The sequence below is a fragment of the Echeneis naucrates genome, chromosome 22 (assembly GCF_900963305.1).
Source record: "Echeneis naucrates chromosome 22, fEcheNa1.1, whole genome shotgun sequence".
NCBI lineage: Eukaryota > Metazoa > Chordata > Actinopteri > Carangiformes > Echeneidae > Echeneis > Echeneis naucrates.
This window is the reverse complement of record NC_042532.1, coordinates 15216032-15349540: the sequence shown is the minus strand read 5'-3', so window position 1 is coordinate 15349540 and position 133509 is coordinate 15216032. Positions and strand designations below refer to the sequence as shown.

At 41.6% G+C, this 133509-nt stretch overlaps 5 protein-coding genes across 15 annotated transcripts; 4 read left to right on the top strand and 1 right to left on the bottom strand.

Moving 5' to 3' along the window:
* Nucleotides 1-16546: 16546 nt before the first annotated feature.
* LOC115036407 (single-stranded DNA-binding protein 3) lies at nucleotides 16547-49447 on the top strand. 8 transcript variants are annotated; one of them, XM_029494592.1, is made up of 18 exons: nucleotides 16547-16847; nucleotides 23465-23537; nucleotides 24732-24793; nucleotides 26904-26988; nucleotides 39012-39101; nucleotides 42369-42452; nucleotides 43658-43717; nucleotides 43849-43915; nucleotides 44938-45002; nucleotides 45223-45284; nucleotides 45433-45478; nucleotides 45975-46010; nucleotides 46104-46155; nucleotides 46340-46410; nucleotides 46780-46858; nucleotides 46989-47017; nucleotides 47157-47258; nucleotides 48789-49447. In XM_029494592.1, exons 1-18 carry the CDS (start codon nucleotides 16792-16794, stop codon nucleotides 48816-48818), a joined length of 1149 nt encoding a protein of 382 aa, XP_029350452.1. In that variant the 5' UTR covers nucleotides 16547-16791; the 3' UTR covers nucleotides 48819-49447. The 8 variants fall into 8 exon arrangements, with proteins under 8 accessions (XP_029350452.1, XP_029350451.1, XP_029350455.1 ...); XM_029494591.1 differs by having other exon boundaries at nucleotides 46104-46158; XM_029494595.1 differs by lacking the exon at nucleotides 42369-42452 and having other exon boundaries at nucleotides 46104-46158.
* A 10087-nt stretch (nucleotides 49448-59534) lies between these two features.
* LOC115036391 (RNA polymerase II elongation factor ELL-like) lies at nucleotides 59535-67582 on the top strand. Its single transcript, XM_029494569.1, has 12 exons — nucleotides 59535-59807; nucleotides 61824-61868; nucleotides 61960-62081; nucleotides 62573-62733; nucleotides 63767-64065; nucleotides 64265-64389; nucleotides 64885-65356; nucleotides 65453-65537; nucleotides 65622-65688; nucleotides 65942-66113; nucleotides 66272-66316; nucleotides 66420-67582. Exons 1-12 carry the CDS (start codon nucleotides 59673-59675, stop codon nucleotides 66546-66548), a joined length of 1857 nt encoding a protein of 618 aa, XP_029350429.1. The 5' UTR covers nucleotides 59535-59672; the 3' UTR covers nucleotides 66549-67582.
* A 230-nt stretch (nucleotides 67583-67812) lies between these two features.
* Nucleotides 67813-77315, top strand: d2hgdh (D-2-hydroxyglutarate dehydrogenase). 4 transcript variants are annotated; one of them, XR_003840391.1, is made up of 12 exons: nucleotides 67813-67957; nucleotides 68575-68953; nucleotides 69030-69087; nucleotides 69297-69436; nucleotides 69548-69741; nucleotides 69827-69995; nucleotides 70081-70224; nucleotides 70555-70697; nucleotides 71398-71563; nucleotides 71641-71929; nucleotides 72844-72925; nucleotides 75691-77315. XR_003840391.1 is itself a non-coding variant. In XM_029494575.1 (11 exons), exons 2-10 carry the CDS (start codon nucleotides 68611-68613, stop codon nucleotides 71901-71903), a joined length of 1620 nt encoding a protein of 539 aa, XP_029350435.1. In that variant the 5' UTR covers nucleotides 67813-67957; nucleotides 68575-68610; the 3' UTR covers nucleotides 71904-71929; nucleotides 75691-77314. The 4 variants fall into 4 exon arrangements, 3 of the variants coding, with proteins under 3 accessions (XP_029350435.1, XP_029350436.1, XP_029350434.1); XM_029494575.1 differs by lacking the exon at nucleotides 72844-72925 and having other exon boundaries at nucleotides 75691-77314; XM_029494576.1 differs by lacking the exon at nucleotides 75691-77315 and having other exon boundaries at nucleotides 70579-70697; nucleotides 72844-75217.
* Nucleotides 72675-79936, bottom strand: acvr1l (activin A receptor, type 1 like). The gene is made up of 10 exons (XM_029494578.1): nucleotides 79800-79936; nucleotides 79029-79112; nucleotides 78226-78480; nucleotides 77858-78075; nucleotides 77226-77325; nucleotides 76409-76555; nucleotides 75633-75908; nucleotides 75229-75426; nucleotides 74994-75124; nucleotides 72675-74177 (listed from the first exon to the last, which is right to left on the bottom strand). Exons 2-10 carry the CDS (start codon nucleotides 79099-79101, stop codon nucleotides 74046-74048), a joined length of 1530 nt encoding a protein of 509 aa, XP_029350438.1. The 5' UTR covers nucleotides 79102-79112; nucleotides 79800-79936; the 3' UTR covers nucleotides 72675-74045.
* Nucleotides 79937-82962: 3026 nt separating this feature from the next.
* otomp (otolith matrix protein) lies at nucleotides 82963-87568 on the top strand. The gene is made up of 9 exons (XM_029494337.1): nucleotides 82963-83053; nucleotides 83190-83326; nucleotides 83738-83840; nucleotides 83974-84159; nucleotides 84845-85019; nucleotides 85438-85505; nucleotides 86712-86896; nucleotides 87217-87388; nucleotides 87558-87568. The coding sequence occupies exons 1-9, from the start codon at nucleotides 82963-82965 to the stop codon at nucleotides 87566-87568; spliced, it is 1128 nt and encodes a 375-aa protein (XP_029350197.1).
* Nucleotides 87569-133509: the final 45941 nt, after the last annotated feature.

The following is a 133509-nucleotide window of genomic DNA, read 5'->3' as shown; positions in this document are numbered from 1 at the left end:
AAGGTTAGGAACTTAAATGTCTCTCACACACACACACACACACACCTAACTGTAGCAGACCTACAGCAGAAAGTGGACTTGAACAATGGTGGAGTGACTGTTGACCCCTCTTCAATAAATCTAGTCAACGTTGGGTTGTGCCTCTGCGATCTGTCAGCCTTCTATAGAGGATTAAATTAGAGTTTTCGTCCTGGCCTTGGTGTAGAGCAGACCTACCGGACTTGGCCACTCAGCATAGTTATTATAAATTTCATGATCGATACGTCTCTGACAGCCATAATGCCTTTTAAACTTTGTTGTGTGGAATGCATTCGTCTTAATACTGCGTGAGGAAAAACCTATAACACTATGCATGTTTACGATGAGTGACTGAATTTGTGCGTCTGTGTGTGTGTGTGTGTGTGTGTGTGTGTGTGTGCACGTAACATGGGTCAAGCCCCTTGGAAACAGCAGCAGAGGTCCTCTGCTTTTAAGTGGATTAAAACTCCAGCACAATCCCCAGGGCCAGCAGGCATTGGACAGACTGGGTGTAGTTTAGATGAGGACTTAAGACTGATTATCTCTCAGGCTGCCTTTGTTTTTGCTGCTACTGTTGCGTATATGGGTAATACTGTACCGTACCATGTATGGAAACGGAAATATGGTGGCTGGACACATTAGCAGTGAGGCAGGTATTAGCTATGCAGTCATCAAATCAGTGCGGTTGATTTTTTTTTTTTTTCCATCTGCATTGAATCTTCGGCTGAGTATCTGCCCAGCTCCAATTTGAACATCAGCTGTTACCAACTTTGCCGTACTGCTGCAGTGGAAAGATTCCTCAGCTCTGAATGTATACCTGCAGAATGTTTATGTTTAGTCTGCCGTCATTGCAGCCTGTCTTATCTACTCTATAATATGCGAGCTCCTGTTATGGTTTCCCTGGGACCTAGTGTGACACTCCCATACTTCTTGCAGTGTGTCAGCACCAATTAACCAGGTCAATATTTCTGTGCTCCATTTGTTGCAACTCTGATTCCGATCCAGTCTAGTTCAGATTTTGCAAAGATCTTTCTGTATCAAACAGTGACCTTCATGTCTAGTATAAATAAAATATTTTGCTAATTATTTTTCTCCTGTAAAGCCAAACGATACCTACACAGAATTAATTAGTGAATATCCCAAATAAACAAGTAAAAAAAAAAAAAACAAACCCTGATTTATTTTCCTTTAGAGCTTTACGTGTCACTTTTCTTAACATGATAATCACATCTTGTTTAGCGTTGGTGTTAAGGTATATATTGTCACCAATTCAAGGGCTGTTTTTCCTTTTTATGACCCTACATGATCTTCATAACCTCTATAATCTTCTTAGGATTTATGAGGCTTGGAACCAATGAAACAAATTAAATGATCCAGCTTTTTTCCACTTCCACACATGTCAGGACAGACAAATAGCTGTTGTTTCATTAAGTGAGCATCACTGAGCTTTCAAAATTAATGACAATAACAATATATAAATGAAGTTACCTACTCCATTGTCATGAAGCTTTGGGTGTGGATATGGCTTCTGAAATCAAATTATCTCCTCTGTCTCTGCGTCCCTCCCTCCACCCCTCCCCGTTACTGTCCTCTGTATATAACCCAATGATGCAGAGATGCTTTAAAATGAATGTTTAAGAAAGTAATGACAGTCAAACAGCAGTGCTCCCAGCCAGCCAAGATAACAATATCTTTGGCATACAGTGAGCGATATGCTCTACTTGCCTGCCAAGACTGTACACTTTGTTTTTCTGCTGAATTTGTTTTAGACACTGAAGCATTAATTTATATTTGTTTCTTTTTAGCCCAAACGAGCATAAACCCTCACTCTGTACCTTTTCCTGTAGTGAATTCATTGAACAATGTAACGCATGTAGGATGTGGCTTCAGCCCTGTAGGTGCATTAATCGGCTTAAAATGTTGTTGTGCATATTACAACACAAGATACATAAAATATTGACAGCTAAAAGCCAGTTCTCGTAATTATGCCTGAGTTAATTTTCCACTCATCTAATCGACACCAATTTATTTTTGCCATTTCTACGAAGATGGTTTGGTATATTATTTTTTAAGGAAATACAATAAAATATACTGCAATGACAGAAATAAATGTCATTCCAGTTGTTTTGTCAAAATGTATCATACGTTGCTCTTGATACAGAACCAGGTTCCACTAATTCAGTGCTGTCATGTGCAAAAAATTACTCGGGGATAGTTTGTTCTCCTGAAAGTCACAAACCATTGGACCTCAGCCTTAGTTGATTTGCCACTACCTGCGCTTATTGGTGGCAACTATACTTTGTCAAAAACACAACAGGGGAGCAACTGGTGTGTCTGTTTACAGTCAGTGCAAAACTCAGCAACAAAGATGTAGCGTCTCCTGCTAGTGCTTCACAATAAAAGCACTCTATTTTTGAGCAGCGGTGTGCTTTTATTGTGAAGCAGCAGCTGTAGGTTGCGCCTTAGTAACTCACCACACCTCTGATAGAGCACAACAGGACAATGAGGCTGATGTCACTTAAATGAAATTACAAACCATAACACTGCATTAAATGCTGCTTTATCTCCTGCAAATCTAAAGAATCATTTGAGTTAAGGGAAATAATGGTGGACAATAACAGTTAAAAAATACTACAAAAGATACCAGAGAAAGTAAATATTATTAATCACTGTATTGCGATTGCTGAAAAAATAAAATTATTCTGCGAGGAAAGAGTTTTTAATGTAACCATACTACCACTGGGCCGCTTCTGAACAGAACATGATGCCTATTTGCATTCGTTGCTCCATATTCAACCAAATATTTTTAGCTTTGCAGGAAGTTAAATTGGCTCTGTTCATGCTTCAAATTGGCATAAGATGTTCGGTGGTTGTGTTTAGGTTGCCCGATCTTGGTAAGAGCAGCAGAAATCTCTCTGGATTAAAGAACAGAGTTACAATAACTGCACTGCAAGAACAATAGCAGCGATCTTCAAAGTCATTTCCCACCCACATACAGTCTGATAGGGCTTCATTTATCACGTTGTTATACCACAGAAGGCCCTAGTGGAGAGACCCTAAACCTGACCCTGACCCTCACCCCAACCATGACTATTCATTACTCTTTTAACTAACTGTCACACAAAAACCATTGGAGTAGAAAAAAGCCACATTACACACATTGGAAGGTACATTAATCCGTAGTTATAAAAAAAAAAAAAATATATATATATATCCCAAACATTGCTGACGCTACATTTGGTGTATCAATGGTTGACTACAGAGCTGCACAAGTACAAATCTACTCAACTGCAATTTTGGAGGCTCCTTGTTGAATTTTTTGTGGCCCCCTTTAAACTACTTGTTTTTGCAAATGTTTCAGTGTTCACCATAACTCCACCATGACACCATTAAAGCACTGACTTCTTCAGATGACTAATGGGCTGTGCTTTTACTCTTAAATCTGTCCTTTTTTTATTCACTTTTTGATTTATTTTTTTTTTACCAAAACTGAGTCTGTCGTCCTTTCTCACCAGGATCTGGTTTCTGAGGACACTTGCGGTTGCTTTGGAATGATGTCAGGTTTACACGGTGATGACGTCACCCCACCCCCGATCCTCAGGGTGGCCGTGGCTTTAGAAAAGCCATTTTAAGTGGCTGGGACAGGATCAGTTTTAGCGTTTGAGAGAATCAGATTTTTTTTTTTTTATTTTGGCAATGAAAGTGCACAAATTTTGCCCCGAAAGAGATTCTACTCCATTTCGGCCTCTTGTCAGTGGAAAAGCCTCAGGGGTGAACTGGGATCAGACTCCTCAGAGCCCCACTGTGCATGTGTCTGTGGTGGATGCATGTATGCCTACATGTACATGTGCGGTTATACATGTGCATGAGTGTGTGTGTGTGAGCATGACATAGTGTGTGTGGGTGTGGATGAAAGTGTGTGTGTCTACTCCCGCCAGCCTCTAATGGGGATCATGTGTGGAGTCAGCAGCACAGACACACAAAAACATGCTAACCCCCACCCCCCATGCACAGTCCGTATTAACACACATGTGCACGCAGACACACACACACACACACACACACACACAGAGCGTGCCTCAGTCAGCGAGTTAAGAACAACTCCTAAGGGAGGTAAAGCACCAGTCTGTGTGTGTGTGTAAGTGCATGTGCCATGTGGGTTTGTGTGTGTGCGCGGCGTGGTTGAACACATAGTCTGTTTCAGAAGGATTGGGGGTTGGTGGGGGGTGGGGTGGGGGTGTAAAGCGAAGGGGGAGGGGCGGGAACACGAGGAGGGGGGTCAAAAGAGAGAAAGGAGAAAGATATGGGCAGTGAGCACGGGCAAAAGGATAGAATATGTTTGTGTACGTGGGTGTGTGTGTGTGTCTGTGTATGTGTAGATGCATAGGGAAGACTATAGAGGCAGAGAAAGCAGAAGATCGACAGGGAGGATAGAGTGAATGGCTGAGAATAAGAGAAAGAGAGAGAGGTTGAGGGGCCCTGTGCAGGGGGGAGAGGAGGCCCTGTAGTTTTGGCCGAGGGGCGAGACAGTCAACAACACATGTATCCAAACCTTCAGACAAAACTCCTCATCCAGGAAAATAGCAGAGCGGGAACAGCACGGCTCATAGACCTGCTCTGCGCTCGGCTCTATTATCTGATCATTGCTGATCATTTCTAGAGCTGTGAGCGTTTCCTGTTGACCCCAAAGGAAAATCAGTGTTGTGAATGATCAGAGGCCTGTTCAATGATTTGTGCACTTTCTGAAGTGAGAAAACAAGAGTGGACCAAATAAAATCAATGTTCAAATCAGTAGGAATAGACAAGAATGATCAAGCAAGTGTGAACAGCGAAGTGCAAACAAAGTTGTGGGCAATCAACAAGTTTCCAACACTTCACTTTTCTCTGGCCAAGCAATTCCCTGCTTGATATATTCTTTAAATAATAATGTGTCAATATTCTAGTCATTTTATCATTAAGATTTTAAGCAAAGCGATTAAAATTGATTCAGCACAACCAGAGATACCTTCGGCTTTTCTCTGCCCTTCCTTGTAGATATCCGGTCCTCTATGACCTACAACAGAATTCAGCAACCATTTTCAGATTTGTGCATGAAATGCTAGTATCAACTAATTTGGCCCCCAGCTGTTTACCCAAAGTGGAGCTCAAGACAAGTCTATTTTTAAAACTTTGATTTATATGCCCCACCCAAAAAAAAAAGATAAGCAAAAGAGGAAGGCCATCATAACATTGCAGTACAGCTCGATATATCTTTTGAATTCTACCTTTCTTTCTACCTCACTTTTGAATTAAATAAGTCCAATATTCCTTCCTAAAATAGCTTTGGTCTTAATAAAGCTTTTAAATGGAAATGGCTCTTTAGTCAACAATTGCTCTACTTCTCTCTCCAGCTAGCTGCTAACTTTGCTTAAAAAAAGTTTTTCTTTCAGATAAATACAAGGGGCTGGAAGACACTACAGTGTTTCGAACTCAGTTAACTGCGGCTGTCTGTTTGCCCCAGCTAGCAACACGTTTCACAATACATTGTCACTGAAGGCAGCCTCTTAAATATCAATGCGCCTTTAAGTTTGCAGACGTGCCGACTGAATTATTTTGGGTGTGCTGTTTAAATTCTGCATTGACGGCATCATTGTGCATGTTTGAGCGTTTCTAAAACCCTCCAGGTTGTATCATGAGCACAACAGATCTGCTTTTCTGATGGCAATGTGCACCAAAGTATAGATGAAAAAAAAAAAAACAAAAAACAACAACACACCTTTAGAAATATTGCTAAAATTTGCTTCTTTTTCTCCTACGTGATTCCAACAAAGACTGGAAGATAACGATTACACTTTGTAAAAAGCTAATAAAATATTTAGGAATATGAACTGCTTCAGTTTTTGATAAAGCAATTTTCATTTTGCCACAGCTCTGCTTCATGCCTTTGACTGGCTTCTTCTCCATAGCAACAGCAACCGAGGCTCTTGGGTAAAGTAGTACTTCGCACTATCTACCATACCAACCTGGTGGAGTTAACATGCTTTTACAGAGACAAAGAAATTTAGGGCTGATTGTCATAACATAAAGGTACTGGATATTATTTAGGAGAGTCCTGCTTTTTTTTTTTTTTTACATTGAGGATATAATAAAAAGAAAAGTTTTTCTCAGTTAGCTGCACAATTATTCAAAAGTATTATACATGTCTCAAAATGACCAAGTGGAATAACCAAATTGCTGGAGCTGCAATTTGTGTCACAGACACTCTGGCTGACAAATCATATTCTTATATATATATAAAGAGATGTGTTTGTTTGATGCATGACCCGACAAAAATGATAATTTAAATTTTTATAGGAATAAATGCAAAAAACCATTGCAGCTGAAATTGCAATCACAATCTGCCAGTATAACAGCAAAATGTGTGTTATGCAGGTATAGAAGTTATAGCAGGAAAAATATAACCATAACCAGGAGTTCTGTCAAAAATGTGACTTTATTTTTTTGTGGATATCAGTTGAATTAATATTCTTAAGCAACGTAAACGTAAGGCAGTCACAGCAGAGTTGAAATCCGATCAACACACTTTCACAGTGGAAGCTTTTATGACGTTTAAGAGCTGTTACAGGCCTATGAATGGAAAAGTCGTCATGGTCACATGAGAGCGGGGCACAGATAACATCGTCATAAATCTCGGAAGGTGACAGAAAAACAGCATCTGAAATGACTCTGCTAGTTGAAAGAAAGTAACATCTGCAGACTGCCTGTGCAGCCAATTATACCACCGCACACTCATGTTTGTGTCTCTGATTAAAAAAAAAAAAAGGGGGGGGGGGAGAAAAAAAAGGATCCTGTAACTGTTCAAACGTTTTCAAGAGGACAAGCAATCTGGATCCAATTTGACGTCCAAGTCAGCATATGTTTCTGTCGCGAGCTTTCTGGTCAAATGTAAATAAAAGCCTGTGGGCACTTCATGTAGTGAATTCTTCAGACAAAAGTAAAAGAAAAAAAAAAAAAGCAAAGAAAATTGCTGCATTGCTGAATCCATACCAAATGTATGACTTATGCTTTTGTTGTGTATTGAATGAAGTGGCAGCCTCATGTTAAGGTGGAAAACTTAAACTCTCTTTTATTTTAGATGAATACAGTTTGATACTGCGTTATTGGTTAACTAAGCTCAGTTAGATAGCAGCAATGTTTGTCAGCAGTAAGAACATTTTTTTTAACACATACCTGAGAAATTCCTGTCATCTATTGACCTGGAGAAAACGCTGTCAGCGTTCCCATCCTTTCATCTTTGCTTGTGGATCAGTTGGACATTGAAATGAAGCTGAAAGCACAGAAAGGAATAATTTTCAAATTTGGACGGTCACAACGTGATTTGAGGAGAGACTATGGCAAAACCAGACCAGCTGACATGAACAGGGAATAACCGAGGCGGGGAAAAGAAAAGGCGTAAATGAATGGGCAGAAAGTTTTTTGTTTGTTTTTTTTTTTGTTGTGAACTTTCACTAGAGGCTTTGTTTATGTATTCATTATAATCGTGACATAATTATATGAAGAAATGCATCAATCTTCAAAAAGTAGCCAGTTTTTGTCTCCTCTGAAAATATTTATTTTATATATCTGTCCAAGGTTTTTGTTTGTTTCTACCATAGTTTCATTGCGTTCAGGAAGTCAGCTAATGGGTCTAGATATCAGTGCTTACAACACTTCATTGATTTTAAGAGCAAAGCTAGAGAATGAGTAGGTCCTTAACATTAATACTGACAAAAAGAACATGCAGCATGACGATCTATCTAACTTCTACCGCTTTTCCATTTTCAGGTCACGGGGGTTGCTGGAGCCAATCCCAGCCAACGTACCGGGCAAGGTCAGACCTACGGTCAATTTAGGGTCACCAGTTAAGCTAGACCTGCATGTGTTTGGACGGTAGGAGGAAACCCACGCAGGCACGGGGAGAGCATGCAAACTGCACAGAAAGGCCCCAGGCCTGGGAACCGAACCCGCAACCTTCTTATTGTTGGGCGACATCGCTAATCACGACGCTGCTGTACTGCCTCAGCTGCCTCTTACTTCATCCAAGAAAAAATTTAGACGCAAATTAGGCCTGAAAATCATTACCTTGCAATTTCACCTTTCGTAGACATAATTGTGCAACTTTGCTTTAAGCATAGATATCACTCAGTTCTGTGTATTTTACTGTTGTTGTCTAGCCAACGTTAGCATTAATAGCCGTCCACTTGTCCGTGTGGAAGAGTTCTGCAGCTTTAGCACTAAAAGAGTTCTTTTTCTTTTTCCATTCAAAGCAATGCCAATTTTAAGCCTTTTCTCAATCAAGCCACTTCTGTTTCTGAAGTTAGCATGCCAACGATCTAACCCCAGTTTATTTTGTCCCTTTTTGATAGCGGCTCACTGTATCGTCCAACCTTAAGGCCCATTAAATGAAGAGATAGGATACCACTATCTTTGCGTAGCATTAAGACACGCGCCTAAAAACTGCCTAGCACATTGACAACCATTTGTTGTCCTGTCATGAGAAGCTCAAGAAATAGCTATGGTAAATAACTTCCCCAAAAATCGGAAATGACTTTCATTTCTGCTTGCATAGGTGAAAGAAACAGGATGTGTCAGTTTGTGAGTGTAAGAAGGGCTGTTTTTTTTTTTTTTTTTTTTTTTTTTTTTTTTCAACAATAGAAAGAGCCATGCTAACTGCTTCCCTTTAAGCTATGCTACTGGCTCCATCTATATATGTAAAACATGTACGTATAATGGTGGCAATCAGCTCAAGTAGCTTAAACTAGGAACGTACTTTCCAAAATGGTGCCTAAAATAGTGTGTGTACCAAAAGTGTTTATGATCAGCAGCATGCTTTAAAGGACATAGACAGATTTTTACCACTGAAAAGAGAAGCATCTCCAAGGTTTTCCAAGGTCAGAGGATTTTCATATTTCAAAAAGGCTGCTAAATAAGTCTAAGGATGTGTAAAGCTGTAAACCTACAGGGCAGTACAGTATTTCAGATGCTTATAGTACAGTATGCATGCATGTGTGAATCCTCCCCTGTGTGTTTATATGTGTCACACCCTAAAGGCATGTCGCCGTCAATCCTGGGATCTTGTGTGTCTGACTGCAAGTCGACAGTCCTGCCCTGTCGGAAATAGGCCAGGTTAGGTTAGAAAATGTTTCATAAGCTTAGAGTGACCTCTTTCCTCTCTCCCTCTCCCCCAACTGCCCCCCCCCCCCCCCCACACACACACATTTTCTCTTGGTGCTGCTGTCTCTCTTTCACCCAAACATTAAAACAGTGCAGTGAGCAAGTAGCACCATATACTTTCATGACAACACACATACTGACACCTAAAAAGTCTATACTTTTCACACTGTTGTTGCTTCGCTGCACCACATTCTAACTTCTTCCACAACTCCCTCTTTCTTCATTTTTAATCTCTCAGAAAAGTCTCCATTCTCATTAATATTTCCTGCATTCTGTTTTCTGATAGCTTTGTGCTCCAAGAGTAATATCCTCCCTGCTAAACTGGGAGGGAGGTGACTGAAATACTTGAACGTATATAACACTTGAGTGTGTATTTGGACAACTAAATGTACACGTCTGTGTGCACTAGTGTATGTGCGTGTGTGTGAGTCTGTCCATGCAGTTGCTAGTCTGCCTATGCATTTGCGTGTGCGTGTGTGTGTGTGAGAGCATGTAATTGCATTCATGTGTCTCTGTGTTTGTCTCCGTCTACCATTTGACTGCCATCTGAATCTGTGGCACGTACAGCAGATAGACAGACAGGAGGGAGAAAAAAAGGGAAAGCCTATGTGTGTGGTGGTAGTGAGTGGGTGGGGGAGGTAAGGAGGGGAGAGAAGGAATGAAGAAGTGAAGAACAAGTGAGGAGAAGGCGGGAGGATGGGGGGGTATGAGGACAGAGAGTAGAGAAGGAGAGACATGCAGAGAGACGGGAAGCACGAGAGAGTTAGACAAATAGAGATACAGAGAGAGCGAGAGACACAGAGAAAGAGAGAGAGAGAGAGAGAGAGAGAGAGAGAGAGAGAGAGACTGGCTGGGGGGGGGGGGCATCAGCATACAGAGGCAGTCTGTGGTCTTCCAAGCAGCAGCAGCAGCAGTAAAAATAGGGGAGAGGAAAAACAACGATGGCTTGAAAGATTAAATTCCTGTTGGAATAGGAAGTGCAGAGAGAGGGAAGGGCAGAGGCTGGAGGAGGCGATGGGTGCACCGGGTGCTGCCTGGGTAACGGCACTGGATGTGGGCTTTAGTACTTGGTGTTTCAAGGAAAAATCCACATTTAAATTGATCCCAATTGGAAGACCAATTGGTGAGAGAATGGTAGCCTGGGCGTCAATTTGGAAACTGGAAAAATAGATGTATTGTTGTGAAGACATGATGAAAGTACAGACAGGAATTACGGCAAAAAAACAAAACAAAACAAAAACAGCCCGTGACGTTTCTTCACCTATAGCTTCTGGTATTTAGTAAGTAGCTTTCATGTATATTTAAATATTGTAATACCACCAATTCAGTGGAGTAGCATGGAATTTCAACTGTGCTGTACTAGACTTGCTACTCCAAGCATTTAAAAGCTTCATTCAAGCTTCAGCCAGTTTCACTGCATCACCTACAGACCTCAGTGTCATCCGTTTCCACACGGGCTACTTGTCTGACAAAAAGTAGTTCTGACTAACTGCTAGCACTCAAGTTCAATGTTGCTTTTGCTGTTTTTTAACTGGAATTTGACACTGAAAATGGAATTGCCTTTACCCCGGTTCCCTTAGCAGAGGAGCTAAGGCGTGTCAACGCGCTGTGGATTCACACATTATCCATCGAAATTTTAAATCCATACAAGTTTGTATTAATTCCCCTTAGTTGGCCGATTTCCCGACTGTACAGATGTGTGCTGCAGCTTTAGGTGGTACCCTTCTTCTGTTACAGCTTTAAAGTCATCGGGGGACTCCTGCTCTCCCTCCGTTGTTTTATCCCATCCATGAAGCGCCATCATCCAGCTCTGGGATAGGAGCTTCACTACACACTAAACTTTTGCAGCCAAACCAAATTGCATCATTCGGGGTAGATTTGCATTTCCTTTCTGTTCATGTCTTTGCATTGCCAAATTTATCTGCAATTGGGTCACCTACAAATTTGCTCGTGTTCAGCCTGAACACATTTAGAGGGATGGAGAGCAGACCTTTAAGTATAATTGAAACTGTTTCCATTGCTTGATAGATTTTTTTTTTTTCACTTTGTTAATACGTGTATGATGACTTCTTTCCATCCATCCATCCATCCATCCACCCATCCATCCATGACTGTGGGGTGAAACTGGAGAAACAGGCACGCAGGCACAGAGAACATGAAAACTCCTCATACAAGGACCACGGGCCTGGGATTTGAATCTGGAAGCCACCTCTGTGGTTTCGTACAGAAACCCTCTTGCGTGTGCCTGTATGTTATTGTACATTTTAGATACATGAAGGCGTGTTAGAGTATTAAGTCAGAAAAAAACGCCCATAAACTCCAAATTCCCGACCTGCTCTTCCTGTTCATCTCCAGCCTCAGATTTACCCGATGACCCCATTCATTGTGTCCTGACCCGGATCACACTGAAACAGGTCGGTAGTTTGATTATTATGCTGAATATCTAATGGAACATGAGGAATTTAAGTTTGAATGTACTTTCAGCTATTTTGATGGATTATGACTCCTCCAAATGTCAGCGCTGTTCTTACATTGTCTCATTTTCCATAACAATTATTCAGACTTAAACCAATATGACACAGAGCAAATTTATTTATTTTTTCTGCATTAACCATAACTCACAAGGGGAAACTAGTTTAAAAAAAATATTTAGGGAAGGGGGGCGGGGGGAAGGAAGTAAGTGATTGCTAAGTGCTGGAACAGGCCCCGTGTCTCTGTAAGAAGCCAATGAGCTCTGATACAGATATTCCAACAAACCGACTGATTGGCACTGCAAAGGCTGCCATTCAATTAGAAACGAACATGTGAATGGCAAGCTTCTGAGAGGGATGTGGAGTGATGAAAAATACAGGTTTGGCATGATTGAGCTCAAACCTGTTTGGGGATTGTACATGTGTATCTGTATACGTGTGTGTGTGTGTGTGCGTGCACTTTAACTGATAGGATAGGGGCTTCGTTAGGGTAATTACAGCTTTGCTATGTAAATAAGCTTGTCATAGAGGAGAGAGACACACCCACCTCTTTTTCAGACCCAATTAACCTAACTCCCCTGGAATTTACATACCTAACAATCTTCAGTGCACACATACACAAAATCCATTCCAACAGTGTTGCCTGCACACTTTTGTACAACTGCAAGTATACTTATCAATACATTCTAGCACAGGCCAAAGTTCTTCCGAGCACACAGACACAGTCTCAGACACCAGGCAGTGCTGTGCTTGTGTGCAAACTTGACAAACATCTGTGTGTGTTCGATCCTGGTTGAGGTGCTATAGACTACAGCTAGCCAGGTGATATCTGTATGCATAAGGCATCACCCCAGGCTAACTGGCTGCTGGAGCTGTGGTGAGCAGCATCTATCATCTCAGGCCGCTGATGAATGTCTGTCCTGAGTGGCTCTGTGGCGTAGTAGAGGAGAGCACAGAGAGCACAAAATGACTCACAGTGGAAGAAGAAAGAGAAGAAGGGAGGAGGAAGCAGAGGGAAAGACAAGAGAGAAGATTGCCGGGGCAGAGGGGAAAGGCTGGGAGATAACAGACTAAGAGTTATGGAGAATTTAAATGGAAGATGGAGGGAAAGGCTGAGAGAATAAGTGAGACATTTAGTGTGGCTGTGTAAGAATGAAGGGATGGAGATGTTGGAGGAGGCAGAAGGGAGAAGAAGAAACGGAGATAGGCGCAGAGGTAGAAGAAGAAGAAACAGAAGGAGGCCATGGGAGGCTGGAGAGGCAAGAAGAGAAAGACTGAGATGTAAAAGGAGAGGAAGTGGGGGGGCGGGGGGGGGGGGAGAAAGAGGCAGAGGGAGATAGAGATGAAGGATGTGGGTGCACGAGCAAGAACAGAGGGAGATAGTGGCAAGAAGGCAGGAAAGTGGGTCAGAGGAGAGGACGATGATGTGGAAGAGAAGGAAGAAGAGAGTGATGAGGCAAGATGGAGAGAATGATACCGGGGGGAGAAACAAGAGAGGGATGGAAAAGGATGGGGAGGACAGAGGGATGATAATGGAAGTTTGTACGGCAGCATTGCCAGGTGCTAAAAACCAAATAATGAACCGGACGAGACTCCAGAGTTGTTATGTTTCTGGGCAAATTAATAAATTCGACTCCAACAACAGAGCTGAGCTCATGGCTAAATGACAGTGATGAAAACTTGACGATGAATGCACCATATGAAACTATTTGACACTTATGTCATAGTGAATAATAGTTTCGAAACAGCAGTTTGACTTTACAAGAGCTTGTAATAGATGGCAGAGGTTTTTTTAGGAGGCCTGATTGGATTTATCATGGTCAGCTTTCTGTACTTTAATAAAATAATCATAGATATACGCACACCATATGATTTAACTCTAATGGGAAAAATTATGACATCCTGATTTAGACATGTCAAAAATTGTGGTATTATGCATGTAGATTAAAAAAATTAAAGATTGTGCATGCTACAAATATCAAATGGAAATAATCATTCAAATATGACATTTATATAGGTCCAAAAAAAAAAAAAAACACAACTGGTGGGCGGTGCAGTTGAGAGAATGATTGATGGGACTGAAGGATGTGGACAAAACACTAACATATTTTATATGCTCATCTGCATTTTGGTAAAATAGAGGAAACACACAATGACATAGCTTGTGTTTATACTGTGCAAAGGAAAAAGAGCCAATGTTCCTGGGGATCATTGGGTTCTTGGATCAATACTGGTGCTATGATGAGACAGTGATAGAGTTTGTGGTCTATAGAGCTTAAAAGATACCAACACCATCACTTTCTCTCTTTCTCATTCTCTCTCACACTATGGATGCCAGATTTAAATTTCAAAATGCATCGTGTTCTCACTGTTTCCGTCAGACCTTTTTTTTTTTGTTTGTTTCTTTCTTGTTGTTGTTGTTTTGTTGTTTTTTTTTTTTGAAAGTGGTAGAAATATGAAGATGTCAACCTCACATTTTAGTGTGGATGTAGGAGTACAAAACTTTTGGAAGATGATACAACAAAGCATGCACTTCACAGTAACACAAACAATCAGACAAATTTGCGATTATTCCTGGACAGGTACTTTGGATGAGCTGTGCTCAAATAGCTATTGCACACTTTTTAGGTTGTTAGGCAGAAAAATGTTGTGAGTTTGGCTGTATTAAAAGACAGCAACGCTGTGCTTGCTGAATCTAGGAGACCATTTTGTAAAGAGAGAGCAGAAGAAATGCTTCCAATTTCATTTTATTATTCGGGTATTTTAGAGTGGACGGAGAAAACAGCTCATTCAAATGGCTCTGTTTCAGTGTGGATATAGCCTGAAATACATGCAAGTATAAAGAGATTAATTATTATGAAAATAAATTGACAAGGCACAACCAGATCAATGCCTGGCAGTCGGTCTCTATCTATGTGTGATTCCACTCAACTAAAACAAAGACATTGAGGAAAGTCAACAGCGTTTTTCTTGTTCTTTTATTGCTCTTTTTTTTTTTGTTTGTTTATTTAATTGGATTTATACAGATTGTTAAGACACTGTCAACGATCAGTAACTTGTGAAGTCATATTCATGAATATCTACTAAATCTTTCAGTACATGTGTGCTGATGAATATAAATAAATATACATAACATATACTAGTTTACCAGGGAAAACTTGCCATTTACTCTCTTTTCTCTGCTTTATTTTTCCTCTATTCTTAGTAATCATGAGGTGTTTGTATTCTGCTGTCAAAAAAAAAAAGCCTTTCCATATATGTACAGAAATGTATTTTCTCTATCTTCCCCTCTCTCGCTCTCTCTCACATACACACAGATTCATGGCTTGTCTCCACACATACTTACACCGGTGTGCACACAAACACACATGCACACAGACAGTCAGCTGTGCCCTTCCCACAGCAAGTAGCACGAAACGAGAACACACTGCCTGTCCCTGCCTTACACACATATACACACATATATGCACGCACAAACTCTGCAACTGCCCTCTACACACTCTTAAAGGGACATGACACAGACTTCTGTAGCCCAACCAAGTACTGGCACCATACCTAGATTTTAAATAAGTATATGTGCACCAGCTGTGTAATCCTTTATTACTATTGATTTAAAGGTTGCATGTATATCAGCGCCATGTAAGCAAAGTAAATGAAGAATAAACCGGATACCATATTTCGAAATAAGTCATTCGGATACTTTTTTGTGTTTGTGTTTCACATTGTTAACGTAACAAAACAGGAACCAGCACTGTGGTTGTGAATGTGCTGGTGTAATCTATATATTTTATAAAAAAAAAAAAAAAAAAACTTTCAGTGAATGGCAACAGTTTGTGTGTGTTTGTCTCTGCACCCATGTACACAGTTTTTGGTCATTTTCTTTGTTTACTGTTTGGATGGAATAAGTATGGCTAAACTACATTGGATGCTGAGAGGAGCATGCAAACCATCGACGCACTACAATTTTATTAACCAACAATTGTTCTGTAGTTATTTTGAACTATACCTGAATTGAATGGGTACAGTTATATCTGGCCACTGTTAAAACTCTTTATGCTTTCAACTCTCCAGGAAAAAGCGGGAACCTCTGAAGCATTGGAAATGAATCCAAATCAAAAAGGATGAAAAAAGCTGAACAAAATGGAAAATACTGTTCAGTCTTGTCTGTATGTGGTTTTCTAGAGGGCCTGAAACTTCCTCTACTTCCTACTGATTCAAGAACAGAACAAAACAGAACTATTCATCAAAACCAAATTAAAACTTTTCCTCAATTAGCTGTGGACCTCCTCCATTTCTGTCGGGCCCCGTGGTAGTCCCTTGACCCCAGGTTGCCCCCCCACCCCCACCTATTCACCGTTATGTAATGAGGTAAGTGAATAACTTTCTAATCAGTGGTCTGTGTGTGCTGTCAGTAGGTCAGGGTGTAAAAAATGAGGATCTATCGGTTGGGGCTCCTGGTGGCCCTAAGGCCACAGTAGATATGGGTACTTAGGGGGCCACATAAACCAACAAAGGCTACCATTTTAACAAGTGAAACGTCCTTCTGAGGTTACCACCAAAAATGTCACCACACGGACACGACGACACCCATCATGATTGGATAAAGTTGTCCCGACACGAACGTATGAACACAAATGTAAGATCAGATCTGAACTTCGGATGAGAACTTGAACTTGAGTGAAGTCTGACACACACACACACACACACACAACAAAAAAAAAAAAAAAAAAAAGAAAAAGAAAAAAACCGAGACGCTGCGCCTTTAAGAAGCCCCCACCGTCTCACAACAGGGGGGGCGTGAGCTGAATCCAGGAACAGCGATTGAAAAAAAAAAAAGAGAAAAAAAAAAAAAAAAAAAAAAAAAAGCTCCACCAGCGGACTGTTTCAAGTCCCCCCCCGGCTGAAACCTTGCCTGATTTGTGGGCAATGTTGGGGATGTAAAAAAAAAAAAAAAAAAAAAAAAAAAAAGGAAACCGGAGCAAAGAGAGCGCAAGGGAGAGATAGGGAGACAACACTAACCGGGTAGCTATGGAGATAGTAGGTTTTCCTGGTAGCTTTCTTTGACAGGTGTCGAGTGGGATAAAATAAAGTAGCAGAACAGCCTCCCAAGATGTACGGCAAGGGCAAAGGAGCTGTGGTCCCCTCCGATAGTCAAGCCAGAGAAAAGTAAGTACATGTGTTTGCACTGTCACATCGGAGATTTCAGCGCAAGAAGAATGTGCTAGGTGGCTAAAGTTGCTAACTGATGTGGAAGCAGCTCGGTCACTTTGAGCAGAGGTGCGCATGTTTAAAAAAAAAAAAAAAAACAAAAAACAAGAAAACAGCGTGCAAGCAACTAAAGTAGTGATGCCGTGGATAGTTTATTCGGTGTGTTCGCCACTTTCCGAGTATAGCTGCCCCCCCTTCTTCTCCTCCTCCTCCTCCATACCTCCACCTCCATTGCCGTCGTTTTTTGTTTTTATTTTTGCATCCTCCCCAACTTACACAGACATGACTGCTAAGTTAGCTCGGGCATGCTAGCCCCCCTTCAGTTCAGACCAGTTTCACTCTTGTTTTTCTTGTTTCCTTCGCATGCAAAGCAGACAGCGGCAGTTTTAACGACTAAAGTTGCACCGGCTCTTTTTTTTTTTATTCAATTTATTTACGAGCATGTTCTTTCTTTTTTTATTTTTTAAATTTACCTCTTATTTTTATTTTGCATTTTGCTGCACGTGTTTTCTGACAATAACGCGTGAAATGTGCGCTGGGCAGAGGAGCACTGATGGAGATCCCACTTTAGTTGTTCATCGCCCCCCTCCTCTCCTCTCCTTTCCTCCTCCTTCCCCTTCGGCCCAGTGTTGGAAGGGAACAATGCGTTTTGGAGTGACGCCGTTCATTGTGGCTAGCTGGCTTATGTGGTGTCGCCCCCGCCGGAGCGGCAGGTAAAAATAGAAAACAGCTGTTTGGGGGGGCTTTGCTACAAAATGGCACAGGAACGCGCTCTTGAACGGCTCCACGTTCCACAGCGACGCCGCGTCTCCGGGCGCGCTGGCTGCATTGTATCCGTGTGTGTGTGCGCTCGGTGAGCGGAGAGAGGCTCTGCTCCGACACCCCCCCCCTTCTCCTCCACCTTCTTCTCCTCCTCCACCACCTCCTCCTCCTCTGTGTAAAGGGGGAGCTGCGCCTCATAACTTTTGTGGCCCGTGCAGATTTTCCTTCTTCAGTCACCCCCCCCCCCACACACCACCAACACCACCACCACCACCACCATCTCCACCTCCTGAGTTGTGCGAACCGGTGCTGGGAGATAAACTGATCTACCCACCACCACCACCGTGCGTTTTACCCCCCTCCCCCTCTCCTTTCCTCCCCACAAATGTTGGCTTTTCACCGGCTGTTTTTGTGCAGAAAAACTTAGATGGCGTTAGCTTCGAGAGCTGTAGCCCTCCGATCCCTTTGTCTGCATGCCTCCGTCTCCATGCCTGTTGTTCGCTCTGGAGATAGAGCAGCACGTTTTCAGCAGCACTGAAATCCTCCACAGAGCTTTCACGCTGATCTGAAATGTTTCTTTCACCAAAGTCTTTGTGTTGGTGCTGGATTAGAAATCTGTTTCTGCAACCGAACTCCGTTTGCAGATAGTAGCTGTTAACAAAGCCACCCAAGACCTGTGCATGCCTTCAATAAACTTTGTTAGATTTGATCGCTCTGGAGGCATGAATTGTGCCATGATAGTTCCTGTTACACTGATCAATCTGGAGGTTAATGAGAGGGAAGAGCCTCCACACAGCCGTGGCTTCATTTCTCACAGTGGGTGGGTTGAGTGAACACCAGTAAATGTTCACTCTCTGACGCCCAGGACCAGTCAGCAGGTTTTGGGACCTGAAGTGGGACAGACTTGCAAAGCTCTTAATGCTTTTGCATGAAGATCGGGGAGTGGGGGGGGGGCTCGTTACCTTGTGCTCGCCCTATACCATGGCTCTTTAGTGAACCCATAGTCTTTATGCTTTATTCTTCCTCTAATGCCTGTCTTCATCTGCTTCCTGACTCTCACTTCACATCCTTTTTGCTGCTCCTCAAAGTCCTCATCCCTTACTTCAGTCTTGAATTATTGAGACAGACTGAAGCAGCTGCTCTCAGCTTTGCGTCAGAGTTGAGAGAGACAGAGGAGAAAGAAAGGGACAGAAGAGAGGGAGATATGGTGGGCAGGCTCATCTATGTTTAAAGAGGGGGTTTTGTCGGGAGCCTCAGGCAGAATGTCAGGTGTGCCACTGGTGAACATCAGGAAGATTTCTCACTCTGTGGGACTAAGTGTATGCATGCACCGATGTCCCTCCTCAGAACATAAGAGGGAACGGTGGGGATGGAGGTCAGGAGGTCACCCCACATGGTGTGATGGAGGAAGAACATTTAGTGTCAGCGTGATAAGGGAAAGGAGAGTGCCAAAGTCAGAAGTGAGTGAAGTATATTTCCAGTTTTGGGTTGCAAAACATTTGTGTCACCAGGCCATACAACCATAAAAATTCTGGAGTAAGGATTGCCCGATCTATCTTTCAGATTTTTTTAACCTTTCCTTTTACATATAATTTCACATTCTGGCTGTCAAACTCAATCCCCACCTTCTCTTTTTTTACTCTCCATCACAACTTGACTGCTCCTCTGATCCCTGAACCACCTACTGTTTTTTCTTCTATAAAAATGGGGCATGCCCCCTCTTATACTCCAGTCAAAACTGTTTCTTCTTCTCCTCTCTCAGTACTCCACTGGCCTATAGCTTCTTCCTCTCCTTACTCTGCTGAAACTTCTCTTCCTTTTCTTTGAGCTAGCTTTTGAACTTTAATAATGCAGTAGGCCAGGTGCACGCACACGCAGCCCCTTTTGCAACCCACACAAAAACACACATACACACACCACACATAAAAATTTCATTCAAGGCCTCATGGGTGGGGGGGTCTGCAGTGCGATCCACATATCCCCAGACAAAGGACAAAGTTTTAAACTATTCCTCCCTGATCAAACCCCTACAGAGGATTGTACATGTAAGCAAGCTGCGAAACCTTCAGTCTACAAAGTGATGCAAGCAATATCAGTCGAAGCTGTTGCTGTATCCTAAAGCTTCCTGTCGGCCTTTCAGAACTATTGAGATGCATGGAATTATACTGTCGGCGTGATTAGTAATCAGCAAAGTGCATTGAGAAAATGCTTCAGGGTTTGTGTGTGTGCCGTGCAGGTGTATGTGTGGTCCATCCAGTACTAAACTGACCTGCAAATGGCAGTGACTTACACTCTACACCAGCGGTCAGCGAGAGCTTGGTGACCTACAAATTGCTGGGAGCCTCAGAAAGTGGTCAGATTCCCTTGTCTAAACTGTGTGTGTGTTAGTAGATCTGCAGTCTTTAGCCTCATAAGAACAACGACCATTTGTGAAACAACCAATCTGTCCAACTGTCTGTGTTGAATTAAACAAGTTCATGGAGCCAGAACGTATTCCTGATGGTGGATATGTTTCTCTTGTGCAGTATGATAGATTTATTTACAGTTGAATATTATTAACCAGTGTGAATCCCCCCAGGAAGCTGAGAACTCAAGGCCACTTCTGCTCTGTTTGTTTGTTCATCTGCATGTCTGGATGTCTGCTTGCTCATGTATGTTTTCTTATCTTGGTGACTATCTGCAAGAAGGGCACACCCTCGGCTATTTATTACTTTTCGAGCAGGATAGCCAGCTTTCTACCCAATGCGTGTGTACCAAATGCATACTCAGCCCACAATTGACCTAATCATAGCACAAGACTTTAGTCAAATGTTTATCTGTGGTCGTCGTCGTACACAGAGACTTGTCTCTGTAAAGCTTGTTTGGTACAAGTTACAGATACAATTAGAAAGAAATATTTTATGTAAGTACCAAGAAAAAGCTTAGGCTTGTTTTCTCTTGATGCTTGCTTGTATTCTAACCTTTGCTTTGCTATAATGGAAAGGAGAGGGGACCACTTCTTTGAACGAAGTTGAACAAAGTAGTATCTACTCTATACCCAGCCCAGGTCAGTGGGACACACGGTCAGATGCTGTGCATCGACCCATTCAACCCCGGTGTTGGTCTAATGAAGGATATGTTGCGTATAGGCAGCCGAAGACCTCTGGTGAGCAGTTTGTCATCTGTTTCTCTATCCGTGTCGTGTGGGATGTTTGTGAACAGCCTTGAAAGTTTGCAAATGTGTTTGTTTGTTCAACTTCATGCCTAACCTCACGCCTAAAATTCAGTGAGAACGTTGTTGCCTTCTGACTTTGATTCAAAAACATATTAAATTATTGCACATCTTATTTCCATGGGAAGGACAAGATGTGACCATCAAACAATCACCTACATGCTACAGTTGCTGTCGATTTGCCTTTTCATATCTTTTATAGCCTAAATTTACAAACCAACAATGCATGCAGAAATTGGCAATATTTCAGAATTGCCATCAGTAACAGCAGGTCAGACACAGATTGTGTCACCATCACGACGCATTTCTTCATCTTTATCTTGACTTCAAACATTTAGCTGAAAAGGCAGCTAAAGAAAACACTTGACTGACCGAAAGTGTGCAGTGCTATACAATCCCTCACGTGGACAGTTATATTCTGCTTACTTATTTACTGTTTTGTAGGGACACGTAGAGACTATTCTATCTAATGCCTTTACATCATAGCAGTTAGCAGTTGGCAACACTTGTTCCTAAATGGGCATTTATAAAACACATATGCAGTGCAATAAACATCTGTATGTAATTAGTGGAAACACCTAGAATAATTGGATCATTCTATGATATGTCACCTAATGACTCTAAGATTATCCTTTTTTTGATTAGAGCTGCGACTACCAGTTATTTCAGTTTCAAAAATGAACATGAAAATAGTTGCCACGGTACTTCAGAGCATGAGATATAGTTATCACATGTCTTGGTTTGTCCCATCAATACTCAAACTCCAAAATATTGATTTCTCCAGATTGTAAGACCCCCCTCCCCACACGCACACACACACACACACACATTACCGCCCCAACAAAAGAAGACTCTCCCGCATTCATGAAATGTTGGCCAATTTTGGTCAAAATGGTTTCAGGTCAATCATCTACCTGTTGGTATTTTCTCTTGTAAGGATTTCCTTATTTACACTCACAAGTGGCATGTTCTCTCAAAATCTGTATTGCCAAATCCTTGCATCCATGCGCCAAACTTTCACTTTGTTGCTGAGCACCATAGGCGCAGACGATGCAGGCATGTATACATGCACACTGTTTATTAATGAAAAAATTGAGTGCATGTATTAAATGCATCCTATTTAATTTCTTTAAAAGGTGTTGATAGTGAGGGATCACCAGCTTCATATCCAAAGTTTTTATGAAGGAGCAATATATCATCTTTAGGATGAATGCACTTTATGTTTTAATAGACATTTCCTTTCTTCTGCCATTCAATGGCAGTCTAAATAAGTCGGCACTGAAAAGGAAAAAAGCCCATCAGTGGTTTAAAAACAAACTACACAACAGCCTGATTATCTCAAAATCATGTTTCATTGATCGGTGCATTGACTAATGATGGGGACTATGACACTGAGCTACTGTCCTTCTCATTAGGACCTTATTGGCCTGTCAGAGGACTGTCTGCTCTCGGCACACAGGACACTGTCATATCCACGCTGCTGGTCGATTGATGGTCCATTAACAGCCTATTAAACACTGCTAAGTGAAGGAGTTAGGAGTACAATGTTGGGCCAATGGGGGTTTCCCACTCCACAGCATGATTCTTGTGTCTGTTAATAGACCCTGGTGGATTGCCATTTTCAAGTGTGGCTGGCCTGTTATAATACAGGGAAAAAAAAATGTCGTCTGGCGAGAGTTTTTAAAATGTTGGAATTAGTGTGAATCTTTGTTGCCTACAGCTATTTCTGTCTGTATCTTCTCCATTCAATCAAAATAGACAGTATTTTTTTAGGTTTCTGGATTTGTAGGGGCGCTGTTGGGAAAAACTGTTGAGGCTGCTGAGGTGCTGGTGAGATTATACGGCACTGTTTGATTGCAGCAACTCAGGAATGCTTGGATATACTGAGAAGCTTTGAGTAGGCATTGAAAACGATAAGATTTGATTCATAGCTATATTATTTATCAATTCATCTTATCAGACAGATTCGATGGGGGGGGGGGGCAGGCAGGCATACTTTGTTTTCTCTGTCCTTGCAACTGTTTTATTGTTTCCAAGTCTGAAAATGGCATACATGTGACTCAGTTAAGTTTAACTACTGTTTTCAATTCATACTGTTACCCATAGGTTGGCCCGGCCTGTAATTGCTGTGCATACAGAGGTTTTTGCAGTTTAGTGGGTAAAGATGTAACCCAGGTTGTTTTCCACTGGCTATTGGTAGAAGTTAGCAAGGAGACATAGAGAGAAGTGTGCTTTTTCTGTTCGTTTTGTAGTCATGCTTGCCATCCTTGCCTTTCTGTTTTCCAACATGCCTTCACACATTATAGTTGCACAACAGTATATGTGAACACCATTTAAAAATCAGTTGTTGATCCGTTAATTGCAATTCTTTAGCGATTTCCAGATGTAGAATGAATGCAAACACAAATGCAGTAAAATATCTTTGCATCCTGAAACGTTTGTTCAGTATTAGCTCAACTGGGCTACAGTTTAAGTTGAAAATCTGCTTTTGGGTGTCCACATGTGGCGTGTCTGTATGAGGTTGGACAGCCAGGTAATAGAGAGAGCCAGATGTCACTGTGGTTTTGTGGTCACTAACATTTTTTCTCCCTCTTTATTTCAGGTTAGCATTATACGTATATGAGTACTTGCTACATGTGGGAGCACAGAAGTCAGCACAGACCTTCCTGTCTGAGGTAAGATGGCATTTGTAGCTCCACTGTATTAGTATCTTGCTTACACCAAGTCCACATAAAAGATGTGCCTCTTGAACCATGCGTATTAATTCTTCTTCAAAGACACTGGCCTCCCTTTAAAAAAAAAAACCCCATAAACCATTAGTACAAACAGCTTATGTGATAATAACAATATGTCGGAGTATGCCCCAAAATAGCAGCATGAATAAAGGTCAGTTGACATTATATATGGTGCAATTAAAATTTTAAACCGTCGAAGACTATATACGCGATTCCTATCTCTGATTGGCTTACCCTGATTGTCTTACCTCAACCCAAAACAGTCATTGCTCTTCATACCCAAACAGAGCACCAGTCAATAAGGGCCAAGGCAGAGTCTGATAAGAGGTATTGTTGGGGTGGGGCTACACCCAGCTTCACAACATTAAAGTCTGCCTAGGGAGGGGGTTGAAGGGTTCGGTGGGTCATCCAGACTTTGGGCTTTAACATGGGAGACTTCCTGTATCAAACCAATAGTCAAGAAAGGGGGAGTTATTTCTTTTTTAGCGAGCATAGTTATTTATTTATTTTTTTTAATGTTTTTATCTTTTCCATATCTCCAGCCCCTGATAGAGGGGAATGGCTCCTATGGGCTGTATCAAAGGGTACCCATACGGTCATTTAGGTGGATGGACTTGTTGGAATATAAAAGCTCCATTTAACATAACCACACATGCTACCCTAGCATGGACTCTCTGACATACCATGTCAGTTCAAACATGCTAAACATGATTAGAGTGCAAGGTGTTGCATCAATATTTCAAAAGGAAATTCTCTTAAGTTACAGCAGGTTATTCACGGCCATGGTGAGTCCAGGCTGTGAGAACTACTGATGTTGTATCATTTGTATACGTCTCCAAGTCTCACAACTTTACCCTGCAAATAAGCTAACTATGAATGAGAAAGGGATTTTTTTTTTTTTAGATTTCACGAATGTACTTCAGATTTAAAAGGAGGAGCTGGACAGAACAAAAAGAAAGTGGGGAGATGGAGATCGACAGAGGCAGAAAGATGTCTATCTTCATGTCTGAGGCCATTGACAGTTTGAGACTGACTGATTATATGTTCTTAACCCCTGGACCTGCAGACATAATCCTCTCTCTAGTGGCTGCAACTGACTTCTCTTCGCTTCTCTCTTTTCCTTTCCTCTCACAGATTCGATGGGAGAAGAATATTACATTAGGAGAGCCTCCTGGATTCCTCCATTCATGGTGGTGGTAAGTTGAGCTATTCTTCTGTTTTCTCTTATTGTCTGTGATGTCCCAATGCATTTTATTTGACTGGACTAGTATACAGATTTTACAGTATACTTCTCATACTATGTACCCCCCCCCCCCCCCCCACACACACACACACACACACACACATACACATACACACATACATATTGATGGGGTTCTAGCGTCCATCCAAGCCCTGCATAATTCATTACTGTCATATGCACAAACAAAAGCTTCATCAGAGCTTTTGTGGTGTTGTGGAGAATGACATAACTCGTGTTTATGAATAAACATTTAAATATTGAGGTCTCTGTAAGAGTGATAAATGTTGATTTACCTGATGGTGCTCATCTCCATTCGTAATCAGAATCAACTTTCATTGGTGGGGGGTCTTGGGCTTGACCAGACTCATCGAGGGCATGACCCCTCCCTCCCTGTCTTCTACCCTCTCCCCTCCTCCAGCACACCATCCTTCACCCCCCCTTCCTGAAACAATGGATCCAGATGGTTGGGGAATGGTACCCCCTCCCTCCTCACCCCCTCGTCACCCTTTTGTGTTCCTCCCACCTCCCACTTTTCTCCTTTGTTCACACAGGAGACAGATTCTTAGCAGATTAACCCGTTGCATTCCAGCTCCCTTTGTGTCACACCTCCCTCTGCTGCCTTTATCCCCCTCCCCCATGTCATTTCTGCCCTTGGCTAAGATTTGACCTTTAGGGTCAGCATCACCTGAAGCACTAATCAGCAGTTTCACTAGTTTTTTTGGTTTTGTTTTTTACTGTTGGGCATAAATAAGGAAAAGTCCACATCCACAGTAAACATTTTACTGTGATACAGTGCAATGAAAGCTAATAAGTAATCAGACAGCTTACATATTTTTAAACCCAAGGTAACTCATCCTAAGTGTATTAATGGCATATATCAGGTCCTAGTGATATAAATGTATTTTTAATGACTGAGAAATGACTCATGGTTCCAATGAAATGATGCAAAATCCTTTACCTCTGGCAGATTTCTATTACAGTTGAACTGAAGAAAGTGTAGTTCATGCAGCTATAGGATAGTGGTATTGAGACTTGACTCAGACTTTTCTCAAAGTGGGAGCAAGAGTCTGAGCCAGGTCAGAAGAAAATCTGAGCAAAAAGAAAAAGCTTCTGACAGGTTTTTATATCAGATACAACTTAATTAGTATCAGCATGTTTCTAGATTTTTAGCTGTCATTCTCTAGTTTTTAATTCCCAACAAATCTCATGAAAATACCAAAATGTGTGCATTAGTTAATCTCTTGATGGATGACAAACTTTCTTACCCTCTCTATGGCCTTCCAAGTCCACCACTCTGCTCTCTGACCTTTTTATGGAAGAAGGTCAAGTGAAAGTATAGATTAAGTTTCAAGGTCAAAACTCCTCTTGATGTGCCCAAATCACTCAAGATCACTCCTGAATATGGCTGCATTTTGTGAGGCACTGAAGTGGATGATAACTTCCAGATGTTTTGGATTAAACGTGCCTATCTGTATTGCAGATTGCCAAACATGTCAAGTGGCTGTCAGATTAGTCCTCTTGTTAGCTGAGTTGCTGTTTTGCTCTGTTTATAGCACTTCCACCAAATCAATGCACAATGACTGATTGAATTAAGACCTCTTAGACAGGTAGCACACAGGCAGCTAGCATTGTTGATCAGCATAGATATGTTTGTGTGTAATGGAGATTTTCCACTTAGGATGTCCAAAGAAATTGAAACAGAAGCTTTCATGGATCAAATGATTAGTAAATTCCTTCACAATGAGGCCATTTACCAGTCAAAACTTGTACAGGAGGGTATCCGGGAGATTGAGTTGAGCCAGTAAGAGTTTAAAGTTAGGAAGTCAATGAAAGCTTCATGGAAGTACAGTAACGCAAATTTGTGTGTGTGTGAGAGCGGTTGATTGAGGGGGCGACACTGGCATTGTGTCCCTCTTACAATGATGCTCAAGTGTGTAAGAGCCAGTTTAAGAGTGCTATGGAGATAGTGAGAGAGTGTGAATGGGCTATGAATAGCTTTTACACATTTGCTTATATTGCTCTGTTTGGTAACCTTTTGACCCCCCCCCCCCCTTCTATTTCAGTGTATTCTGGGATTTGTATTGTGCGGCTCCAGACCGAAGGGAGACATGCGAGCACTCCAGTGAGGCCAAGGCCTTCCATGACTATGTAAGTAGAAGATTGGCTCTGCATACTGCTGCTTCTTTCTCTTTAAAAACAGCCACTGTCTTTACAGAGTCGGGGTTTTAGTTCTTTGTATGTCTGCCTCAGGCACACATCAGAAGACTATACATATTTTCTAGTGAGGTCAAGTGTGTATGGGGAACCTTGGAAGTGACATCTACAAGAGCAGGTAGTGGATGTTGTGCACCTCACAAAAATTTGGCCAAGTAATTTAATCATTAGCTGCTTCACAGATCAAACTTTGGAAAGTTTGAATGCTACAGGACGAGACATTTCATCTTACCAGAAGCAAATTAAGTGCGCTATCAAATGCATGCAAATCACAATTTCAATTCAGGCTGCATCCTGATGCTTGTGATTAGCAGGGGGCAGAGTTAAATTTCACTATAAAGTAATGCCCAGATTATCTTCTGGATAACACAGAAGATAGTGAACTTCGCATGTCTTTGAGTTCCTTCTTCTGTCCGAGCAATGCTTTAAAACCTAAACATAATCAGTTTACTATAAAGTAGAACAAAGGAAAAAAGAGAGCAAATCCTCCTAATTTAGAGATGCAACTATTTGGCACTTTGGTTTGAAAAATAGCCTGTAATAACATCTATTGGCTAATCACTTCTGTCTTCAAAGGGAGATATGTTGAGATGAGATGTGCGCAGAGAGTTTAAAACAAATCAAACATTTCAAACTACCTGAAAGAGAACAAGAACAAGGTGATGCTGCATGACCACACACAGCCTCATCCAGTGCATCATCAGATAGGGCAGGCTCTCAAAGGAACATTACAAGTTGTTTTTTTTTTTTTTTGTTTTTTTTATTGTGAAATGAAACCATGAAGTGGGAGGAGCCACTAGTGTATGTCTCTGTTCTGTATTCCCATCTGAAGTTATTCTGTTAATGGTATCTTTAATGTTACTTAATTAATATCAAATCATATGGCTCCCCTGGCTAATTCAACAACAGTGCAGGTTTATGTTATTGCCCTCAGTTTTAATTATTGCAAGAGGAAATGATGGCTTTATTCTTCCCTTTCCTGTACAAAACAGATTTAGGCTATAAAGGTGAATTGATTTAAGCTCTTGTTGTTTTCCATTTTCTCAGCATTGTAATCTTCAGCTTCCATTCACTGTTTGCAGTTTGAGCAGCAGAACTGTAAGATCAGTGATAATTTCTTACTAACTGAAAATGCACCTTGGGAGTTGTAGCTCACACCCTCCAGAAGTTTGAATGCACACTCAGACTCAGACTCTTGTACCTTAACTTGCTATCAAAGCATCAAATACTTTACAAGTTTAACGCAATTTTTCTTTGGAGCCAGGGATTCCTTTCATTATTGATTAATCTGCCAAATATATTTTCTACAAATTGAAACTATAAAAAGTAAAAACCAAAGGTGGCTAATGTCTAAAGTGTCTTTTGGTTTTCGCGTTGATGGATCAAATGATTACAAACCAAAGAGATTTCATTCAGCGAAATGACTGAAACGCTTAAATCAGTTAATCAAACAACTGTTTATATCAGAAGTGTTGTTACTTAAATTGTCAGTAGAGAAAGAAAATTTTACGTTCAGAATCAGAGACGCCCAAAATCTGTCTTCTTACTTTGCACTTGCATTGCTATTCATGTGAATTTTCTTATTGAGAGCTGTGTGCCTTTCTTTTTTCTTTCCATTGTGTGTTTTTATATGTGTGTGTCCTTGAGGGATTATTTGATATCTCTGGGATCTTGAACGGGAAAATCTGCTTCTTTCTTTATGTGTTCATTACTGCTCATTGAGGTCAGAGGTCAGCATTCAGGGTCAGTTCTGTAACAGAACACAAAGTTTATCAGGATTCAATATCTTGAACACTATGCTTCATGATGTCTGTTTCTCACCATAATAATGGCTCCACCCTCCTGTGTCACAGATGATAATATAAACAATAAAAAATAAAAGAAGATGAGGGTTTCTTCTCCGCGGTAAATATATCCACTTGTCTGAAAATGTCATGTGTTGTGATTGACACTATGTGTCTGTCTTCAGCCTCTGCTCTCTGGCCAAGACTGTGTGTGTGTGTGTGTACATGTACTGTATAGTGTGGGGAGATAATGGAATAGAGTTCTAATCCGGTAATCCCAGCACTGGGCTGAGGCTAAACCAGGGATTTGTGTGTGTGTGTGTGTGTGTGTGTGTGTGTGTGTGTGTGTATTTTTGGACAGGGGGCATCTTTGGCACCCGGCCCAAAGAAGGAGGGTGGAGGGGCTCACACCCTCAGTGGCAGCCAGCATGGCAGTTAACCCTATGTGTCTGTCAGCGTAGATGGGTATGCTATATGGCTGCTTGCAGTCTGCTCCTAACAGTGATAAAGCAAAGGAGACGGAAAGGGTTTAATTTTGGCTCCAGCTCCCTGAGGCTAGTCTCTGAGCACAGGTCCTTTTCTACTGGTTTCAAAAGAACGAGTCGGTTAGAGGCATCAGAAGAAAAAAATATTTCACCCTGCCTCAAAAGATTTTTTTTTTAGTCTTTTGAGGATTGCTAGATTGCAAGCCAGCATTTAAGAGGCATTATCACAGTTGTCTCTGCTGGGTGCCGAGGCACAGCAAAAGGTTCATGGTTACTCTTGGGGCAAAGCGTTTTTCTTCAAGTCCTGACACGGGTTAAGAAATAAATGCAGGGGTTGTTACACTGTTAGAGTGACTTCATAGTTGATGTCAAGTTTAGGGTTTATCATAATCTAGCTGCTTAAAACATCTGATGCACCAAAGATGCAGGTTAACAGACATGAGATTCTGAGTTTCTTCTTGTACAGATTTAAATGAATGTTTTGATTTATTTTATTTTTTTTCATATATCAAGCTTTTAGTAGAGGCTTAAATGGCATAATTTAAATTGTATACAAAATTGGCCTAGTTTTTAGGCTTTTACCATCATTATGCATCTATAAAGTAATTGACAGGACCTGATAATTTCCTTGTTTTTTCTTGTTTTTAAATGGAAGTGAAGTTAGAAAGTTAGAAGCTATACTTGAAATTTAAAAGACGCAGTTACATCCAAGAGTTAATTTTGTCATCTGGCATGCCCTCTGGCTAATATTAACTGGCTTGCATGCTATCTCCTACATTAATAGACAATAATACAACACACCATAAATTACTCAAACGCCATGTCATGCAGTAATTAATTTGCTAGTTTGAATAGAACTGCTAATTTTTCTTAATCAGTCTTAAATCCAGATAACATCATGAAGGTTTTGGCTCCATCATGTTTTCATTACACAATTACTCCAAGTTTCAATTTAGAAGCTTAAATACAGTGATTTCCGACCCAGAGATCGAGACTGTGCTATGGCTTACCAGCCAAATGTGAAGATCATTAACAGAACAGGGAAATGGGGGAGGGGGGGGGGGACTCCTGTAGAGTTGAGTGGGCCTCCCTCAGGAAATTGTGTCATAAGGAATGAGTTGCCAACCAGACCCAAAATCAGTGTTGTTAGCTGGCAGTTAGTCAAGTCTCCAAAAGGACAATGCGATGAGGGAACATCGCCCATCGTTGAACTACTCAAAAGCTCAAGTTTCAATCCAAATGTAGCACCACACTTTTAAAAGAATCTGAAACATAAAGTTCTAAGTGATGCAGAAACCCATCCACTGCTGTTAAGTGGATATTAGGATTTCTGCATCTAGAGATAAACTTAAGACTGTGGTCATTCTCCAGCTGGGTCACAGTAAACCTTAATCGAAGAAAACACAACACCATGATGTAATTAACAGGTTTTCTATGAAAACTCAAACCATTGGAACCCTATGGTGACAATTTTCTGAGTATTGTTTGTGTATTTCATTTATTCATTTACAGACGGCTGCTCATTGCTGCACACAGTTGAAGTTTCCAGCACACGAACTGTCATGATGATTTTTAACATTTACACCAACACAACACTAACTTCTACCCCTTAGCCAAACTCTTTTCTGTATTATTTTTTTATTTTAGCTTTTCTTCTCTTGTTTGCACAAATTAAAAATGTAAAAATGAAAAAATAGATGGAAATTTTCTAGACTAGTGCAACTTCTGCTGACGGCTCATGAAAATGCCTTACTAGACTATGAGGAATCGCCACCAGAACAAGATGCATTATAGATGCATCTGCAGTGTTAAATCTTGTGCCAATAGCACGTCAACCTGCAGTTAAATAGCTTAGACTCTTCTTGATACCTCCATCACATTCATCGTGTTTTTAACCTGCACTGTTGCTCTTCCGTCTTTCTTTTACACACCTGCCCACGTTTCTCTCACACTCCTAGCCCCACTCTTCTCTCTCGCTGCTGCATTTTATGCAACTCTAGCCTTCTCACATCATCTCTCCATGTTCATGCACCTTGTGGTTTCTCTGCAAAACCCCCTACATCTGCATCTTTCCTCCTTCCCTCCCCCTATTTCTCTCTCCCATGTTCATTCTCCTCCACACACCACCTTTTTTTGTCTCACCCTGCTTTACTATATCTCTTACTCTCCTTCACTCAGCACACAAGGACCCCCCCACCCTCACCGCATCTCACTCGCCTTATCGCTCACTCCCTCTCGCCAACTCTCCATCTCCTTTTTCCACTCCCTGACCCTCCCTCCCTCCCTCACCACCAATACTACCTCTATTCCCGAGAGAAGATTGATTGGCTAATCTAACTGTTTACCCACAATGCCTAGTAGTGCCGAGGAGGAGAGGGCAGCATAGTCAACAAGAAGGCACAAAGACACAAGCAAGAAACAGTTGAGGTATTTGAAAATGAGCTGAGTGGGCTAATGTCAAAATGGAGGGGGAGCGGGCTAAGTAGATGATAGATCAAATTCTTTTTTTGTTTTAAATCAACCCGCTATAAGATATGTCGGTGTGAGAAAGCATACCACTAAAAACATCTTTATGTGACTGGTAATTATTATTATCTTTTTTAAAGGGTGACGAAAAAACTAATATTAGTATTATTTCAGTGGATTAATTGTTCTCACATTTATTCAGATTGCACATTTCCCTTGAAATCACTCTTGGATAATTTCATTAGACTTATGTAAATGTCAATGCAGTGTTGTCCTATGTGGAAGAAAAAAATAATTTACCTTTCTAAATTCACAATTTTACAGTCACAAACACCATTCTACTTTTTCTAAAAACAGGATATTTGTTGTGTATGTTGGGAATTTTACTTCCAGATGCTTTAGAAAAGGACAGTGTTAGTATGTTTTCTCATTGCCTTAAATGTTTTAAGCCCAAAGATGTCTAAATTAGTTTTCTTTACACCAAAATCTTCAGTCCATAGAGACCAGCCCATTCCTTCAGTATTTAGGGAGTGAAAAAAGAAAGAAAGAATTATTGTGTGTTCAAGTAAGAGCACAACATGACAGTTACTCTACAGGCGAGAATGTTACACCAGTCATGGCACCGGTGTGTCGTTTTGTTTATTATTCTTCTTTTATCTGGAAGGAAATGTTAAACTAGTATAATGGACAACACTTGCTTTAAACAGTGTGAATGCACTGGTCACTGCTTGCTTATAGAAACTACTTAAGTATATTTAGTCTCATGACATTTAATAATATACAATACCAATTAACTTTAGTTATCCAGCAAGAGTAAAACACTAAGGAAAAATTTGAAAGATCTCTTCCTAGATTTATTTACGTTAAGTGATTTGTAGTTTAAAATTATTATCCTTCATCATTGTACTAAGCTGTGCCAAAAGCTGTGTAATATATGCCGGCCTCTAGAGGAACCATCCATGCAATGTGCTTGGATCCACCTCTATCAGCTGATTTAAAGCTGAGGCAGTTAAAGACAATATTCCTGAAATGAAGGAAGCAGGTTCAAGCCACTGTAATAAAATGAGTGACAGGCTGGCTGTAAATCAGCTCAAGGGATGCCGTTTTGAAGGCCTGACCCCAGATTGAAGCAGGTCAAGAAAAAGGAAGGAGCTTTTTTTTATGTCTGGAAAATAAATTATTGTATGGCAGTTGGCAGTAAGACGAAAAAATGAAACACGTATCTGCTTGAGCCAACGCGATATTCAGGTTTATAGTTGTTCTTGTTCTCCTCATATTCTTTTCTTTTGGCCTTGCTGCCTTTTCTCTGGAGTGTTGGCTAAGTGGATGTTGTGTCTGCAGCATGTATTAGTGCTGTCATCCAGTGTGTGCATGCGTGTTTTTGTGTGCATGAGTCTGCCTGTCTGGTTCAGTACCACTACGTTGGCAGCGGCTTTTTGGGGAGCGTGTGTTTGGTGCACGCGTCGTGCCAGTTTTGAGGACCAGCTGGGCTTTCAGAGGTTTTTGCATGTGCATTTTTTTGTCAGACATGACAGTGAAAGTAGCAGCCGTATCCTGTTGCTTCAGAGCAAAACACACTGTTTTGACTGGACTGATAAATTAGCCAGATCACCACAGTCAGCTATTTTTTCCACCCCTCTCTACACTCTCACTCCATGACCACCCACCCCTCCTCCCTCCTCCCTCCTCCCTCCTCCTGCCTCCTTCCTCTTTCCCTCCCTCCCTCTGTTGCGCTAAGGACAGCAGGTCAAGGAGACAGTGATGAGGTACATATCAGTGTGAACCAGAATGTAGATTAGTTCCCTCTCCAGGCTGGGACACACATAAATACAGACACACACACAGATACATTTGCTGTCTCGTCGTAGCCCTCTCCTCTCTCCATCCAGTGTTTATGTCTCTGTCTTTAGCCCTGTGAAAGGTATCAGGCAGAGGTCAATAATGTGTTGAGCACTATTGATCTGTCCAGTAGGTCCTATGGGTGAAAGAGAGGAAGAGGGAAATGGAGAGGGAGGGATCAATGTTTTGCTGTATAGCCCATCTACATAGTGCACTGTACTAGCCAATCAGATCATTAGTGTTTTGTTCTGTGATAGATTATTCATAAACACTGTGGGATTGTACTGAGGAGGAAAAACAAGCACAACAGGGTGTCCTAACAGGGAGCCAAAACTGTGGATGAAGGCGTCAGCGATGTTAAAATCTTTTGCCACAAAGACGCCTAGATGGTGTCACAGAGATATGGATGAGGTTTATTACATGGTACTTATGCAGGGTTTGCCTAGACTGAAGCTAAATGTTTACTGTAAGACTTAAAGGGGGATACATCTGCAGGTAGAAGCTTGAGTAAAATTAACTCAACATAAGAGCTTTCAGGCAGTTGATACCTGGCTCTTTGTATAGATAAGTCAGTCATACATCCAACTACAGAATTATTTTTTTAATAAATTTGTTTCAGCAGCCAATCAGCATATTTCCTGTTAGTGATTAATAATAGTCTCCCCAACAGCCTCAGAATGAAACATATTTGAAATCTATTGCACAATCGTCTATCAAAGATTATGCTGCTTTTTTTGCCGTGATTGATTTTTCCTCAGAGAGGTGACAAGAAAGAAGGGAAGGATGAGGTGAGAAACTGCAAAGAGTGTAAGCAGCTTGCGTTATTTTAATTGATATTAATTCAGATGATGGATTTTATGTTCTGATTAATTCATTATATCAAAGAAAATCATATTTAAACAACTCGTTTTTGCAGTTTTTTGTAGTGAACCGATGTCCCGATTCTTAAGTGTGAGACATAATGTTAAATTAAAGCAAAGTTAACGGTTCTCCATCCTGAACTACTGAAGCCACAGCGATGAACTACAGGTCAGGTCTGTCGTCCCGATGCTGTATAACTGATGACATAAAAACTCAGTGTTACTTTGGTGCGGACAGGGCTCTGGGATGCTTTGACTCCATGTTTGAGGAAAGCCATTAAAATATAGTTTACAGTTAAAACAGTATAAATATTCCCAGACATTTGAAAATGTGTCCCGTGGGTTTTGTTGAACTTTCAGCCAGTCTCAATGAAAGAAGCTTATTCTTCTCTTATCTGCTGCATGTCATGCATTGAAGCCCTTTCAAGCTGTGCCGCTACCCAGCACTTCCTAAGTACACTTGTTCATTTTCAGACTTTTCCATACATCCTGGCTGAAAATGAATAATTCAACTGAACTACAAAACGCCACGCTCATTACGTCAACTAATTAGTGGAGCATTAATGTCTCTGGGTTGCTCTGTCTTCTTGAACTTGTTTCTTTGCTTAAAGGTACCGTCTTTTTATTCCCTGGTCTGCATTAGCAGTCATTGTTTACCTGCAGCAGTATCAAGAAAGCAGATGCAGATTTACTTTCTTGGTGAATCAAGTTATTCTGATTCAACGAGTCAGTCTGACAGTCTCCTGCTTGTGAGCTGGGAGTTGAAATTGTAAGGTAGGTATAGGCAGTTCTGCGGGTGCCACTACAAAACCTAAAAAAAGCACTGTTGGATCCTTTTGTATTTCCCCAGGCCAGATGGTTTTAATAAAGACCGACTGCATACTAAATCTACCTTGCGCTTTGCTGGTGGCAACTGCACCCTCTATGTGCTTTTAGTTTGCATTCAATTTCAGTCAGCAAACTGGAGAATTCATGAGCATATTGTTGGTCATTGATAGTCTCCAACAATAATAGGACCAAATGATTGATTTTGAGCAGAATCTCTCCCCTTGTAACATTAATGTCTTTGTTTTTCTCCCCATCATCTTTTCTTTTTTCCTGCTCTGCCTCATTCTTATGTCTTATAACTCTCTCGCTCTCTCTCTCTCTCTCTCTCTCTCACAATCCCTACATCTCTTATTTTCTCTGTCTCTCTCTCTCTCTCTCTCTCTCTGCGCTCCTGGAGCGGGGGATGCCAGGGGGACAGAGTGCAGATAGGACCTGTCTCCATAGCAACAGCTTCTGCAAGCTGCTGACACCCTACTGGGGGGTGGTTGTGGTGGGGGGGTTACAGGGGTTGGGGCACAGAGAAGGTGTATGTGGTGATGTAGTGTGCGGGTACGTGTGTGTGTATGCACGTATGTGTGTGTGAATGTGTAGATATGTACGTGTGTGCGCACCAGCGAAGGGGGTCACAGAGAGGAGAAAAGATGGAGAGAAAAAAGTGTGTAGAAGAAGGGAGTGAGAGAGATGGATGAGAGGGAGGGAGGATGGAGGAGAGAAAGAGGCAACCGACCCAGCTTCTTCCCCAGGGACTCAGTGGCCTGCTCATGTTCACTAGCAGAATTAGCATAAAGATGGGGGGAGGTGTGTGTATCTGTGTGTGTCATTGTCCAAGTGTGCATTTTTTTTATTATTATTATTTTTTGAGTGGTTATTTCATATAGTCAGGAGAAGATGAGCAGCAAGTGTATATTTGAAGATGCCTGTAAATGGTAGTATGTGTTGACCAAGCCTACAGGATATGTCACATGGATGCAACGCGTTTGTTAGGTGTGTGAATGTGTGTGTGTGTGTGTGTGTGTGTGCTGGTGGAACAGTGGATGCATAAGAGTGTGTGCGTGTGAGTGTGAGTGATTGTGGGAGCGACTCCCTCCCCTGGGTCTTAAACCCCCTCCCTGTTCTGGTCCCGTTGCCTGTGGTTCTCCTCTGTCTGCCTCCCTGTTCTGAAGGGCTGCACTTTATGAGCCTGTGATGCAACTCTTTGTGAGTTCTGTGTGTTTGTGTGTGCGTGCGTGTGTTCGTGTGCTTGTGGGTGCACGTGTATGTTTGTTCCGGCATGCTTATGTAAGCACAGGGAACATGCGTCTCCATCTATGTGTGTTGACAAGAATACAGTTATATCATATTTAACTCCCGGGCTGAATCATTCTCCCCCCTCTTCTATCCTAGATTCTACTTTTATTCTTTTATATTGTTTGACTGACAAAAAGTGGATTGGAAATGGTGCTGTTATTGTTGCATGTGGTAAAATGATTAATGTCAGTTTGACAGCTGCTCTCATCAGGTTTGAGTGATATAGTTGTTTTTAAAAGTAAAAAAAACAATCAGAGCTTCAGATTTTAAACGTCTTTGACTCTTCGGCTAGATGGGCATCAGACCTTCACCAAGGCCAGTGTCAAACAGCTTACACCAGATTCATTCATAGTAAATGATCTATTCTGAATCTGCCATAATTTGTAGCGGATAGCTCCCTGACTCATTTCCCATCCCCTTACCAAGTTCAGTGTAAATTGGCTCTGTACTTTTTTTTTTTTTTATTATTATTATCCTGTTGACAATCAAACAGACATAGTTGAAAACATGACTACTCTGGAAGAAATGACAAAGATGGACAGGAAGTAAAATCTGAAAAAAAATTAAGGGGAAGTATTGGAGCATCATGAGCCAGTGCTTTTAAGGAAATAAAGAAACCTACAGTCAGTGCTTTCCTCCTACAACTCTTTTTATTAAGTTTGCCTGTCTATGATATCTCAAAACTCCTTATTTCCATCTGTAACTAAGGTTTGCATAGCAAGTGAATGGGGGAAACTCCATTTATCGGAGAATCAAAGTATGGAAGTATGTACCTGTGTGGGATGTATAAGTGTATGTTTCCGATTCTATTGACATCACTAAAGATCTTATTTGCTAAAATTATTATCGATAGACTAAGTGATGCATTAGATGAAACAAACGTCCAGTCAACAAGTGGCTAACGTGTCTAATCTTTATATGTTAAGATAGATAATACACAGACCTGGAAAAACTAAAGCTCTTTTATATTTCTAAAGTGGCTGGAAGCTCATACTTTTTATGAATTTTGCCATTAATCTGGAATTTTATTAGATTTAATTGAAAGTTGCACATACTATGTGTGTATGTGTATGCTCTAGGATTTTGAATGTAACTTTTATACTTGATAAGACAAATTTGATTAATTGATTATAGCATGAAGAAAATAAACATTCGCACCCAACACGCTCTTACACACAAAAGAATGAGGATTTATGGATCACTTATTTAAAATATTATTTACTGCCTAGCTTTTGTAATAGCATTTGATGAAGGGGAAAAAAACAGTGCAACTCAACTTATTTGCAGATGACTTGTTACTATTTAGAACTGGTGTAATGACACACAAAAAAATTAGGACAACTATAATTGATGGGTTAATATGTTTTCAATTTTACATGTCAACCTGTTTTAAATTCAAAGAAACGTCATGAAAATATAGTCAGTATTAGTCATGAAAATAGACTTTTTCTACTTGCAGTCAAGTCCTAACCATTATATATAAACACTCTGATCAAGACATAGACCTTAAAAGCAAAATCTGAGAAACAGTTTTTATTCTGAAGTCAAAGTGATATTCTTGTTAAATGATTAAATCAAAGGTAAAAAACACTTTTATGCCATGGTTACCTCAGTGTAGTCTTAATGTAAGGGGGGACATTGCCCAAAATGTTATGTTGTCTGTGCCAACTGACTGTACAAAAAGCAAAGCTTTCAAAATAGCTTGTTTTTGGGTTGTTTTTTTTTTGGTTATTGTTTTTTTTTTTTTTTTACATGCCATTATGGTGCCTTGCAGTATATTGTAGTCCAATCCAGCATCATCAACCATAGAGACTATTCAGAAAAACCACATATGACCCTGTCAACAAAACAAACACAAGACAAATCAAAGCTTTTTAAAGATTGATTGCTTTGATTGATTATTTGTTCATCTGTTGTATTTTGATGAGCCCAGCTGTTCCTAATATTCTGACAACTTGAGTATGTACGATATCTTCCCAAACCACATTGCTGAAGTCAGTCCAAATAGTCCAATAGTTTGTTAGACTGACTATGCATGTTAGAATAACATTGAAATTTTCAAATAACATAAGAGGTTTAATTATAATTTTTCTCTCTGGCAGTATCACTCCTTAAATCCTTTCCTCCTTACTTCAGTCCTTGTCCTCAGGAGGAGATGAGGTAATTGCTGTTGCTGTTCTCTCTTTCAGTAAAGATGAAGGAATAGTTTAAAGGTGCACCAGAAAACATTTCTTCTTAATTGACCAATAAACTTGAGATGGGAGGGGATGTGAGTTTGCTGTGATTACAGGTGCAGACACTGCCCCCTGTAGTAAAATGTTGGCCAGTGCATCATGTATAGAAATTTTATTGTTAGGAGATGATACACAAAAACACATCAATTTAATCACTGTCCTTTTGCTTTCCAGAGCGCAGCAGCAGCGCCAAGCCCTGTGATGGGCAACATGCCCCCCAATGACGCCATGCCAGGCGGTCCCATGCCTCCAGGCTTCTTCCAGGTATGATGCACCCGCTCTTGTCGCTGTCCTCCTCACTCCACCGTCTCTCCACCATCACCTTCAGACCCACCCCTCTTTTGTATCTTCATTTAATCTCTCTGCTATTCATCTACCTCTGACTCCAAACGTTCAATACCTGGCACCAAGAGAACATTTTCTATAAACTGTCCATTTTTAATCGAGGGATGCTATGAAATCCATTGGGTCTTTAGAATGACACAATAACAAAGCATATGCACATCTTCTACAGTTGAACACAGATCAGACATGTTATAGTCTTTAGATATTGCATGAAATGATCAGGCAGAGCATCTCATACCAGTAAATAGAGCTGGGCTCATAGCAGCGGGTCAGTCTGGCAGACCAATGTCGTGTGTGTATGTGCAGTTAGCACATGCACTAAATATGTGCTTTAAGAGTGCACTGTAACACTAGTTGTACTATTGGCAGCGAAAGTATAAAATGTGTCAATTTTTTCTTTGTGTGTTTTAGTTAGTACTTTTCTCTATCTAGTCATGTGAATACCATGCATCTGCAAAACGTTTTTAATGTTTTTAAGTTTTAAACTGTTAAACCTCTTTGAAACTATTCAGATCACCAAAATTTGTGGTTTTCACGGGATAAAATCTCTAGATTATATAATTGTTATTTCCCTTATTTAAAGTTTACAGTTCTACTGTAAACCATATTTTCATTCAGACATCTTCACCACCAAATGTTTAAGGGCTGATCTATAGATGAGAGACTTATTATCTCAAAAACCTTATGTCAGGCTTGCTCTACTAAATAAGTCCTTCAGTCTAAAATCAATAATGGAGTTTGATTAGATGGCACATGGCATGGAACAGGTACACTTCGGGTTTTCAATTCTCCCTTTTTTTGTTTTTGTTTTTTTCTTTCCCCCCTTTATTTTTCCTAAAGCTTTTTATTCTTCTCTTGATGTTTACACCCACCACAGCTTCTGAAGCTCACACGTTCACTCATCTCCTTTATGGGCTGCTATTCCACCGATTTGTGATTCAACTCTGCCGTATTCATCCACCCCTCCACCTCCATCCCCATCTCTGTCTCTGACCTGTCCCGACTCTGTGAAGGGAAAGTTTTTAGTGTGGGAAATAGCTGTCTGTACAGTGCGGAGAATGAAACATGCACACAGACACACATATAAAGACACGCAGCATACATGCACACACTCTCAAAAATAAAAATAAAAAATCACGCACACACACATGTTCTCTGCGAGGCAGTGGCGTGATGGACAGCACTGGCATTTGGCAGGAGGCACGATAAGGTGGCGGAGAGGAGTAGGTGAGAAGAAGCAAGTGACACAACAGAGAGAGGGAAATATGGAGAGAGATGAAAAGGAAGAAGAGAGGGGGAAATGTGAGGATCAGTGCCACAAGGTTTGTGGCCCAGTGTTTGTTTCTGTGGCTACTTACTGCTATTTTTTATTTATTTATTTGTTTTGCTTTCTGAGAGTGAGGCAGTGTGCTGCCGGGAGGGTGGTGGTGGTGATACTAGTGAGAGTACGACTGAATAAGCTAGGGAATGGGTGGGGGGGAGAAAGGGTGAGGAGAGACGCATGGAAGTGCTATTTATAACATTAGTGGGGGAGTAAGATTGGGAGAGTGTTTGTGTGTGTGCATGTGTGTTTGCGTGCATCTTGCGTTCAAGGGAGCCTTTTGTATCAGAAAGCTTTGGTTGTTTTCTGCAGATGTTGCTTATGCTCATTGTTAGGACTGGGTATCATCTCAAATAATGTGTCTGTTTTTATACCAGTGCTGTTGTTATGCTGAGTCTCAGTCACTGAAAATATTTAGCCTCAGTCCATTTTGAGAAACATGCAAAACTGTTATGGTCAGTTAATACAGCAGCCAGAATGATCAAAGAATTAAAAGAACAACTTTAGCCTGAATTTAGCAGAAACTATTAATGGGTGAGCAAATGCCAAAGCCAATCAACACTTTCTCATATATGGCAGTAAGCTGAACATCTTTTATGTTTTGAACTGCTGGTAAGGTGAAACAGGCTTTCTAACTATATCACTTTGGACTGTCATCCTTTTTTGACATCTTACAACGTGATTGATGGTGAAAATAATTAGTACATTTATTGAGCACTTCACATAAATTTTCATTATTTATATGCCGTTTCATAATTGTGACAGATGTTTTTACTTTCAGGCACTTTGATGATTTTTTTTTTTTTACATTATGTTGCTGTACATTTACATCTACAATAACACAACATTGGTTTGACTTCCTGATACCTGTTGAGGTAAATGGATGAACTACCATGTGCACATCTTCACATGAAGACATGTTCTCACAGTTCATGGGCCAGCTACAGGTACAGATTTACCCACAGACTCACTAAGGTAATCCATACATGTCGGGTCCGTGTGTGCGCTGTTTTCTGTGTCCGGATGCCTGGGAGGGACACATGGAAAATTCCATTTGCTGTTTAAAAATTGGCCTGCTTTTTGTTCTCTACAGACAATTGGAAAAGGGGGTGGTGGGGGGGCGGATGTGAGATGAAGACCCTGACTGTGAGGGAGCAGAAGAGACTGTGGCATAATGAGTTATTTTTGGGGGGTCGTTAACCTCTTGTCTTGGGGTGAAATGTCAGCAAGAACACAACGGTGTGTGGAAAAGCTGGGAGGTGAGCGTTACTCTGTGTGCACAGAGAGTCGGAGTCATACTGATGTAGGCTTCCATTAAGCAGGAAAGAATTCCAACTTCTCCTTGTGTTTGTCAGTGTCATTCTCTCTGGTTTGAAATTGCCACTAGTGCCTGTCCTGCTGCTGCCTCTGAGTGAGCCTTTGGCAACACTGCCCCCATGTGGTGAAGAGGAAAACTGTATTTGGTCCTCTGACCTGAGGGGTCCTGCCCATCATCTCTTCCAGTGTAACCACACGTTTAGTCCATCTGGTAGAATAACTACGCTAAACAGATTTTCTCTGAGCTTGCTTGGCCTGAAAGACAAACAAAAAGTGTTTCCTCTTAGATCATAGCGTTTAATTCCACGTTAATTTTGGTTTTCTCTTTTGTGAGGGACTATTTAACATCACATTCTCAAGAATCTGGCCAAAATGTTCAGCTTTTTCCACCCTCCTGCTCCTTTTCTTCCTCCTCAGCCTAAATGCTCCCCACTAACTCCCCCTCTCTCGTCCTCCTCTTTCTTATAATTTTGATGGGGTAATTCCTCCAGGTGTAAACCCCCCCTTTTGGCCCCTCCCCTCTCTGATATCGCTCTTCTTTCTTAAAGGGACCACCCGGCTCTCAGCAGTCCCCTCACGCACAGCCCCCCCCACACAACCCCAGCAACCCCATGATGGGACCCCATGGCCAGGTAAGACGTAAACACTTTCTCTCCTCCCCTCTAAATCCCTACCCCCGCTCCTTACCCCCCTTGCCCACACACAAGGTCTTTTTCTTTCCATTCACTGCTCACACACTCTTCTTCTTCTCCTCCTCCTCCTCCTCTTACCCTCGAGCCCTGTTAGATCTAGTTTTGTTCTGGCTAATTCCCTGTAGATGTCAGCCCCTCCAGTTACCAGCTCCGTTATAAAAGCGGATCATCCAGAGGCAGCAGGGCCTGCTCCTCTGCAAGGCCCACAACCGACTGTCCCTGTGTGGGATGAATAATTCACTCCTTGCCCCTCCCCCGGAGCAGCTTGTGGGGGGTTGCACACTTATCTGTGCCTGTGCTCCTAAAACACATACACACACAAACACACACACACATACAGCCAGCACACTCCCCTGCCCTCTGCTTACTTGTTCTAGCACCTTATGAATAAAACAGGGGAGGGCACTATAGACACGTCACATATACGTTTAAAAACACATGGGCACACATACGTACCCCCCCACCAGACATATAGAACTGTCATAGAGTTTGGGGTTTTTTTAGCTGCCAACTAGATATGAGCATATTCAGTGCATAAAGCCTTAAACAAGTCTTTCATCCATCTGTTTCAACACCTTCTCAGAACAGTAGCTACACATGCACTGTGGAGGTAAAGCTAGCCTTTGGCAGCGCCGGCACTTAATTCTTGTGGTTTCTGGTTTCTGTCTTGTGTGCGGGAGAGTGTGGACATGCTTCCTCTAAGGTTTTGGAATGGTGATGTTGGCTTGAAGTGTCTCGAACTACGCCAGGCAGACCACAGGCCGAATCAGCTTACACTACAGTGACAGCAGGCAGGGACCTGTGTGAATGCTGTCTTTACACACACACACACACACACACTGATCTGCATACTCACAAATCCATGCTCAGAGTGTATACCGTGTAAGAGGAGACAAAATCAGAAAACACAAATTCTTGCGTTGGTGTATCTTTGTGTTTTCAGGCAGATGTGATGAGTTTGCGATTGTTCAGTGTCATCCTCCATTCTGCCACCACACTGTCCATCCGTGTTTCCTCAGTGCTACCCCTGTCTCGGTGCTCTCGGATTTATTAATAATGGAAATGTCGTTTTCTCTCTGTCTCCTTTTCTCCAAATTCCCCACCCCTTTTCCCCCCACTTCTTCTTCCTCTGTATCTTTTTTCAGCCTTTTATGTCACCCCGATACCCAGGTGGACCGCGCCCCTCACTCCGAATGCCAAATCAGGTGCTGAGCTTTCCTTCCAGAGTTTTCCTCGTCACTTATTCATTTATTATGTTGATTTTGACAACTCAGTAATTGTGTTGCCAAGAATGTGCCAGTATTTTAATATGTATCCATGTTTGGTCTTAACTCAGCCTCCTGGGGGAATCCCTGGATCTCAGCCTCTCCTGCCAAACAGTTTGGACCCAACAAGACCGCAAGGTACAACTGGGATAGATGTTGTAGTCACATGCTTGAGTTAGGTTGCTTCAGCAATAGTTATTTTCATTACGTAAATGCATATTTCAGTGATATAAGTTGTGGTTCAATGTGATTTTTAGTAGGAGGTGGAAAAATCTCCATTGCTGTTGTTCCAGAAATCTGACCACTTGTGTGGAATGAATGAAAAGGAGTTGTCTCTTAAATTGAAAAGTCCATCCATTCATTAATTTCCTGCTATTTATTGATGTCAAGAAATGTGTCTTATGATTAATTGATGATATTATTAGCTTTTATTGTTATAAAGAGTTGATAAATGATCCAGGTCTCTGCATGCTGATTTTTGTTTAAGATTATTATACTTTGGTCGATTTCATTTTAAAACCATCAAAATTGTATTTGATGTAGTATCAAAAATACTTCCAAAAGTCTCCTTTTTGGCAGCAGCCGCAGAGCTTGCCTTCCAAATTAGTGTTTGTGTGAACAAAATGAATAAATAAAAAAAAAAATTAAATAAAAATCCTTAAGGATTCACTAAATGATAATGAGAGGCAAAGACAAGCTGCGAATCCTCAAATAATAAAAGCTATAGTCAACAAATACTTGTAAATTTTGTTTGACAAATTACTTTGAGTGAATATTCAATTACGGTTCTTTTATTTATTTTCTGTCTGACAAACCAATTAAAAGATAAATTACTTAAGCGCTAGACTCCAGTCAATAACCTTCCAACTCCTGTCCAATGAGATTGCTTTAAATTTCAGCACTCGTTTCTTCATCCTGTATGGACTGGCCACTGGTTGGTGTGTGTAGCTCAGGAAGAGGTCTGTGGTGAATTTAGCTGCCATTTACAACTTCAGGGGACAGAGGAGTACAGATTAGGATAGAGTATTGTCTGAGGCATGTCTTAATTCCTGATTTAAAGAGACAAGGCCATATGTGGAGTTTGATTTGCGTCACAGTTGGCGTGTGTCTCTATTTATTCATTCATTCATTCATTCATTTATTTATTTATGACTTCTTAGGACATCCAAACATGGGTGGACCAATGAGAATGAACCCTCCTCGAGGAATGGCCATGGGCCCACAGGTATGATAAACCCAGGACCAAGTGAGCAGACACGCATTTATGGACAGCTTTGATCAGTGATTTGTATGTTAATGTATACATATCACTAGCTGGTGTGGCACAAAATCCTGCAAAATTTAATAAGTAGACTTATTAAGGAAAAGGACAATTAGATGCTAATTGAGGAAACTATAAAATAACCCCTTTGGTTTGTTCTTACAACATATTTAATGTCTTACAGAATTATGGAGGCATGAGGCCTCCTCCTAACTCCATGGGCGGTCCAATGCCGGGAATGAATATGTAAGTTTAAAAACGCCATGCATCCATTGCAGTCTCATAGCCTGTTTTTAAATTCTTGTTTTTCAAAGACTTAATTATATTTTATTTCTCTTTGCATTTTGCCCTGTTTGTCATTTTCTCTCTTACACTCATGTCTTTTCCTCCTCAGGGGTCCTGGAGGAAGAGGGCCTTGGCCAGGACCTAATGCTAACTCTGTGAGTGAGAAGTGTTAGACTCCTGACCTTTACTTGTGAACACACATAAGTGATGGGACAAAGAATGATAAATGAGGCCACAGTGACTTACAACCCTGTAGGAGCAGTGAAATCCAAACTTGATGCTTACAGTTCAACCATTTGGGGTTTTGATTCTTGTGGTTTCATTTATTGGGTTATTGCTTAAATACTTGAAAAGAGTCCATCTATCAGTTTTGGTAGGGAATTCTTACCTTTTCTTGGGCTGTTGACTCTTTAAGGGCTTTTTACCAGACAAAAGCACAAAATCTGTCTTCAGGAAACGTAAAGCTGAGTTAAAACAAAACTTTTTTGACACTATCTGAAAATTTCTGAGCTATACAAAAGTGATATTTATTGCAGGATATTAATGTTGGATTTTATTAGATTGTAAATGATCACTTTTAACTTTTTATCCCCAAATTTGGCATTTTCTGACCCTGTCAGATCTGATTCTGTTTCCTCTTTCCCACTGCAGATAGCATACTCCTCCTCATCTCCAGGAAACTATGTGGTGAGTTAAAATCTGTTCAAACCACTGAGGCTTTCCAGGAGTAATTTCAGATTCTAGCATTCTGATTAACCTCTATTGCTTGTTCTTCCCCAGGGTCCTCCGGGCGGAGGTGGTCCACCTGGAACTCCCATCATGCCCAGCCCAGGTGGTGCGTCACCTAACTATGTCCCCACCACTAACAACTTGTCTTAAAATGAACATCTCTCCCATGTTTCCCCTCACTAAACAAGCATGAACATGCCCCCTCTCCCACCAAGCACCGTCAGCTCAATGTTCATTCTTCAAATCTTAAATATCATATAGCTAAAGTTCTCTTTTCTTTTTCTTAGATTCAACCAACTCCAGTGAAAACATCTATACAATGATGAATCCTATTGGACCAGGAGGCAACAGACCCAATGTGAGTCTCACTCACAGTTGAAGTTAATGTTGTTATTGAACACAAAAAACTTTTGTTATGTTTCGAAATGTTATTTAATGGCTTTAACTCTTCCAGGCTTGTAACGGTGTCAAACGCTGCAGATTGATTCTGCCTTGAAATAATGGATGTTTGTGTAATGATTAAAACTACACAACCTTGCCCACAAAAATTAATCCAGCTCAAATAGGGCTTATAACCACATCACTGGGCGCCAGTACAATTCAGCATTAGAGGAACATAATGCTGCCACACTTAAATGGAAATGATCCAAGGAGAATGTGTTAATCTTTTTTTTTTTTTTTGCTGAGCTGAAAATCATTTAAATATTGTTCAACATCCCTTTACCAGTTCCCTATGGGGCCTGGACCTGATGGACCAATGGGAGCTATGGGGGCCATGGAGCCACACCACATGAACGGATCACTAGGTGAGTTCAAGCAGTGTGATTTAACAGGTCACTGATTTGACTGATGGCTACACAAATGAAACCATACTTAATTTTGGATTAAAGCTTTCTCTCGAAACAATTGAACAATTTCCCTCCTTCACTTCCACAGGGTCTGGGGATATGGATGGGTTGCCAAAGGTGAGTGAAAAACATCTGATCTTGACTTTTATTATTTGCTGAGTGTTCTTGTAAATTAAACCATTTATTTAGACCCTTTAGACTTTCCTTCATGGTACAGTGTTTTGTTTTTTTACTCCCTCACTCTGTGCCTCCCCAGAGCTCTCCTAATAACATGGGGGGCATGAACAACCCTCCTGGAACGCCGAGAGATGACGGCGAAATGGGCGGGAACTTCTTGAACCCATTCCAAAGCGAAAGTGTAAGTAGAGCCAGTGATCATCTCACACCCCTTAACAGCTATCCCTGACATCCTGACATAAACTAGTGGAAGAATGCAAGCAGAGGGTTCCCCCTTGATTTGTCAGTATTCATCATTTTCTGTTAAAGCTGCTGTGTTGTGCCTCTTTTTTTCATTTTATAGTGATATTTCTTAGACCCAGACATCATTTTGTTTGGAAGAGGTTACAGTAGGAATGTCTCCACTTTAGGCTCTGTAATCTGAAAACACAACAAAAATTTGGGCCCAATTTTTCCAACCTTGGAAACTTTACTCAAACATTTCAAGGTAAACTTAATTAAACTAATTCAAGCACAAATTAAATTGGCCCACGAAGAAGAAGCCCCTGTCCAAAATGTGGTCCCAACAGCAGCAGCACAAATCAACAAAAAACAGTGAAAAGAGAACAGCTCAACTTTACTTCTGTATCTCGCAGTTTACAGTCACTTTCCTTACTGTGATCAGAGCTGATTGCAGGTGTGCTCAGATCTGGCCAGGTGCTGCTCACACTGGCAGAAAGTACAGGGAACCGACGGCAAGACAGAGAAGCAAAATAGGCAACTCTGTCACATGGGACAAAGCAGCCGTCCAGTTTCAAGTGCAGCATTGCTGCTTAAACACAAAGCCGTTATTGCTTGGGACACAGCACTGTAAATGTTAAATGCACAACTTTATATGTGCACAAGTGCCTGTCCATTGTCCAAAACGTTGATTAAAAACAGGACTGCAAAGGACAACTGATTTTCTGCTTGCATTGTAGCCGCTTACTAATCACTTAGAAATCATTCAGTCCCCTTTGTATCAGTGATGTGTTGATATTTGGTGCAGCATAAATGCTTTGTGTGTTTCATTAACCAGTCATATCTTCTAAGGATGAGGAAAAAGCTACTTTTTATATTTTAGGTACCTTCTTAGAAGTAAGCAATAACGTGACCATATTGTTGTAGTTTTGTATTAGGAATACAGCAGGTGGAGGGGGGTACTGTTCCTTTGCATTTTCTAAAATTGTGATGGTCTCTCACCCTTGGCCTGGAGAGCCACGGGGGGCGCAGGCTTGAACTCTAGCTGAGCCCCAATACCCTGACTCAGCCAATCAGCTCTGGGGCTGGGTATCAACATTTAAGCCAAACACTGTTACTAATAATAAGCAGTATTTTACTTTTACTTTCTTAACTCAAGTAAAAGAATCTAAAACTCTGAAAGCTGTGATTTAAATCAATGACTTTAGAGTAAAAAGAGAGACCTAAACGATGCCTGGCTATGCAGGTCCAACTTTTTTTGATTGATTGACTTCTGTACCCTAGAAGTCCAGAGGTTTGATACCTGGCCCTGATCTGAATTGCTACATTATTGATCACCTGTGTCAGGTGTATAAGGGGATGGCTAGAAACTAAGTTGGTGCTTCCTCTAGCTTTGCAGTGCTGGGTTTGAGCTCCCTCTGGTGTTTAAATGTTGTCAGTGACATATCCACTCATCTGTGCCCTCCTCCCCCTTCCCTCTCTCTCTTTTCAGTATTCACCCAACATGACGATGAGTGTGTGATTTTATTTTTTCCTTTTTTTTGTATTTTTGTTTATTCTCCCCACCTTCTTTATTTTTTGAACCCCTGCACCTGATATTTTTTTCCCCCCCCTTTGTTCAACTCAATCCTTACTTCACCTCGGATGGGACCGCCTCCCCTCCTCTTACACACACACACACACACACACACACACACAAACACACACAACCTCTGTGCCCCTAAACCCCAACATGGGATCCGCTATCTCCCCACTTTCCTCCCTCACCTGGGAACTCTATGGCCACACAGCCTTCCGGGAAGGCCCTTGAGCATGCTGGGACTCTAATCAAAACAGGCCCTCCTGGAGCATGCAAGATGGCTGGCGGTCTGAATAGGAAGCAGTCACAGAGCCACAGGAAGAGCCTCCTCTCTGACTCTGGCCCCGGCCTCCCTGGCTTCCTGTCAGGATCTAGACAATGAGCGAGGGAAGGAGGACAAAGAGAGAGAGAGAGAGAGAGAGAGAGAGGGAGAGAGCAGACTGGATGACACAGCCCTCCCCTGAGGACACAGTGCTGGGTCTCTTAGCAGCTGCCTGGAAGCTTCTCAACCACGACTTTGGACTTTTTTAAACTTTTTATTGTCCTTTTTTTTTTTTTTTTTTTTTTTTGTTTCTGTTGTTGTTGTTGTTTTTGTTGCTGTTCCCAACGGATTCAGTGGAGGGTCGGACCCTTTGCTCCACATATTGTTCTCTCTGTGTGTACATTTTTAACAGGGGTGTTGTGATTATCAGTGAACCTTTTTTTTTTTTTTTTTTTTTTTTTTTTTTTTGTGTATGTATTGTATCATTGCTATTTTTATTATTGTATTATTGTTATTAATGATATTGGTATGATCATTTAAAGACTAGGTTCTAATTTCTGTTGTTTCTAAGGGCACATTTTTATGATGAAGACAGTGTATGTGCAGACAGATCAGAAATTATTTGCTGTGTAACTCATGGGTTTATGTGAGCACACTGCCCCCTGCAGGTAAGATTTTATCCATCATGGTACTGATTGGCCTTTTATTATTATTATTATTATTATTATTATTTGGGTTTTTTTGTATCTTTCTCAGTTCCAGTTTTTTTTTTTAATCTTGTTAAGTAACCCAAAAGAAGAAGCGGCTCCTTTCTTAGTAGCTTCCATGCAGTGAAATGCACAGCTCTATTTATTTATGTACTTTTAATTTGTCTTATGAATCATTGTTACTTTTTGAAAAATGTTATTCTGTTTTGGGTTTTTTTTTTTCAGTAACTGCAGAACTAGTAGCAACTATGTAAATATGCAGATCCACTCAGCAGCACGTCTATAGCTCCATCCAACATCATTAGACGCCTTTATCTGTGCCCCAAAGATGCTCAAGCTAATCACAAGTGTCGACCATTTTGACCTGCACTCATGCTGCTTCCATTAATGCTGCCCACTTAGGTCACTGCTCAACTCCACTGTGTACGTAGGCTGTGTTTATTGTCTCTCTGCTGACCTGTTGTGAACACTTGTATTGTTTTTTGTTTTGCTGATGAGTCCTCAACACACTGTGATGTCGGTGCTTTATGGAAATTTGCTCTTGTGCACCAGTCAGTCGAGCTTGCAGACGTTTTTCTCTCATACACACGCTGCTTCCTCTTAACAGTCGCCTTTGGTGAAAGACTTGTGGCTCTCTGCTGATCGGATCCGTGGTGTTTTTACATCAGAGAATGGCAGGACAGGAAGTGGTGAGGTGTCACTCTGTAGACCATAACAACTGGGCCTCCGTCCTTTTTCCCTTTTCTCACCTTTTCCAGCGTCGATACACCCACTCACACATCATCCTAATCTAATTCTTTTTTTTTTTTTTCTACAACTCTCCATCTTTTTGATTTAAAATTTTTTGTAAATACTGTAAAATGCATTTTGATATCATTGACATGTTTTGATATTTCAGATCACAACTTAACAGTTGATCAGAAACGTGCTGAGTCAGGCAACTGTGTGTATTTGTTCAGAGATGGTGTGTCTAACTCAGAAATAATATGAATGATGAGAAACAAACTGGAGCTGCTATAGACTATTATGCTATTTCACCTCATCATTGACAAAATCTGGGGCTTTACTGTGCATCAGAGCTGTAGCGTCAAGGGGTCTAAGAGGACGAGGTAGGAAGATTTTGTAGTTGTGTGTGTGTGAACGCCTTTAGATAACTCACTGTCACACACCTTTCCTTGGAAAACGCTTAATTAAATATGATTCTTGTCAAAAAGCCTCTGTCCTCTGCCTCTGTTCTTGGAAACTTGGTTTGAGGGGGCAAGGTGTTTTGTTTTTGTTTTCTTTTTTTTCATTCCTTCCTGATATTCTTAACAGGGAATTTGCAAGAACAGCGCAAAAGATGACAATTTTTCATAATAAAACTCATCCCTTCTTTGTCTGCCTCTGATGCACTGCATTTCAGCTTTTACCTTCTCGACACAACTGAAACCGAAAGCAGGGGCACACAGGACACTGGCTCTCAAATCCAACACACCAGGGACCAGAGTACGGACTTTACTATGAAGGATTTTTTTTTTTAATCTATTAAAAATGGGGCAGGAGAAATGTCTGGGGAAACTAAAGAGGAGGGTGAAAAAAAAATAAGAATAAGAGACAGATTTGTTGCTTGGACGAGGTAGAGAGCGTGGGAACAGGTGTTTCCTCCCCTGTACTTTGAAATACTGTTGTATAAAATGCAGTCAAACTTCTCTCTATCTGTCCTGTAAGTAAAGCCGTCACAACGTTGATCATTTCTGTATTTCTATTGTGCTGATGTATAATACTGTAACATTCAGGGGTAGGGAGGGTTAAGAGAGGAATTTTTGGGAGTGGGATAAAAGATTTTTCTGTTCAGTTCCTCCATTTTTCCTCTTGATGACAAAGCAGTATTGAATATAAGGCAGTCAGTCCTTGGGGAGTTGCTTTGTATCTCATGTTAGGGTAGTTTCAGATCCTAAATGTCTCGTGTAGTAAAATAAGAGGTTCCTTCTTCGTATGTTTCTTTATATTGTAAAGTTTCTTTAGATAAAAAAATGTTGCTTATTGGAAAAAAGGTGGGAAAACTGCATTGATAATAAATGTATTTTTTTCTTTTCCTTTTTTTTTTTTTTTTTTTTTTGGTTTTGTTTTAATTTTCATCAAGTTGTCAGTCGTTTTTGCCTGTGTCCCCCTTGTTGTAGATACATATTAAAAACAAATAAAATGACTTCACTCCTTTTGCCATGAATACAAGATTTTATTTCTATGAATTTACAAGATTAGATGTTAACACTGGGAATATAGAATACAGATTCCCTTGACTTTATTTTTCCAAACCACTCCCATCAAAATGTTCAAACCTTGAATGGTTGTAAGGCCATCACGGTGGCCATAAAACCAACCGAGAATATAGACATTTTCTGAGTTATTTGTTTGTATTTCAGTTCTTTAAAAATACAACAAAACAAAACCGTTCACAGGCATATAAATGTGACACATAAATTGTGAGCAAGAATATTTTGACAAGAAAATGTCTCGTCAGTTTTTATGCTGTTGAAATGTTTCTCAGCCACACTGAGAAAAATTTTACGTTACAACATTCAAATATATTAAAGCAAAAGAATCTCATAACTTTCACACAGGTTTGTGCCGAATGGTCCTGATTAAAGAAATATTTTCAAGTTCAGTGATGCCAATATCATCCATCCAGTCAGTATCCTGGTGTCTTTTTGAATTTTTTTTTTAAATTGTTCTTTTTAATGTTTATTTATTTATTTAGCAAGCCACAAACCAAGCCACATGAAGCCTCGTGATGCTTTGTACAAGTGATACTTCAAAAAGATGACCTCCAAGTAAGAAACCAGTCTGTCCTGTTTCTTCATTAATGGTTCAGCTTCATAGCTTCTCAGGTGAGACAACATTCTTGTGGATGGGTGGCGGGAAAAATTTCTGCCTCAAAGCTCCAGGTGGTGCATCTGCCCGCCGCCTCTGGCCTGTTCGAGATACACCGAGTGTCGACGCAGTGACCTCTGACCTCTCTCACTGAAGCAGGAGGTGGGATGGGTGACAGAGAGGGCGGGGGGCAGCGGAGGGAGAAGCGCCGGTCTGACAGATGCTCTCAGCGTGGAGGAGCTGGGCGGATGAGGCAGAAGCACCATGCTCCTGCTTTTGGACAGTGATGCTCGTGTTGGGATCTGGAGTTGAGAGGTTGATTGGTTGACTAAGGGGGGGAGGTGAAGCAGAGGTGGGACCACCGTGACAGAGGGGAGGGTGTTCCTGCGGAGATGGGAGTGGGAGTGAGGCGAGGGACAGGCAGGAAGCTTATCAACAGAGCTCCTCTGGATTTTTTTGTCCAGTGTTGACCTTCCAGATGTTGGACAGCTGTTGGGGAACTCTCTCAGAGCGGTCAGCTCTGTGAGGGATGAGACAGAGGCAGAGACCCTCGGAGGGAAATCCTCACGGCGGCTGCTCTGATTCTCGCCTCCGTTTCTGTCATCCCTCCTGTGAAACGTGCTCTCCCTCCTCTCTTCCAGCCTGGACTCCCCGTCATCCTTTCCCCTCTTATCTCCACTCCCTCCTTCCTCCCTTCCTAAATCCCCTCTGTCTCCCTCCCTGTGCTGGCTTCTCTCCCTCTTGCCCTCCTCGTAAGCTCTGCTCAGACTGGCCAGGTTGTGAATGGCCAGCCACGGCTCAGATAACACCCTCTGTCTGGGAGGTGGAGTGTTACACTGGCTCAGCGAACTCAGCTCACAGGAGGGATGTGGACTGCTGTCGCTGCTGCTGCTGCTGCTTCCTCTTTGGCCTGATAGACGTGAACAACACACAGTTTGTGAGTATAAATCATGCATTTGGAGGTGAATGAGAAAGCCCCTGTATTGATTACTGTGTATCAATCTGCTCTGGAGGACAGATCCCTGTTCTGTTGCTCATGCCTGATGTTGACTCCAGCCACTTTTCCTCATGTACTTTTTCTAAGCAGATTTTGTGCGTTAACAGCTAAAAGGGACACATCAGGAGGAAAAAAAAAAGTTTTAGTTTACAGCAGTGAGCTTGTGACTGTTATTAGTTTTTGTAATGGAGACAACTTTAAATTTTATCCTTATCGTGGAGCTGAAGGTAAATTCGGAGGTTCAGTAGGTCTTGATCACTTATGGGGTGCCCGGCTGTCCATCCCTAAAGCTTTAACAAAACTAAACCCATCTCAAACACTGATATTCAACTACTCCCTGAATATCACCATTTCATGCTGCAACCGTCAGCTACTCCAATTCATAATATAACTGTAGTTAAATCAGTATTTTCAAACCTTTATTCGTGTAGACATACCACATTTCACATATCTGAGATGTTAACAGCACTATAAACGGCAATTTCTTTCCCTCTAAACCTCTCACATTGTTTCATCTCAGTAAATGTCCCCCAAAAATCAAAGAGGAACGTCGTGAAAATATTTAAAATCGCTCCACTGCCAGCAGCAACAACAGCAGCAGGCTGCTTACGACCTGATTCATCATTACTAATCATCTAAACAGGGTTACTTTACTTTTACCCGCACACAGGTGACCCTCTATAACACAAATGTTTTTTTATTCCGTCCTCACATTTATTCCTCTTCAACCAACTTCATGTGCAGAAACTCTTCGCCTCAGCTCAACCTGGCACCCCATTTTCATTTCCTGTCCTCAAAAATGAGCACTCACCTAATGACTTCAGCCAGCAGCCACTTGTTCTCATCTGTCTAGCTCTGCCACAACCAGGAAGGGCACCTTGTCTGGCCACACATTGCCATTCATGGTACAGATCTCCACATCAAAATGGAGAGGCGTTGTAGACAAGCTTTTAACATGAGAGGATTTAAAGTGTATTTTCCAAATGAGGATTACTCACAAATGTAGAAATGCCTTTTCTTTAGGACTGAAAGTCCATTCTTCACGTTGGATAAACTATTTATCAAAACACCGTCACAGCCAGCTCTTTTTTTTTTTTTTCTTCTTGATCATTTCACTCCTTTCTTCAGCATAGGTTTGTCCCACTGTAATGGAGACGCAGGTGAGAGTTCTTTTGCTTCATTTGGTGAAGAGATGAGTTTGAAAATTCACTCACAGCCTCAGGAACTGTAATTTACAATGTAAATATTGTGGTGACATTATGTTTGAGATTATGCCATCAAACTTGTCACCCTGCAAGTTTTGGCCTGTTTCCCTTTCTTTCATAATTCACCACAGAGGATGGGTGTGGTCCAAAGCGGCCTTTGTTTTACATCTAAACACACTTGAGTAATGTCACAGCGTACAACACTGCCACAATGTGACGAGTCGTACCACTGGAGGTCAGCATGAGGAAAATTGGAAAGGGAGTGTGACACCAACTTAACATGCTGTTGTTTTTATCAACACAACTTTGTAGCATCGGTGGCTAACGTGAATTCTCCGGAGTTACAGTGACATGACTGACAAAAACAACAGTGAACAAACTCTATTTCAAGCCACTCACTCAAATCAATGACCTTCTGTCATAGCGGTCGGGATGACTCACTGGTTCCTCTGAAGTTGAAGATGTTTTCCCCCTCTGGTGAGTTGGGCGAGCTCGTCTTGAGGATGATGTCAGACGGGGACATGCAGGGCACGGGCGAGGTATCGGGGGATGGAGGGACGTTCAGGTAGCGTCTGGTCACTGGGCCTCTGTTCACACCCACCTGTGTGGTGATGATGACGATGTCGCGACCCCTGGCCCGACAGGCCTCCGTCAGCACCTGAAGTACACGGGCAGGGGTGAGGTTATTGATTGGGTTTGTCCAGTTGGAGGATTTAAAAATGCCCCACAGGCTCTACAGTGAAAAAGCTGCAGATTTGGATTATTTTCATGATGACCATTGGAGGAATTCAGTGTTTTCTCGATATTGATGGAGAAGGAAAACGTACTCAGAAATATTCATCCATCTTGACACCGTTAGATTAAAACACTCCTAATACATTAATGCATTAATTATGAGTAATAATTTTAACGTCAAGAAAATGTCTTTATGCGACAATTTACCTGTCTGAGGTATTTTTTTTTTTTTTATTGGTGATGGTATCTGTGTTTACTTAAATACAAAATTTAATATTTCCTTAACCACCTTTATTTGCCATCACAGACGCTTTACTGCGGACCACTCTTTGTTGATCTCTGCTTTCACTTCTTTGGTCTTTTTTTGATTCGATTTTTCCTTGATCATTCTCTCCCGTTCCTGAATTTACCTCCAGCGTTGGTTGGTGCTGTGCGTTGATGGCGTACACCAAAGCTGAGGCCCCTGAATAGTCCTCCATGCTGGGGTCAGCTCCTGCAGACAGCAGGGTGGCTGCCACCTGAGCCCCTGCTCACTCCATACAGGTGTACATCAGAGCTGTGCGGCCGGCACGGTCTTGTGCATTCGGATCTGCCTGCGTTAACATGAATATTCTGAATATGACGAGTCAAGAAGTGGGATTCAAAGAAGCCTCAGACGTATCCCTGCGTGACTCAGGAGTTGGTCAGAGAGCTTGTTATGTCTTTGAAACTGTTTAATTTCATATATTTTACCAAAGATAATAAGGCCTTATCTGGGATCAGGTTACGGGCCAACAGGACTGACTCTTAGTCTGTAATTCACACTCCTTTATGTAATCATTAATTATAGTATCTTAGAGTACACTGTGTTGTCTCTAGTGTGCCAAAATCAGAGGGAGGTTAGTGGGAACACTTAGGCCACAAGCATAGCTGAGTAGAGCAGGTACAACCCGTTTGCCATGCGTTAAAGAAGCACACCTCTGACACAGCACACATTTGTTATGCACCAGAAAAACACCTAAATCAAGAAGTTGTTGAGCTTGTATGCAGAAGGTGCATTTAAACTCATTCTGAGTCGCCACAGACCCACCTTGTTCCGGAGCAGGTATGTGAGGAGTTTCACCGTATGGGCCCCAGCAGGCTCCCCCCTCAGGCCCTTACATGCAGCCAGCAGAGCCGTCTCTCCGCTGGGGTTGCGTGCGTTGACCTGAGCCCCACCTTCCACCAGCAGGCGGACCAGGCGGAGCTTACCTGAGGCTGCTGCGGCTATGAGGGGGCTGCAGTCTGACAGGGGGTCCCACATGCCCTGGAGAGAAGGCGGAATGGACTTTATATTTTCACACCAGTCCCGATCATATAAACAATTTTACCACCTACTCCGGACATCCACTCTCTGCTGTGTGTCTCACAAGCTGTAGAGAGCCTTAATAATTTCACTGTATTACATTAAATGGGAGTCAATAAAAAGGAATGTCTTTCTAAATAAACAAATCCTCAAGATTAAAAAAAAAAAAATCTACCTTCAGATATGATTTAGATGAAAAATAAAATTCTTTTGTTTAAACTCCAAACATTTCTCAGCACAACCCAAATAAGAACTAACCTGAAGACAGATGGCATTTATTGAAGTGAAAGATCCATCTTTAAAAGATGGTAATCTTATTTCAAAATTGACGTGACCACTGTGCACACTATCCACAGGGTAACTATATCCATTGATGCAGATCTATAAAACACACAGTAAACATTAAACTCACCTTGACCGTCCCTCTGCAGCTTCTATTTACTTATTCCTCTTCATCAAACAAGGAGAACGACCGAGAGGGACGGAGAGACAGGAGTTGCAAGGAGATTATATTTTTTTATCCCACTATGTTTTCTATCCTATGAAAAGTGTTGATGACCTGAGAGGACACTAGCTTTCATCTACTCCCTCTGTCCTGATCTGTCCCCCCTCATTCCTGCTGGGTTTAGGGGAGGTTCATCCTGCAGCCAATGACAAAGTTATAAACAGTTCTGAGCCCGAAATGTCACCTGTTGCAGACATTGCACTACAAAGCCCCAGAGGCCCTTTGATACGTGTCGGCTTTGAACAGGCCACATCTGCCTTGTGACCACCGTTGGCGTTCAAACACTGGCGAAGACGGAGGACACATGCACGCACGCAGAAATTCACGGCAGCTCATTTGTGTCTGAAAATCTTCAGTGCATTTGCTCTCTCGTTTGTTTTTGTCAGTCCTTGTGTTTTGTTCTCTGTGGTGAGCACTGAACAACTGATCTGCAAAAAAATAAATGTGACTTGAATGATTTCAAAATAGCAAAGAGGGAGAGAAAGTCTGTCTAAGTTTGTCTAAGATCAGAGAAACACTTCAGCAACCCTCAAATTCCAGACGGGTAATTAAATCAGACAGCACTTAGATGGGTCGAAAATAGCAGCAAGTTTTAGCACAAATTAAGAATATTAATATCAATCTTTTTACATCATCCACATCCAAACATGCCTTGAATTCAAATGAAATAATGAAAATGACCCCTCCAGTCATTAAGTAACTAAGCAGCTCCTTTTACTTTTATTTCTCAGGGTATTTATCAGAAATGTTATTGATTGCATGGTATGCCTGTGTGTTCACGAATAAAGATATCTTTACTACTCATGTTTGAGTTAGTTTTCCATAAGCATCATCTATTTTATGCCTTAATTTTTCAAAGTGTGGCTTCTCCATTGTGCCTTATTTTGTGAATATATATTACTCAAATTAGAAGAAATTCTTTCCTTGCAGAACACAATTAATAGTGTTTTCAAAAGCTTAAACAGTAACTTTTCATTAACGCATAGACTGGAAATCACCCATGTTTTATTTGTGTAAAGTTTTAATTGTACACCAGGACTTGGTGTGTGGCATTCAAGCCCTATTCAACTGAATTTCTAACATACATCAAAAATGATAATGCACTGTGAATATTTTCAGGAGAGGAATTGTTCTGCATGATGAATGAAATGATTTGACTGATACTTATGTTTATACTTTTTACTCATCAGTTATGACCTTTCTGTCTCTTGCTGCGTGGGCATGAACTTGTAATGTCTGATTTGGATGGGTTTGAAAATTAGACATTTCTATTGGGCTGTGCTGTTTATATTGATCTTTGAGTTCAGGACCCCATTCTGTTTGTGTTGACAAAAGGGCAAGACATTTGGCATAGCTCAGTTTTGTACTGCATTTGAAGTTTTCTATCTGATATATGTTTGACACACAAAAAATACAGTGTGCTGGCTTTCTCTCTAAAAGTATTAATGTAAGCTTGAAGGAGTTGAAAAAGGAATTATAATTTAGGAATATGAGTTTCTATCAATGAATTAACGTCATGCAAACGGTTGTGAGTCTCTGTCCTCTCCGTCTTGTGTGTGATGCAGGGACTGACTCCATGCTGCTGAGATCAGAGCTCTGGGGGGGCCAGGCCATCTGCTGCTGGGCCCCATCTTGTTGCAGTGAAGAGGCCCGTATGACTGAATGTGTGTTTGGGATAAATGAACGAATGTGGGACCGATCAGACTCTTCCCTCGTGGTATTGCGTGATAGATATAAAAAAAAAACAAACAAAAAAAACAAAAAACAAAAGAAAATTTGTAAAACCTTTCTACGTGGATCTTCTCACCTTTACAATTATTTAAAAAAATGAAATAATAATAATAATAACAATCATAAAAACCTTCTTATTCGTTAACTCCTATGAAATAAAGCGGACGCAGGAGAAGCGAAGTGGTTACGTAAAGGCCTACGTCATGGTTTATTTATGTCTGCGAGCCAATAAAATCCGCTCTGAGTTCAGCCGTCATGACGTAATGCGATCTACTCCAGAATAGCGCGCGGCGGCGGAGCAGCAGCAGCAGCAGCAGCAGCAGCTCGTCCTTCCCCCCTTTTCCTTCTCCCCCATCCTCCTCACCCCCACCCAGCGTTTTTTGTTTGTTTGTTTGTTTGTTTGTTTGTTTGTTAGCTCGTCTATATCGGTCACCCCTCCTCCTCCAGGGCAGCCGGAGGGGAGGGGGCCGTTTGCGGCGGCATGTCGGCGCTCAGGGAGGAGCAGAGTTACGGACTGTCCGGCGGAGAACTCCGCCGCGGCGGCAACGTCTCCGTCTTTCACGTCAAACTCACTGACAGCGCGGCAAGAGCCATCGGCAGCTTTCAAAACGGCAAGGTGGGTGTTCAGTTTTTTATTTTTCAGCTCAGGGCGCCACTTTCTCTTCGGAGGAAGACAGAGTGCTGAGAGAAAAGATAAATATTAAGGGGGGGGGGCAGGAAGGCGCGTTTGTGCTCCAACATTTGAGCCCGAAGTTCAGCCGACGAGCTTTCGGCTTGTTGTCTTTTGAGCCGTGAAATGAAAAAGCGTGTTGCATAATACAATGCGGAAACGATCTCCCTGTTTGATCAGAGAGGAGAAGAAGAAGAAGAAGAAGAAGGGGTTTTTTATTTTATTTTTATTTTTATCTTAAAAAAATAATAATAATTTAAAAAAAAAAGGTTTCGGCCAAGTCATCACGAGCTGCTGCCAAGTATTATGAATGCTAATGGTGTCGGAGTGGAGGGGGGAGGGAGGGGGAGGGAGGGGGAGGCTCGTAGTAGGATTGTGTTTTGGATTGCATTAGCGAGGTGCCAGTGTGAGATGTGAGTGTATTGCCCGTCTCTGCTGCCAGATCCCATCTAAAGGAAGAGCCAGATGGAGAGCCCAGACAGATGAATGGGCTCAAAATCAAACATTTGACCCAGTTAAACTGCAAACGAATCTTACGCTTGTAGGAAGTATGAGAAGAGTCATGGGCACTTCCCCAATTCAGCAATTCCTTGCATCACTGGCAGGAAAACACCTCACAGAAAAAAAATAAAAATGCACATTCACCTCTTTCATGATGAAAGCTGACCGCACAGCTCCTCTGCTGCACAGTTAAAATAGACAGGAAGGAGGGGAAAGCACCTGACACACACAATGCTGTTAATGTGCGCTTATTTGCTTATTTCTGGATATTCATAATGCGCTTGGCATGATCACACCCCCCTCTCAAAAAAAATATAAGACCACCATTTCCATGTGTAGCTGGCCCAAGCTCTTAGCTGCACCACTCGTCTGTCCTCATCAACAGGTGGGCTCACAAATCTTCTCCGTGAAAAGGTCAATTTGATTCCAGCCATCACATACTTTCTGCTTCATGCTTCAAACGTGTCACTGCGGCCTGTCGTTTCTACAGGCTAATTCACCCCTGTGATATATCACAAGGTATTATTTTATATTCTCGCGTGACAAGCTGCTGTATTTGAACAGTGGGTTGCAATAACCTTAGCCAGTGGCCTCCTTTAGAAAATCAAATGAATTTATTTAAAGGGCACATCATTTACGAGTGAATGGATACAGTTTTCCCAGGTCGTGCTTCATGCAGTTGTCAGGGCATGCTGATGTTGACTTGGCTCAAAACCTATATCTACACATAAGTGTTTGGCTTTCAAGTGGGATTACAACTTGTTGTGAGATTGATCTTTACCATTTATCAGCAAAAGGGTACCACCAGCCAGTTTGCTGGATGTGAGACAGTACTGAGGCTATTTAGGGACTAGCCGTAATACAAGCAACCGCTGTGGATACATTTTTGTCGATGTCATGTTTTAAAAGACCCCTCCACTGCTTTAGCATTGCACCTCCGACATTGTGAGACTCACAATATACATCTTAAAAAAAGGGATTAAAATCAGATTCAGAGGACCAGAGACATTGTCTTGTTCATTTTACTTGGTTAAAATGTGGAAAGTACACCATGTAATGCAGTAGTACTCAACCAATACCTGTGACAGACTTTGTTGTGTAAAATTGGTGCAGTTTTGGTTCAGTGCATTCCTATCTTGAAAACAAAGTTTAAAATCCATGTAATGTATCAATGAAAAGACTTTGTTGAGAACCACTGTGATACACCACGCAAAATTCTGCAGAACAGCAGCACAGAGAAAGGAAAGCAAATGGAGGAACGTAACAGCAGGCGTGAAACCACAATGAAGGAAGACCCATGCAAACAGCACAAACTATAAATTGTTATGTATGTTATTTATGTTTTATATATATATATATATATATATAAAACATAAATAACATACATATATATATATATATATATATATATGTGTGTGTGAGACTCAGAGATAAATTCAAATGATTTCTGTTTATCTCCAGGGCTGGTCTTCTCAACCCACAATCTGTTTCAGTGCAAACCAAGGGGTAAGAAAAAAACAGCACAGCAATTTCATTCATCTCATTGATATTGAAGATTAAAAGGGAAAATTAAATCTGTATTTCCGTGTTTTTGTAGAAAATCACTATTCCATGCTCAGAGAAGAAAGATGATATAAGGATATTCACTTTTGGTGTGACGAACGTCGCCCGCGACAATCCTCATGGAAGCTTTGACTGTGTCCAACAACTCACCACTGGGTAAAACACGATAAAACGAATGACATACTTTTTTTTTTTTTTTTTTACATTCGTTATATTTCAGCCCAATGGACATTAGGAAATGATAATTAGGCATTTACAGATGTTCAGTTTTGAAGCAACAGTGAACCAATTGTGAAATTGTGGAAATCACACGTATCTTAGCTGAAGATATTCTTAGACTTCAAAACTTTCAACTGGAACATGAAATGTAGAAAAAATGCAACTGTGAGTTTAGGAACTATCAAATCTCCTATTCCCCAAACGACATTATTGTCTCTCTTTTATATACTTGAACCACACAGAGGGGTAATGTCATTCAGCTAATATGAGCACGCATCTAGAAAAACACTGTGAAAGTATAAACATTGGTTAAGGAGATATGCACTGAAAACCAGTATTTTTCTTTGAATGGATAATGTGTATGAAGAGTCCTGAAAGCTCTTTGAGATTATTGTCCTGCTTTCTCTTTCTCCTCCTCCTCCACCCAGTGCTGCCGATGAGTTGTCATGTCTCGGGGTGATTCAGAAGAAAATGACAGTCAACGCAACTGATGACTCGTACGATAAGGCTCGTCAGAGCATGGCCCAAGCTGAGGAGGAGACGCGCAGCCGAGGGGCCATTGTCATCAAACATGGGGGACGCTACCAGGGTAGGAGAAATAAAAATCCAGAAACCACTCATGTATACAGAGTCTGCTTGGTTATACAACAGTTAAATGCAGTTCCAAGGAATAAGACTGGCCTTAAGACACATTTGTACTATGCTGGGTATATCAGAAAAAAAACCCACATAGTCAGCCATTTTGAATTGGTCACCATAGCAACATGTGTGGTCACCAGTGACATAGTAACAGCCAGTCTTCAGCCTTACCCTCTGCAGGTTTGCGTGCTTTTGTCTATTTTCTAATTTAAGGAAATTTCTGTAAAGCACACATACATGTGAACATTCACATGCCGTGTTACACATTGTTCCTTTTATATAATGCAGTGATTCTAAAGAAGCCTCCACAAATGTACCGTAGAACATACAGAAGCTGTGTTCTGTGCAACATGTCTGCCAAATATATGTACACATGATAAAAACCAGTCATTGTGGGGGTTTTTTGTCACTGCTTTCTTTCTATTTCCAACCATCCAAACCACTTCCTTCGAAACAGATATCACAGCCATCATCTTGTTTCAGTGAACTCAGTCACATTCAATACACATGTATGCACATGGGCATACACACTAGTTTAGGTGATTTTGTCAGTTCAGAGGAACCCTGTAAATAAGAAAGCAGAATTTTAGCCTTGTGCAACCTAAGCTTGCGGTTTTTTCTTAGTTAGCAGCTTTTACTCATAATGACGTACAACCTGGATGTGGGTTTCTTAAGGTGAAATTAGGTCTTTCCAGTTTCATCCACAGTTCTTTTAAAGGACAAATGCGATGATCCACCAAGATCCCGTGTATATGACATAGTAAGAAAAGACAGTGGTGACGCATAGTCACTGGGAGGCTCAAGTAATGCAACAATTAGATGAAAAAAATGTTGACTTAACAGTTTCCAAGACTACGGCACAATGTCATCTTTGATGATAAAAACCTCAGTCATATCCCGCTGAATTGTGCAGGTTTTCTTTTTGAAGCTATTTTCTGCTTTATTTGGCATCTTTTGATGTTTCATTTCCTGCTCCTTTTCAGGCAAGAAGGTAACAGTGCGAGCCCCAGCCCCTGCACTGGCTGGTCTGACCAAGCCCAAACGGTCATCCCAGTCCTTGCTCAGTAACATTAAGAAGGGGGATGGCGTGTCCAAGTTGAAGAAAGGTGACAGTGTGTCCAACAAGAGGAGCGTGGGTGATGTGCAAGGGAGGCCACTCAGGGAGAGATTAACACACCTGCTGGCTCTAAGGCCATACAAAAGACCCGAGTTAATCCTGAGGCTCCAGAAAGATGGGCTGTCAGCTGGAGACAATGATCTGCTGGACTCTGTACTGATGGAGGTGACTTATCCTTTTTTATCATGAAAACTACACCAAAAACAACTTGGAGCATAAGAGAGAAACACATGATGTACACTTAGACACACTGTGGTGAGATTTCTCTGTCACCTCAGGAAATGATTGAATGTGTAGATGACCTGAGGTAACAACACTAAAAACAAGTCTTCTGTGTGTTTATTTTGCATGTGTCTGTTTGCAGGTTGGCCAGCTGAACAGCAGAGACAACACATTTGTTCTGAAGGACGGTGTGTACAAGGAGCTGCAGAAGGACTGGCCAGGCTATAGTTCAGGAGACCAGCAGCTGCTTAAAAGAATCCTTGTTAGGTAAAACAGATGAGGACAGACGAGGAAAAAATCTTTCAGTTATCCACAAAGGCATGCATGACAAAATTGCAAAGGATTGCAATGCATTTCAAACTCGGTGCCTTTTCATTGTCATCATGTATCATGAAAAATGTTAATGTAACATTTGCTTAAATAAAAAGAAAATAAAATTCAATAAAATAAGCCTTTCAGACAAATTAAATTCAGGAACTGATATCAGTGAAAAATGTATTTCTTCTGTGTTTCTGCAACATTTTGAGCAAATTATTATTTTGCTTAAAAGGCAAAAAGGATTAGCATTTTTATATCAGCCTTTACATTTGGTTTGAAGGGGGCTAATTACGCCTAGATATAAAAAATCTAGGTCTCTATTAACTGCATCCAAGATGCTAAGGTGACCTTTCTTTTCATTGAATCGTATACATTAGTATAACTTCAGCTGCAATTGTACTATTCAGTAGATCTGTATCTGTTCAATGCTTCTTTTCTGTGCAGGAGGCTGTTTCAGCCACAGCAGAACCTCCTTACTGTCCCTGAGGCTCAGGTCAGCCCGCTGCGAGAAACCCCCAACTCCTCCCCAGCACACCGTCCAAGACATTCCCTGCCAGAGGAATACACTGACCCCCTGGCCAGTAAGAAGCCAAGGATCTCCCACATGTCTCGCAAAACGGCCATTGACAAGTCAAGATTGAGGCCTACTGAACAAATGGCTCATAAAGACGCAGCAGGTGATGACAGGAAAAGGAACTCGCTTGACCCAAGAAAGCTGTTGGACTCCCTATCAGAAGTCTGTCAACAGGAAGAGGCGATGGCTGAAAGGCTTGAGCCTACACTATGTGCTCAGGAGGAGCATGACAACCCCAAAGACCACCTTCAGCCCGTCTCTGATCACCCTCCACCCCCTCTGATAGTGTCTGATGTCAGTAGGCACGTGACAAAAAGGAAGAAGAACAAACACAAAGACCAGGTGAGTACAACAGACCAGGAGGTTTATGGCTTTTCCAGGGCTGTTTACACTGTTAAACAGTGCTTCATTTCAACTGGCTTTTCTTTGTTGGTCAAGGAGAAAGAAAGATGCAGAGGCAGCAAAGAAAAGAGAAAAGGTCACAGTTCAGAGAGTCCAAACAAAGTTTTGTTGGACTGCTCAGGTGAGTCCTGTTAGCTATCAATAAATGATTGCCAATTTGTTGATTATTTTTAATTGATTTGACATGCTTCCTTGTGTTTTACAGAACCAAGTGAAATTTTATTTGATTCCAATGTACTTGAAGTTGACAATGACACAGCAGATTATTTATCGTAAGTACCTTTCATTCATAACAACACACTTTTACGCCTTGGAAAGTTATATATTAAATGCCCTGGAAAAACACAGTAAGTGTCTGCAGTGTGCAATTTTTTTTTTTTTTTAATTTTATTTAATTTTTTAATGACATTTATTACCAAAAACCTAAAAAAAAATTCCATTACAAATTTGTGAACGTTTCAAATACAGTATACGTTTTACTTTATCGCTCATGTAAAGATGTGTGTCTTTATTTTGTCTGCACAGGAAGTACACAGTCATTTGCAGTCAAGATCAGAGACAGCACTACAAACAGGATTTTAACAAGGAGTACAGCGAATACAGAGATTTACATGCTCACATTGATAGCGTAACCAGGCAGTTCATGAAGCTGGACACACAGCGCAAACGGCTTCACCAGCAGTCACATAAATACAAGGTAATAAGATTGTAGTCATTTTTCATTTTTTTGTTATTCATAAGTGTGGTTTTATGTACTGGCATCTATGTCATACTATTACGCGACACTTTCAAAATAATGAAATTGTACCTGTGTATGTCCTGTAACATTGCAATTCCTGTATTTATCTCTTGCAGACGGTTCATGATCAAATTCTTAAAGAGTATCGCAAAATTAAAAAGGTAAACGACTTTCAGAAAATTTGCCAATATCTGAGATTGTTACACCCCTGCGTTTATATTATACAGTAAAACATTTTTCTTGATATTGTTTTTCTTCCCATAGTCCAACCCCAACTACAACCAGGACAAGATACGCTGTGAATACCTGCACAACAAACTTGCCCACATCAAGAAGCTCATATCAGAGTATGACCAAAAGCAGCTCAGGGTGGAGCAATCCTGTCCTAACTGACTGACTCTGAGACAAGTGAGCTTAGAGAGTTCAAACACCCTGAAACAAGGGAGGTTCATGCAGTTGACCTAAATACCACCGAGCTGGATTGCATGGTCATGCGTAAATGTAGTCCCTGAGCCCTTCTGGTGATGTCAGTGAGGTTGGGAGTCCACTGCGAAGAGCAGCTGTGTGACGTTCTTTTCTTAGAGGATGAGACATTTTCTTTGAAAAAGCGTTTGACCAGTGAGCTGCTGCCGCTGCAGTGACATGTTATTGCCAAGGACACAGACGGCAACGAATAGTTTTACTAAAGCTCTGAATGCTGAAACTGAGCTCTTACTATTTAAACTAAAAACAGTTACATGTGGAGAGATGGTGCTAAGCCTAAAAACACCTGTAGATTCCCATCCCCATGACATGTTTTTGCCATTTTGTGAATGTATTGTAAACATCAATTTGTATTTGCTTATGTTCTATTAACCATGTCAACGTTCCTTCACGTTTTATGCTGGAAGTATGAGATACCTGCATGCTCTACGTACCCAGACAGCTAATGAGAAAGACAGGCAAATGTTTCTGGCAGCTGGGGTGCAGATATGCACATCTGTCCTTCAGTATTTGGGTTTGATGAATTCAGACAGTATCAGTGTTGTCAGTTATCTTCTGGTTCAATCTGCTCAGTAATGGTTCCTGAAGGTATTGCTGGAGCCTGAAACGGTTACTAACTGTGACCTTGATTCAAATTATTCCACTGGTATGATCCTTCATGTGATTTTTCTTTTTCTTTTCTGCAACACAGATGACTGTTAGGTTGAGCATAATGTGAATTTAAAGTTGTATTCAGGGAATTAACAGTGTGAACTGTGGTAAAGAAAGGTTTAAAACAGTTTTGATTTAGATTCATCAGAGTTATGGTGTTATTGTTTATGCTGAGACGGTGAAGAATAAAAAAAAATGAAAGGATACTGTTGCATGCTCTGTACTTAGAGAACGCATGAGGACTAAACAGAGACTTTGTCAGACTTCCAAATAAACCTGTTATTAATTTCGTATGAACTTCTCCCTGATTCATAATCCTCTCTACGAAGCCGGCCCACAGTCATACACATTTATAACTGATGTTCAGACACGACTGTTTCACCAAAAGCTGTTTACTTCTTCGCTTGCTGCATTCGCTGCCGGCCGCTCAAAAAGCTCTCCTCCTATTGGTTGTAGCTGACAGAAAGAAGCTCTGTGATTGGTCGATTTTCTTCCCCCGCGAACTTTCACCTCGGAAGCTTCCTGCTGGCGTGCTAATCGTAAACAGTGGAGGTGACATCGTCAGGTGGCTTCTCAGGCCTTGAACTTTGAGAAATGTTTCACATCGACAGATGAGATGAAGTCAGACGTGGTCAGAAAGAGGCGGTCTGTTACGTGAACGCTCAAGAGTGAGTTACGACGCATAATGTTAGCTAACTCCTGGCTAATAGAGCTAAGCTAACTGACATTTCAGCTTCATATAGAGAGATTATTGTCTTTTTTTACAGTTTAAGAGTTCACTGTGGCGAAAACAGCAGAATATCTCCAGATCTTATGATATGAAGTGATGTATTTTTATGTGGGAACCCCCGAAACATAGTTTCTCGCTTTAGTTTAACACAATTTTATATTGTTTAAGACAATATAATCATTTAAAGATATAAGAACTGATGTTATTGAGTTAAACCAAGTTTCTTTCAAATCTCAAACATTATCTGTTTTAGTTTTTCCTAGAAAGTTGAAATACTTGGTTATGGCTTGTGTCTGAAAGTCTCTAACATAAAGACAATGTGGTTGCTGAAACTTGCATGATCCAAGAAATGTCTATAGGATCATAGCATTTAAATGGTTGTTTTACCAGAGGGTCAAAGTATCTGCACAGCTAATGAATGTATTCTGTTACAGCAGGGCAGCACCGTCATCATAGCGGCTGAAAGATAAACAGACATGAAAACAAGAATTAGAATCTGTTTCACTGAACGGTTCTGTTTTGTGGCTGTAATTTCACGCCCTTTCTCTTCTGCAGCCTGTTTTGCCGCCTCGTGAACACATCGGTCCAGTCATGGCTTGGATTTTCCACAGATCACCACAACTGTGGAGCGCTGTCAGACATCTCAGTCCCCATAGAACCATCTCATTTACTCCCACAACCAGACTTCCACCTGCAGACCTCCACGGTCTGTTTCTCACCTGGAGGTCGGGGCAGAGTGAAGCCTCCTGTCGTAAGCTACATTCTGGGGCGGGGATGTCTGAGCCATCTCCCGCCGCCGCCCCTGAGAGGCTGCCTTTCTCCCAAGTAACTCAGGAGGATTTGGTCTTCTTCAAGAAGATCCTACCAGGCAGAACCATCACTGACCCAGACCTGCTGGAGTCGAGTAATGTGGACTGGCTCAAAACAGTGAGAGGTGATGGGGAAAACTGGATTAATTTCATTTGATCATATTTAGAAATTATATATTACATGTTTCTTATGTATTGCAGGTTCTAGTGAAGTGTTGTTGAGACCCCAGACAACAGAGGAAGTTTCTCAAATTCTCAGGTAAAGTCAGGTAAACACAGATGAGGCAAAGCAAGCACTGTTGGCCAGATAGAAAAGGAAAAATAGCATCCCCCTGTCAGAGGGAAGTGGATCCAAAAGTGTCTGGGGTGGTTTGTGCTGGTCACAATCTTTCCTGGACCTGGAGGTGTACAGTTCCTAGAGTGTTGGCAGAGTTCAGCCAGTCTTCAAGATTTTTGTTTCCCTCCTAGCTACTGTAACAGCCGTAACCTGGCAGTGAACCCTCAAGGAGGCAACACTGGATTGGTCGGTGGCAGCGTCCCAGTTTATGATGAGATCATCCTCTCCACCGCTCTCATGAACAACATCCTTACCTTTGACCGCATCTCTGGTGAGTCCTGAAATTCTTATGGTGCATTCAAATTGAGCTCTTTGTGTTTTAGGAAAACTGCTTACAGCAAGTTTGAATTACTACCAGAGGTCTGCTTCTTTTTTTTTCCAGGTATTCTGACCTGCCAGGCAGGCTGCGTCCTGGAGAACTTGTCCCTCTACCTGGAGGAGAGAGACTACATAATGCCACTGGATCTCGGGGCAAAAGGCAGTTGCCATATTGGGGGCAATGTGGCAACAAATGCAGGTGGGCTGCGGCTGCTGCGATACGGCTCTTTACGTGGAACTGTGCTGGGTCTGGAAGTGGTGAGTGAAGTAAATAGTTGAGGAATTTTATGATCTTGTTGTATTAAGATGACACATTTTCTGCTCCTGTGTGTGATGTATACAGGTGTTGGCGGATGGCCGGGTGTTAGACTGCTTGGCCACACTGCGGAAAGATAATACTGGGTATGACCTCAAACAGCTTTTTATAGGGTCTGAGGGGACTCTGGGATTCATTACAGCAGTGTCTATCCTTTGTCCACGGAAACCCAAATCTGTCAACGTGATTTTCCTGGGTACGATTTTCTTCCTGCCTCTCACATGTTCGTTGTTAGACATTAGCAGTCAGCTGATCAGTCATTTATCTGTATCTGCTACAAGGCTGTGAAACCTTTGAGCAACTGTTGCAGACATTTCAGCTCTGCAGAGGCATGCTGGGAGAAATCCTGTCAGCCTTCGAGTTCCTGGACAGTGAATGTATGAGACTGCTGGTCACACACCTCAAACTACCCAATCCCATTACTGGTAGGCAAGCGTTCCCATCACCACTTATTTAGCAGTGAAAAGCAGAATGGTGCATTCTTGACACGGAAAACAGGAGTGTGGCAAAGAGTTTTCTCTCATGGTCGACTTACTAGATTTCCTTTTGGAGGTTTCAGCCACATCTTGCAGCAGTAACAACTGTAACAGAGTAAACAAACTCTATATGTCAGATTCTTGGACATTGTGCGAAGGATGTTTGACGTGAAGGAGTTTAAGTTTAACTCTTGTGTTTTATAATTTCATCATAGTTTGTTACAAAGCATATATCAGTTCCTATAAACTAATATATGAATTCATCCACCCATCCTGCAGAATGCCCATTTTATGTTGTCATAGAAACATCTGGATCCGACCCGACACATGATCAACAGAAACTCCACAACTTTCTGGAGGAGGCGATGGCGTCTTCATTGGTCAGTGACGGCACTGTGGCAACAGAGGACTCAAAAATAAAGGTACCTTCCTTCAGTGGTGTCTTATCTAGTGTTATAATGCGTTTTTTATAATCATCAACGAAGTCCCAAACTGTTTAGTGTTGTCTTTGCAGCCGAGGCCTGATAAGTTTGTTTGTTCTGCATTGTGTAGCTCCATTGTTGCCCAGCAACTGTAAAAACACATCAGAGAGCTACACAATTGAGTCAGCTGATGATGTTCCATCATGAACACACTTGTTTATTGTACCACCTTGATGCACAGCCATGAATCCACATCTGAAAATAGTCTCCAGTGAAATGCATTTACTTATATTCATATTTATATTTGGGTTTAGTTCCTGACACAAACAGAAAATAAAAATCGAGTTATGGGTTGTTTTGTTTTGTAATGCAGAATATGACTGGCCTTATCCTCTCATGCTTTGACTCAGCATCATTGATAGTTTGGTTTGGAGTTGGCTGAACTATGTATGAAGCAGGAGTGAATTTGTGATAGGATCAATCCAGCTGACCACCATTTGGGAATAACTATACTGCTGCTCATTTTGATGTCAAATATACATCTTCCATCACATTTTTGTGACTGTATTTAACACAGTTGCACTTTAAAGTTACTGGCCAAGCTCCCTAAAGCTGCCTCAGTGGTGGTTCTCTTATGATGGATGTTGCAACCAGGAAACAATGATCATGCAATCCGCCCTTTTCATTTCCAATTACTCAGACTCTGTGGTCAATGCGTGAACGCGTCACGGAGGCGCTGACTCACGAAGGCTTCACCTACAAATATGACATCTCACTTCCAGTGGAGCGGATCTACCAACTGGTGACAGACATGAGGACACACCTGGGGGGCCGGGCCAAGAGTGTGGTGGGATATGGGCACGTAGGTAAGACCGGAGGATGAAAAGAATTCAAAGTGAATATCACCTCACTGCTCCATATCTGTCATGCTGTCCGTTTGTAGGAGATGGCAACCTCCACCTAAACATCACCTCCCCTGCCAAAGACCCCGCTCTCCTCGCGGCTATTGAGCCATTTATCTACGAGTGGACGGCCAGCTGTCAGGGCAGCATCAGTGCGGAGCATGGACTGGGTCTCAAGAAAAGGAACTACATCTACTACAGTAAACCGAGCCAGGCTGTGGCTCTGATGGGCAACATCAAGGCCATGCTGGACCCCAAAGGGATTCTCAACCCCTACAAGACTCTTCCAGACAAGCTGAAATGAATGAACTCTTCCTGATGTGGGGCAGTGTAAGTAGAGCTTACACAGGCGCTCAAACCACAGCCTGATATTCACGTTTTTTTCTGTAAACTCTTTCAGGAGACACATCTGTCATTCAGCTCAGAGCTGTTTCACAAAAAGTGGGATTTGACGATTCAACATTATCATCTATCTCTGCTAGTCAGAGTAGGCGCCGTCTAGATTATTTATTGCTGACAGGATGCAACTGCAGACTTTGGTAGCTGCTGGAGTTTAGATAATGCCGTACGCTCTTGAGCCTCTTACTGTTTCTGTCCAATCATATACAACCCTTTCACTGGAGTCAAACATTTGAGGACTAACAGTTTCGACTGCACCTGTGTGGGGAAATGAGTTGCTCAGCAGCTTCAGGTTAAGGCTTTTAAGGATAGGTTCACAATATCAGGAACGCAGACTTTCTACAGACCATCAAATCACTCCTAAAAACCCATCTTTTCAAAGTTTTTTTTCTTTTTTTTTCTTTTTGAAAAGCATCTTTGAGTATCTAAAAAAGCACTATATAAAATCGATGGACAGTTATTCTTATTATTATTAATAATTTTTTATAATTAATTATTAATAATAATAAGCGTGTTTTGTTGAAAAGAAAAAAAAATCTGATTACCCCTTTTGATTTTTCACAAATTTTAGAATACAAGTTTGCAGTGGAAACAATCTAAAACAAATCTGTTAAAATTTTGCCTGCAAAAATGTTTTCCAAATTATAAATCAGGAAGGCAAATAGTTAAGCAAGAATGCAGTAAATGTTTTATTGCATATAAAAAAGACAAAGCATTTTTTCCAAAACAAACCCAGCATTTGTGAACATATTCATTTGTAACTGCACATCTAGGCAACTGTATACGTTTTAAAATGACTTGAATTAAACAGTTTCCAAATAATTTTTTTATCTTCCATTATTCAGGCAACTTGTACACTGTGGCATGATGGGAGACAAGAGGAGTAAATGGAGGCCCGGCTCGCTACAGAAAAAGACTCCACCTCCAGTAACTTTCGAAACAAAAAACACAAACATCAGCCCTATGACAAACAGATCCTTGATTCCTCCCTGGTCGCATAGAATACTTTTTTTTTTTTTTTTTAGATCAGCCACAGTGAGTTTATGAAGTCTGCCAGACAGAGAGGATCAGTTAATTTCATATTCTTATTATAAGATACAGACTAATTCCTATTAGCAGGTACTTACTGTTTGTTTACTCCAGGAACCACCAGGATAAACATCTAATATCTCTATCGATCATGTTTTCCAAACAAAACAGCTCAGTTGGAATCATTCCCCAACCACTTGTACTTTTTCTCAACAAATCTTTTCCTACTAGCTTCAATAACGAGAGAGTCAGTGCTATATATGTGTACAATCCATTTCACACACACCATCATATTTTAGTCTTAGGTATCCTCAGTAGTAGTAGTAGTAGTAGTAGTAGTAGTAATAGTAGTAGTAGTAGTAGTAGTAGTAGTGGAGAGTTGATATAAATATCATACTATATTTAAAAAGTTTAAAAACAATTTAGATTCTATTGGCTCTTTTCCTTTTGTTAGTATTTGTGTGATGCATGTGTCTGTCTGTGACATGTCCTGATAAAGCTAATTGAGCAAAAATACTTAAGATTGTCTCTGAGCAAAATTTCATCATCACAATCCAAAACCTGTGGCTGAGGATCCGAAATTAAATGTTAAGAGACTCCAAGTACGCAGTGGTTTTTGTGTGTGTCAGAGGGCTGAACCCAGAGCAGTCTTAGGTGGACATTAAAGCATTGGGGTACTACAATGTGCCCTCCCTGTTCCTCACACTCAGTAACAGTCCAGCATTCAGGTCAGTGTGAACACATTGGCAACAGGTCTGTGTCCCGTAGCAAACGCTGGCTTTTTCAGACAGGACAAGTCCAAATGTCTCCGTGGGCTGAGTCGGAGAAAGAGAGATGTTGGGGGAAGGCAACCGCAGAGAAAGGAAGAGAAAGTGAGACAAGAGAAGGATGAGGCTGAATTACACTTGGACATCTCTTTTCCTTCAGTCCTCTGTCCGTCCCCCTTTGTCATTTAACAAACACGTAGCTCTTCTCCAAGCTGATCCCTGGCGTCAGGCAGCTGCCTCTGAAGCTCCTCTCATGACTCCTTACCCTTCTCTAGTGAGCTGTGAATCTTGTCCAGAGTCTTCTTAATACGCAGTGCTGTTAGTCGGGCTGACGGATTCTGGTACCAACACTCCTTCATCAGTTTTACCAGGGCAGAGAGAGTCTGACAGGGTGACAGAGACAGTGAAGAAGACGGAAAATAGCACTCAGAGTTAAGCAGTCACACAAACAAACACACAGACAGTGTGGAGAAACTCTGAAATCAATGTGACTGCAGGAAATTTGAGATGTAGGCGGGCATTCTGGGTATTAGCAGGACATGGCTATTACATGAACATGAGTATATGTATATAATTCCTTGTTTATCATTTCCAGTTCCAGCTGTAAATATCTGCATGGCTAAAATCAGAACAAGCTCATAAAACAAAAATGGATCAACCCTAACCCAAAAAGCGTGGAGGTTGGGCTTTAACACCACAATTTGTACAATACAAGGAAGAATCCTTCTGACTCTGGAGGAGCAAAAAAATACATTTTTTATTTTTGAAAATAATTTAATCTATGTTAGTTCTCCAAAACCTATTCTTCCTATGAACTATTTCATTCAGATTATTTTAAAAGTCTACAATACAAAAAAATTTGGTATTTTATTGGAAAATATGAATAGCTAAAAAAATGCACTATTATTATTACTTGTCTGTGTTTTGTGATCATGTGACCTTACAGTTTTGTCTTCTGACCAGTTAGGAAGGATGTAAATCACTGTCTTAACGAAACACCCAAAACATTTTGATTTGAAGTCACTTTGGTTAATCAGAGTATTCATAGAAATCTGCATTTATCATATTTTACTGATTTTTTTTTCAACCATGTGTGTTTTTCCATATTAGCTGATATACAATTTGACATCACAGGGGATCAGGAATTATAATTTTTTAATATACAGAAGGTGTGGCAGAAGGATTATTACTCTACTCACAGGATCAGAGAACCAGCGATTGGGAATGAAAGGCCTTTGCTGCTCCACACACACCACCTTCCTCATATCCTCAAAGCTGGGATCGTTTGGCACCTGATCATAGAATGGAGGCTTGTACTCCTCAACAATACCTGGAAGGAGAAATAGCGACAGAAATTTAAGCAGGCTGTAGTCGAAAAAAAAAAAAAAAAAATATATATATATATACATATTCCAAAAGCTGAGCAGCACTCACCGTTACTGTAAGTGCGTCTTGCTATCTCCCACAGCACCAACCCAAAGGCCCAGATGTCCACTCTTTTGTAGGCATCAAAGCAATCTGTCTGAATGGTCTCGTCCAGCACTTCGGGTGCCATGTAGCGCTTGGTACCAACCTTTGGATTGTTGCCCACATCCAGCAGGTTGTCAGCCTGGAAGTGCGTCACAGCTAGCCCTGTAATATGCAAAGAGTATGCAGTATTGCAGAAATGTTGGTGCATACCCACATGAATAAACACCATCTGAGAGAGGCCTGACAGATGCAGCAATACTTCTAAAGCATCGATGAAAAATAAACACTGCAAGTTTGATTGAAGTCTAAGATGAGAACGAGAAAGAGATTATTAGAAAAGGTTATAGAAGACAGGAGATATGACAAACCCAGGTCTGCGATGCAGCAGCGCAGCTCCTTTGTGACCAGGATGTTTTTGCTCTTCAGGTCTCTGTGTGCGATGGCTGGTTTCCCTTCTGTGCCGAAGATCTCTGTGTGCAGGTGCACGAGGCCGCATGCTATCGACGCTGCCATTGCCAGGCCCTCTGACGTTTCCACAGCAACTCGCTGCAAGTAGTCATAAAGTGACCCGTTCTCATGGTAATGCGTAATGAGCCACAGCTGGGTGCTAGAGTTTCGAGAAGTCATATCCGACGCCATGAAGCCTGAGAGGAGATGCAGAAGAGACGAGAGAGATGAGCAGAAAATATAAAACTATACAAAATTCATCCCAGCATCAGTCAGAGATCTTTCGCATGGGAAAGCATTTATAATTATTATTACTGAAATGGTTACATTGCTGCATGTACACAGCTGTTTTGCATTCAGTCTATATGTACGTACTTTCAAACACAAAAGTGGGCAAGCAAAGTGAAAACATGCCCTGATAGACTCTTCAGCACGCACAGAAACTTTATTGTCAGTAATTCAAGCATAAAAATGGGTCTAATGACGCTCATATAAATAAATCATGAGTCATTTTCCTCTGTAGCTCAACTGTATTGTTAGTAACAGAACAACAAAAACTATCTCGGACAGGCATCGATACGGTGGGTGGGAAAAGACAAAGTATCTATAAATGAAAAAAATGTTTTCTCTCAACCAAGCCTCTTCCCATTTCCCCATCTCGTCAGCAAGACCTCATATTTGTGTGCACGAGACTCACCCAGTATGTTTTCATGTCTTAGCAGCACTGTGTTGTAGATCTCTGTCTCTCTAAACCAGGACTTTTCATCTCTTGAGGAAAAGATTTTAACAGCCACGTTCTCCCCCTGCCACTGACCGCGCCACACTTCTCCATACCTTCCCTTCCCTGGAAAAGAGGGAAGAAAGAGGAAAAATAAAAGCAGGAAGCATTATTTTGTAGCTCTGACTATGATTATAAGCCATAAGCAGCACCAAGCAGCACAAAACAACATTTTTCCAATTCCAAACTGGCACAAACTGTACTGTATCATACTGCGGTACAATGCAGGATCCCATGGCATCTGACCTACATAGCTTTATTTAATAACACAAATTTGACAATGACTAACTTACTTAAACCACTCGCAGAAAGTGTTTTTACATTTTTACACAACACAACACAATTAACGTCACAGGAACAAAAAGAAGAGGAACCTCGTGGTTTCTTCATATGACCTCCTATTATTACTGCTGTCATCTGTTTGGCACAGCTGTTAGATTTGTATCTTAAGACAGATATGTTCAGTCAGCAAAGTGAAACTGAGCATGAAGGATATAACAACCCAGACAGGGTGATCCTCTTTCCTGATTATTGGCACTGTTGAAGACACTTTGGTCTTTTGTGCTTCAGCTTTCCTGTGCTAAGGGCAACCACTGAATTGATTTCTATATTATTTTATTAGTGTGGTATAAATGTCTTTGATCCCTTCAACATGAGTAGGACTTTTGCTACATCAACTAATGAATAAACCAATTAGTCAATCAGAAAGACCTGAATTCAATCCTGTTTTACGCACCTACACACTCCATTAAACTGATCTGTCTGGCCACAGTTCTTTGAACAAGGAAGGGAAGACCGGAACCACTGCCTGAAGTACACGAGTGGGCCAACAGGTCCTGGGGACAAAAAAAAAAAAAGGTCAACTTCAAATACATTTAGAAAAATGTGTTTCCAAGTTAATGTGCAGTCTTTACTCTTTACATCTATGTACATTCTTTAACAGACATTGGAGGTTTTTTTGATCTGAAAAGTTTCAAGACAAGAAAATAAAAGTATTATGATTGGTTTTTTTAATGGAATATGGGATATAATAGTTGGAAAAATGGAGGACCGACAACATGTTATTAAACTTCATATTAAGACATAAAATTCACAAATGCCTACATTCAGCGAAAAACAATTCAATGACTTTAGATAATATACTGTGAAGACAATGTAATAAAGCACAACTGAATGCTTAAGGATGAAAGGTAAATGGTAAAGGTTATCTGAGCTGATATGATTGAAAATGTATTGTCATGGCAAAGAGGACCTTTAAAATACAATAATAATAATAATAATAATAATAATAATAATAATACAACGGTTGGTTAATGCAGCCTATACCATTTTCATTGTTACAGTGAAAAAACTACCGTATACTCTCACCGCTAAAGTGCTGTCTCCCACATTGGATGAAATGAGGCCGTCTATAGTTCCCTGCTCGGTGTCAAATTCCTGCAGCCTCTGCAGACGCCCATGGTGGAGCCTCCTGCAGGCCAGGACTGACACTACAGACAGCAGAGCCAGGACCACCACTGGGCCAAGCACAAAGAGAGCTAATGTCTCAACACGATACCGAACTGGCTCACCCGCCGGCTCACCTTCTGAGGGCAGGGGAAGAGAGGAAATGGACTGTGTGAGTGGGAAAGGGGAAAACATTGATGATGGCACAGTTTTTCTTTTGTCAGAATATCTTATGTACAGCTACGAAACACAACTGAAATTAAATATGCTATGAACTGTGATCCACCTACCTAATGGAAGCATAGACATTAGAGAGTTCCTGGTGCTGTTACTGTTGCACATGTTCTCAGAACAGCAAAAAATTGCCTGGTGGAAGGATGGAGTCGTGGAGCAATGTAAACGGATTTTCTCCGGTCCGTTCAGGCAGCCATGCTCAAACACCACCTTGTTACTGTCCACTTTGACAGAGGAGAAGCACCGGGTTCCCTGGCAGCGGGTGACCTGAGGGCAGGTGGGGCTGTCGCACAGGCACACCAACTGTCCATCTGTGGACAAGATTATTTGATTATATAGAGTTTACCATACAATCACGGAGTTAGTGAACAGAAAGACTTCCGTTTCACCAAAACGGAAACATTTCTATTAAATTTGTTTCACACTATCCATGTTTTAATGTATTTATGTCGCTCATTTTACTACGAATGGCGTTATGCTTTGATCTGTTTAACAATATGAAGGCACCCAGTGCCAATAAAACCTCATTATATGTTTGAAATCCACATAACTCAAAAAATGACAGCAATGAAAAGCTTTTCTACCACGCAGAGTTAGGTATATTTGTTGATTTATGATTGTTTTATGACTTAAGGCTCCTTAACAGTTTTCAATTAAATTACTTCATGAGGAAACAATTCTCATTTTAAGCCTAAAAGGTTCTGGGCCCACCACGTGGACTGCAAAAAATTGTGGGTCATTTAAATACATTATGTTGCACATGGTTCAGTGAGTGCGCATGACAAAATTACAATTGACAGGATGCATCTTGGTCTGTAAACACTAAAATATAGGGTGGAACAACAACTGGGCACAGTACCTGAACCCTCAGCCGATGTCTGCAGGACCTGCAGCAAGAGCAGCAGAAGGACGTAGACACTGCAAAGACCCATGTTTCAGTGCACTGACAGAAGGAGGGAAGAGGAGCCAGTGAGATTTCAAATGAGTCCAGTCTTGCAACAAGGATAATTACATTTCGCCCCTCTGCGTTTTCTAATGATCCCTGCCAAGGTCTCAGGCAGAAAGGAAGCTACAACTTATAAGAGCTAAACCCAAAGAGTCCTCAGTTTGTCTTTGCCAAAGGTCCATTTGATACGCATTACTGATGATCGAATAAACCGCAGACATTTTCAAAGACTACCAGCAGAAAATCACTTACCTCTTCATCCTTGACGTATTGTAATCCTGTTAGTGATTAGCTCTTTGAATGACATTATGATCATACTAATGGCTTTACACATACACTTGTTTTGCTGTGGCTGCTGCCCTGCAGACTGACAGTTAATGTGGCACCAACAGCCAGCAGGCTAACATGTCAATGTCACAGTCTGTCTGTGACATGAAGTGTACCAACAGTTATCTGTGACTCCTTCGTCAGTGGACCTCACGGACAGGTGGGCTGTTTGTTTGCTGAGGCTCACAGGCGGTTTTATTGGCCGACTTCAGGCGCCTCGGAGGCGCCAGTGAGACCGACGGCTGCCCGCTAGCCCCTTAGCTCACCTAAGCTAACTGTACGGCAACAAAGCGGAGCCGGTCAGCCGGGAGACGGCCAACAAACGTGTGCGGTGAAATAAAAAAAAAAAACACCTACCTGGCACACACGAAGGACGGATCCTAGCTCATCCTGGGACGTCGGTGTACGCGAGTACTGGGTTGAAACGGTGTTGTTAGTGCGGTTTGCGGCGTTACGAGCTGCAGACAGGACCACAGCCCAGCCCACCCACTGGCTGCCTTCCCCTCCAGCCACGCCTGACGTCACCAAAACATTAGCGCCCAGATGCATTGTGGGGCGGGAGAGTCCTCCAGCAGGCCGCGGGCTGAAAGGACCGAAACACGAGGGCTTTAACTTATGATCAACTAAAAATAATAATAATAATAACAACAACAACAATCATAATAATAATAATAATAATAACAACAACAACAACAACCCTAATAATAATAATAATCCTTACTTTTAAAATGGAGGTTTTTCCTGCAAATGATTATTTAATTTTTTTTTTTTTTTTTTAAATATACGATGCACAAATCCACAGAAGATTTTATTATATTCAGTTCTGTCAGTTTAGTTTTAAAATAAATGCATGCACCTGCTAATACCAGAAATATATCGTACACTGTGGGTTAGGTTTTAATGTACATATAAATTGAAATGAAAGAGAAAATAGAATATTTATCCTCATTATTATGTATAACATAAAATAATATTCAGGCAAAGATATATGCCGGCCATCATGTGTCACTAACTTAACACTATGAAACACACTGTTCTTCTCCAAAAAATGCATGCATAACACTTCAGTGCCTAAATCTATTTTCTTTTTTTTTCTTTTTTTCAGCTATCTAGTATTTACATATGTCATATTTTGCAAATTAACTCACATTGCAAAGATTTGAGATAGTAAAAACGACTTAATATGTGTCTGACTGAGTGGCCTAAGTATAGCCATAGAAGGGGAGTGGTGTATGGGCACATGTCAAATACAAGTTGTATGACTCACCTGTAACAGCTTCAGGGAGAAGTCGGGAAGTGTCATTTTAACTCTGAAAAGTCTTACAATTATTATGCAGTTCTTTGTGTTGGGTGAACATTTAGTTACTGATCTAATGTCACATATGCAGCTCCACAGAAATTTGAAACAAGCCAGAGATTATTACAGAGTCCAAGCACAACTATTACTGAAAAATTTCAATAAATATTTAGTCTCTTCTTGATTGTCAACGACAACCAATGGTGGCTAACAACTGCTTGTAATATCGATCACTCAGTTGATATCATCAGTCCTATTTTGTGTCCTTCTGCATGGCCTACTTAGTAGTTACTTTATTTAGAAGTGTCTGACATCGGAGCAATAGTCACTGTCATAGGAAGTTGGTATGGTGCAGATTGTTTATCTGTTAAATGCTCTGCCACATGAGGATGTTTGAGCTACACACTACATTGGGAAAAAAAAATTTATATTTGTACTATGAAATGAAAACGAGAACCTAAAATTAGTTCCTTTTCATGCAGCAATTTTAGCACTGAATATTATTTATTCAATATTCAACAAGCCAATTGAGATTGAGAAGAATTGAGATACACAAAAAGGAAAGGCCTGCCCTCCCCACACAGTCTTTAATTGCAGAGGTGGGAAACTTAGCCTGAAACTTAGACAACCTCAGCCAACATAAAAAATGTATGCAGTTTTATGCATGAACAATGTCAGTGATCAACAGATCATATCCCTTCTGGCTTTACGTCTATTGTCTGTACTGTAATGTGATTATATGTTATCACATAGTACTTGCTTGCGCTGTGGATAAATGAGAAGTAAATTATAATTCTCTTTGTTCATTAAGGTAGAAAACGGCTACACAAGTGCAACCCATTTACCATTGTCTGCTTCATGCATTTTTATTAATCTGCACGGTGTTTGCCTCACTCACTTTACCATCTTGTGCTCTGCTCAGTAGCTTCATATATTTCCGTCACTTTCTTGGTTGGTTTAATGGCTGATTTAACATCTGGCTGAGGGACAAGACCTGAAAAGTAACTGTCACATTTACAGGGATGTTGGTCAGTGTGCAGGATAAACAGCAGGGGTGATTTTCCAGAGATTAAATAACATATTCATTATGTGAAGCTGACTAACCATTATTTTCAATATTGACTAATGCACAGATTATTTTCTGAGTTTATTGATTATTGCAATGGCAGAAAATTTGTGAAAAACACCAGTTAGTCGAAGGCACCATATCTTCACATCACATTCTGATTACTATTTCTCTCCATAATCCTATTGATTGATTGAGTGGGTTACTGCCTGCAAGTTAAAATGGAAAATCCTTTATTTGCTCATTAAGAATTTTGGGAGAGTCCATATTTTACGTCAGTGTTTGATTTGAAAGGTCCCTCTGTGCTTATGTGTCCCTTCACCCATGTATGGGATCACATAACCTCTCAGCAAAAAAGAGGTCTTCTTCTCTCGCCTACACTCTGCCTGAAAACGAATATGACCCTTCCTCTCCTGAGCAATGAAGCAGATCCAAAACTTCAACAACTCTACAACTGAAAGAGGGATAAGCAAATAAATTCACTTCACCTCTCATCTGTTGACATATATTCAATTGCCTGTTGGTCCGGTAGCTGTTTGAAAAATGTTTGTGTGCAGAGAGAAAAGGGAGAATTGTATCAAATGGCCAATATGCTTGTCCTCCACTGGGCCTGACGGCTGCTAACAATAGGCAGTGCTGTTTTTTCTTGCTTAGCTGGGGCTTCAGTCTCCAGTGAGTCGGAGCAAGCCCCAGTCAGTATCTGTTCTCCACGAACACAGCTCCAGCACAGAGCCACATTGTCCACGACTTCTTTAATTAAAGACCCCGGGTCGACAGTCTCTGCCAGGTGACCTGAACTGCTCTGAGCCCACATGTGCCGAGCACTATCCTCTCCACTGGGTTTAAGTCTCACTGGGTAATTGGAGGGGGAAATGCTATACTGCTATGGTGAGATGGAGGAAGGATTGTCTGCTGAGGACTTGCCTTAAGAGGCGGGGATGAAAGAATAATGTAACGTTTTCTTCTTTTTATGTCCAACCTACCTGCCTCATTCTCCCAACTTTTACCCCTCTCACCCCCTCTTTTCTCCCTCTGTCTCACGGCCAGGCTATAAGAGACGGAGGGGGCAGGCCAGTGACGTTTTTTTTCCCCCCAATAAAGTCCACCTGTTCATCATCTATGTTGTATTAATGATCAAGTTTTCCACTAGAGCCAACATGGAGAGTCTACAGGGAAGGCTGACTGTGGCTTTCCTCCTTCTTCTGCCTCTTCTGTCTGTCAACTGTGTCTCCAATCAAAAAACTACAGGTATAATATGTTAAATGGGCTCATGCGGTTAACTTCTGTGCTTGAAATAATATAAGTTTGTCGTTAGGTGTGAAACTGTGCAGGATTTAGTACAAGTATTTGGATTTAATCAACTCTTTTCCACTGCTTTGTTCAGTTTCCTGGTGTGTATTGTCTGATGCCGAAGAGCGAAAGTGTCTGGATTTGGCCGGGAATGCCACAGCTCGGAATATTAGGGGGATATTGCAATGCGTTCGAGGCTTGAACACCAGAGACTGCATGGACAAAATCAAGGTACCTACAGAAATATGGCCGTGAATGTGGACTGTCCGGTCTACATTACAAAATATCATCTTAAATTTAATTAATGAGTATTATTTAAAAGAGTATAAAAGAGATTTTTTTTTCATTACAGGTTCTTTCTTCACTCCTCTAGAGAATAATTGTGTTTTCGACCACCTGTCCATGTCCACATCTTCATTAGCTTGTCACATCTCACACAGCTTTTCAAAACTACCTGAATTGCATTCATGGTATTTATAGGACAGCTGTCAGAAACATGCCATTTAAAATAATTTCTGCTCTATGATAGAGTTCAAAACAAACAAGCTTTTTTCCATGATATTGTTGTTTTTGTTTCACATCACAGTTTGGAACAACCGAGCATCCATCAGCCATTTGACAACATAAATGTGTTTTCCTCAGAATGGGACAGCGGATGCAGCCTCCATGTTTGCAGATGATATTTACGCTGCTGGCCTCTGCCACGGCCTGGAGCTGGCAGCAGGAGAGTCCCACAACAGAGTAGGTACGTACATACTGGAGCAGCTTGCCTAATGTGAGTCAGTCAAAATGAGGAATTCACTTTCTTACTCCTCATCTGTTAAAACGTTCACATTTGGTTTCTACCTCTGTTATTTTCTCCCTTACCCTTCCTCCAGATGGTATCAGCTACTACGTGGTGGCAATGGCTCGTCGGTCTTCATCAGACTTGTCCCTTCTGGAGATGCATGAGCGCAGCTCTTGTCACCCTGGCATTCGTACTACAGTTGGATGGACCGTCCCTATTGGCTACCTGGTCAACACCTCACAGATCAGTGTAGGGGAGCAGTGCAATTTCCCCAAAGGTGAGGCAGACCAAAAAAAAAAAAAAAAAAATGCTGTTTGACTACTGGTGTGAATGTGTGTAAGTCTTTGTGTGGATGCTACTTGAGAGGTTGGGGGGGGCGGCGGCAGTGATGTGGAACAAACAGGTGAACGGATGGAGGAAACGAGAGGTAAGAGGAGAAGAGCAGATTACAGAAGAGGGCATCTTTCTCTGTAACTCTGAGCTTGATGGAGTGTGAATGCGGGCAGGTACGTTGAACAAAGCTGGATAGTAAATGTCATTCTAAAGATAAGGCTGCGTATTAAAGGGTATTTATACTATTTATACACTAAAACAAACAATTAACTGAACCCGAAGACAAATACTGCATCTGTATCCAAAGTTTAAAACACAGGCTCTTTAAATATGATGAACATGGATATTGTAGTTTATTTTTTGTCGACCTCCTGCAAACACGGTCTGGCTGCTTTAAATCCTCGCTATTGATTGTTAATCATCTGAAGAGTACTTTGGGTTATTAACACGGTGCCCAGGTGATTGAGGAGATTACTGAGCCTTGAAAAAATCATCAAATCACATTACTTTCCAACATTTGCACAAACATAACACTGAAATGGCCCACCACATTTAGCTTTATCATTAAAATAGGCTTGCCATCTTTCAGCCCGTCTTACTTACTCATTTTCATTCTTGTTTCATACCAGCGGTGGGACACTTCTTTGGTTACAGCTGCGTGCCAGGCGTCAAGGACCCCCAGCACGACCCCAGAGGCAACAACCCCAGGAACCTGTGTGAGGCCTGCATTGGAGATGACAATGACAGACACATCTGTGCCAACAACCACAGAGAGCGGCACTATGGAGAGGCAGGGGCACTGAGGTACAACACTGACATCTACAACATGTGAAATAATACTTTAACGGCACAAAGAGGAAATGTGGTCTTGAGCACTTCTCCCTGTGGGTCTCATTCACTTTACATTCTTCTCAGCCTGCTATGGAAGATCAAAAAGAAAGAACGTACACAATGTGAATGTCCTGTATCTGTGTGCTGTGGCTACATTTAATGCCAGTTTAAATTATTGCTCAAATGTTGTAATTAAACATGCATTCTCAGTGAAATGACTTGTGACATAATAGTGACTGAGTCCATGAATAGGAGCGCTACCGGAGGGACTTCACCTATGATGGCCTCCTGCTGCTGTCATGATGATTTCCCATTTAAATCACGTTTTTATTTATGCACAGACTGAAAGAGCCTTGCTATTCACGTGTTTTATGTTTCTTCTTTCTCTCAGATGTGTGGCCGAAAACCTCGGTGATGTGGCCTTTATCAAGCACACAACAGTATTTGACAATCTGGATGGTTAGTGTCTAAATTATGATGCATTATTCAGACGACCTTGGTGGTTGTGCAGTGTAATGATAGAATTAAGTCATATCATTAGTGATGTGTGCTTCCCGGGGCCTGAGGAGCATGTTTGTACCCGTCAAGACACTGGATGTCAGTGTTTCACCACATTTCTCATTGTTTATCACAGGGCTAAGTGGGGCATCCAGAGCATGCTGGACAAATTAAGAAATTATATACTATGTAGTGTGTTTGTCTGTATGCGTGTGTGTGTGTGTGTTTGTGTGTGCGTGGCAGTCATTAGAAGTACAGAAGGAAAACAACATGAAAAAACAGGTGCAAATATGTGTGAGAAAGAAGCAGAGACAGGAGGGGAAACAGACAGACAGAGGTGCAGGCAACTTTGTCCAGATATGAAATGGCCTAATTCTCTATTTTGGTGCATCTGCTCCCCTGCTTTGGGCAGCATCCAAAATTAATGGTGATCATTATCACAGTCACGCAACACAAAATCTGCTGGAGCAGCCGAGAAGGAGCAGTTCGACTCTGGCAACTCAAACACTGCCTCTGTTTAACAAAGCAGGCTTTCTCATATGGTTCAGAAATGTCTGGAGTGAGACCAATTAATGGAGGTCAAGAAAACACAGAAGGACTGTGCTGTTGTCTGGCACAAAGCAAGTAGCTTCAAGGTAGTCTGCATTTTCTCCTCTTATTATTTAGTTTTTTGTCTTTACCAAGCGCTTGCTAAGGAAACTAACTAAATCATAAAAATTTAAATGTGAGATTCAGCATATAAAGTCAACAAAAACTATCCGAAAAAATCATCATCATTTGGTCATTTTGAGCAAATAAGTACAGACAGTATGATTTATATTCACAGACTTACACTGATTTCACTCTGATGTTTGGGGAAACAAGCACCTGGCTCTGTCCCAGGTGTAAATGTATGAAGGGTCACGATAAATTTGGCTCCTGAAGTACATGACTGTGGTTTCCAGGCAACCACCAAAGACTCCTGGATTTCACAAAATAGTCCTGCAGACAAATCCCAGTGAGCCACAAATTGTGATTTTTACACTTCAGGTCTTGCACAAAACAAACAAAATGTAGCACCTTTTATCTGTGAACTTTAAAGCTGGTTTTGTTACCTTTGGACAGGGACGTGTATTTTCCAAAATGTCGAATGAAATCTTTAATTAAATTAAATCTCGGCCTGCTTAGGTAAGAACCAGGAGTCCTGGGCCCTGGATCTGGAGTTGGAGGACCTGAAGCTGCTGTGCCCGGACGGGACTGAGGCAGGCCTGGATGAGTATGGACGATGCCACCTGGCAGCCGTCCCTGCTAATGCTGTGGTGGTGCGTATGGAGGACAAGTGCCGTGTCTGGAAATACCTGGAGCGTTTACAGGTGGGTAAGGAAAGGAAATGAGCCAGCTCTGTGTGTGTGTGTGTGTGTGTGTATTTGTGTATTATTCTCTACATCTATCTCTGCGGAGTCTAAATCCATCTGCACATTTCAGAATGCAAATATCTGCTAAACTGCCATAATTCTTCCTGAGTGTGTGGGATCCACCGGGACGGCTGTACTGACCCCCTGGCAACACAAACACAAACACACGCATCGTCAGTCCCAAGGAAACCCACTCATGCGTACACAGAGCACGCCAACGCACATCCATGCATGCACACATGCATTAAGGGCTGTTACAGACTTTTTCTTGCTTGCAGAACGCGTTTGGCAACGCCACCGAAGGCTTCAGCCTGTTCAGCTCAGCAGGCTACGGTGAATCCGATCTGCTCTTCAGCGATGCTACCCACCACCTGCAGAGGGTTCTGGGAAGCTACACATCCTGGCTGGGCCCCACTTACACTACCATGCTGCAGGCCTTTGAGTGTGAGGGTAAGTGACTGTGTGTTAAAGTGTGTTAATGTGGATCTGCTGATGGAAGGCGGACGGCTCAGCGGTTGGAGGAGTCATTTCTCTGTTTCTTACACTCTCTTTGTGTGTGCATGCGTGTGTGTTTTCGTCCATTGCAGCTGATCTCATTATTGCACTTTCCCTCTAACAGGTTTCTGCTGATGGTATAGAGAGAAGACATCAAGTGCATCAACTTCCACCCCACCCCTTTGTCTCTGTCATCCCCCCTGCCATCCCTGTCCTTGTGTTTCTCACCATCTCTTCATATTTTTTTTGGCTCGGCTTTTTGTGTTTGTTTTCTTCTTGCTTATCACTCGTTGTTTCCTCGTCCTCCTCAAACCTACCACCATCCCTAATGTGCTGGCTGTGAAGGTGAGACATCACTGAGCAGGACTAATCCGATAAGAAAACTTACTGGGGGGGGGAAGCATGATTAAAACGACACTGAGAAGCAAGGACGGAACCTAGAAGGAATAGGATAGAATTAGAGAGCAATAGAAAAGAAAATAAGAGCAAGTTAATAGGCTGTTGTCTTCATAATGTTATTGGGCGACTTTTCCTCTTTTTAAAGCATTTTTGTTTTTGGATTACAGCATAAGCAAGAAAAGTATTCCCCAAAAATGAGTTACATATAAGCAGAAAAGAAAAAAAAATCTTACTCTTTGTGTTTGTTAGGAAATTGTGTTCTTCTGAACTTGTTGCATTAGTCTGAGATCCAGTACCACCCACCCACCCCCCACAGGGTCCGTCTCTGGCACTGAACAACAGGGTGCTATTAACTATGAGCTTGGAAGACTCAGTGACTGTATGTGTATGTGTGTGTGTGTGTGTGTGTGTGTGTGTGTGTGTGTGTGTGTGTGCGAGTACACACTACAAGTTTCCCACAGCCATTATTGCCCTAATTGGCAGTCTGGCATATTATACTGTTTGTGTATGTGTTCGTGTGCGTGTGCTGGGCTGTACGTTTTTGCGGCTATGTGTATGTGTGTGCTGGTAGAACTGCTGCTTTCCCATGGCTTGTAAAGCTTTCGACTTTGGATCACTGCGTTCTCACATCTGGTATGGCGGACCAGACTCTGCCAGCTCACAGAGTATTGTTACACTATACAGTTAGGGGAATGGGACGAGGGCTTGAGTTGCCTCCAGTGACCCCCTGAGTGAGTTCTCTCTCTTTTTTTTTTTTTGTAAGCTTTGATGAATTTCTCATTTGTGCTTCATTCCCCAAACATACTCTTTCAAACCTCTTTTGTCTCTCCCGCTTCTGTTTTAATCCACATAGCAACACATGAGGGAGTTCTTCTATAAATTCCCATACATAGTTTAACGTTAGCTCTCATCAGCAAAGCATTAATAAGACAGGTGGCAAGAGTTACTAACAAGGAGACGTTCTTGTGTTAAATGCAGTAATTAGCCTTTGCAGTGTGTTGTGTTGTTGCAAAGATGAGTGTAACTGAAGTAATCTTCTGTGGAGAAACCGTGATAGCCAAGAAAATGCATGGGCTCATTCATTCTTCACTGCAATTAAAGGAAACCAGCATCCCGTTAAAAGGCCTCACTTCACACAAAGAATCACGTACTATGAAAATGTCGAACACGCTATAATTCTGGGCTTTTTCTTGTCGCCTCCACTTTTTATTTTTCTTTTCGCTCACATTCTACGCCACGAAGCCCGACAATAAACTGACGAAGCAGATGATGAACAGAAGTTCTCCTCACCGGCTTGCAGCAGTGATGCTGGAAGAAATCCAACCAGCTAGAACTAGTCAGAAATGGTACGACAACATGTACCGCATGTGTTACTTTCTTCTTTTTTTTTTTTTTAACTTTTGATAGCAAATGTGAACATGCAAAGAAAAGACACCACATGTCTTGAGAGAAGCCTCATTTTTCATCTCATTAATGAAGAGTAAATGCACATCTGATGTACTAATTTAACCACTGGTCCTGTTTGGATTCACACTTGTTAGACAGTCCTAAAAGAGACTTGATGTAAATACTGCTCACTGCCTGAATATGTAGCTGCAAACCCCCCTCCCACCCCCTCCAACCAATTAAATGAACAATGATAAAGAAAATAATCCTCTCTTCCTTTCCAGCCAACTTCTAATTATCCAGAAACAGCTATATGATATCTATGTGGAAATGAAATATGCTTGATATCATCTCCCTGGCTCCATCTCACACTCAACTCTCTAATTCTGTGTCTCTCTCCACCTCTTTGTCACACACACACACACACACACACACACACACACACACACACACTTACAGTCAGATACAGGCTGTTTGCTTCATCTCATTCGAAGGAGAAAACAAGGGAAGGATTTAGGATGAAGAGAGGCAGAGAAAGGGTAGGTCACAACACACAAAGAGCAACATAGAGAAACCCTGTGCTCACTCGGGTGGAGAGAAGCACCTTGTAGGCATGCAGGGGAATCAGAATATCACCATAGCTGGTCCTCACATGGAGACAGACCTTCTCTCAGCACGGCCCAAATGCCCCTGCTGGCACTGTTTCACCTGATTTACAACAGTAATCCTTTACAGAGAGTCTGTGCCTGTGATGGAAGAGCTCCATTTAGCAGTGAGCAGATACTGTAGATTGGACTGCATTGCAGCAGAGTGCCGCAATCGCTCTCAATCCTCAGCTCTCCTGCTCTGGACATTCTGCTGTACTGCACAAATAAAACAACTAATGTGGCTTCATTACAGTCCTCTCAACCTTGAGGTGCTGGAGTGAAAGGGAAGAAAGTGGGTCAATACCAATGGTGGAAAGTAATTGTATCTTTCCAACTACACAAACAGCATGAAATCCTAAAAGAGAAGTGAAAGAAAGATGAAGTGAGAGACACCAAGCAATCTTAGGTTTATATGGCAGACTGCTCCCAAGATGGCAGCCTAAAACTATTGTAAGAAACATTCAAATGTCATCCAAATAAAAATGAAATGCAGGAAAATAAACAGATATTGTTTATGTAGCAGTACCGTATGATAGTATCTAAGTCCAGCAGTCAAACTGTTAGGAATTAGGAATTACACACTTCTTTCATATAGAAAATGACAGAGAATGAAGAAAACGGACAAATTCTGAAAATCACAGACGACTAAAAAGTCTCAAAAAGGAGGCAGGATGTTTGTGTCGTTAAAGGTTGAGCGTTGAGGTTGGGCTAATTTTAAACTGCCTCACGTACCGACGGCAAGGGTTATTTCCACCAGAGCAGTGTAATTTATGAACTGTTTTGTGTGGAGGAGTAATATATATTATAGAGTTATAAAGTTTCAGAGAAAAGAAATTCATCAGGTTAAATCAAATTTTCTTAATATTTTTGCTGAGCTAAATTTTTTTTTTACTGGTTACACTGCAATCCCTTATGTCTCAGTTGTCTTAAAAGCAAAAAACAACTTGATGAGCTCCACTAATGCTTGTTTTACTTCTACTGTGCTTTTTCTATTGAACTTTTACTTCAGTCAGGGATCTAAATTCTTCTACCACTAACTAGCTTAAATGTGATACAGTGATAAAGCTTTTGTGCATTTCTTATATGCTTACTTCGAGAAATGCATCTTCAACTTAAAAGGTACTATAGGTGACATTCACAAAACAATTATTACTGACATCACTGGTCATTAAGTAAAACTCCATCAGCATTCGCTTGTTCAAGCATGCACGTGTTCAAACTCCACAAATGACTGACTGCGATTGACCAACATCATGTAGATCGACTGGTGACAGGTAGATGTTATATTTGTGTTGGCATCAAGTTAAAACAAAGAATACAGTCAGGCCCAAGTGATAAATATAAGGATGTGTGAGGAGATCCTTTGTTCTCCCAGTGTCCTGGTCAGATGGGCTTCAAGAGATTGAATTTGTTGATGTCGACAAACAAAATGTTTTAGCTTTTGTTGGCCAGGATTGCAGAGGAGCGAACGTCACATCCCAAATCCCTTTGCAGAGAAATCAATCTGCAGGGTGGTGTCTCCACGCAAATTGGATGCCAGTGTGCGAGCTGTGTCATCTTTGCGCATTTGTGGGTGTCTTTATCATCACTTGTACAGCTGATGGAACAGCACGGACGGGAGCCAGTTTGACCGGAGGTTGGGAAGCAAGAGCGGTGGAGAAGGATGGGATGACAATGATGGAGGGAGAGAAAAGGCAAGAATGGCAGGTAATCCATCAGAGGCGTTAGTGTCATTATTCAATTACCTCCCATCCTTAACCCCAACACACACACAAAAAACCAGCACATACACACATAGGCCACATACCCACACATGCGCACACAGTGGGAAGTGGCAGATCTTCTTACACAAGGTGGGTTTGTGCTGTGTGGGTGGTGAGGTGAGTCGGGACACGGGGCTTGGCACTGGTTTCTTATATGCTTTTAGTGCAGCAGACCTTTAAATCTCCACTACTTCCTCTCTCATGTCCTCCAACCCCCACCCCTTACCTGTCTCATCCTTCACCTTTTCTCCTCCTCATCTCTCTCCCCAACTAACTCCGCCCTCCTCCTCTCACCTTCTCCTTCCATCTCCTCTTCCCTTTCACCCACCTCCCTCCTCCTCCACGGTTCACTCAGTCTCCTGAGCCTGGAGCCGATAAGGAGCATGGAGTACGATTAGACGCCAGCGACACTAGGCTTATCGCTCTGCTCCCACAACGCTCCCCAGATCACTTACACAATAAAATCCAAGCAGCTCAAGCACAAACACACATGAATACATGCACATACACACTGAGGCTCACAAGACTGGCCATCAATTTAAAATGTGTTTGTGTCACAGTGCATGTTGCGCCCATAAATGAAGCAGGAACTGGGAGAAAAATGACCATGAGCAGCAGATTGTTTGGGTGTGAAGCATCTTGGAGGAAGATGTTTATTCACAGTAGTGTGCGCTGGGGAAAGTGGGTGAGACTGGAGGATGCAGAGCTCAGTGGCTTCACCGTCTGGACGTGTTTCAGCTGCTCAACACTAGATGGCACTGCCTCCTCAGCAGTGTGCAGCTCATCTGTCTGGACTTTTTCAATATAACCATTATAACCCCACCGGGGCATTCAAATAGCTCTTTACTCTGCTCTTCTCATCACAACTTGAGGTGTTTCCGCATTTCATTCCTCCCGTCTCATCTCCTCTCCTTTTCTCGCCCACACTCTTTCTTCTTTTTTTTTATTTAGTCTCTAAGTGTCCTTTCTTCTTTTCCCCCTGCTACTTCTGATTTTCCATCTTCTGCTGACATTTAATCCTCTTCTCATCTCGTCTTCTTCTTCTTCCGTCTCCTGATATTTCCTCTCCTCTCCTCTTCTCTTCCTTTCCTTTCCTGCCCTCTCTTGTCCTCCATGGGGCAGTAGCTCTGTAATGCCGTTAGGACATGCTCTCATTAATAACCTACACTCTGAGAGCCTTTGCTAGTGGAGCGTGAATCTTGTACGATTGGGGACGAATAGAGGGTGTGTGTATGTGTGTGTGTGTGTGTGTGTGTGTGTGTGTATCAAAGGGAGGGAAGACAAAATGAGAGAAAACACAACGGGTGGGTCAGATGCACGAAAAGCATGTTGTTTCCTCACATTGTTTAATGGTGCTGGATCAGCTTGCGGTCTGCTGGTCCAATATGTTTTATGTGTGCGTCCTGAAGGTGGGCGTGTGGATCGGTGCCAGATGTCCTTGAGTCTGACCCTGTTAGGGACCCTTGCCTTTGGGCATCCCATGGCCCACTGCTCATTACTGCCAAAGGCACGCACACACGCACACACACAGAGCGTACACGCTCCTTTTCACTCGCAAACTCAAAAACACACAACACAAAGAAATTGTCTCTCGTGCCGACACCCCCCTCCAGTTACCTGTGGGTCGCATGTCCGGTTCTCAAGATGCATATGTCTGTGTGTGTGTGTGTGTGTGTGTGTTGTGCGTCTATGTGTGTGAGCAAGCTATCCATTTCTCCTGTCTTATGAGGTCTTGGTAAAAGAATAATTTCTGAACCTCATTAGGAAAAGGGTTACTTTCAGTGTCACAGTTAGATATGACAGTTAAGGTAATGGCTGCAGTCAGGCAATTAGCGGTGGCAGTGGAAGTTAAGGGAAGTTACAGAGTGACTGTAACTCAGACATGTATAACAAGGGTGTGTGTAAGTGCTTTTGTGTGCAGAATATGTGTTAGATTTATACTCTGTGTGCAACCTCTATCTGTTCCTGCGCTCCATAACGGGCCGACAGGTGTATGAGCCAGCAGGCTGGACACTGACTGATGCAGCGCTAATGCTCAGACATTCTTTTGCCCAAATGCACACGCATGCACACACACACACACAAGGGTAATATATTGTGCAATAACTGTCGTCTAACCTGAGCAGTACACTCAGCTTTGGCAGGGCGGCAGAAACAGGCAAACAGGGAGGAGGAGGAGAAGGCGGAGGATGAGAAAGGGTGATTAAATAGTCTAGTTAGTCTACCGAGTGGTTGAGAACATTAAAGGCTGGGCCATTCATCAGCATAACACACACACACACACACACGTACACACACAAGTAGATGCATTCACTCATATTAAATACACAAGTTAAAGATGTGTCTGCCTGGTGAACTTGTGAATTCTGAGAGGATAAAATACACAAAATCCCTTGAATATTCCCAAATGTGCATCCACACACAAACACACACACACACACACACACGCGCACACACATATACATACACAGTACACACTCACTTTCTGTCAAACAGATTAATTTTCCATCACTTACCCATCCTGTCATATGGGAGCACTGGCTCATTAAAACTCTTCAAACTCCCTCCTACAACTCCTCCACCCATCCCTCTCCGTCTCTCTTTCTCATAAATGGCCAGGACTTGCTGCGGAGGTCGGAATATAGGGAGTTGGGGCAAAAAAATATATAAATACTAAAATAAAAAGAAAAAGAAGAAAAACAAACAAACTGAGAGGCAGGTAGGATAAGTTAGTAAAGCAGGTGGGCTGTCAGACAAGAGAAGATGAGGAAATGGAGAGAAAAAGAACAAACTGGTCGATTGTCAGAGAATAAGTGGACAAAATGAGGAAAAAGCAGGAGGGCTTTTTGCAAATAGGATGAAGAATGAGCAGACGAAGGAAAGGACAAACACTTGGGAAAAGGGCGGGTAAGCAGTTGGGATGTTAAATATGAAGGAAATGGAAATAGAAAGGACGGAGAGGATAAATTAGGAGGGAGGGAGAAAGAAGTAGAAAAAAATGAAAACAAGGACAAAATAGACAGAAAAGGGAGTGAGGATGTTCACTCAGAAAAAAGTACGAGAAGGAACAGTCCAGAAGTAAGCAGGAGAAGATGAAGAGGAGGCAGCGAGGATGATGAATAATGGGGTGATAGGGTTAAGGGAGAGGACATAAAAAATGATGTAAAAGAAGCAAAATGAGCCATTTAGACAGCGATTAGTGAATGGAATGAACTGTGAGGTAAAGGAGAGGAGACAAGGACATTATCAGAAAGAGGAAACAGTGAGGAAGGGAGGGGCAACACAGCAATTTCTCCTTCTGCTCTCAGTAATTCCCTAATATGAAGTCCCTTGTTATCACTGTTTAGTTTTAATCTTTAGCCTAACAGTCTTTTTCATTATCAGGATAATGCCGGTTATTATCTCTTCATTGCCAGCAATATTATGATGGATGTCTTCCAATCAGCACTGGCATTAATATGATCAGAGCGGACATTAGCACAATCAGTCAGCACAACGCTGATGATAACTCTTGATTGTTGTGATTTAGTCTCAACGCTACGACAGCTGGAGATCTGTTTAAGGACCATTAGTTACTGAGAGATGGAGCAAAGGAGGGAAAAGAGCTCCGGGTGGAAGCAAAGATGGTGGCGAAGGAAGTGACAGAGGAGAGGAAGGAAGAGTGAACGGATAAATGTGAGCAAAGAACGTGAGAGAAAACAAACTTTCACGGTGCATTGCAGGTTTTTGGAGGAATTGCATCGACGTGCTTCTTTCATGCGGCCGGGAATAACGAGATGGATATGGTGAGACGTTTGGAAATTCAGGCGTCGGTTCTCTTTGAGGAGAAAGGGAAGAAGGTGCAGCCCTTCTGGGGTGGGACAAATCACCGGAAGGTTCAAAGGTTCAGGGAAACACAGAGATGAGTGAAAGGTTAGAGTTGGTCAAGTGAAAACTTGGACCATCATGAGTTGCCAGAACAATTTCAGTGATGCTTAACATAGACTCCCTTAAAGCCCAGAAGAGAGATAATCACCATCATCCTGGGGGATATTGCCTCATTTGGCATTTTTATAACGGTGGTGGACAATGGAAATTAAAAGAAAAACTGATCTGATTTGCTCCAAACCTAATGGAGAGATGGGGCGTAAGCCAGTGGAGAAGCCATTAAAGATTTGGATCATTTACTATGAAATTGAATGTTTTTGTGGTTTATGTTTTTTGACATTGGCTTTGGCAGAGATCTTCGCTCTCTGAACACCCTTGTAGGTTATTAAAAATTTCCCTTTCATTTATCACCCATCTGCTCATCAGAGATTTAGTGTTTACTCATGCTTTTAAAGTCTAGCATGACAAAATAAACCAAGGGCATACTAACACATAATCAGCTATTGTTCTTCATTGTTATGAGAATCAGATTGGATAAATTACCGCATAATAGCCCTTAATATTCATTCATTCATTCATTCGTCTTCTACAATTATCAGTTTCCGGGTCTCTGGGGGTGCCAGAGTCTGTGCTGGAGCAGCATGAATATGAAGGGATCAATTCCAAAAATCTGACAACGTGAACTTTTAAACTATGATTTAAAACAAAGAAATGAAACTTTTAGTGCTCCTGTGCCCTCTGGTAATCCCGGGCAAATTGTTAAAAATGTGGACTTGATTTCCTGCCAAGCTAATCTAATCACTGCTCTCTATCTACAGTCTAAAGATGGGTGCGCAAAAACAAGAGCAGCTCAGCAGGAAGAAAACCCAGAAGAAAACTTTTGCTCTCCCCCACCATAGCATTGCAGCACCCTAATGTGGGATTCCACGCTTACGAGCTCATACTGAACATTTCCATCGTAACGTGGGAGTGAGTTGCATGTGAGAAATGGGGTAGAACGAATAACAGGGTTGAAGCTACTATATCTAACACAAGTGGCATGAATGTTATATTAGACCACATCACCAAAGGGCCAGCTCGGTGTCGCTCACACTCACACTCGCCGATGTCTGTTACACAGTAAGTGGAGCACTGCTTATGAATATTACACAACTCTCTGCGTTAAAAGCTCTCTATCTGCATGACATCGCTGGCAAGCTGCTCCACAGCTGTCAAACCAGCGTTGGGGAGTGGGAGAGAGGATCTGGAGGTACAGGGTGTAACTGTGAATGAGTGTTTGTGTGTGTGTGTGGGCGGGAAGGAGATGGTTTTTCTGAACGTATCTCGTCATCGCCATCATACAGCTGTGAGGGGCCAGTGTGCGCAGAGAGTGTCCTGCGGCTGTGTGCGAAGCATCCCGGCATGATGAATATCTCATAACCGTTGGCATTCAAAAAATATGGGTGATTATTAAGTCATTGGTCTGTCCCATATAAACAAGTTTTGCGAAAACATGTCAGCTGTATGTAGAGCGACATACAGCAAACAAATCCAGGCAGTGGAGTGATCAGCCTACCTTGTTGGGCGTTGCAGGTACGAATACACAACCAAATGACTCTACAGTTTGTGTTTGTTGAGTCATTGTCCTCAGCGTCTTCCACGAGAGATCGCTGTATGAAAGGTAAAACCATTATGATTATCCTGATGAGGATTATCATTCGGGGTTAAGAAGAGTGCGTAGTTAATGCTGGGGGGCTGGAAGATGACACACTGTGACAAATGGGGCGTGAACAGCTGCTGCAGCTGACACAGCACTATATAAGTGCGTCAGATTTGGCAATTTTCAGGAGCAACTGATGCCATTTTTCCCTTCGCTTTTTCTACGCACGCACACACACACACACACACACACACACACACACACACATATATGCATGAAGATTTGGCTGTAACTCCCACCAGTTATTTCTTACCCTTAAAAATCAGCTCTTCACTAATGAGGTCTTGAGCACGGTCCTCAGAGGTGACTATTCAGCCAAGTTCTCACCAAGTGCAGAGACCAAATGTCCCCACATGCTGGTAAAAAACACCCAATTTATTCACACACGCACACACTCCATTTCTTCTGCTCCTCACCTCTCCTTGGCACTTCTCCTCTGAGACCTCTGAAGGCAGCTGGCTGCGAGAGCAGGTCTCTGCTCTATTAAAACCAGACCTCATCTCATCTGCCATCTATTCCACTGTAAATACACTCGCTATGTTCACACTGTGTTCTGCTCTCCTTGAGTGCTTCGACCCGCCGTCCTGTTCAGGGCTGAGTATCCTTGAACCATTATAAAGTGCTTTTTTAGTGCTTCCTGTGCACATATCCAGCAGTTCAGCTCACTGATTTCAAAATGTGGACATAGAGGGAGTTTTGACTCTTTGATAAACCTTTAAAGCTACCAAAATTAAAAAATGTATTTATTTTTTTTTTATATACTGTTGAATTGATTGTCATGGCACTGTAATGACTCATTTGAATTATAAAATTAAAACACTAACTCCACAATTCTTCCAGTGCATTTAGATTTAAAAAACAGATTAAAATAGCCATCATAGTGATATTTCCCACATTTAATAGACGGCTTACTTTCCTTCCATTGATTCTTAAACTCCATTAGGCTTTCTGGGGTCGGAATCTTATTTTATTACTGTATGTTTCTTTCAGTACATTCCCACGGTTATGGTTGGACTGGCATTAAATCTATTTTATTCCACACGCCATAAATCCGTTTAGCAGAATGCATGACCAAACAAAAGGATGTGTCATTTTCAACAGGGCATTGTGGAAGGAATAAATAAGGAAGCTTTATAGTGTACATTAGGAGGAATTTTATCGTACATTGGTCAGATTATATATTGTCTACAACAATAAAAAAAAATAAAAAAACAAAAGGATTAAAAGATGAGTCATCTTTAAAGCAAGAAAAGGTTTAGGTGGGAAAAACATAATGGACTACATGCTCAAGTTAAATAGATAAATTGCTTATTCATTAATAAAGATAACTTTGGAGAAAACTGCAGCAGTCTTTTTTTTTTTTTTCTTTTTAGAGAAACATCTGATTTAGGCGGCTGGTAGTGATAAAGCCACAGTGGAAGGCGAAACATCTGTTAAGTGCCACTTGCTACGAAGAGGTTCCCAGTGGTTGGATTTTACCAACAGGTGTTTGTAGGAGCGAGAGGGCATGAAAACATTCATTTAGCAAAATGGAAAAAGAGAGCATCCATTTAAAAATGTAACAAAAAGATACCCATCAGTCTTGTTTCACTTTGTGATTAGCATTTTGACAAGATATATAATCGTGTCCTCCAGCAACAGTAAGATCAGGTATGTCTTTTTTGATAAAGTCACTCACCCGAATCCATATTAGGATGAAAAATGTGTTTCTTTTTTTCTGTAGGAGGATAATCGATTTAAAAAAAAAAAAAAAGTATTTAAATGGCGGTATCAAACATTAGTTTTTCTTTAATCGTCTCCATCAGCTGGATAAATTACAACATTGTATTGAACTGAAGGGGAGAGTGCTTCAGAGGGGTTGGGACTAATCTTATTTTACTAGGGGACATAAATCCATGAGGTCTCCGGCCGATCCTGGACTCATTCCCTGCAGTTTTAAAGGTTAAGAGCCTCCTATAAATAAGCAGAACACCACATTAAGTTTCTGATCAAGATGAGGATACACGAGACCCTTGAGCGCTGTAAGAATGTGTCATGTTGCATAAATTCCCCGACTTAATTGACAGCAATTACTCCCTAATTAGACTGTGGAGACAAAAGAGGCGTGATGAGGGTGAACCATTTCTGTCGCTTCTAATAGCAATGCCGTCGTGACGCTCCGTGGTGCAACCTATTTGTGTCAAAGAGTGAACCACTGTTTTTGGTGTGGATGCGTGCTAACAAGGCAAAACAGGTAACAGTCACATACATTTGTGCTTGCTTAAGGTTTTCTATCAGGTTTGATGTTTTTATACGCATCTCCAATTATACCGAAGGGAGAGGCCTTTGTTGGTGGAAAAATCTAATATTCTGGGAGAAAATTGGTGCTAAAATATAAAGACCTTTCAGTCCATTTATCCCAATGCCCTCATAATAAGCACTTAAGTTGATATGGTTAACGTGTCAGCAAATCTATTTATATGAGGGGTCACCGGAGACATTATTTAGAATTACTATGCGTACGTATGTCTGAAACCAAACTGTACTGAAACCTTCTCACACATACAACTAAAAATGTCTCACAAAAACAAGTGAAACCTTCTCACACATATGACTGAAGTGTAAGTTGTGTATGGATGCACGTTTCACTGGTTTTTGTGAGACATTTTGAGAGGGGGCCTTTTCACTGGTGTGAGATAGCTTCAGTGGTGTTATAATTTTATCTCATGTGTGAGTTCTTTAGTATAATATGTGAATGAGTTTGGTTCAGTGGTCAGTATGTCCGTCCTGCTGTATTTTGGTCTCCAGTAGATAGGATGTGATCATTTTTCACTGATGACGAGTCTGTGAGAGGAACCAAAATAATAAATAAAAAGTAAATAAATGGTGAAAATACTTTAAAAACACGGATAATGGCTGCTTTATGGTTTGCTGACTATAACTACATGATACCTGCCTTCAATCAGACACTAGTCTCAATCTGCCTCTTAAACATCCATTATATTTTTGAACTTCTTCTCAGATCAATCATATTTAGCTCTATTTTTTAGGAGAAAATAAGGTTCAATCAACTATGCTCACTTGTGTTTCACCTTCAAATCCTGGCTTACGTATAATGGCTAAAATAGAGAAAGGAGAACGCAACCTGTTTGATCCCCTTAATGCTTTTATCGACCTGTTGTACTGCGAGTCTGGATCACAGCAAAACTGAATTAACTAGTGTATAAATATTATATAACGCTGAAGAAAAGATGCAGAAGAAAAACTTGGGAATTAAAAAGAAAGATTTGATGAATAATTTTCAGACCTTGTGGCATTCAGATAATATTGTCCCATATCATATTACATTGGGCTGTACCGCCCCCAGATGTTACTTTTGGCAATGATTCAGATCTCCTGATTAGCTCAGATCTGATTTTGATCTTTATTCAAGTATTAAAATGAGTCTGTCTGCACTCAGACTGACTCACGTTACGCAGGCATATCAACACAAACTGTATCTCAATGATACACAAACACCCTAATTTCCACTTTGCTACATTTCCTCTATCTCCCCCAAGGAGCTATCAGCGTGGTGAATCTGCATCTGTTCCCTGCAGCTCGACATAAGCTCCTTCTCCTCGCCTGCATTGACCGGCCTGTAACATGCAACTAACACTGAAGCGTTTACGGTCACTTGGTTGGACAGTTGGCCTTGGACACCCGGAAAATCTATATAAATTCATAAGGGTTGGGGAAGAGAGAACCCCTTGAAGCACTCTGCTTTTCTCACACTGTCTCCAGCAAGGAATCAACGCAGACACACACACACACACAGGCACAGTTACACAGGACGGATGATTATTATTACCTCTCTCCTTGTGGAGGTTTGGGATGACCTTCTTTGTCTGTCCCCCAGTGTGCTGGTGCTGCTGCTGGTGCTGCTGCTGCTACTAGGCTGAACTAGCCAGAGGGCACTGTGAGCCCACTGAGGCCCTGTGATGGATGGGCCACACTTTTTATGGAGGGAAACTGTGCGTGCATTTGGCTCGTTGCATGGCCAATATGCATGAGCGTGTGTGTGTGTGTGTGTGTGAGTGTATGTGAGTGTATGTGTGAGTGAGAGATAAAGAAGCAGGTAAACAGTGTGTGTGGAAGGTGAACATATGGGGGGGGGGGGGGATCTAACCTTGACCTCTCCTCTAGGCAGGATAAGGCCTGATTATGTGGATGTGTGTGCATGAGCGTGGCCGACAGGGTTTTAAAGGCCGGAGGATAGTCTAACCTTGGCAGTGAATAGGTTGGACATCAGCCAGCTCCATCTTCACCTTAATCCCTGAGCCTCATATATCCTCCGCCAGGCCCCGTAAAGAGGATGGCATATTTCATTTTATGACCTGATCATATTTCTGATAAATCTTCACCATTACACCCCAAAAGAGCTCAGTGAATATCACCCCGATGTGCGCTCCACGCTGGTCAGTGAGCAGCACTGCCCCCGTGCATCTGTTGATGGCACTATTGAGCTTTTCTACCCTGCACTTCTATCTCCAGCCCATCAGCAGCCTGATAAAAGCAGTAACAACCACCAAACTGCTGTTCAGCCCCCTCATCCCAGGTTCGTACATCCCCTCCCGCCTCCACACACACCCTCCCCTGGAGCTCTGATGGATGTGCTTGCCTGCAAAACTACTTATGAAACACTTAACAATAATAATGTTGTTATTTCTCATTCACTATTCAGCCGAGCCTCCATTTAGTCACTCCAGCTTGAAGCAGAAGGTAAATGACAAAAACTCACGCTTGTCACAAAATGTCATATAACTAATACAAATGGGGAAAACATGCAAAACAATGGCTGCATATATACACTCTAATGGCAGCTGTGGGTGCCACTGGTGTTATGTAAACACTGGCACTGCTGAATGATTAGATATGGAGTGTAAAACTGAAGAATGGGTGAAAGGGAGAAGCATAAAGAAAAGAGCAGGCTGCAGCTGAAGGGCAAAATATAGAGTGATGCGTAATTTGTCTATCCCTTCCCCCCTTTGCTCCATCCAAGTGGGCGATACATCTACTCTGTGTTTTTAGCTTCTATCTAGGCATTATTCCCATTAATCAGGGTGGGTATTATTAGAAAGTAATGATCTAGTGAGTTGTCACGAAGGAAAAGAAGTTATCACCAAGAAGTTCTCTTCACCAGAAGACAGTGTATATGTTCCCACCAAAGCCAGCTGGATGTTTTGATCCCAACTGCACTAAATGGGCTTATCATATTATTATTCAAAATTATGCTGCGTTAGTGAGTATCAGAAGAATGTTTTGTCTGGTGCAATTATATAGATCCACCCTGGAAGTTGGCACATATGCATTATTAATGTCTTCATATTACAGTGTTCTGTGGGGGTAAGTAGCAAAGTTCTGCAGCAGAAAAGAAATCAAATCGGACAAATATCTTGTTTGTAACTGAGGCAAGCTTTCAACAATGAGTAATAAAAGATGGAGGCAGAGTCAGAGAGGCAGGCTTTCTTTCCAAACAGGCAATTTTCCTCTTGCCTTAACCCTTACCCTGACCCTACCTCTAACCTCCACCCTGCCCAATACCGTGGACAAAGAGCACATATTTCATGCGTTCAATCATTGTCGCTGACGTTATGGGCATTGGCTGTGCTGTCAGGCGTGACTATATACTGGCTAACCCTCAGGTCCCCGCAAACACAGCAGCAGCAGCAGCATCTCCTCAGCCTCCCACAGCGACGGCTGCCTAGGAAATAGAAGTACAGCCACCCTGTGATCATTCCAGGAGCCATCCTGCCTAACAGCTCTGGGCTTTATGGCTCCGCCGCTTCTGATGATTCACACTCTGTCGTATAGTGCAAGCACAGCTTCGCAGACAGACAGATTCATGGGTGCGCACGCACATACGCATGTACGCACACACAAACACACCAGCGATGCTCTTACAAAGGCACACTCACAAACATTCCTTCACACACAAAAAAACACACACTCCCCCACACAAGACATAAGCCAGTACCAGCACAAAGCACTTACAGCAAGTACATTGAAACAAAACACATTCCTGCACACACACACAAACAATTGCAATTCTATACTTTTGACAACAAGCTTTCTAACCCCAACCTTAAAGGGGCTATGTGTACTTACTGGGCTTCAGTTATTGGCACATTTGCAAGACAAAAGGTTACGATGGCCCCTCTGAGCAGCGGTGTTTGTGCGGGACAAGACTAGGCCATAACGAATTTCTAAGAGAAAACGGCAAGACAGGCTTATTGTGCACTCCGTGGGTAGCATGTAAACTTCAGTAGAGGAGAAGACATTCGGAAAAATCCTGGTGTTGCTTTCCATTAATGGAGACGGCTCTTGGCAAATAAATGAAGTTCGGTGTTGATCTTGTAACATTTGTTATAGGCTAGTAACTAAACGGTGTAGGAAAAGTCAAACTTACAAATAGCTTCTCTAGAAGATAATTACAAAATATTACAACTTGAGTGCGATTTTTTTTTCCTTCTGCTTTTTCTAATAAAGATAAATGGGTTAAAACAAGAGTCTGATCAGAGCCAAGCTCATACAAAAGAGAACAAAAACACAAACAAATAGTAACCATCCATCACAGCTTACAGCCCAACAAACTGCACGATTAGCTGACCGTGGGCTTGTCTGACCTTTTCTTTTTCTTTTCTTTTTTTTTTGCAGCAATGTTTCTACATTCCCAAAGCTATTGTGTAACTATCTTAGACTCAATATTAGTTTAACCTACTTAGATATGTGTCCAGCCAGAATTCATACAGTAGGTCAAAGTGACCGAGCTAAATTCAGCCAAGGTGAAGTGACGCAAAAGTACGTGACCATGTGAGTTGAATATACCTCAGGTTGAGGGAACAATATGTGGTTATCCCAGTGCTTTATGAATATTAAAATTATACCAAAGTTAACACAAACATACAGACATGATCAGTGTATTTATTACAAGCTAGCCTCCAGAAAATATCAGCTCAGTGAGCAAATATACACATAATCCAGTGGTCAAAGATTTTATGGGAATAACACAAGGTGAACTGCCCTTTGGCAATGTGAGGCACTTAAAATATAATTTCCCTTTGAAAAAAAAAAAAAAAAAAATCTCCCTCTTCACTCTCAGGTACCCAGGAAGATTGGTGACCTAATGATTCTCTATGTCACCTCAAAATGCAGCACCGTAAACACAATCGGTCAACAAGACAATTTCACTAGAGCTGAACTCCAAAGTGCAAAAAATTAGTTCACCTTAATAAGCAAACCCACTCTATTCTGGTGAAATGAATCGATCGCCTTCACAGTTTAAAAGCTGGTCCTCACAAAGACAGAAGTACAAATGCGCACACACCTGCCTCTGCAGCATTTCCTTTGAAAAAGAAACACACTCACACACCTGTACACCTCACCCACATGGAGTCAGGTACATTGGTAAACAGCGCACCCACCTGCCTGTGACACACTCTTCATACTCACACCTCTACACTATACACACTGTCAGGTTCAATGACAGACGCCAACAATGTACACACCTGAAAACACACACCAGTATGTAAATGCGCACACACAGGCAGGTCGCTCAGTTGGAGCTAGATAATTCCTCTGTCCCTTCTTCTGCATGGATAACAATGTCCCACCGCCAGTTCAACACCGCATTTTGGTTGCCTGGGTAACCTCACGGTGATTATAAGACCCCATTAAAATCCGTCAGGATGGAATAAGGAAAATAGATCAAACAAAATCCCTCTTAACCTTTACCAATCCCCTCCCTCTCTGCCATCCCCTCATCCTCTGTCTCCCCAGACTGCTGTTCAAATCCACCTGTACCTCTTCACCTTCATCAACCTGCACATTTTTCTCTCCATTTCCTCTGTTCTGACAGACCATTATAACTTGCACTCATTTCTTTGCCTCCCTAATCCCTCATCTTTCTCCCCTCTTTCTCCCGCTCTGGTCCTGGTACTCCCTCTGCTCACTCACTCTCTAATACAGTCTTCTTCTAGCTCGCGGCTATCTCTCTGCTCCTGTTTCATCCACTCCCTTTCCCTTCATCTCTATCCCGCCATTTACTCAAAGATGGAGTGGATGGACCTTCCCTGTCTGTCAACCCTAGCTATGACATTTTATCCCTCTCATCCTCTCCTCCATCCCTCTGTATTACCATCCTCCTCTCTCAGAGCAGCCCCCCTTTTGGCTATTTCCCTTTGAATGCAGATGTGAGCTGCTGCATAAATAGCATGCTGTATATTTTGAGGCACCCCCGATTGAAGTCCAGCCATGACCAGCGCATCGGTTATCCCTTGCATCCCTTATCTCATCCTCGCGGCTGTAAATGAACAGTATCCTTCACTTCTGTGTCTTCTGTGCGGATGTGAATGAATGATGCATTGTGATCTGCAACATCAAAGTTGTGTTGTTTTATTCATACATCTACATTATCTGGCTGCCCTTGGCGTATGTCAGAGGAGAGTGCAGTTCAGTGTCTGGGAGCAGGCCGACACCGTCCTGCCCCAGCCACTGTCATGCTGATGTATGGCTGCAAATTACCGCGATAAAAGCCCGACACTGCTACTGTTACCAGCCGCTGCAGTGCACTTAATGCAGGGTGGGAGGGAAGAAGAGAACGAGGAAGAAAGAGTGCATAGCCCACTTATTTGAGTTTTTTCAAAATTTGTCTTGAGTTACAAATTGCTCAGTTGTCGCCGTCCCTTTGGGAGTCCACTACAAGGTAAATTGGATGTACGTACAACTGTGAAAGTGTGGGTTCAGTTTGTGTGTGCATCTGGTGATATAATAGGATGGCTGCTTGGGCGAACTTTCCCTATCACTCCGCTCATTACAACCAACAATGTCAGTGAACACCGTTTTGTCAGATGTTACGGCTTTGAGCGATGTGTAATTCTCAGCGCAATGACAGGGAAGACTGAGATGACTTTGATGAGATGGAGGAGGGCGAAGACAAGACAGAGTTATGAAGTTATGAGGACAGAAGGGGAGAGATGACAGGAAAAAGGGGAGGGGGGCAGAGTGTAAGGAGAAGTGAAGGGGGAGTTTGACGAAGAAATAAAATGATTTGAGGAGGTGATGAGAACAACAACTTGGCAGCTTTTGCCAACCTTTCGCAATCATTACAGAGCATGATTTGGAAGATGTTACAGGTCAGAGCAGTGAGACCTCCAACCTGCGACATGACTGCTATGAGCACAACTACTTATACAAGGTGAGGGAAAGACTCTGACGGAGGTAATAATGGCAATAATGGTTAATAGAAATCATATATACATGATACAGCGCTACAATGGTCATCTGTCAAAACTATTTACAAAAATTTGTGACAAGTGGAATTGATGAAATATGGTAATTTGATATTTATATACTATTTTCATGTCAGTCTGCGGCCGTATCAGCATTGATATCGAGCCAGGACGTGATCGGCATGGCTTAGTATTTATACTGCATGCACGAGAAACAGCCTGTCTAAAGTTAAAAAGAAAAAAAATACACTTTCGAGGATATCCACGGCTCAATTATTAAGATATCCTTTCTCGTTTTTTTTAAATCCAGACACAAATAGGTTAAAGGTAAAAACAAAAAATCGTGCTTGAAGTTGGAGACAAAAAAAAAAAACACTCAACAGAATAATTGAAATTGAACAGAACAAATGAGCAAATATATTTCTAAAAATGTTGAGCTGTTTTTTTTTTTTTTACGACCAAGGGACTAGCCATTTTTCAGCTGGGGTCAGCCTCATGAATTGGTTGGTCTCTTAAAACCTTGTTTTTCTCCTTTCTTAAACATCACCTGAAAGCACTATCTGAAAGCTTTATCTCTGAATGCTGCTTGTAATTGTTCCTGAAGGATACTTTAGGGTTTGAAGAATGTGCGGTAGTTTGCAAACCTGCGTGATTTCACTGTGCATTCCGTGCATATATCTGAAGAGCTGCCTTGAATGTCTCCGGGCGCAGCTGTGCTTGCCTGCTTTGATGTGTGTACATGTGTATCTGTGTATGTGTGCGTTTGTGTGTTATTTCTGCCTTACCACAGCCCTCGACCACTCATTCACTCATTTTTTTGCTGGTAGTCTTTTGGGATCTAATTTGTGTTTCTAAGTCGTTTAGCTTTGCTGAAATTACAGCCAGATCCCCAAGACAACAGCCGGAGAGAAAATAATCCTCAGACTAAACCGGAGCTGTCACTATTTATTCGAAATTTGTTTCAAAGTGGGGGGAAAAGAGTTCAAATTCAAGCTGCAACCGTCCAGTCAGACGTGAATTGCACGTCACTTTGAAATATGTTCGAACTGGATTTTTGGAAGTAGTGACAGCCCCAGACCAAAGCAAGGTCTTCCCTCATCCCTCATAAGGACAATTTGGAAACAAACGTCGCAGTCACTTGGCGAACAGCTGACAATTGTGTCCACATGTTTACTGCGCCAGCCACTTAATGACTTCCTCCCTGGTGAAGTTGATACCGGTCCTAATGGTGTCGTAGTTGATTGGCTTACTAAGGGAAGTGTGTATGCATCTGTATGTGTGGCTTCTCTCTACAGTAGCAGTGGTGTCATTGCCTTTTTAATGGTCCTTTTCTCTCCCTTTTTAACTCGTCGGATCTACGATGGCTCTGTGTGCCAAGCAGGTGCAGAATACCAATGAGGAGAGCAGTTTCCATAGGAATGGAGTTATAGGCCCATAATACTGCGAGCCTACAAATCAGCCTCCATCTCTATGCAATTTCAGTTTAATGAGCTCAATTGGAATGATATTAAAGAAACAATATTGCCAAAGAAATTAGATAGAAATGGTAAACGTATCATTTAGATAATAATGAGACACGCCAACAGTGTAGGTTTGTATTTGGATCCTGTGAGTGAGGATGGGTTCGCATGTGCCTCGAGCATCTTCGGGAGGCATCTAATGGAGAGATGTGTGAAACGTCAACACATTGTTGTGCATTTCAGACATTCAGGCTATGCTTTGGTTTGAATTTGAATAATGTGACAAAAATAAACAGCCTATTTAAAAAAGGTAAATGTAAATGTATCATTTATTCATCATAAATGGGATTTTTACAAAATGCAAAAAAATTCATTGGAATTAACTTTAGAATCACAACAAAGATGAAAATTAAACAACTAAATAAAATAAAATAGGAATTGATAAAACAACATTACTTGTGGCCTTCATTTAATAGAATAATTAAATTAAAGATGTTAAAGTTCAATAAAGAAAGTTAATGTTAAATACAAAGCCAGTTTTTCAGAATTTAAAGTGGATATAGAAGATAAGACCACGACTGGGAAAAGTCAGAGGCTGAAAAAATGAAAGTGTATTACAGTCACTGTGATTTTTTTTTTTAATATGATGGACAATATTCTATGTTCATCAAAGAACAAAAAACAATAACCAAAACAGCCGATTGGCTGTAAACATGCCGACGTTACATAAAGGGGAATGCGGCTTTGCTGGAGCACTGAAGGTCCATATTCCAAATTTTAGAAGGATTAATTTGGAGCTGTAGCTGTAGATGGTGGATTTCTCTGATCTCCTGATCTCTCTTTTGTCCTGTTGTCTGCGGTGCACACAACCAAACAAATGTGTGAGTGAAACACACATTTACAGAGCTATATACCATACACATAGGACCTGCAGCCACTGTCAGGAGTGAGACAGCTCAAGGAGAGAGATGTGCTGCTATCTGGGAGCAAGCCAAACCCAAACGTGGAGACGTCAGTAGAGACTCGACAGGCGACCCAGGCTCAGGACAGACCACTCAGACACACGTGCCTGACGTGCACACTGCCACATGTAATTCTCCATCTCTCTGTCTCTGTATTGCTCCCTGCCTTTGCTCTCATCATGTAATGACCTCTTGATCCCACCACTTCCATCCTCTGGCTGTCATTGTTGCTCTCCTCACTTTCTGATTCTCCCCTGAATTTCCTTTTTCTATCTTCTATCATTCACATCTCCCCAGCTACCTCCTTCTATTCTTCATTCCTTTGCTGTGGTTTTGCTTGGCTACTGCCTTCCCTTCCTCCTCCTCCTCCTCCTCCATCTCTCCTTCGCCTTCTTATCATTCTCATTCTCTCAGCTCTACCTTTAAACCGCCCTCCCCCTTTTTTTCTGGGTTTTTCTACTCCCTTGGCTTCCATCCCTCTCCCTACCTCTCCCTGTGTTCGCAGTGTTGCTGTAAAGGTCAGGTTAGCTCCATGAATAAGCTGTAGATTTATGATGCTGCCATCTTCCAGGAATCACTGTGACCAGGGCCAAACAAAAACAACACCACACTAGACCGCGATAGATCGCTAGAGCCCCATTCAGCAAACGGAGGGGTTATTAATGAGGCTATGGGCCAGTGCACCAGAGGCTAAGGGAGTGGTTAATGTCGTGGGTAGGTACACACCTATGCGTGCAAACACACACACACAGACACACAGAAAAGCCTGTGCACATAGACCTTTAGGAAAAAAAAAGGATTCATTTCTCAAACAGGGTTACTTGATAGGAGGCACTCAAACTTTCAAATCAAAAATTTTTTTGATTAATGTGGAGCAGTGTCCTTAAAGACATGTTTGAAATAAACCACAAACAAATTTGATATTGAATCAGTGGCTGAGATGATCCAAATGAATGAACAGCTAAAATGTCCAGCGTCAGGCCATTATAATAAGGTTAAAGATTAAAATATCTCCTTCAAATCCACTTATAGAACATATTTTTGTGCATTTTTAGAATAAAATAGGATTCTTGTTGAAGTGGAACTTAAATTCCCCTGATGGGATGCTGAGGGTATATCCAATTGCAACAGTTATTCATCTACCTGCATATCCGGCTTTTTACGCCTGCAAACACGCCACATATTCTGTTTTCTTTATTAATAGAAACACAAACAACCTGATAAACAGCGATAACAAATATCAAGGGAGAAAAGGACAAGCATCAGCAAGAACTTACCGAATCACAACATTAAAGGTAAATGCAAACCGAAACCAGAATGAACATAAGGGAGCTTTATCATCCTGTGCCGTTCAATCAGTGTCTACAAACACGAACAAGCCAGACACTGTGACAGGATGATTTCCTGGGAATATGGTCAAATGTTCTCCTTAATATATGCACAAAGGGATAAAGCTCTTATTGTGTGCATAACAGCTTTTTTTCCATAATAATACAACAGATTAAAGTATTATAGTTGTTTTCAACCTTTGAAAGAGAATTGAATTGTTTCTTTTGAACGAGAAAAAACCGCATGTAATTTTCTGCAACATTTTCCTCTAAGATTGCACATTAACATACTAGTATACAAAATCCTGTACGTTTTTTTGAATTTAGAAATATCAACTAGTACATCTTATGCTCATATAGAATGCATCAAAACAGGATTTTTATTTCGATTTTTTTTTTTTTTCTTTGAAGCCCTTGTAGATTTTCCCTGCCTCTTCCGTAGTTAAGTGACGCTCAGGCACTCAGGCAGACAAAATTACCCGTCTGCACCTTCAGCCGGCCTCATTACTCCCTTCTTTCTCACAATTTCCTCACCCTGCTCCTCCCCCCACTGACACCCCCGCACCTCCCTCGGCGCATATTTTCACTCCCGCAAGTGTTGGGTCACAACGGGGTCAACTTCCAGTCAACAGTCCAGATTAAACTTTCACGAGAGCCTTGATGCATATTTCATTGTTCTATGCCCTCTATCTATCACACCATATTCTTCTGCCTGCCAGTGTTTGCTCGCATCTTCTCTCTGGCTGTGATTTGTGCTCCATATTTGTCCATCAGCACAGTCCCGCCTTATCATGGCTAACTGTACTCATAACCCAGAGCTGAATGACACGCAGATGGCTATTAAGACACCCTTAGTGTCACAGTGACAAATAAAAAGTAGTCGACAAGGTTGCATATTTTCATTTTTCAAAATATAAAATGCCGCTTCACAAAGAGAAGGAGATTCAACAGAACACCTCTCATACTCAGTGCACGGGTGGTAGAACTGAAAAGGTTACCTGCACACAAAATAGAAAGTAAACAAGTTCAAGAAAGAGTGTAATGTGGCTGAGGTTCTAAAAAAAATTCAACCATGCAGCTTGCAGGTGCACAAAAACTAAAATTAAAATCAATATTGAATGTCTCAGCCTTTTAGTTTTCATCAGCCTTTATGGTTGTGGGTAAATATAGTGAGTAATCAAAGAGCCATTTTTATTCTTAAGTAGAAAGAAAACATATGCTATAACAGCACAGAAATCAGAGTTATTTAATATTTATATAAAAAGGAACACAGTGAAATGGCTGCTGTCAGTGTTAGAGTACAGTCCGATTTGATAATCAGTGTTAATTGAACTGGCACTCGTCTCATTATATTTAAGCAGTTGAACGATGATGCCCCCCCAAAAAAAGACCAGGTTTTGAGCAGAAAGACATATTGGAAAGGGATCATCAACAAAAAGTATGATAAATATAAATATATGATATAGTTTTAAAGTTAATTAAGATAGTACACATAGCCTTAAACTCAGGTATTTGTATTTAAAAAAATGCATGTAACACACAGTAAGTACACATGATAAATAACACAAAGCAAGAAAGAAAAAAAAATCCAGAGCGAGTGAGGAGACACACATCCGTCATGAAGAAACTTGAGAAAACAATGAATTTTCAGCTTACGCATCAGCTTTGTTTGTGGCGAGCTGGAGCCGTATTCTTTTGATGTGGGAAATGAACTTATTTCAAAACAAATTGCGGCTTATGAAAACCTTGGAAAACAAAGCAAAACTTTGAAATCTTTTCTTTTTGCAAACTTTAATTGGCAGCAGCTTTTTTGGAAAGTTTGCGCGTCTGAAAGATGCTGAGATTAGGCATTCATTTCATTTCAGTAAGAAATAGCTAAGAACATTGAGTTCATTTACACTAACCACAAGAAAAGAGGACACTGGCAATTAGCACATGGTAAAAGCTGTTATTTGGTTGTGCAGCGATGGTGTAGTTGCTGTTGAGATGGTGTTGTTGCTTGAAATTGGCTGTTTTCTCACTGGTATGTTAAGGCTATTATTATTATTATATTGACCAAGACGTAATAATTGTGTGTTGAAAGAGAACCAAAAATGTAAATGGATCTACTCATTTGACAGATTGCTGCTACAGTACTTCAACATTAACAGCAAAATATGTGTTGGCTCGGCACAGGAGCTGATGCTGGTAAAGCATCCCTGGATGAGTGAACTCTACAGCTTCACTCTGAGGACAGTTACCAGAGCTGGGCCAGGTGCTGATGGGCCATGAAAATGTTGAAATATTTACTCCTTGAAGACTGGATAAGCCAATACACATATTACCTAATCACACCTTCAGTGGAGTTCCTTCCAGGCCTTGAGTGTGCAGCAGCCATTATTTGGTAAGACAATGCATGTTGTGCTAGCTAGTTTACTTGAAGTTCTGTCAGGATCAATGAGGGCTACTTGCTGCAGGACATTTGCCTCAAAGTTTATATTATTCTGAGCAAGCAACTCTGTAAGACAGGCTGCTCAGTGGCCCAGCCCCAGACACGAAGCATGTGAGGGGTTCTCTCATACTTAGACCTGATGTTTTCTGAGTCTTCAGTTGTCTCTGTAGTCGAGAGTGAGATGTTGAGCCTGCGGCCCATCCTGACCACGAGTAAGTGCAGATGAGGATGCCTGGTTTACTCATGAGATCAACTTGCTTAAGGCATCTTGGCTTTCTCAGCAGCAATTCCAGACTAATGTTAAGCCTTTCTGCTCTTGATAATAGAAATAAAATAACTAAAAAGTCCACTCAGGGTGTTGTTCTATACTTCACTCTGACTCACTGCTGAGGGAAGAAAATCAATGCGTTTGTGCAGCTGAGATTATTATGTTTATCTTTTTTATTTATGGATTTATGAATTTTTGTGTTGGGCCAAAACATCCTAAGAACTGTCCTCCTGTCCTTGCAGACCACAGAAAGTGGAGTCAGAAACATGTCGAGCAGGACTGGGCTGTGTGAGAGACGACCTGGTTGAGCTTTAAGAGCATGACCAATGTTGTCTCTTCCTCTGGAAGGATGACAACTGAGGGAACGTTTTCATCTCAGTCAACGGTAAGAAGAGGAATAATAGTCTTGTTTCTCAGCAATGCTTTATTACACGTACGATTCCACAAAGCAAGTGTAAATGAAACAATGACACAGTGCTTTAAGACACCAATCCACGAAGGGTGGGTTATTTTGGTGGTGGCTGATTGGTGTGAAACCCCTCCAGAGATATTTACATTTGTAGCCAGGGTTCAGTTTCTGACAAGGAAATAACTAATGTCAAATATCTTGTCAGCCCTTGAATAGGAAATGAGTTAATGGGTGATAAAGGTTTCCTCATTAGTGACCTGCTGTCAGCCATCGATGTGTCACCGTTAGGCCCCCATTTCTCACGTTGTGTCACTTCACCAGTGGGGGAAGCTACCGCCAGTCAAAACATCTCCAGATTGAGAATTAATGTAGAGTGAGCAATAAAGACCATCGGGCAATACCATATCCTTAATTGAGTTCCTCCTCTGTCCCTTTCGGGCATTTAAATTTTCAAGGGCCACTCTGAAGCCTTTAAATTATACGACCAAGGGGAAAAAATAAAAATGTTGTCATGTATAATCAAATGACAACCTTCTAGAACGTGCTTAAAATGAAAAAGATGCTGGCAGGTTGTCAGGAAATGATTGGTGTGGTAATGAACTGGCGTGAGATAGGCTAAAGCACAACTGCAATTGAGGTTCCCATTTGTTTGAAATTTTTTCTGTTCAAATAAATTGGATTGAAATTGAACTTAGTTTAAAATTAATAAATAATGGGAATTCATTTTAAATTGCTTTTTATTCATGATGTGCCAAACTCTCTCAAATTGCAATGTGCTTGAATAGCAAACTCCTTGACACACGATGCTGATTATGTTTTTCATCATATTTATTACTTTCAATGGGAAAATGAATAAATCACAGATTAGATCAATTTGAGAAATTAAGATGTAGTTGTGCTGAACTGTTGAAGTTGTGCCCTCTTCATTACCTCCCAAAGTTTAGGAATAGCCCCTGAATGGTGAGATACTTGAAAAGCTAAAGACCAGATCAAAAACTATTGATGATTAAACTTTGAGGTTGGCAAGTTAGGCTCCTGGCATCATTGCCTTCAGGATTTCAATTTGGATTCAATGCTATACCTTGATGATGCTAGTTATTTGAAGTTTGCCCATACAGCCTTTACTATGGCCTGAGTTACTTATTGCATAGGGAAGAAATAACTAAAAAAAAAAAAAACAAAACCCAACATAGTTCTCATGCACTCTCACAGGGTAGGTCAAAGTGGTTTCTCCAGATGGGAATCAGGAATGCAAATGATAAACAAATTACCCCATTCTGCCAGCAATCAACCCCATTTACCCCTTGGTGATATTCAGGGCCATGCTTGAGGGAATGGGAGCCTTCCTCTCTTTTAATTAAGTATGGGCGCCTCCTGTAGCTGTCATTGCTGGGCTTTTCATTTCCAGAATGCCATGGCAGGGGTCGGCGTCCAGGTCAGTGACCCTCCTGTCAGGTGTGCATCCTAGATGGGGGGTATTTGTATTCAGCACAAACCCACACGGTAAAGACCTGATGACCTGTGACTGCTGAACACAACATTGCTGTCGCTGGCTCTAGCTCATCTCCTCTTGTCATTTCTTTTGTCTGGAAGGACTTCGGTTTGTGAAGAAGCGAGGCACTGAAAGTCTGACCGCCTGGAGCTGACCCGATTTGAAATTTCATGCTACTAAGTTTTCAGAGTGTACCACATAACACACTTTACCGGTGCTCTGGTGTTGTATTTTGCACTATTGCGCAGCACTTTCATGAGAAAGCTTGTGTCCTTCATACACATCAGACAGCTCCTTGGGTAGTACAGTGGTGAAGCTGCATGGGAGCAGAACAGGGAGCAGAAAAAGGATCTTTTTAGGGCTCAGACTTTGCTTTGCTTTGTTTCCACAACGGTCACCGTCTGCCATTTGTTTTGTTTTCCAAAAGGAAAATAGCAAGGTCACAGGTTGCCAGCATGGATATAGGACAGTAGACCCCTTGGTCCAATGTCCCATGATCATTAGGATGTCTGCGCTGGTTTCATTTTTATTATCTTCAGGGGAGTAATTCGTTCATAATCAAATTTGGGATTTATTCACAGGACATTGGCATGCTAAGCCTGAGGTACAGGTGTTTTACGTCTACCACCTAATTTGTTGCTATGGTCCAGAATATAAAGGTATTAAAGAAAAAAAAAGGATTGGAACTATGCAGACAACTTAAGGTAATTGTTAACATTTTATGAAACATTGCACATATTCCATTAGCAGAGGGGGACAGAGTCCACAACTTCACTACTTGAGTAAAAGTACAGATACTCCTTGTCAAATATTCAAATATTCAAATATTGTTCAGAAAGACAGACCTGTATTCAGCTGTGAGTGATGAGGAGTTGGACCGTGTTGTTGTGATGTCCACAGAAGAGATCCAAACTCTGGCTACAACCTAATGCGTGTTCCAGGTAATAATACGGCCACGATGTATGATGAAGAAGGAGCCGATCGTTACGGAGAAATAATCCAGGTAGGATGAGGATTATACATCGTGGCCATATTCTTACCTGGAACACACAGAGGTGTACATGTTACAAAAACAATTACAATTAAAAACAATTAAGGAATAATGTTAAGCTAGCGCAAAAGTAGCGAGTAAAGAGAGCATCAGTATAAATGTAGTGGAGTTTTCTTCAAATGTAGTGAAGTGAAATTAAAGTATCCCCCAAAAATAATACTCAAGTAACATACAGATACTCAAAAACTGTACTTCAGTACAGTACTCAAGCAAATTTACTTTGCTACTGTGTTCACAAGAAGACAAACAGCAGTCAGTGGGGCTGTGAAGCACCTCTGAGGGGTCCAGGGGAGATATTTCATTAGATATCACAGGTGTACAGAGATCTGTTAGAAATGTAAATTGTAGCCTGCAGCTCTGCAGCTCTGCAGCTCAGCATCAGAAATTACAATCAGAATTTTTCTTATTTTATTTATTATTTATTTTATTTTATTTTTCTAACCTTCTAGGACATGTCAGAAGGATTGGTGCTCTAATGCTCAGAGGGAAACCCTATCAATGAGCAGTCGAACAAGACCTGAATAGAGAAGATAAAGCAATAGCCGATAAGTGATGAGTTATTTGACACCCTAATGAGAAAACATGAAATCTATTGACAAGCAAAATTTGCATTTAGCCCATTTGAACAAAACAAGATCCTCTACCTGCTTCTAACTTGTAATGAACAAGCGGCAACCCGCCGTGACGTCACCATTTGGTCTGTAAACTGCTGTTTTGAACTCTAGAGGTTGTAAATTGGCCATCGCCATGTTGGGTTTGTTTGTTTTTTTTTTTTTAAAGCAGAAGAAACCTCGTTTCTGAGGAGAAGGTTGAGCTGAGCGAGGAGTGATGGCCGGACGTGACCTGCACTCTGTCCTGATTGACAGGCAGGTCGCTGTGTGTGGTCCAGTCTGCCGATCACACAGTAGCCACACCCTAACATATATGCTGGTTCATTGTCTATTTTCCTCTAAATCGCATGATAATTTAAAAAAATTAACATTCTTTTGGAAGGTAGAGCCTTCAAAATAATTAAGACCTTAAACTTTTGCTGAGCTAATAAATCAAGTCAGGAGTCATATTGACTACATGAACTTACAAGCACTGGAGTCTGCTGCACGTGTGCGTCGGTCGGCCATCCCCCTGATATTGGTCTTTCATTGATGTTAAGATCAATTTTAACAGTTCATGAACATAAGCATCAAGTGTTCACACTTTGTGCTGGGCCATCAACATCATGGGTGCACACTTCCAGCTGTTTTGAATCCAATTTTACAGGATCCTGGTTAATTAATCTGTCCATCTACAAATTTCATCAAAAGAAAGTGACTTAGGAAGGTTTTGTTTTTCTGACTAAAGGCAATCAGGTGAGGCTGCTACCAGATATCCATTTGGAAATGGCAGCCTGACTGTACTGTAATACAATTACTCATGCCAGTGCAACTGAATTATTAAAACTGTATTATTACTAAGATAATTCAGCTATGGTTTTGCTGTTGCTTCAGACTTGGAGCACAGATTTTTTTTTATTTTTATTTTTTTATTTTTATTTTTTTTTTTCACTTTAAGGGTGTAACTGTAAAAATAAAAAATGCTACCACTACCAGTTTCCCTGCTCTCAGTTTCAGAAACTAAAATGGGAGAGAGAAGAAGGGGAGCAGGTACGGGGAAAACGTCTGCCTTCACTTTCCTCTCACAGGTTCTCATGGTGAGGGGATGACTGAAGTCATGCTGGTAAAGGAGAAGATATTACTTTGTAGTGCTTATCTTAAGTTTTCATTTCCAAAGGATTAGATTTCCCATGGCTTTAATTGTGGCCCCCTGAACACTCGTATCCCTCTGGTCTAAGTCTCGGCCTCTGTGGGGGAACTCCACCTCAGTGGTCTTGTTTGTCTGCATCGCCTTCGTCTCGTCTACCTGAGCTGTGCCGCTGTCTGCCATTTTCTAGCCTCTGTGCTGCTGAACTCTGGCTGACTTGACAGTAGACCGGCTTAACCCAGCACTAACCCCACATCCACTTGTCTCATCACCCCCCACACGCTCAGGAGTAACCAAACTATACACACACATACGCACACACTCACACACTCAGACAAAGCACATACACACAGCTCATTCATCCGAATCCCACGGTTGACTGGCAGAGTGAATTGCCTTGAACTAAATAAAGTTCTCATCCATTTTTAATTGGGGAATGGAAAAAGAAGAGAAGGAAAAAAAAAAAAAAAGGAAAGGCAATAAGCAAGTTTCGAAAATACAGTACGCACAGAAACAAACAAACATGAAAGAGTTTGTATGCAAGCGACAGCCTGAAAGTCGTGTGACACTGCTGTCAATCGATGGCATCAGTCAACAACACGCACTCTGCTGCAGGGGGGCTCTCAGCAAACTGAGCATATGGCTCCTTAGAAATTGTGCAGCTTATGAAGGAAAACCAATCTTTAGATGTTTGCTTGTTTGCATTGACCTCTTCCCATGGTGTGTGTTTACCGGACATGTAATTGTCTTGTCTGATGAGTGCTCATTGCGGCGTCGTCAGGGTAAAAGGGAACCTGCGCGTTCACAGATTCAACCCCAGCTTCCTCACCTAACACTTCCAAGCGCGTGTGAAAAACGCTCAGACACTTCAGACAGCCACCAGTCTCAGCTTCATGGGGTTATTCATCGGCCGTGCATTACGAGCTGATCCGTTTTATACCACAGAAAGGCAACAAAACGACAAATTCAATCTACTCAGTTCATCACTTCACCTGGAAACAATATTCAACAGCATGGCCGTCCTGGGGAAACTTTTCAAGATGTGTCTAACGCCCTTATCTGTGTGCATTATTTCATCTATCCCATTTCACCACGCTCTAACATGTCAACCAAAACAGAAAAAAAACCAAAACACTATCTGGCATTAAGAAGGATGTTTTCAAGGCACTGGAGCTGTTGTAACTTCAAACAAGAGTTGATCTGGTGACTGAAGCTTTTTACAACTGATTAAAAAAACAACAGCTTGAAATTAAAACGGGAAAACAAGCATGAAGACGATGCACTGCAAATAATGCGAAAGACAGTGTAATGGCATGCATTAAATAAACGTTATGTAAGATGGCTTCTAAGCACAAACATTAATGTTGCACGCAGCAGAGAATCTGAATGAGTCACCCATTAGTTGAGGGGCAAATTTGTTTCCTGTTTGTCAAATAAGAGGTACGACGGAAGAGAAGTAGACAAATGACTGCTGCACTGTAATGAGTTTTACAGCACTGTAGTAATGGTGTCTGATTGTGTGTCTGAGCTGAAAGTGTCTGACATTTGTGTGTGTGTGCTGGTATACAGTGTGCATGCATATGCTACGTGTTGTTGAAAGTGGCACTAAGAGCATTACATGGCTGAGCGCTCCACTGACTCCCAGCAGGGCTTTTAGACAACTTAGTGTCCATCCATTTTGTCTTGTAACACACCAGCACACACACACACACACACACACAAACAAGCACACACTAACTCCTTTCCTGGGTCATTGTAAGGTTGCCGTTGTGTGTCTCTGTGCGCGTTTTTGTGTGTGAGTGTATGAATTAGTGTCCGGATGAGTGGCAGCTTGCCCTTTTGCTGCAACATAAACTCCTTGTACGGGGCCAGTCAATCAAGATCAAGACAGAGAGCGGCAACACTCTGCCTTGCTCTCATCAAGCTCAACAAAATAAAACGAACTCATTCCCAAAATACTCTCGGAAAAAGATTCCCGCTGTGATCAGTAGGTTAGTGAAAACGTGAAGTGTTTTTTCATCAGCATAGCTGTGGAAAGCTTCCAGGGCAGTCCTGATGTGAGACCTGTTCTGCCTGGAAAAAAACAACTGTCGGCATAAAATTATAACAACGAAATTGAGTTTTCAAATGATAAAACATAATGACTTTGTCAACCTAATATTCCACAAATATTAAATGAAAAACATTAATTATATGATAACAGGATCAAAGATTTCACTTTAGTGTGCTGGCAGGTTTTAAATCGCCCCCACCACCCCCCCCCCACACACACACACACATAGCCAGAAGTAGAGACAAGGACAGGAATATTAAAAATATAACTAATGGATAAATAAGTTTATTGCAATTACGATAATAAAAATTATTTGATCAGTGATGGATCTTTGTGTTTTTCTGTAAATCTTGAGCTTTCATTCATAACATGTCCCCCCCAGAAAAGGCCAAATGTCACAATGACTTGAATGTTGAAGCTGCTCTCATTGATATTTTCATATTAGCATCTGATTCAATTATTGTGTTATAATTTGAAAGGTTTTGTTCACAGCCATAAAGACAGACCCAAAAATGTCAAGAGCTTTTGATCTTGAGGTGTAATGTTTTTATTAACTAACATTTCCAGTCAAGAATGGACTTTGATGGTTTAAAACACAGCTTCCAATTTACTTTTATTACTACTACTTACTATACTAAAATGTATACACTCTCACCTTTTGGAAGGCTTCAATGACAAAAAAAAACAAAAAAACAAAAAGAAGCCAACTGTGTAAACCTTTACATCTCCTTGTCTACTGGAGGCCTCAAATAAAACTGATTGGGGTCAGAAATCCCAGTTTTACAAAAGGAACATTTTCTCTGAGCACCTACGACTGACATTTTATTTAATCCAACACTTTCCCCGCTCTGCTTTCAAAACCTCAAGAAACCTCAAGAAAAAAAACCACCACAGCCAAACACCTTAAGATAACTTCCTTGAATTTGGTTCTAGTTTTGTTTGTGATGTGTTTTTGTGTGCTGCATTCAGAGGCATATCGGTCTTAAACTTTCCACCATCTTTGTGCGTGTACCCCATTGTTAATTGATCTGAGATGAAACAGATAGGCTGTCAGCCGAAGCAGCCGCTCTGCTGTGTCAAATTCATGATTAAATACATTCTGCGCCTTAAAAGGCATCAACCAGCGCCTGATAAAATGGAATATTGAAGCAACAGCATTGAGACACAATGCAGGCGGCCCCCAATGGAAAAAAACAGCGATTACAGATGGCAACAAACACAGTCTTGGAACCCTGGGAGAGTCATCCACGCTTTGAGAGATGGCACAGAATTCAGTGCAGGTCCTGAGAATGGTCCTTATTAAAACGCTCAAGACAGATTAGAATGAATACAGAATGCTCGCCCTTTGCATGCTGATTAAAATGAATACGGAGCACACAGTGAAACTCCTCCGACTCTAGCTGTTAATATTTAAAGGGCGCTATGAGAAATTCAGAGCTGAGGGTGGTTGAGGAAAAAGGGTAAGGGTGAAAGTGGGGAGGGGCGGGGGGGCGAGGGGCGGACAAAGCTAATGGAAGAAAATGCTGGATCATGACTGAAACAATAAAGAGTGAGGGGAAGAGCGAGAGAGAAGAGGAGCAATATGTCCAGCCGCTGTTATTCATTTTCATTTGAACCCCTGAACCCAGAATGACTTCCCGTGGGTAGAAACAGCTTGTCAGCGTTGTGTGTGCGTTTGTGTATGTGTGCATGAGAGCGAGAAAGAGAGAGAGAGAGAGAGAGAGTGTGTCCACGCTTACATCAGCAGTTCAAACACCTCATTTCACCGCCTCAGCACCCCTCAGTATTGCACCCTGTTCTCTTTACGCCCCATCTCTTTTCCTCTATTTCGCCTCCACCCGGCCACCGCCCCTATGTGTCACCAGGACAGCTATTTACTCTTCCCGGGTGATGCTCACAACACTCATTTCTCTTTGTCTGGCTGCAGCTCTTTAGCTGGCCTTTAGTCAGTCACTCAGCGAGTCAGGCAGTCAGTCAGCCTGCTTTGACTTATCTGACTGGTTTCTTGACTGGCTGTCAATCCGTCTGCTAGTCAGTCACTCAAATAGGCTGTATCTCTGACTGGCCTTCCTGTCAGCCCAGTTTCTCTGGAGGCACAAAAAGAGTTTTCTCACAATTACAAATGCATTATTTCCTTTCCCTCTTCTCACAGGGTTTTTATTTTTTATGTATGCATATAATTATAAAATCAGAAAAACATGATCACTCAGATCTTTTGATGTCATTCTTTTATCTAAACACTGTAATATGGATTAGTTCAACAATTAAGTATTGCTATACTGCCATGATTACTTTGATTTTGTTATATACTAACAACAAAGGCATCTTAAACTGAGATATGAGTCATATCAATTTATAATCAAAACAACTTTCACAGCCTATCATCTTTGTCGTCACCTCCGTGGCCCACAAAGAGATGACACATACTGTACATGGCCGTGACCTCCTGCTTAGTTTTAAGATAAACACAATTTTTGCATGAGGATTAATATGCGGTTTGTTGACGGAATCTATGGCTCTGTGTGTTGAATGCTGCCAGGACTGATAAAATCTAATGTTTAATGTCATGGTGATGTTAAGTGGCACTTTTCTCCAGCACCAGACAGGAAGCAAGTGAAATTGATAGCGATAAGCATAAGGCCGTATATTTATGAGAGAATAATCATTTTTCATCATGAATTATGAATGCATACGTTTGTGGGGCAGATTATGACATTTATAATGTTGACTTAAGTAAATAAAATGGTTGTAATAGTCAAAAAAGAAAAAAAACAAACAAACTGATTTTCTTCCTGTGATCCACCAGGAATGTGACAGAAAATGATCTCATAGGAATTCAATGATGCACATTGACTCTGTGCGTCAGTGTGGAAAGTCACTGTGAGTATGACATATTGTCTTAGGATGAGAGGGAATTTGTAGTCTTCAGAAAAATATTTGCAGTTTATGAGTGCATGGTAGGCATTAGTTTGTTTGACACACACCACTGTGTTAAGGCATTTGTTGACCTGCTTTGATTTTCAGTTAGATCTATATATATACAGCTGAAGAGCAGCGTATATGTCTTAAGGTCTCTGTAATAACAACATTTCCAGTTTGAACCCTCGTATTTATCTGATGCTTTTTTTTTTTTTTTTGCCAATACGGTCGTTCTCCATACGTAAACGCACAGGCGAACAGAGACTCTGAACATCGCAGTGTTTTCTCCCATGAAAAGGTAGAAAGGGAGCTCATTTAGATGAGAATGCAAACTATTCAACCCATGACTGAGCAGGCCTCCGCTGTTCCAGCAGAGGTTAATCAGTTAATCAGTTAACTAATCCCACTTAAACTGCATAGTATAGCATAGCATGAGTCATGGAACAAACAGCTCCAGTACATCTTTATCCAGCTCCCATTGTGTGTGTCGGCATGTGGTCGGCGATGTGCAACCGAGAGTGTTCCTGTGTGTTTGCATGTTTGCATAATTGAATTTAAGGTGCGTGTGCTTGTGTGTGTATGTGTGGAGGGGGTTCGTGTCAGCCTATGTACCTCATATGTCTTTATTTTAATCTCATAATTAACAATCCAACTTCATAGATGCCCATCCTCTGTGACAAATGAGGTCTGCGTTGGCCGTGACCTAACCAAGGTCTGTGGTTTGTTTTAATGCTCTGGGGAGAGAAGCTGAGAAATGGGTCGGGAGAGAAAGAGAGGGATAGAGGAGTGTGTGCACTTACGCTGACCTGTGTGGGTTATTAAAGCCAGGATTCATGTTATTGTAAACCCCACTGAGGAAAGACTTGGCTTTGGTTCAGGGGACACACAGAAGGAATAAGGAGGCTCAGATGCTGGTGGCAACACTGCCTCCCTTTTTAAAGGCACACAGTAGACGCCATAGTACAGAAAGAATCCAGCTTTCAAAATTGGCACTCTCAGCTCGGACTTTTCATGTCTCACTTTGATAAAGCAAACACTGAAACTTAGTTTTTCTTGCTCTGAAGTTCTCCTCTCAGCCTTGCAGCAGCCCCCACTCTAACCTAACGGAGATTCACAGTTACTGCTTTCCCTTCCTTTAGATTGCCTCCTAATATATTGCGGGCATAGCAAATAAATGAGTTTGCCCATGTTTGAAACCACACCACACCTCCACCTCACAACTTAGACAGCTTTCACCGTTATATGAAGCGATGCTTGAGTTCTATGAGCTGTGAGCACTAATGAAAATCAGAAGATGGAATTGATGATAAAAAGGAAATATAAGATTGACAACTGTTGAGACACAGTGATGTGGAGATAGCGGGGAGCATTTCTTTTCCCCGCCGTGAAACACGTCAGGGCCTGTAATGAGTCTTCCCGTCTCAAATGAAATGAAAGCATGTCATTATCACAACTCCATCATTCTCACATTACAAGCAAAATTGCAGGGTGCACTCTCTCTCTCTCTCTCTCACTGAGAGAGAAAAAGAAGTACTAAGCTGAGAACATGAAATCATCATAAGAATACCTTGCAATTTCCAGAAATATTTCCTTTTTCTATAGGTATTCCATAGGATCTCCAACCAAGAAAGGCATATAATAATTTCCATTTCCATTCATATTAAACCAGAGTCATTTTTGAGATGAGCGTTTCTCGTTTGCCAATGAAAAGTCCATTATTATCAGCAAAAGTTTTGTATTGGCTCTGGCAAGAAAGATCAAATCAGAAGATGAAACACTGCCACAGGTAATTACCAGAAAATTCTAACTGTGCTTCACTAAAAATAGACACGATAAAAGTTATGGATGTGGTTAATTTTTTTGACAGGGCCAACTAAAAGGGGAGAAAATATCGAAACCATTTGTTGGGTTGGTCGTTGTTTAACTCTTACCCCTTGCTGACTCTCCACGGTCCCTACATCATGCCCGTCAATACGAATTATATTAAAGTAGCATCAGATTTGCTAGCTTTGATCTCAGCCCCACTTTATTTAGCTTATGATGATGAACCTACAAGAAACTCATCAGCACGACCAAAATGAGAAGCTATAATTGTCTTTACAAGGTCGCAGTGATCCTTTCTTTATTTGATGACATTGTTCATTTCTTTCAGCTAACATCATTGGACAAACTAAAATCATTGGACAAAGGCGGAAGATGGGTTCGCCCTCAGGGGAGCTCTGTTCCTTTCATGGTCTTAAGTCCAAAAAAAAAAAAAAAAAAAAAAGGCAGTTTTGGAAAGAACAGAGAGGAGGGACGCTGGTGATAAAAATATGGAAATAAATAAATAATAAATGTGATTAAGAAAAGTGTGAAGCAGTTGGCATCTATAATACATTCAATATAAATACATCTATATTTGTGATCGTAAGAACCCCTCACAAAATGTTTGTGAGTTACAAAGGAAAAAAGTGAAATCGTGCCAGTTCAGACACTAAAATCGTTACAGTAAAACCTCTGGCCTCAGGAGCCTGCTAACATGAGGTGACATTCAACCCCACGTCCTCTTTTGTCTCCTTTTCTGCTGCCTCAGTAAGAAAAACAGCAAGGGATGGGGGCCTCCCTGCTGACCTTAAAAAAATTGGAAAGGGAAACGGTTTATCCCAGTGAGTTTTGGGGCATTGGGGACGGAGCCAGGATCCAGCTACTGAGTTCACACTCGAGCAATTAGCCCAACTACGGCGTAGTACATTGGAAGCTATCAATCACTGCACTTAGTCAGCGTTCTGTGTGTAGACATGTGTGTAGATACAACACTCCAACCTTATCGACCGGCTATGAATCAATCAAAGCTTTCTGTGATGCAACCGAGAGACAAGTTTAAACTCTGAATCACTCATCAAGTTGACATGTACCTTGATTCACAGCAGAGCTCAGGCTGGTGATGCATCACTTGTTCAGGCTTCAGCTGCTATGCGTACATAACTGTATTTCTGGCATGCTGTTGCATCTGGGTTCGTGTCACTGAGCTCACAGACTTTCACTGCATGAGAGTGCAAAAAAAAAAAAAAAAATTAGCATTCTTGCCTGTAATGGGGTCCGTGCCAACAGGAATCTGCAGGCATCTGAGCTCGGCTCACTTTGTACCGTGTCACAGCAGACTGAAATGGAAGATGAAAAAGGGCAAAAGCTGAGGGCTCCAGGAGGAGAGATGATGGAAGTATTTAATCAGGTCCTTCGTTCTTCTTCCCCTGCTGTGATGAGTGCTGGGCTTTAATTCTGCAGCTCGTGTCCTCTCTGGCATTTCTCCGTTGCCATGGCAAAACCGCACTTATTCTCATTCCAGAGGCATTCTGCTGAGTCTGTGCCCAGCAAACACCCAAAGACATCCACACATGCAAAGGCTGAGGCATATATATAAGCCCTGCCTATAGAAACACAATATTAGGCATATTCACCACACTGTCTGGTGCAGGTATAGCATATACATTAGCACACATTCCTACAGCCTATGTCCACCGACTGCTTATCATGTGCAAGCATGAAGAGGCTTAAGTCTCAAGCTTTCACTGACTTGAATGCAGATTCATGCTTCAACCATCTGTTAGCTAACAGTCCTCCATGTTGGCTCCATGTGTAATTTGGACCCTGAGGCCAATATGGCATAACACTGAACCATATATCTAACGTTGGATGTGCCAAACCATATATCTCAGAGTAAGTAGCCCCATCCAGGGACAGAGCTCCAGGCATCTGCCCTTGGCTCCCAGAGCACTCTGACAACAGCAGGGACGGAACGAGGTTAAGGAGGGATGGAGGAAGAATCTGGCAGGAAAAGAGATAAAGGGGCAGGGAAGAGGAATGGTGGCTGCAAATAAAACAGGAAAAGAGGCAATTACGGCATCTGAATCAAGCCTGGTGCTTTGTGTTGCACCAACACCTGCAATAAATGCAAATACGATGGAGGGCACTGAGTTAAAGACCAGCAAATAGCAGACACCAAACCTCACAGTGGCTGGGACATTAAAACTGTACTGGGCAACTCAGATTGGTGTGTTTTTATTATGAAATCAAACATCTGCTTTTACACACACCGTTTCCCTCCTCTTCCCTGAGCTGTCTCTCCGTTACTTTTCTGGCTGTATCATCTGCGATTGTTGCCAGAAGAAAACGCCAGTTGAAAGTCATGTTAGATTTAAAATATACAAACCATCATATAATTTGAAAAAGTTAGTGAGATACACGGACAGTTTGTCTAGTCAAATAAGCAACATGCATGTATCCTCAACTAAGAATTAAAAATCAAAGGGATTTTTGTTGGTGTGGATTTTTTTTTGTTTTTTAGCTGCTTTGATCTTCCTGATGAGCAGAATGGAAACCAAATGCCAGTGTTTGCATTGAAATTATTTACCCACTGGTCTTTAAAGCTAAAGCTTCTGTGGGTGGCATCCCAGAATGATGTTGTTTTTGGCCACTGCATTTTCATCCAAAACATTCTCTCAGCAAACATGCACAGTTGGTCCTAAAAAAAAAAAAAAAAAAAAAAAATTAAGCGTGTGTCCCTCTGCCCAAATGAACATAGAGAACAATTTCAATATAATAAACAATATATTTTTACTTTGAATTATTTGGCCATATGTATTTTAATACGTTAAAATTAAGTGGTTAGAATTCTTACTCGCAAGTATTAATTGTAATCAAATGTATCCTCGTATGTAAAAATGCATTGTTAACATGCTGCCTCAAACTGTAAAGTCTCCCAGCAGCTGTTTTTCACATGGCTGACAGGTGATGCATCAGCGTTAATTTGATTTCGTTTATCTGCCGATCAAGCTCACAGAGAAAATTGGCCCGCCAAATTAGCATTGATAGATGATCTACCATTGTTAACAAGCGCTACGGTGGCAATCAAGTGATTATCGTTCATCCATCCCTTTAAAACCCAGCAGACAAAACAAAAAGCGAACAATGACACGGGAGGTTAAAATGCACATCCTGTGTGCAGAAGTTGGAGAGCAGAAGGAAAGGATGGAAGTGCGGAAATGATAAAGTAAACAAGGGAAGAAAGCAAGATGATACAAGCGCAGAGGAAGATGAGTGAAGGACGGAGGGCAGACACAGAATGAAAATAAAGACGGAATTCAGGAGACACAATTGTAAAAAGATAAAGAGTCAAAAAGGTCATGGGTAGCTGACAACACACATATATAACTTCACACATGGAAAAAAAAAATGTGTACAATTGAGATTTACTTGTTTGACCCAAACCACTTTGTGTTACTCTCAGCAGCTCAGTTGATAAGTAAGCCATGAGTGTTTTCTCTACTACAGTGCTTTATTGCCAAACTCTCAACAAAACATAACAGAAAAATCCCTCTGGGCGTCGTGGAAACTCCTCCCTGGAAACACAACACGGTGCACTTACAAACATACACTCAACAGAAGCATATGTTTTGATTCTATGTCTGATATAAATCCATAGCATGATGTAGAGCTTTCCATAAGCACGGGCCGTTGGAGTCCAGCGGGCACAGCTACGCTTTGCTCATTGGGGTTATAAATAGCTAATGTACACACGCTCTGTTTGCCTGCTGAAATGGATATTCTTTAAACAAACAAATAGCCCTGACCCACGCCACTAATGGATAGACGTTCACCACAGGGGGGCAGGAAGTGGGGGACAGGCTGCCCTGGAAGTGACAGCTACCACAGCAGCTTAACAACGCTTAACAAATATAATCTTACACAACAGCTACATTATGCAAAATATTCCTGTTGACCTCTGGACACTGACAGTTTTTGTGTGAGTGAGAGTGTTTGAAGGAGACACACATGCACTTTCTCATTATAAATCGGTCAATACATTGATTAGCTTTAAAAAAAAAAAAAACAAACAAACAAACAAACACGCACACACAAAATTTGTACTTGTAACTGCCAACAACACACCCAGGGTGCCGATATTCTGCTGTAGCAGGTCTGCCAGCTCATGACTATAATGATAATTTGTACCACTAGAGGCCAAGACTATTGAGCGGAGACTCATTTACTTCACTGCACTGACAGGGAGGGCACTCGCTGTGCTTCTGCAGATGGTTGTATGCGCGTGTGTGTGTGTGTGTGTGCAATCACGCATGTATGGGCAAAAGGGACTCACTCATCTCTGCCAAGGTCAGAGAAGGCAGCTGTATTCATTAGCCAGAGCTACTGATTGTTAACTCAGAGAGAATTTAGATTGTGGGACTACAATGAAGACATTACAATGGACAAAATGATGCGGACGTAACAATATTTCCCAAGCTCATCAGTGGAAGCACTGGAGAAAACCCAAAGGTGTGCGTTTCCTGTATGTAGTGATTGTCTTCTGGAGTCAACCACAAAAGAAAACCAAACAGTGATTGGCAAAGTTTTCGTCCCATATTTTCATGGGAAACTAAGCCAAAGCTTTGACCTGGTACGACCCTCCGGAGCTTCACAGGACACGTGTTCGGCTCGCTCGTCAGACAGAAAATTGGCCAATCTCGAAAACAGTGATGTGAAAACTACTTCTGAAGAACAGACGGTGCCACAATGCAACGGAAAGCGATGGAAAGAGAGAGAAATGATTATTACAGTCTATGAAGGCCATCGGAGGCAGAAGAAGAGGATGAGAGAGAGATGCTATCGGTTTATCAAGCTGACTCCTGGCACGCACACACACACACACACATGGCATGCACACTTAGAGCAACCACACAGAAATACCACAAAGTTGAGATGAGATGGAAACCAGGGGAAGGCGATAAAGAATGGGTTGTTCTTTTCATCAGTCTTTTTCAGAGCTGAGGCCCACAAGGCTGGAGAGATGGAAGGGAAGGGGAAGAACAGACGACAGAAGGAGCCACGGAGGTAACAAGAGATGGACAGGAAGAGAGGAGGGGGTGGAGAGCAGAAGCAGACAGACGGAGAGGTGGACGGAATGAGGGAAAGAGAGAAAAATGGAGCTCTGCTATCAAATGAGGAGGTTGGATGCAGTCAAGGCAACTCAAGGTCAGACAAAAAAAAAAAAAATAGAAAATAGTCAGTAAATTAAGCAAAATCTTCAAAAATAATCCCATCAAGAGTCGGTTTTTAATTAAATCTCTTTTCATGCACATCCGTGTTTCTTAGTGCCACAGACATTTTTTCCCATCACATCTTTTTCCCATGGCATAACTCTTTCCCACACTTATATAGGAATGAAAAACTTCTCTTTTAACCAAACTCAATGGCCTGTTTCAATCTTATCAGCCTCCTGCGTCTCTGCGGTTTCTCTGCTGTGAAAGTGCTCCACTGTCCTGCTCTGGAAATACAGCTGAGATGACTGGAGGAGGTGGTGGTGGTTCCCAAGTCCACCGTGGCTGTTTTCCTTCACTGCCCTGGGGGTAAACACTTGAGCAGCAGTGGACCTCTGAGCCTTTTACCACCGAGGCCTACAAACAATGCCTGCAAGCATCCAAGCTGAGAATGGGTCCTTTTTACAAAGCTGCTTTGGCCCTCCATCAAAGCAAAGCTGTATCAAAAAATCTATTTCCAGTGGGGGAATGAGGAATTTTTTTGTGGTGTTTTGTTTTGTTTTGTTTTTTTGAGCGGGGGGGGGGGGGGTCCATATGATGGCCTGATCTTGAGAGCTGAAATGAGGGCAGAATGCCCTCTAATGATAAGAGTTTGGGGGTGGGAGGAGCGTGTGTGGTGGTGGCGATGGGGGGATTGTTGAAGCTGATTAGCTGATTACGTGACGAGGAGTTCTTCTGAGCTGCCTTTAATTTGCTCAACTGCAAAAGAAAAGTAATTAATCTCGAACTTCTATGACCACTAGGGACCTTCAAAAACACATGAAGTGTGGGGAACAACAAAAATGGCGAGCCCCATTGTGAAATTCATTTAATAGCTAAATTGGTTGATTGTCTGAGAGGTTTAAATTTGGGATTTCTCAAGCATAATAAGGAGGATTTTTAATTTTTTCTTTTTTTTTTGTTGTTTAGGGTCTCAGCCATAAGCACACGTTCACTTTGGCTGCACTACCAAAGAAAGATTTTTGTTGCAATTTTACAAAAATGCCTGACATTTCCACAAGAAAAGTTGAAAAATAAGTCTTTTGAGCTGCCGAAGGGAGGCAAAAAGGGCAGTGCCAAATTGCAGAAGATGAAGTCAAAGAGATAAAAAAAAAAAAAAGGTATCTTATCCTGCTTTTACACCCTACATGTCTGCCTGCTGGTTACATACTTCTATAGATGAATGCCATGAAGGTGAAACATAAAGATGAACAGGAAAGGACAGGGAAGAGGATGTGGGTAAAATGGTGTGATGAATAGGAGGATAAGACAAGAAGAAGGAAATGAAAAGACGAGACAGCGATGGGAGACGGTTAGCAGAATGAGGATGTGAGACAATGGACGTATAAGGGAAAGATAAAAGGAGACAAAGATTAAGAAAGGTTACAAGAAAGGGAGGAGGGATGTGTGGATAGAACAGGATGAGGACCAAAAAAATGAAGAGGAAACGAGCAAGGAAGGCTCTCCCCCTTCGGTTCTGACCAGTAAAGGTTTCATTACACTTTGTGCAATAACAGCAGCTGGAGATCGCCTGTGAAATCTAGACCAGTCTGATATCCCCAGTTTCCCGCATTACAATGCTGTTTACTGCTGTATCGCTTTACCCTAACAGTAACCTACCTCTTCAAATTACAGCCAGAGTGCACAAGCACAAAAGCATTCAGACAATGGTAGTTACAACTGATAAGACGACAGCACACAGAGAAACCTGGATCCTTTAAGATCTGGATCTGCCGAAGTGAGGGATGTTATTTCAGGCACAGGTTTCCGGGTTTTTACATTTCTGCATGGACAATAACTGAGTTCACTCGCCGACTACATCGTGCATCATGACTGAATAGTTTGAAATGTATTTAAATGAAGTTCATGAAATTTGAGGCTTAATGCACAACTAATTTTCCGTAGCATTCATCCATCCATCCATCTTCTACTGCTTATCCATTTCCGGGTCGCGGGGGCTGCTGGAGCCAATCCCAGCTCACACTGAGTGAGGGCGGGGTCACCGTGGACAGGCCACCAGTCCATCACAGGGCCGACACACAGAGACAGACAGAGACCAACAAACACTCACACTCACACTCAGACCTACAGACAATTTTAGTGTCACCAGTCAACCCAAACATGATGTCTTTGGAGGCTGGGAGGAAACCCACACAAAGGCAGGGCGAACATGCAAACTCCACACAGAAAGGCCCCAGGCCGGGAACCAAACCGGCGACCTTCTTGTTGTGGGGCAGCACTGCGATGTCGCTGTGCATTTTGCAACTGCAAATAAATCCTAATGGAATTGAAACTATAATCACACAATGTTTTCTGTCAACAACAAAAAAATTTATTTAGATTTTTGCATTTGGCAAGATACAACAAAAAAAAAAAAAAAAGTGCTTTACAGGAGGATATCAGTGAAATACAAGAATGCAAACAGGATAAATAAAAACAACAGTAACAACATTCAATGAAGGATAATATGATATAATATCATTATATATGAATATCCCACCAGAATATCTGACTTTGCACAACAATACCCACTTATAATGACTACAGCGTCATGAAGCCTTTCTATGGCTGTCTTTCAGGACTCGTGGGACTTCGTTAAGCTATAGAAGAGCTTCTGTTTGGTGGTAGAAAATGTTCATTGTGAGTTCAGTGAGAAATCTGGTTCATTATCTGAAGAAGTTATGGTTTCATCCACATCTCTTTACTTGTCACCAGGATTATAAAAAACCTACTGAGCTAATTTGTTCCAAACTTTTGGGAGGAGTAGAGCATGGGCCAGAGAAGAAGCCATAAATTTGTTGTCAAGCTACACATAATGTAGTGGAGGAATTCTCCTCCAGCCAACCCAATCTTTCCCTTAACTTACAGTCCCTAAACGAAGAAAACAGATCTCACATGTATGTTTTTAAAACACATGAAGCTCTGACGCTTTGCAGCACCAGCCGAGGGAATGATGGATCCATTTCCCACGTCTGCTAACAGCTCGCTCATCTCATGGTGACCAGCTTAAAGCGCATGATCTGTGCGCCACATTATTAGCTCAGGTGGATTCTTCTCAGTTCTTGTGTTTTACTGAAAGCACAAGTACATACAGAAATGATTCACCATAAATCAGATTAACCAGCACCACAAACCATCAAACCAAGACTGTGAGAGCAAACTTCCCACCTTTGTTGCGGTCATGAAGTCCTGTCACTCATGTGTTGCCGAAAAATCAGTGCAGGTGGGGGGGGGGCGTACATAAGTCCTGAATTCCTTGAGTAAAACTGAAATTACCATGAAAGGAATTTATTCAAGTGGGAAGTTGTAAGTGGTAAAAGAAAACAGATGGCGGACCAGCAGCTTCCCCCGAACTGCAACAGTATCACTGCATGTTGGCTGCTTTTTTTCCCAGCTGTGGTCGGGAGCTGCAGAGCCTGAGCCCAGGAGTTTTGGCTTTCACACTCTAACCACTGTCACCCCAGGGCCCTTTCACAGCAATGATGATCTCTGCTTAAGACCTCGATAGACATTCATCTCCTCCTCATTCACTACACACACACACACACCTGATGTTTTGTGTAGGTGAGAATGTCTTTACACACAAAAAAAACATGTCTGTGAATGTATGCATGATTATACATACATGCTCAATCTGTTGTATGTATCTGTGTGTGTGGTTGTGTGTGCTTGTATGTGCGTGTACTGGGATGAAATGGCTTTGACTGCATTTTCCGCACAGCAGATAAGGATCAGAGGCACACTGATAGTAGGAATTAGGAGCAGGGAACCCATTGATCTCTAATGGACCGCTACAAGCAGTCTGAGAGCCCATCAGTGTATCCAAGGAAACACGACCTCCATGCGCACACACACCAACACACACTTGCACAAAGCAAATAAGACAGACACGCTGACTTGTGTTG

What these genes read in the sequence shown, in the direction of transcription:
- otomp (XM_029494337.1), top strand. Translation starts at nt 82,963, where the DNA reads ATGGAGAGTCTACAGGGAAGGCTGACTGTGGCTTTCCTCCTTCTTCTG. An exon ending in AGAGTCCCACAACAGAGTAG is followed by an intron (nt 83,841 to 83,973) that starts GTACGTACATAC and finishes CCCTTCCTCCAG; the next exon opens with ATGGTATCAGCTACTACGTG. An exon ending in GCAGTGCAATTTCCCCAAAG is followed by an intron (nt 84,160 to 84,844) that starts GTGAGGCAGACC and finishes GTTTCATACCAG; the next exon opens with CGGTGGGACACTTCTTTGGT.
- LOC115036407 (XM_029494591.1), top strand. Translation starts at nt 16,792, where the DNA reads ATGTACGGCAAGGGCAAAGGAGCTGTGGTCCCCTCCGATAGTCAAGCC. An exon ending in TGATGGGACCCCATGGCCAG is followed by an intron (nt 42,453 to 43,657) that starts GTAAGACGTAAA and finishes ATCTTTTTTCAG; the next exon opens with CCTTTTATGTCACCCCGATA. An exon ending in CAGGAGGCAACAGACCCAAT is followed by an intron (nt 46,411 to 46,779) that starts GTGAGTCTCACT and finishes TCCCTTTACCAG; the next exon opens with TTCCCTATGGGGCCTGGACC.
- d2hgdh (XM_029494575.1), top strand. Translation starts at nt 68,611, where the DNA reads ATGGCTTGGATTTTCCACAGATCACCACAACTGTGGAGCGCTGTCAGA. An exon ending in GAAGTTTCTCAAATTCTCAG is followed by an intron (nt 69,088 to 69,296) that starts GTAAAGTCAGGT and finishes TTTCCCTCCTAG; the next exon opens with CTACTGTAACAGCCGTAACC. An exon ending in ACTACCCAATCCCATTACTG is followed by an intron (nt 70,225 to 70,554) that starts GTAGGCAAGCGT and finishes CCCATCCTGCAG; the next exon opens with AATGCCCATTTTATGTTGTC.
- acvr1l (XM_029494578.1), bottom strand. Translation starts at nt 79,101, where the DNA reads ATGGGTCTTTGCAGTGTCTACGTCCTTCTGCTGCTCTTGCTGCAGGTC. An exon ending in GACATCGGCTGAGGGTTCAG is followed by an intron (nt 78,481 to 79,028) that starts GTACTGTGCCCA and finishes TCTTGTCCACAG; the next exon opens with ATGGACAGTTGGTGTGCCTG. An exon ending in AAGACGCACTTACAGTAACG is followed by an intron (nt 75,125 to 75,228) that starts GTGAGTGCTGCT and finishes TTCTCCTTCCAG; the next exon opens with GTATTGTTGAGGAGTACAAG.
- LOC115036391 (XM_029494569.1), top strand. Translation starts at nt 59,673, where the DNA reads ATGTCGGCGCTCAGGGAGGAGCAGAGTTACGGACTGTCCGGCGGAGAA. An exon ending in GCAGCTTTCAAAACGGCAAG is followed by an intron (nt 59,808 to 61,823) that starts GTGGGTGTTCAG and finishes GTTTATCTCCAG; the next exon opens with GGCTGGTCTTCTCAACCCAC. An exon ending in GTCCAACAACTCACCACTGG is followed by an intron (nt 62,082 to 62,572) that starts GTAAAACACGAT and finishes TCCTCCACCCAG; the next exon opens with TGCTGCCGATGAGTTGTCAT.